Below are 144179 nucleotides of genomic sequence, written 5' to 3' on the forward strand. Positions count from 1 at the left end.
TCATTTACCAGTCATTTAGGACAGGTATTGTTTGGGCACTTGCTGCAAGTCTTGTAGTTTTGATCCTATATTATTACAGAAAAATAAGACACTTTCATGCACATCACATCAAGGTTTAACACAAACCAAATATTTTATCAATTGTTCCATTAATCCTGGTAATTCAGTCAACATAGGACAGGATGTTTTGGAGGGATTTAATATTAGCTGAAAGACTTTTCCATACCTTGAAGTTCCAGCTGTGCTCACCCTGTTGTTCAGCTCCCGCTCTGTTATCAGACATCATCTTCAGTGACCCTGAGCGTCTGCTCCTCCAGATATGATCTCACAGAGCTGGCACTATTCCTGAGCTCAGAACTGAATACATTAGAAAACACTGAAGCGGACTTCATTATCATTTTACAAAGTCATTTGATCTAGTATTGAATTAATGGAATAATTCAGTCTTACTTTGCATGTGCTGACAGGGTGAGACACTTGTGTGTCAAATGTGACTCAACTTATTTCAGGAATTGAAATCCAATTCATCATCTTTGCACCAGCTGAATATCAAAGGTATACTCTAAAAAGACTTGAACTTTGTTACATATTTTGTTGTGTACTTACATTTTCCCAGAGAAATCTGCATTTTTATTCAAGATTTTTCACATTACAAGAAGACGTTTCACATTAATGGCGTCATAGCTTTTCAAAACGTTAGCATTGTGGTTATCTGCAAAAAAGCTGCCATAAATATATGTTTTACCCAGTTTAAAGCCACATTTTTACAGTACACTTTTAAAATATTGGTTGTTTTTAACTATATATTTAAACAGGATCAAGAATTTACTCATCGGACTTCTGGATATTAAGTTGTCAGAGAAACAAGCCGCTCAAACGTTAGCGAAGCTTGGCTAGCAGCACGTCCAAGACATCCTGATTCTGCCAAGGAGCATTGGAGAAACTTTATTTTGCTTTTTCATTGGTCCTTTTGTTTTTGAGAGAAGACTTCTGATATTTTTGCTCCTAGTAAAAACTCCTGAACAACAAACATTGAAAGAATCCTAGCTGCGAGACTGCAATAATGGCAGTGTTCGTGAAGACAACTCCCATGATCCAACGCTCCTTAATGACACCGCCAAACTCTTGTGTAATCAAAGTTGTCATTGAGGCCACACTCATTTTAAACGACCTGACAAGGCTGGGTTTGACACTGGACAAGAGAAGAGCATTGTTGGCTGGACTTCCGGCTGCAAAAAAAACATTGGAAACCTCCACATTCACTCTCTTTTCGAGCATGGGTTTTAACATATTTGGATATTGGAGTAGTTGACAGCTAGAGTCCATGGAGCAGAAGAGTTGGTAATAGAGTCTTGGCATTCACTCTTAACTATCCTCCGTGGGTTTCAGGTGTAATGTGACTGAGATCAGGAGATCTGGATCCAGGGGGTGGGTATGTATATTGTATTGTAAGGACCAAGCCAGCTGTTGAGGCCTTTAAACCACGTGTTACTGCCCTTTGTTTCAACCACGAGGGATTATGTTAATTGACGGCCATTTTGATATCATAAAACTTGTGCGGAGCCCCACCCTGGGGGGTCCTCTCCTCAACACCCATTGGCCAACTGACCACTGACCGGTGACGCTCGCAAGAGGTGAGCGCGGTTTACAAAAACTAAACGCAGCCCACTGCTCGGTCGTTCTCAGGTTTTCCACTGACCTAAAGAGACGTGTTCCAGGTACCAGAATTGTTTTCCCTCCTTTTTGAACAAGACAAAGGGACCATAGTTTTTCTAAAGTTTGCTTTTTGGCCAGAGTAAACTCAGATTAATTATCTTTGTGCAACGTTTTGAAAGGACTCCGAAAACCAACCGGTTTATTTATTCACTAAGGGACAGTGAATACAACTTCAAAGGAAAAAGGCGACCAGATTCCCTTTTTCTTTTTCCTTGTCGACGATTTTTCCCTGCATCCTTCATCCGAGGATAATAGACTGTTTATTACTGACGAGTATTAAACACCGCCGTGCCACGAAGCCTGCCGCTCACTGCAAGGGATTCTCCGAGGCCGACGAACAGCTGATCAGCTCCACGTGTTTCCACGCCGCCGCCGCCTGACCGAATCAGCTGAGAAATCACGGATCGATTTCTCTCAAGTAAGGGCTTAATATATCTGGGCAGATCTTAGTTAAGAAAGGTTTTTCTTTTAAATCTGTTTGTGAATTTTACTGTTTGTGTTACTGTAGTTGTTTTACTTTCGTGCGCTGTTTTCTCCATCTCTCTCTCTCTCTCCCACTGCGCCGGCTCCAATCGGCGCATCTCTCTCTCTCTCTCTCTCTCTCTCTCTCTCTCTCTCTCTCTCTCTCTCTCTCTCTCTCTCTCTCTCTCTCTCTCTCTCTCTCTCTCTCTCTCTCTCTCTCTCTCTCTCTCTCTCTCATTCTTATTCTTATTATTCTTAGAGGTGTTATTTGTGTTTGACCGGCACGGTCACTTTAACTGTGAACGACACCCGACCGGCTTATTCGCCGTCTCTCTCTCACTTTCTCTCCCTCTCTCTCTCCCTTTTACGCACGCCGTGCGTAAAGAACCCAAGGCGCCGTTTCCGTGGTTGATTTGGTCGTTGTGTTCAAACTCCAACGCTAAGTCACCCACGTTACGGTACGCTTTGTTTCTCGACGCCACGTGGGCACTCAAACCCCATTGTTGGCGTGTTTATTCTACCTGGGTAGTACGCGGCAGCCATCTTGCGCGTACCACCCCAAAAGGAGGGGGGCGTTCGCAACTTCTCTCTCTCTCTGCCCCTCCTCTCTCTCTCTCTCTCTCTCTCTCTCTCTCTTCCTCCACACACACACACACACACACACACACACACACACACACACACACACTTACCTCAGTACGCATAGACGCCTATACTTACATACATAGTTACACACACACATACATAGCTTCGTACTTAAATCCCATTATTTACTATTACTGTGTGCCTTATTTTGTAATTTACAGTATTTTACTTGGATATTATTACTGTAAATAAATATTTTTCCTATTTTAACAAGAAGTTTCCTGGTATTGTTTGTGAAATATTGTGTGAAAGCCAACCTCTGACACGTCAAGGATTCATTGACTTTTAAGATTTGAGACTGTGATTTTTGCTATCTTTCCCATTCCTACGTGAATGGGTGGTGCCCTCATCGAGTAACTTTAATTCATTTAAAGTATTAAATATTAATTTAGTCAATTTCCGATAGCAAAATTGACCTAAATTAGCTTTTACCCCTACAGTATGCTCTATTTTTGTAACGTGCATATACCTATCTATATTTTTCCTTAAAATGAAATCAAAATCTGGTCACAAAAAAAGAGTCCCCTAGAGGCAGAAAACTACATATTTTCGTTATATCACTGACAGAATAAATCCAGACATGTGACAGCTGTTGTTTACAATTTTATTATCGTTATTGTTTTCTTGTTGTCAGATAAAAGCAGATAGAGAGGAGCATAATAATCAGAAACAGCGTGCAGCTTTGGGGTTCCTGTCCAAAGCCGGACGAGAGAACTGTCTGAGGTGAGTATACATTAACAATACAGGGCAAACCCCACCGTCATAAATGCTACATAACACTGTCCATATCATAAACAGTCACAATAACAGCTGCTGTCACTCTTATGACAGTTAGCCTGTAACACATTCATGACACAGAGATATTCTGAGGTAAGCTAGAGTTGGCTAGTGTTGTACTGAGCAAATAAACATCTATGTACTGTATATCTATAGTGTCGTGACTGTGTCAGATCCTGTTCCTGTGAGAGCAGTAGCTCATCTCTACCTTGGCATAGCTTTGGCATTAGGAGGTAACATGGTAGCGCCCTGTTGGGGCCGTTTGAGAACAAGCGTCTTTGTCCATTTCATGAACGTTACGGGAGTAACTCCCAAGGCCTTGGGCCAGTAAATATTGGGGACTATTTATGCAGTTAGAGTCAGCTATTCAAGTTTGACAAACAACAGTTCCTATATAGTGCTAATGTCGTTTGAAGGAAAGCACCCATAGACGTGTAAATTCTCTGGGTTATGTACATGTCTAGGCCCCGAGAGGCATGCTAGAAAATAAGTCTGATCTAAATTGTTTTCTCTCCTGTGTTTATGACTTGAGAAAAGGGGGGAAAAGTTTTGCTAGGATAATTTTTCAAAGTTACCCTTTATTTGTTACCTGTATCATAAGATTCACTTTCTTATGATGCGTTTACCCATGGCACAACTTTCGCCTTGTTCAAGTTTGACTGTAAGACCACGTGTTTATTTTATGCTACTCGTGCGACACGCGCCAGTGCAAAAAACACCACCATCATCAATCGTGGACGAAATAACTAGTATTGCTGCGGACATGCTGTGGAAGTCCCAAATACATCAGAAAACCAGTCATGTCTAGGTTAATAATATCATCTGGAGTTACGCACAGCTTGATATATTTTACGATCTTCTCCAGGTACTGCAACTTGATGACTGCCGGTACGCCGTTTGGCAGTGGTATGTACCCAACATAAACAGATTTAGCTGTTTAATGGATATAAATGGCTTTAAAAAGTCAGAAATAACAGCAACATGATGCTAATTAAAAATATTAATTCATGTTTTGTCAGGTTTGTTTGCAGGACGACGAGCGAACAACTTTTAAAATGTTTGTTTTCTGAACAATGCTTGGATGATCGGCTTTATGACGCCGCTTCATGCAAATATTGCGTCTTCACGTCACAGGGTTGTCTCATTTGTGTCACCTGCACGAATTTCACCTGCGTACCCGCGTCTTTGCATTGACTTTTTGTTTCATATTGTTTGGGGTCTTTTTTTTTGTGTTGTCTGAACACATGAAAGAAAACATGAATGCTTTTAGTCGTATTCATAGCATGGCGTAATGGTGCACTGCAGCCTCTTGTGGCCGACATAAGTATAACAACAATAAACACTTGTAACAAGCAAAGGCTACAAAAAACAACAGTTTATCTATTTTACGGATTCAATTTTAAAAAATGAAGGAACATAGAAAGATGACCCTGCTAAAGCATATTTTTCCCAACTTTTCTTCTGTCATAAACACAGGAGAGAAAACAGTTTACTTTAAACTTGGATAATTAGATTACCCGATTTTTTTTTTCCAACATTTGCCTCTCAGGGCTTCCGTACCAAACGCAGGTACAGTCTGTAACGCTTCCCTCTTTCAATTATAGTGAGATCCACTTTGAAGTGCAGCTTTGCAGTCATACAAACTTACAGGAGCTTAAGCTTTAGCTTATTCCAATAGGAGAGAAGGTGCTTGTAGCATGTCGGTTGACGCATTATTTTTGATCACATTTGTTTTAGCGTTCTTTCAAACGTTTAAAAAAAAAAAAAAAATCTGAGTAGACTTATGTTGTCTAGCTTCACTGGCTGAGTTGAGGATTGAGACAGACTTTTGAAATGATGATATACTACAAAAAAGACCAAACAGCAGCATTCAGTATAACAAAGATGACAAAGAGATACTATGATATATTGTCCTAGGCTTGTTCTGCTAATATAAAAAGGTATAAATAACACATCCTGTTTTGGTTAAACACAGTTATGATCAAGAAAATTAGGAAAATAAAGCGCATGTTAAGACAAATCTTCACTGTCCGTATCCACCATTTTTTGGGATTACCTGAGATTCCAGTTGTCCCTCAGGGCTTTACAGATTTGATAGCAACAGTACTCGTTGATTGATCGACTGATTGAATCAATCGACTGATTGAGGTTAGAGTCTTACGCACCGGATGGGGTCAAAGACATTCAAGCGAGCAGAGGACATTCGTATCAGCATAAACTAGATCCTTGATACCATACTTTATCCCCACACCCAAAACACACCTGACCTGCAGGCTCAGCACTCATGTCACCACAGTCCATCAAACAACCACTCTCTGAAAAGGCTAAAAGAAGGCATGATGCAAAGAAAACAGAAAAGGCTTAGCTTAAAATGGGCGAGGTATCCTTTACATAATTCTCCCTCTAAGGAATTTAGGCTTTTTAATACCATCTTGGAATGCACTATATATTGATATATATATACTGTATATTGCCGTTAATATAAGCAGGATTACTGTTGATAAATACAGTTGCCTCCTTACCATCAGAGGCACCTCAGCGAGCTTCAGCACCCTTCTCCCTTTGATTTTCTGGGTGCCATAGGCCCCAAAGGCTCTACATGGGTGGTTGAGGAGACACTTATTGTTTTTCCTATTTCATCTGATTTATATTCAAATATTAATGATCCAAACTCCACTAGCTTTGGTCACTCTTCATCCACAGTCTCCCTTTTTGAATCCTCCTCTTTCTGATCCAGGACCTGAGGGGTGGGGCTTGGCAGCGCTGCAACCTCTGTGGTAGCCAATGAGGAGGGGTCTTGTTGGTCAACAATCCTGTGGGAAGATGTCTCTTCCTGTGGGAAAGAGAGAAGTATAAGCAAAACATTTGGATTGACACATGACTCAGTGTCCACTTGATTAGATGCACCTGACGTCAGATATATAAAACTCTGCGATAAGACATGGACGTAGCAAATGAGACGTCACCTCCCGGTTGGTTTTAAAGCCTCCATCTTGTTTTTTTTTTAAACCAGAAGGAACGAGAGGGTTAGTCCGCCTGAGAACCCGAGAATAACGCTACGGTAGCAACTTGCCAATCGCAAGGTAACCAAGTCCTAAAGTAAGCTTAAGTTGTTTATAAAATTATAGAAACGTCATATTATATTATAGACCTAAAACTAGCAACTGAGGCCATAAAGTCATTAGGAAAATATTTACTGAGGTAAAAAAAACAAAAACGTTAGAAATAGGGTCATCTCATACAGTACGTTAACATGACACTCAAAAAGAATAAATTATTGACTTAATCTGACAATAACTGGACAACTGATGTGCATGTAAACGTGTTAGTCCGACTACTGTCAGAGGTCTCCAACTCTGATCAGGACACCCAGATAATACGATTGGAATAGGATTTTCACCGACATGTATGACAAGACAACGCATGTGGGCATTCTTATTCCACCCCCCCTGCACTGGCGTATGACCCCGGGACAAAACATCCAAGAAAGCTGGTCACATTAGCCAGTCTAGTAGCCGGTCAGTAGCGACGGCACAAAGTGTCAAACTGAGGTCAACCAGAAAGGGGACCATATTAACCCGCTGAAAAGACATATATCGCCACCCAGTGTTGAGGAGGAGGACACGTTCCCGTCAGTTATTCGATTTTCTCAGTTGCATGTAAACTGGAACAAGGACAGAAGTCCTTTTAGACGATATATAGACCAATATCGATTTTTAAGCATAGCTTGAGTAAACTGTGCTATAAACGCACTGATAGACTTCTTAACAATCAGACTTCTTTTTAAACCAGTGGAGCCGCCCCCTGCTGGCCATTAGAAAGAATGCAGGTTTAAGGCACTTCTGCATTGGCTATGAAGTTGTTTCAATCATTTCAAATACATAACTACACTGTCCAATCCAATCAATACAGCATCCTTTAAAACCTCTTAATCCACTCAGAATTGTTGGAGTATGTCCACTTTGGTTTAAAAAGCCATTTTGATTTTGTTAGAATGTCAGTAATGGATTCAGCAACCTTAATAATCCCCTATAGGTGACTATGCTAATTATACTAATTATGTATATCGCCCAACACATGCAAGCTAGCATATGGCAGTTTCTAAATGCTGGGGACCCAAACTGTACATTTCTAACATAAAACTTTGGGGTATTCAACATTTCTGGTTTCACATTGCAGGCAAGTGGACTACTAAAGCTTGTAAAGCTGCTGGTGAGACTTTCGACACCGTGTTATGTCTTCACTGCCTGCTGTGACCAGTTGAGAGACAGCCTGTGTTCCTGCTGCTGCCTCCCTATTTTTTAATTTGTACTCAAAGCAGCAAACTGGCTCTCATGATCAGCACAACACAGATGTGCAGGAAACACATGATGCCAGTGAAAAACACTGACAGACTCTTTTCAGCTCCAACGAGTCCTTCTAGCTGTCTGATGTTAACTCACCTGCTCTGAGAATCGATGATTCACCTGATCGGCAAACTCATGCATCTCTCCCTCCTCACCGTTTGAGTGGCAGCTTGGACTTGGCACCTCAATTCCATGGCTTTCCAAAATGGCAGCTTCTGGTTGTGTCAGACAGTGAAGCAGAGGTAAGAGATGGAAACACAGGTAATATAAATGTACAGGTACTACAACTTTAAAATAAACTATTTATAAGCCCATGGGGTGTCACAATCTGAAAACATGGCTGTTTTTTGGGGAATACCAGCACATATAATAAAGTTATCATCTCCTCACCGATATTGGCTCTTCTCTTCATCTCCTTACGGCGGTTGGCAAACCAGTTGTACACCTTCAATGCCGTCACACGCTCAAACTCAGACAGCTTACAGCCTGGGGAATGCAATAGAAAACACAATTCACAAATATGGCTAAAACACAGGATATCTTTGTGTGCTGCCCCTTTAAGAGAGTCAGGGGTTTTGTTCACATGTATGCTGCTGCACCGATTTCGAGTTCATTTCACTCAAACTTCATTTTCCTCCCTGCTGTACTTAGAAGGGACATAAGTCTGTAAGTATTGTTGATGTGTAACTTACCTATTATGGTGTCCTGTTTTGGTTTATTATCATTTGTCCGATGCTAATGTGCTAGCCTGTCAAATGGATTTTTCATTTTATGTCAGCATTGAGCTAAACGCTAACTTTGGTGTATATTTATGAATGTATGAGAAACAGACAAAACGAAGTCTGACATACCTTTTTTATTTGTGTATTGCAGTTTCACAACTCTTCTCAAGTAAAGCATCAAAAACCTACCTGAAGACTCAGGTGTTTTACTGAGAAACTGTTTACCTATCTGCCGAGTTAGAAGCCGGCCTCATTCTTGCAAGGGCAGAATACTTTGTCTTTTGGAGGCTGTAGAGGTCTCAATTTTAAGGCTATAGAGAAGATATTGATACCATATTAAACTAGAAGATCCAATGATCCATTGGTACCATATATCATGTCATGATGTCTTACTTAAAACGGGTCTTTGGTAGGGAAGAGGTTAAACAAGAGACTTTTTTAAGCAGATACAGCACCTGGCTTCTGAATGACAGAGTTGCAGGCGTTGGCAATCTCCTCCCGCTTGGCTTCATCTGGGTACTGGTTCTCCATGAAGAAGCTGGAAGAGATAAACATCCAGTATTGGAAACAGTTAAATCATATTACATCACAGGCTGCACATTCATTACAAAGAAGGCACCAGTCTGAGCAGCGCGAAGTACGCCCTCATTTTACGCCTCATCTACTTTTAGTCTTTGTATTGAACGAGAGGAGAGTAAGGACAATATTTATACAGTGGAAGAGCTTCAGGAGAGGACCTCCCTGTGAGGGGATAGATTAATGGATGCATTAAGTGGATTAATTTCTGCAAATCAAGTACTGCATGCTTCTCCTCCTGGACTTAGACATTTAAAGACTCTATGGTTAACACAGGAATGTACATACCCAGGTAACGTACTTTTCTCCTCTCATGTCTGGCTTCTTTACCTCCCTCCGCAGATGAAAAAGAATCTTTATCTCACGTTACAAAACACAGGGATCAATTTCTCCCAGCTCTCTCTTCCTCTCACCCTCTGAGTTGCCCTATCCTGTCCACTCTGTCTCAGACACACACACACACACACACACACACTCCACATCATCTTCACCTCTACTGTATCGTCCTTGGGTCTAAACTAGCTCATAGGGATCAGCACTGCAGTAGGATTGCGTAATCAGGGGGCACTGCTGGTGAGTGTTGTCTGAGGGCCTGTGTGGTCTTATTACTGTGAGTGCCCAGACTGCACCCTATACTTACAGCAACCATGTAATAGAGAAATCAATTGCACACAGTGGGTAGGACAGTAGAGGAATGCCTACTCCTCTTTCTCTGAATCCTTCTGGGTTACTAAGAAGACTGTCTGGGACAAACATGCTACAGATAAGAAGAGGCATTACATACCTAATTAAAAAAACAGCTCTAATCTGAATGTTAATACTCAACCTCACAAGCAGGGAGTCACAACAGTAGGAAACTAAATAACATTTCACCCAGGGAAGGTATTAATATTGACAATTACCTCAAGCGCTGCTGTATGCCTATCCTATCATATGTGGGAACGAAATACATGACTTGATGGTTGAACCAGTGCTGATAAGTTCAAACTCATGGTAACTTTTTTTTCTGACGTTGGTTGCTCTTGATGAGGTATTTTATAGTTCAAGCTGCAACCACTGTGGAGCCAATGTGGAAGTGCCTTATACCTGCATTCTTTGTAATGGTCAGCAGGGGGCAACGCCACTGGTTTAAAAAAGTTTGATTGACAAAAGCATAGACTTTATAAAAAAATAATGGATGTGGGTTCGTGCACTCCAGTTTTGAAGCCTAGAGTTTGGCATTTTGGCCATCACCATCTTGGTTCACGCTCAACTTAAGTAAACGCTAATGCTGGCTAGCTGTCTTAGGTAGCACTCAATATTCAAAATGAACAGAAGACTCCTTAAGAGTGTCTTTTAGTCCAACTGAACAAGACATTTTAAAGAGACCGAAACAAAAATGAAAACACACAGTGCACTGTGGTCAGTCATAAGGTCACCCCCCCTCAAGTATACCCTGCTTAACCATCTCTTTATGGGATTTATACCAAATCAAAGCATGCATTTTTTCTAGGGTGTTCCTCAAGGTCTAGGTGTCTTAATGTGATATTTTGAAGAAATGTTTGACCATATTTACATACAGCCAGTGAATATCTGTGGGGTGGACATGGAGGTGATGCCAAGTTATAATTACCTAGGTGTATACCTGGATAATAAGTTGGACTGGTCCCTAAAGACAGACACTCTCTACAAAAAGGGGCAGAGCCGCCTCTTTTTCTTCAGGAAGCTCAGATCTCTTGACATCTGTAGTAAGTTGCTGCAGATGTTTTATCAGTCTGTGGTGGTAGTGTGTTGTTTTATGCTGCAGTCTGCTGGGGAGGCAGCATCAGACACAGAGATGAAGGTGGTTGGACAGACTGGTCTAAAGAGCTGGTTCTGTGGTTGGAGCCAGGTTGGACACACTGGAGGAGGTGGTGGAGAGATGACCTGTCAAGATGTTCCAGGCCATCTTGAAATACCCGGATCATCTGCTACACAAAACCTTTATGGACCAAAAAAACAGCAGTGGACGGCTCCTCTCTCTCTGTTGCAGGACTGAGAGATACAAAAGATCCTTCTCTCCTACAGCCATCAGGCTGTCTCATTCTAACAGAGATTCTACCATACTAACTGAATTTACCCTTAGGGATAAATAAAGTAATTTTGATTTGATATTTATTAGTTCTCCAGTTTTAGAAAAAGGCTAAATTTAGCACCAAGTCTGAACTGATATGAACCGCAAAATGAAACAATTCACGAGACATAATTGATTTTCACTGTTGATGATTCTAGAATAGAGGAAAGTTTAATCAGGGTTTCTGAGTAGAATTTTCTCCTTTACAGTTGATTGTATAAATATATAACTATCTGTAGCACTAAGGCTTGCTCACCTCTCCATGATTGATTGGCACTCCTTCCTCCAGGTGAACCTGCTTCCTCTGCGCAGCCTCAGAGGCCCGCCCACCATCCCTGCTCTGTCCCCGGCCATGATCCCTGTCCTCCAATCAGGTTCCTCCTTCACCAGAGAGCGCATTGATAAGGTGGCCCCTGACGAAGACAGAAAATGCAACAATGGAACTGTTGAGAGTTCATGTAAACAAAGACAGTGATTGTATTTAGACTCCAGCTGCCCGAGGCACCATCTGAACTGAAACTGGTTCACAAGACAGTTAAGTCAACACAACATTGGAACTAGTGAGTTGGATTCAAAACTCACACTTTGTTCAATTGTATTAACCCATTTAAGCCGGGAAAGCATTATCGCATTTCTACCATTAAAACCGGGGGCGCTGTTGCGTTATTCTACCATTAAAGCCGGGTAAGCGGATACGTCGTTTTGTAGTATTTGTAGTTTTTTCCACCTATTTTCGGTCTTTTGGCCAATGAAATGCATCATAATACATGTTGGAGTGTCGCAATGCAACATGGGACTTTTCCAGAACTGAAATCATGGCGGGAGACGACTATAGCGGAGGGAGCTCAGATATAACAGCTATAAGCTCTCAAATACTTTTTGAATTTCATTTTTATCTGCTACAGAGGCTGAAAAATCAATTATTTAGTAGGCATTGACACTTCTGTTGAATTTCCAGAAAAACTTCAGGATTTAGGGGGTTATTTTAAAATCGCCCAGAGGTTTTACAGGCATTTTTTTCCAGGCGTTTTAGGCCTTAATGGGTTAACTGTACTTATGTTGTGGGTTAACTCTCCAGTGCAGCATTCAGACATTAACTGCTGACAGAAATGAAGGAAAAGGAGAAAGTAATGTGTGCTATCTCATTTGAACCAGTCAACCTATGATACATCTGATGTTTAGCTCTTACCTCAGTAAAAATATAATTTATTAAAAACAATTTATATTGTACTTCGATGTCATTTACTAAGGTGGGGAAATCCATATCAAAAATCAATTTCCATCTGCAGTGAATGCAGCATATTCACACTTCAGAGGTGGAAATCTGAAGTCTGCAGTGTAGCAAACTTGTTTCAGGGTTTCTGCAGGTTAAATTGAATACCTTTTGAATACCTAATTTAATTTAATTTAATACCTGGTGCCGTCAAGTATGATGGAAAACCATTAATGATAATTATTATTTTTCAAAAAATGTCATGACTTCCCAGTAGAGATTAATTAATGTAACCTGAATGGCCCTGTGGCAGAAAAATGGATGGATGAAGTTTAAGTTTCTGCTTAAATCAACACTTACCTATCATGAGGCCTCTAGCAGCTGTAGCTAGCAGAGGCCACAGTGTTTGCTACAAGTGTGACGGTGCTGTCTCAAGAGCCACAAAAAACGATTCATACTACTGATTAATCGCCATAATTATACCATTTATCAATGCCAAAACCAGAAATTATTGGATTTTTGAATTGATGGTGGTCATTGAACAAATCAGGGAAAAAAATAACCAAATCAATGCTTAAAAGGGTGATATTTCATCAAAATCAATTTATGCTACATATCTCTCTAAATTTTGGCTAAAATACACTGTTGGCACTAAACGGATACTGTAAAAACATTAAATTCTGAGCATCTCAGCAAAACTTGGACAGAACTGCAGGCTGTTTACACAGAGCAGGGAGGAGAGGACAAGACATGCTGTAAAAATGTCAATAGTTCAATATGTTTAGCATGTAGAACCAATCATTATTGGCCAATATGGAATTTTCACAGATGGTATCTATCAATTATTTTTTCAGTTTTTCTGACATGAAAATATTATATGAAATATGAAAATATTTTACCGAACATGACACTGGGGGTGATTTATTTCCATCTTCTTTTTGAGTTTTTCTTTTGTCTTTTCATTTTTTTTATTAGTTATCTACCTATTTATCTAATAAATAATATATTACATGGGCACTTGGGAAAATATTTCTTTTGATTCCAATAGTCCCACATTTTTGTCAAATAAATGATCAAATAATTTAACTTTTTCTTTCTTTATGATTTATGGCATTACAACTGTGTTTTACTGCACAAGAGACATTACAGCCATGTCTATGTTGTTTCCATAGAGGTGCAGGACTTGGTTTTGAAGGCCTCGGCAAGTAAAATGTGACAGGAGTAACATGCAGTCCTACTTTTTTGTTTCCATGCATATACTGTCTTCTGAAGGCCCACAGTTGAATCTAAAAACATTCTATACTTGACATTACTGCCTACAACAAGCAAGACAAAATAATTAAGTTCAGTTTTTAACATGTTGTAAGACTTTTATTTAAGGAAACAAATTCAGTGTAGGGCTGGGCGATATGGACCAAAAGTCATATCCCGACATATTTAGGCTGAATATCGATATACGATATATATCCTGATATTTTTATCACAAAGTGAGAGCAAATGTTCAAAGTCAAATAGGACATGTCACAAGTAGTTTTATTGAAACCATTTATTTAAGTGAACATAAATACTGTATAACAGGAGTACCTATTTTAAAAATTAAAGCACCATAAAGTGCACATTTAAATAAAAATAATCTTAAATAAAAGCTGGCCTGGAGAAAGGATCGCAGTGCAAATTTGAACTATATCGATGCGATATGGTCTAATTCTATATCACATTTAAAAATATATTGATATATCTTTATATTGATATATCGCCCAGCCCTAATTCAGTGCTTTTAGGACCTGCAGGTACCCTGTTGTATGTTTTATCCAGATTTAACTCCTGTAATGTATAGTGTATTTCCTACACTACGTTCGAACGAAACCACATGTGAACTCACACACTGCTGGTCCTGCTACGATGCCAAGGTTAAGAGAATTCCAACATTGCGTAGCCACTTCATATTCAACATTCGGGGTTCAATCCTCTACTTTATGCTTTATGCCCTTTGAGACTGTTGAGCAGCCCAAAACGACAAAGGAGCTACGGGGCGAAGGGCATGCAGGTCAGCTGACGTGCAGGCGCTTCCTGTGGCAAGCTGCTGAGGCCGGAAGGGGCAGGGAGGGCGCAGGTTACCTGGCTGGGCCTGGGCGGCCGCGGCGGCAGCAGTGTACCACGGCAGCAAGTGCATCAGCAGCTCTCTCTGCCTGCTCCACACGGGGTTGGGGTTGAGGTTGGTGTTGGGGTTGGGGAGGCTGCCACTTGCCCCTGCTACCGTCCCGTCTCTGTCCCCTCCCCTGGCCCTGGGCATGACGGGACTCACGCTGTGCTGGCTTTCACTCCACCTCAGCCCTTCAGTCGGGACAAAACCAACGGTCAGGCAGGCCACAGCCATGGATCAGATTATGGACACCAGTTTAGGCTAATGTCATCGCAAATTGAGAGTTAATTGGGTTAATTGACACACTCCTGTAGACCTGCCTGGCTGTTTTCAGTCATAATAAATTTAACAACAAATTATTATGTATTCCAGTTGATGCGCCAATTTAGAGCCAATTTAAATTCACAATGGGCAGGTCAATAGGAGCCTTTATCAGAAGCAAAGCATTGTGGCCACTGAGGAAATTAGTAATTGTTAGTAATAACCAGTTTGTTAGCCATGTAGGAATGAAAACCAGCACCAGAGTACCTCCAGCATCAGGGCTGAGAACTACAGAGGAGCTAAGGCAAAGCTTGGGAGGGTTGGGGAAAATATAAAGGATTAAGATGAAGGGAGACAGCAAGGTCAGCAGATGGTCCGTCGGCGGCTTTGTTTGTGTCGTGTAAAAATGTGACTTCCTGACATGATTTACAGTGAATGCATGCTGCCTGACACAAGCCAATAAAAGCTCGGAGCATCTTTAATGGCAACTCATTTGTCATATTGTAGCTGTTTAACACTCTGAACCCCACAGCTTGGTGGGTTTGAAAGACATGTTTTCTTTAAAATAATTGCCAAAAGTACATCATTTACCAAAGCCACAAACTATAAAAACTCAATTTATCATCAGATTTTCACATTTCTGACATCTTGGAATGAGACCTGTGTGATCAATACTGCAATCCTGAAAAGGAACCTGAATCTAAGTTAGCTTAAAACAGTGCTCTTTCATCACTATAATCTACATGGCCCATTTTATAATTTCATTTAAAAAATAAATAAATAAATAAATAAACATCTCCTATAATAACATTAGATTTTGTGCTCTTCAGTGGAACTGTGAAGCCTTGAATGACTAACTGTCATGTGACAAAAATCCCATGAAACTTTGAACTGCAGACTGTTTACACAGAGCAGAGAGGAGAGGACAAGAGAGGTTGTAAAAATGTAAATAATTAAATATATATAGGATGTGGAGCAGGGGTTTCCCCAGAGAAGTTGTTAGACTGTCGCGTGGCAAGTCTCTTTTGATGAGGGCCGGCAGCCAAATATCTTTTCTGACAGGGGCCTGATGCGAGCCAGGGACAGGCTGATGTAATAATGGTTGGGCCATAACAGAATCACAGACGAACTGCACTTTCCTAACATTTTGCCCATGCTCTCAGAACTGTGCAGAAATGTAATCTAAGCCGTCCCAAAATGAACACGGACCATCCCAAAATGAAAATCTTGATTTGCAATATCAATAGTTTGTAGGTTTGTTTCGATTTTGATGTTAACAATGCAGCTAAGTAAAATGAAATATGGAATATGATGCAGATCTGGTGCTAAATTATGAGTGCTTGAAATAAGGGATGTGATGGGGACCCTATGTAAAACATGAACTAAAGCTAGAAACGGCTCTGCTAGCTGGTGCATCAAAGTTGGATACGATTCTGGAAGATGCACCTGTCATGGGGAGAGGTGCAGAGTTCTGTTTACTGTGTTACTGTTTTGTCATTGTAACGTTCACATGATCATCCACTCACTGTAAATGTGAATGTTAGCTACTAAGTCGTTAGCTATCGTTAGGGCTGGGCGATATATCGATATAAAAGATATATCGATATATTTTTAAATGTGATATGGAATTAGACCATAATGCACATATCAATATCGTTCAAATGTTTTTCTTTCTTTATATACAAATGCTGCCCTCACTAGGGTTTGTGATATTTAGTTCTGTTGTAATGTTCGTTATTCTTTTCTCATATAAATGTATTTATTTCGGAATAAGATTGGCCTATTTTATTTCATAGGCTATTTTTATTTATGATATTTTTTTATTTCAATGTGCACTTTATGGAGCTTTAATTAAAAAACAAAGGTACAAAGGTTAATATACAGTATTTATGTTCACTTACCGGTAAATAAAAAGTTTTAATAAAACTACTTGTGACGTGTTCTATCTGGCTTTGACTGAACATTTGCTCTCACTTTGCACTAAAAATATCAGGATATATATCGTATATCGATATATTCAGCCTAAATATATCGGGATATGACTTTTGGTCCATATTGCCAAGCCCTATCGCTATCGTCATATTTGATATATTTCTAGCGGTCTAGCTCTGTGCTGTATGTGTGTGTGTGTGTGTGTGTATGTGTGTTAAGGTTTTCTAGTTGGTTAAATAAAAACTTTGCGAGTGTGCTACACAAAACATTCAGTTAGTTTCATTTTCATCGCTGTTTGGGCACTTGGAAACTATCAAAGAAATTCAACTTCTTGTTTTTTTTTAATAAGTCATGGCATTATGGCAACTGTGTATCGTGCACAAGACATTTTTACAGTGAGTAAAATGTGACAGGAGCAAAAAACAACAACAACAAGAACAACCTGAAACTGCTTGGGATTCAAAGGGTTAAAACCATACCAATGTTTTGAGCATCTATATCTCAGTATCCTAGGACAATGAGAGGTCAACACCTACCCAAGCTGTTACTCTAGCCTGTACAGAGCAACCGCATTCACCCACTAAAGTTTCATTTCCAAACCAGAAGCCTTAATATTATTGATTAGCATCTCCTGTGACAGGACTACCTTTATCATTTGTCTTTCCTCTGAAATTATAGATTTGTCTGGTGTCCTTCCTTGACCTCACAGCCCTCGAGGACCAGGGTGGAGTTAGCGGTGTGTGGGTTTACCATGCGGGAGGATGGGGGGACAGAGGAGGGCAGATGGAGGGGGGAAAGGATAGCAAGCAGTGGTTCACATTCACATAACACAAAAACGCTAATCCCTTTTTTATTCAAGCCTTCCTTCCTTCATTATCTAATCTATTATCATTAACCTGACATTCAACCTTGAGGCCTGAATCTGCATTTTCTCATAATCAGTCTTCCTGTTCCTAACACCCATCATCCTTTTAATGATCTATAATCCTCTGCTGTGATAGGCGTTCTATGACCCCTGCAACCCCTCCACCTGCCCCGCGCCTCACCTGGGTTATTCCTCTCCAGCAGGTACCAGCGGTAGAAGGCTCTGCGTTTGGAGTCGCTCATCTCCAGGCCCTGCTGCAGCAACCACTGGGAGATGTAGCTCTGGCTGATGCCTGCGTGCAGGAAGCAAGGCATGTTATCTTAACACATTAAAGACATTGATTTACCTCACGGAGCACCATTAGCATCTGTACCGTTGAGATCGGCTGTGAGCCAGCTCAGAAATACTCCTGTTAAGCTAATGAAGCCGTCCCAATATCAATACCTTCATTAAGGACGTTTGGTGCAATACTTTGTGGACTTCCTGCTGCTTGTGAGGTTCAGCATTTATAGCTCAGTGGAGCCACAAGCAATGAGCTACCTAGTAATAGGACCAACCTACCTATTAGCTACTGCATTGTTCTTCATCTATCATTATATCCAATAACCCATTCCTAAAAGTTAATTAATAGACTTTGCTTGAAAAACATGTAGCACTGTAGTATTTGGTTTGTCCTCTACACGGCGTCAACACCCACCAGGAGCGTTTAAAAAGTGAAATGTCTTGCGTGCACTAGTGTTTACCCTTCGTATAACGGTGCTGTGGCTCAGTTGGTAGAGCGGGTTGCCCCCTGATTGGAGGGTTGGTGGTTCAATCCCTGTCCATGGCAGCCTACATGCCGAAGTATCCTTGAACAAGATACTGAATCCCAAATTGCTCCCGATGCTGCGTTCATCGGTGTGTGAATTAATATCCAATGGTGGCAGGTGGCACCGTTTAGGGTAGCCTCTGCCACCAGTATGAATGTGTGTGTGAACAGGTGAATGATTGCAGTCTGTAGTGTAAATCGCTTTGAGTGGTCGCAAAGCGACTAGGAAAGCGATTTATAAGTGCAGGTCCATTTAACATTTACCTTTCGTACGACAGTGTTTACTTGCTGATTTGACCGCTTTCGTCAATATTTGCTCTTCTACAATGGGTAAGTAGGCTTCGTAGTTAAATGTCTTTTGTGTTTTTTAACTTGCATTGGTGTGGTCTGATCTAGCGACGTGAAATACGACCCGGAGTCTCCTCATGGTGTTTTATCTTGAAAAATGACCAGATTCGCTCTGCAATTTCTGTTTGACTTCCTGTCAGAACGATCGGCTCTCTGTCCAGCTTGCTGTGCTACTCGCGTCGAGAGTCAAAAATACAAGAGACGCTTAATTCATGCGTGGCCGAGCGTCGAGACGGCCCGGTGGATTTTGGGAGTAAGTCTCGTCATGATACCAAAGTTATGACTTTGATAGGATTCCTTGCCTTAATATTTTGATACTGAATAATACCAGGGGAAACACCTGGTATTGCTCAGGAGAACAATGGAGTAATAGACGACAGAGCATGGAACTTAATGTTTTTTAATTTATCTTTACAACCAGATATCACTTATTAAACAGTGTTGAATAAGACCTTTTAGGGGGGTAAAGCAGCGGCCCTGCCAGAACATTAGTAACACTTCAGACGGAGTGGAACACAGGAAAAAATCCCACAAAATTATAATAAATTGAGACGGAGTTATGCAAGAAGTTGCTGAGGGAAAAGCTGCTGAAAACATTAATACACCACAGTAGTTGTAGAAAGAGCTGTGTTTTCGTTCAAGAACACTCAGACATTTCAATCATGGGCGATGTAACTTTTGGAATGAACCCTTTTGTTCCTAGAAATAGCCTGGACCTCACAATAGCTAACTGGTGGCAAATGACGCATCTACTCCAACACTGAAAGGGGACACTACTATGTATATCGTGAACAGACTGGAGGCCACCAGCTGGAGACTAACATTAGAGAGGTGGAACACTAAATTCCAGCACAAGCAAACAAGCCGGTCATGCAGCACCACCTTACAGTGCAGCAGAGTGGATTCTTTATTGTTTAATGCACAGCTGACTGTTTCTCCCCTTCAGTAGCAGGTGTTTGTGGTCGGTAAAGTACTCAGCAAGCATTGGTGGTCGGTTAATTACATTTCATTCTTTAGTGTAGAAGAGTGTAACCTTTTACTGTTGTTAACATTTTCAAACATTTTTCTTTGCTTTGCTTTTTCCAGGGTTGCATTGAATGTCATTTTCTTTACATTCAAAGCTTCTATTGAGGTTTTTGAATGGAGCTCAGTCTGTTCTGACATTTTTTTCCATTTGCACACAGAGCACTTGTGTAAAAGACTGAAAATAGTAGTAAAGTCTGTCCTGATCATGACCTTAATAATCACATTCATAACAATCATGAGACTGTCAAAGACCCCCACCGCTTTTAGCACTATTAATAACAACCCACTTGTGGCATTTAACATGTGCGCTTGTAGCGTTTTAACCTCGTCAACTCTTTGAGGATGCTGGTTTCCTCAGCCAATTTCCTTTCTTGCAGAGGCTGTAACACGCTCATTTAAAGCCACAGTGAAGACATTGTGAAACTAGAAGACCCAAGGAGTCCAGTGGTACCAACCATATCATGCTAGCTTGAAGGGAAGTGGGCGCTTCAAAGTAAGGCTAAATACTAGTGAAGGAAAAACTGGCAAGCCCATTTTCAAAGGGGTCTCTTGACCTTTGACCTCAAGATATCTGAATGAAAATGGGTTCTGTGGGTACCCATAGGGCTGGGCAATATATCGATATAAAAGATATATCGAAAAATGTTAAATGTAATATAGCATTAGACCATACCGCATATATCGATATAGTTCAAATTTGCACTGTGATCCTTGTTCCAGGCAAGCTGCAGCTTTTGTTTAAGATATTTTCTTGTTTAAATGTGCACTTTATGGAGCTTTGATTTTAAAAAAAAGGTTCTCCTGTTGTTATACAGTATTTATGTTCACTTAAATAAACACTTTCAATAAATCTACTTGTGAAATGTCATATTTGGCTTTGACTTTGACTGAAAATTTGGTCTCTTTGCAATAAAAATATCAGGATATATATTGTATATTGATATTCAGCCTAAATATATCGGGATATGACTTTTGGTCCATATCGCCCAGCCGTAGGTACCCACAATTCTCCCCTTAACATGCATGTCCACTTTCACTTATGCAGTTTGGGACAAGAACCATGTCTTTTTTTTAAGCCTATTGTATTTGAATATTTCTGCATAATGGGGTCCTTAAGCAGATTTGGAACTGCATAAATTAAATTGCATCCATGTGTGATGATGCTTGTATCGATTGTAGCCATTTCATTGTCATAAGACAATTTTTTGAAACTTGAAAATCTCCAAAATCTCTTAAGTTTTTAAAACCAAATCACGGCATAGATCTTTCTATGGTGTTCTTCAAGGTCTTGGTGTCTTGATGTGGTATTCTGGAAGGATTTTTAAACCATTTTTATCATTCTCTAATGCTCAAAGATTTTCCACCAAATGTGTGTAACACAAATGGTATCAATTTAAAATTGCTGCACAAACTAATGACATAATTTAGTATGGTATTAGGCTTCACAAACTCATGTGCCATAATGTTCTAAACCCTTAATTCATAATAATAATTAATTATGTTTTTTACAGATGTAGGACTGGTGCAAATTTACACACATCATCTCAAATTAATCTTCAGATTATCGTGCTTTTAGATGGTGTACACCGCTTCTATGTTGCATCTACAGTTGACCTGCTATCCCCCCTTAAAAATCCACTGCCCACAACTAAAAAAGACAGAAAAAAGGAGAGGAGGAGTGGAAGAGGTTAACAGGCTGTAGTACCTGTAACTTGTCCTACGATGGCCTGAGAGATCCTGCGATTGTTGAGGAAAGTTTTGATCTCTTCTTTCACCAGGTTGCTGTCTCTCCTGTAAAGGCAACAGAAAGGCGTCATGGAATGAGAACTATTAGACGGTGGTTAAAACACCAGCCTTTGCTCTGACTAACCTTATTCACTGATGCTTCTCTTTTTTCAGCCATCCCTAAACACCTGACCTGAATTAACTCCACTAAAATTCTGGAGAATAAGCCTGCACCTCAGGGGACAGTAGCTGTCATTATCTGATGTTATAATAGTCTCTCTTTGTTTCAACCATTCTTTTTTGTTCTCGCTTCCCAACTTGTCCTCACCCGGCTCTCTGATAAAGCTAAGCTCCACCGCCCTGCTCCTCCCCCTGCTCACCTCATGTACTCCTCCACCTTCTCCTCCAGGTCCCACTCCTCCTCTCCCATCAAGTCGTAGCTGAATGACCGCTGGACCGCCACACTGGGAGGGTAGAGGGGTGGAGGCGAGGCCTCGTAGCTATTGCTGGGGGACAGAGCGGCGCCGTCCAGGCCGGAGGTCTGCGTGGTGGCAGAGGCGAGGGAGAGCGAGGAGGAGGAGGATGAAGATGAGGACGGGGCTGGGGCGGCGGTGGTGGGGGTGTTGTTGGACGGGGCGGGTTGAGAGCCACAGTGTGACGGGCGGTGGTCCGGGTCGAGCCTCTCCAGGGACTCCAGAGCGTGGATGATCTGAGGTTTGGTCATGCCGGAGAGGCGAAGACGCTGCAGGAGGTCGATCTGTTCGATGGTGTAGCGTGGCTCCACCTCACAGCACTCCATTCTGGCATCTGCACACACAATGTGGGGGTGAACAGTGTGTTTAATCACAGTGAATTTGAGACTGGCATTTTGAAGGAAATACAAGACCAATTTTGTAAGTGAATATGAACCAACTGGCCTATTAATACACCAAAGGTCTGCAGACTTCGGTTTAATTCTCACCAGATAAACAGCACACATCACAAAGTGTTACCAAGACATATACTGCTATATTTATCCCTACCTTTGATACATCTTAAATTTAGATAATATGTCGCAAACTTTCACAGAACCTGCAGACAAACTGATAAATGATGAAAGGCTTATTAATAGATGAAAACCCAAATAAAAACAGACATTCAAAGCCGAAATCAAACACTAAGCTGCCTTTGTTGGGGGGTTCATTTATCTTGAATAACACTTTAAATGCAAATCTGACTAGATTATTTTAGTTATGATAATACCAAAGAACTTTGAAAAATAAATACAAGACTGGTTTTAAAAAAAACAGACTGCATTCTCCTCTGAAGAACCCTTGGGTCATTGAAAAGTTTGGCACCCTTTCAAACACTTGGCACGGACACTTGGGGCTAACCTTGCTCCATTTGTCCAGGGTGGAATTAAAGTAAGATCACCCCGGCATACATAACCTAACATCAGGTCTGCTCGGCCTCGTCATGTCCGTCTCTGCATGTCTTTTACCTGACTGTCATGTGCAGGGTCACAGGAGGCCTTAACATACTCTAGAACTGCAGAGACTAGTGTGAAGATTACACTAAACTCATTCAGAAATCCAGCAATTTGACATGACCTTGCATATTTGAAAGGGCAGAGATCTGGGACAACATAACTTTATACATTGCAACTATCTGATGAACCCACTCTTCAACTCGGTGGTCTTCAACCACAAAAACACTCAGTGTTAAGCTCCAAAAAGCAAAGCCAACTACCTTCAAAAAGTTTACTGTTAAATAAGCCGAATTTACCATTAAGACTGGAAGATTTATGAGACGTGTCAAGTCCAATACTGTCACATAAATAGGTTTGTTGATAAACAGGACAAAGTTGACTTGCCAGAAACAAAGAATTCGGTTTGGCACCAATCAGAGCTACAGTTAAGTCTGCCAATTTGACCACATTGCTATTATTGGTTCTTACTGAGCAAAACTAAAAAAAGATTCTGAGCAAAGCAGTACTTAAAAAGTAAGTTAACCCGTCGCTGAGGTGATCTTACCTGATGGAGGGGGTGACACAGACAGGCGCCCCGGGAGTGGTTCAGTGCGAGGGGTCGCAGCGGGGACACACCACTGTCGCATGGCTCCGCGGAGTTCAGCTCGGCTGGACCTCTACAGAGTCACACAGGAGACTTGCTGCAGTGTGTTGCGGTTAAGCTGCCCCTATTAGCATGTTGGCAACCCTACAACAGCGGATGACTCGCTAGCAGGCTGTATTGGCTAAGCTATCACCGTCAACTGTGGCTGGTTCCCCCGTGCACCAGCCTCCATCGATAGCTGCTGGCTGCGTTAAGTTAGACAGCGCGAGTCCAAGACAAAGCGGAAGTACAAAAATGTCACCATCAGATTAAAAGCATGTGTGACAGCCCTACTACAAACAGCTGTTTTTGAAAGTTATATGGTTTCTCTAAGGGTAATAAAACTAGGGCTACAACTTATTCTCATTATCGATTAATCTGTCGATTATTTAAACGATTAATCGATTAGTTGTTTGGTCAATAAAATGTTGAAAAATATCAATCAGTGTTTCCCAAAGCACAATATGACGTCCTCAAATCTCTTGTTTTGTCCACAAACCAAAGAGATATTCAGTTTATTGTCATAAAGGAACAAAGAAACCAGAAATATTCACCTTGAAGAAGCTGAAATCAGAGAATTTGGACTTATTGTCGTTAAAAAAAAACTGCTCAAACCAATAATTTGATTATCAAAATAGTTGACAATTTATTAATACATTATTGTTCAATTAATCGAATAATTGGTGCAGTTCTAATTGCAAACATATTTTTGATTAATTGTGCAGCCCTAACATAAATAACACTTAATCAATTCGTAATTTCAGCTCTAATGCAAGGTTTGGCAGAAGTTGGATGTAACACATTTTGCGATACACATTTTACTACAATTTTAATCTAATGCTATCACAGGATATTGATTACATTAGTTCTAATCAGTAGTAACTTGTTTGTGGACAGCTGGTGATTGCGCTCTTATTTTGAAGGACATAAAAAACACACACATACTATTGACATTGCCAACTTGACACTTCAGTCTGTCTTGTCTGGGCTAACAACTTACCCAAAACTTGCACTTTGGAAGTTAACGCTATATCGACAATACTTAATATGTGTGGCTGTGTACGGATTCTTTACGGTTAAACATGGCTGCAGACAGACATTCGGTGTGTTCGGTGCAGCGGACGGGACACAGCCAGCTGCTAACGAGTTAGCTCGCTAGCTAGCTGAGTTAGCTGATAGCTAGCGACAGACTGTCCCACCGCGGAGGGAGCACCTCTCTTACCTCCCGTTGCTGTGGAGAGACAGCGGCAGCCGGCTGGACGGACAGGGACGATGGAGCAAACTGTAGAGAAAGTGGCGGTCCAGACAGCCAACACCACTACAGAAAGTAACTCCTCGGTCCGGAGCTGGCGGAGTATTAACGAGCAGAGGTTGAGCGGTGCAGGGTCATATTGTCTTCCAGCTATGCAGAGGGGAAATACTGTATGCAAATGTGGGAGTCTGTCTCAATTTATGACCCCTCACCCGACACCACTGTCAAGCTAGCAACAACTATATTTATGATTTCCGGTTATACTGTACCTATTAAAATTGCCAAATCAAATCAAACTGTATTTATATTTCGCTTTGCATACATATACATGCAACACAAAGTGCTTTACAAAAAAAATAAGAATAAAAACAGACAATAAAAATCACAAAACCCACCCCTCCACATACACAACTGTATGTACACATACACACAAAGCTGAATTTATACCTCGTGTTGTGCCAATATTAAAGTAGGGGTTACAAAAACAATTATTTGAGAGATACATTAACATTTTTTTTTTATTTTACCAGGAATTCCCTTGAGATTGCAATCTCTTTTTCGAGGGAGACCTGGCCTGATTGGTTGCCAGTTACAGATTAAAATGACAGTGACAAAACATGGGAACATATCGTCATCCTGTTAAAATAATTGCACAAAAAGCTTCACTAAAAAACTTCACCAAAAGTATAACATGGGCAGCACATTACTGCTGAGAAAGCCAGTTAAAGTGCAATCAGCAGCTTTCACAGTGTGCCATTTATGTTTCTAGACCATTTTTAAAATGTGAATTTTCTTTCTACAATGAAAACTATTACTGTTTTTAATTTACATGCAAATAGACTGTTTTGTAGTTTTATTATTTATTATTTTTTCTGCTGTTTTTATGTGTATAAATGGTAAAGAGAGAAAAAAAAGGTACATTTCCATAGACACCTTTGTCTTTTATTTGTATTTTCAGTTCCTGGCAGCTTTATACTTTGTTAATTAAAAATAAATGAAAAATGTGACTGATAGCCAAGTTTGTGGAGAGAAAAAGGAGCCATGCATGTGATGTAAGGACAGACTGAAATATGCTAAACAGAGACAGAAATGAATGCATAGGAAGTTGACAAATTTGAACCAAAATCTCCTGGACTTCAGAGGTTTAAGTGGTGTATACAGGCAGGATGAAAAGGATTAAAAAATGGACAAAATAGCCCCAAACTCCATGGAGTTAAGTGCTCTGAGCAGCATTGGCCTCTATTAGTATCCAGCAATCTCCCTGCTTCGCTCTCTATCTTTCCTGCCTGTTAATCAAGATGTTTGCTATCACCAGTTCCACTAGTGACTGCAGCAGAAAAATGAGTCTGTGTTTGCTTTGCTCCATATCCCTCCCTCCCCTTCAGCTGGTGCCAAGAAGGCAGTAGTAATAAGTGCTATATTAAAGAGCCCTTGTGCCTGACGTGCTCACTTCAGTCTGTGTCAGAGCCAACAGTATCTGAGCACTCTGCAGAGTGTCTGCCACATCTTTGTGCTGCTTCTTTTCCTTCAAGGTGCTCCAACCTAACATCTAAAACAGCACCATGAACTGGGCCTTCCTTGAGGGCCTCCTCAGCGGGGTGAACAAATACTCCACGGCGTTCGGTCGTATCTGGCTTGCCATCGTTTTCATCTTCAGGCTCTTGGTCTTCCTGGTGGCCTGTGAGAAAGTCTGGGGTGACGAGCAAAAGGACTTTGACTGCAACACCCGGCAGCCCGGTTGTCACAACGTCTGCTATGACCACTTCTACCCCATCTCCTACACCCGGCTCTGGGCTCTCCAGCTGATCTTTGTCACCTGCCCGTCTTTCCTGGTGACGCTCCACGTGTCCTACCGAGAAGAACGTGAGCGCAAACACCGTCTGAAGTACGGAGAAGACTGCACCCCTCTGTATGATCACACAGGGAAGAAGCGAGGGGGTCTATGGTGGACCTATTTCCTTAGCCTGCTGTTTAAGATAACAGTGGACGCTGTGTTTGTATTCCTGTTGTTTTACATCTATGAGGCAACTTTCTTCCCACCATTGGTGAAATGCAACGAAGACCCATGTCCCAATATGGTAGACTGCTACATCGCAAGGTAAGGGTACCTGAAGTTATAAATGCTTACAGATCCTGCCGTTAGGAAAAATGAGTTGCTCATGTGTTGCTCAATCTTGTGTCTAGAGATCAGTTTGAGCTTCTCATAGCTTTTCACAGAGCAAGAGATATGTTAAAAAGAGACAAGACATCACTAAGACATAGGAGGTTAAGTTGAGGAAACCATTTGAGCAATACTTGAGAAGTGGGACGAAGTCAGGAGATCTCATAGCTGTATGCCCCTGATCTCAATTATGTCTCGGTTATTTTGAAGGAGAACTGAATTGAGACATAAAATGACCAAAAAAGACACAAAATGACCAAAATAGACACAAAATTACTTACAAAGACACAAAATTACTAAAAAAAAGAATACACAAAATGACCAAAATTGTTACGCTAAACACACAAGACACAAATAAAATAGAGTCACACTAGAATAAAAAACAGAGTTGGATGACAGGATTGCACAATCACTATAGCTAAAAGGGTTTTCTCAACTCAACCTCCTTTTGTCTTAGTGATTTCTTGTCTCTTTTTAGCTTATCTCTTGCTCCTAAGGGACCCTTAGGAGAAGAACTTCAGAAACAAATGATCGCAGAATTATACAAATATGAGAAGCTCAAACTGATCTCAAGAGACGAGATTGAGCAACACATGAGCAACTCATTTTTCCAACAGGTGGGATCTTGAAGGCTAAACTTGGCCTCTCACTTGAAAAGCTAAGTTCTCTAAAGTGATCAATAAATATTAATTTTACACTTTTTGTTCCTCAGGCCCACAGAGAAGAAAATATTCACCGTCTTCATGGTCGTGACCAGCTTTGTGTGCATCTTGCTCACTCTGTGTGAGGTCTTCTACCTCTGTGGGAAGCGCTTCTGGGAGTGCTGTGGAGGAGGAAGTCAGGCAGTGAGAGAAAACTCCTTCATGATGGTCAGAACTCCTCTGACCGGGAAGGAAAACTCGGCGTTCAAAGAGCCGGTTTCGGAAAAGGAAGCCAGCAAAGAGAGTTCAGCCCCGGCGTACAGCATAGCAGTGGCCTGAGAGACATGTAGCATGTTGGACTGAGCACAGACGGTGACCCAACGGGCCTACCGGACACAGGCCTAGTGGTCCTAGTGGTCCTAGTGTCACGGCCCACCCTGGCCTTCGACTGCAAAATGTCCCTCAAAGAAACACGCACACACCAGGAAAAGACTCACAATGACTTTGAAAAGACACAGGATGACAGCAAAAGGACAAAAAACAAGTGCAAATAGATTCAATTTAACCCTTTGATGCACAACATGGGTCAAAAATGACCCACATTCATTCCCCATGTTATTTAATGCTGACTGTGTGTTTATTTGCTCTGTCTTTTTAAATCAATTTATTTTATGATTGAATAATCCAAGTATTCTTTGATTTTTTTTTTTATTACAACTGATCATTATATCCATTTTTCCTTTCATATTTTATGAAGACAAAATGTTTTTGTATTATTACATCAATTTTACACACATGGGTCAAAAATGACTCATTCATCCAAATTTGATTTCAAATTAAATTACCTAATAACTAATATATAGTATATAATATATAATAATAACTATTATAATAGTTATTTGTTTCAAATAGTTACTTTAGCAGTAAGAGGGGCCAAACACTCATTTATTTAATATATTTAACATGTTTATGTATCATTTTGTCACAGTGTATCTGGACGCTTCACTTTTTCCACATTTTGTTATGTTACAGCCTTATTTCAAAATGTATTAAAATCATTTTTCCTTAATATTATACACACAATAGCCCATAATGACATTTTTGACCCATGTTGTGCATTAGAAGTGTAGTGATACAAAAAGGCTTTTTATTCAAAAATTCAGAAATAAAAACAAAAAGTTAGGATGTATGATGATCAAAACCAAGTTGATTGAGGAAAACCTGGAATACTGAATGATGAAAGTAATTTATTGCAAAGTTATAGAACATAAAAACTCAGTTGGGTCACTTTAGACCATGTTGTGCATCACAGGGTAAACTACAAAAAAAACAGAAGGGCCATATAGAAATAAAGAGACTCAAATTAACTACGAAGAGACAAAAAAATGACAACAAATCGATACAAAAGAACAACAAAGAGAGGCTAAAAAAGTTTTAAAAAGTGTGTTGTGGAGGTGACTCCGTCATTCACATGTCCATGTCCAGGGATCAATTGTCTCAGAATCTGCCCCTGGCTGAAAGAAACTGAATTATGTTAGGTAATTTTGTACAGATGGCCACATTTATCTGCAAAATGTTAAATGAAATACTGTTTACAAAATGATATAATGTTTTTTAGACCCAATTTTGTTCGCTTTTTAAAGGCTTGTGATCTAAAATAACGGATATACACTCAAGGTTATTTACTGTACTTTGACTATTTATATGGTTGTTTGTTACAAGACATTATTTTGTTGAATGTATGGCCAAGAAATAAAATTGCTTCACTTATTTAAAGCTGTGGTGTGTGTACTTTCACAGAAACTGCCAAATACTTCTGTATGGAAACACAATGTCATGAACTTGATAAAGAAATGAAGATAACATTTTCTAAAATAAACATTTTCACTTTTAAACTATCGTGAATGGAATTTGAAGATCTTACTCATTATACTGATTATCTGTTAATCATTTAGGTTGGTTTTTTAAGACATTTGTAAAGAATCAATAACAGTATTTAAAAAAAAGGGTGCGGCAGTATCCAGTATTTTCCAACAATAGAGATCTAAATAGTGGATTACATCAAATTCAAAAGTAATCAGAAAAAAACTGTGACGTCCAAAATGTCTCGGGTACAAAATGATCCACGTTTTTTCCTGAGGGAGTAACATTATTGACAAAAGCTGATAAAATGACCACTCCTACGAACCCCAATTTAATGACAATTAACCACATCCTGCATTCCTTTACTACAGCAGACCGAGAGTCGATTTCTAAAGGACAGTATCATAAAGCTATGTGTACTAATAAGGCAGTGACTGTGGCACATTCTTACAAGTAAAAGCTTGTTATATCTGATTTTACGATATTGGCGCTCCGTATCTCAGTGCCAATGGTTTCGGAGTGCTTGCACAAACAAATGTGAGGTGTTGGCCTTGTTTAATCCTGATTAATCAAAGGCTACAAAGGGGGCATATCTCTACATTAAGGGTTGCCTGATACCAAGTCACCTGTTGTGAAACGTGGAGATCAGAGTAGACGAACACTCCTGACTAGGTTCTATGAAGGCCTGCTTGTTCATCATACTGTATCACTACAGTATCACTTTTATTCATTTGTCACACTCTGCAACCAAATTTGTTGTGGGGTCAAACTAGGGCTGGGCGATTTATCCATATTATTTTTAATGTGAAATGGAATTTGACCATATCACATATATTGATACAGTTCATTTTTCTTTCCATATATTTAAATGCTGCCCTTACTATGGTTTGTCATATTTAGTTCTTTTGTTATATTCATTATGCTTTTCTCATATAAGTATATTTATTTCAGAAAAAGATTGGCCTATTTTTATTTAAGATATTTTTTTATTTAAATGTGCACTTTATGGAGCTTTGATTTTTTTTTTTTTTAAAAGGTACTCCTGTTATACAGTATTTATGTTCACTTAAATAAACAGTTTCAATAAAACTACTAGTGACGTGTCATATTTGACTTTGACAGAACATATGCTCTCACTTTGGGATAAATCGATATTCAGCCTAAATATATCGGGATATCAAATCAAACTTTACGGCACACCCACTCACTCACACACACACACACACACACACACACACACACACACACACACACACACACACTTCACAAACTATCACTGAATTAACATGGCAGGGCACTGAGGAATTATGAGAGGAAAACCACCTATATGACTTTTGGTCCATATCGCCCAGCCCTAGGTCAAACCAATGAACTTTCTTTGGTTGTTTCCTTGGACTATTTTTCTTTAATCACCAATTTGAATAGTTGTAGTGGTAGTAGTTGGGGGTTTAAAGGTAAATTCTGGGTGGAGGCTAGAAGTGGCCACACCTCCAGATTATGGCCAATAGTTGATTCTTGCGGGCCAGTCAGTATCAGAGACAAGGAAAGGAGAGCGACCGCCTGCTGAACCATTCCCATAGTCAGTGTGTACCATGGACTGAGTGGAAGACCTTGTTTTACTGTGGTAAGCCAAGACATTTGATTCGTGATTCTATATATTTGGTCAGTCATACTCAGTTTGAAGACTCAAACTTTAATGTCTCAAGAGTTTGAGCCATTAAATTATAATACATTTTAAGGGCAGAACTGCACTACTATATTCTGAGGCAGGATTACAGACCACTGAACAAACTTTACCTTAGAGTTTCAGCTTTAACTTTCCTAAAAGTGAACAGCCGCTGTGGAAGGTTTCATGTCTTAAACAAGTGTTTCATCAATTATTTAAGGCATCTTTCTCTGTGCCAAACTTTGTAAGTAAGTGAAAATGCTTTTAACTGTGAGTTTTAGGAGAGGGGATTGAGGTTTCATAGCTGTCAAAGACACGGTGTGATCGGAAAAGAGAAAGACTATCTAAAATATGCAGTGAAATATTTGGAACACATTACAGAATAGTTAGTTAAATCAAGGTTGATTTTATATATGTTTTGTTTTTTGGAAACTTTCTGTGGATAACTACCTAACTCTGTGTCTTTATTGTGTTCTAGCTCTGCAGTTTTTAAAATCTACCAACTGCACAACTTAAGACAGACTTCTGAAGAGCCAATCAATCAATCAAAGTCATGGATTGGAAGTTTCTCCAGGGTCTTCTTAGTGGAGTCAACAAGTACTCCACTGCCTTCGGCCGTATCTGGTTATCAGTCGTGTTCGTCTTCCGGGTGTTGGTCTTCGTGGTGGCTGCTGAGCGGGTCTGGAGCGACGACCAGGGACACTTCGACTGCAACACCCGCCAGCCGGGTTGCACCAACATCTGCTACAACTACTTCTTCCCTATCTCCCACATCCGCCTCTATGCTCTCCAGCTCATCTTCGTCACCTGCCCGTCCTTCATGGTGGTGCTGCACGTGGCCTACCGAGAAGAGCGGGAACGCAAGTACAAAGCCAAGCACGGCGAGAACACTCGACTTTACGACAACCCGGGCCAAAAGCACGGCGGTCTGTGGTGGACTTACCTCATAAGCCTCTTCATCAAGACCGCCTTTGAGGTCACGTTTCTCTACTTGCTCCACTACATCTACGACAGCTTCAAACTGCCCAGGAAGGTCCAGTGTGATGTCAGTCCCTGTCCGAATATGGTAGACTGCTACGTATCCCGGCCCACCGAGAAGACCATTTTCACCTACTTCATGGTGGGGGCGTCCGTCGCGTGTGTGATACTCAACCTCTGTGAGATTTTCTATCTGATTGCTTTCCGGATGGTGGCCCTCAGACACAGAGGCAGCGCTCGTACCTCATCTAGAAAGGTCCGCCATAACATGGACTTTGATGGCTGCAAGTCATCTCTTCCATCATAGCTAAAATATCTGTTGTTATTCCTGTAATTTGCCCCAATGAAGGTTTTTTCATTTAAGAAATAATTTCATGTATAATTTTATTTGTAATATTAATATATTCTATTTTGACAGAAACAATTATATGCTTTGTAAAGGCATTAGATTAATTTTTCCACAAGTCAATCCAAAAGAAAGCTGAATTATTTTGGCTGCTGTACACAATGAAGGGATTGATCATTATTAAAGGGACAGTTCACCATAAAATTAAAAATACTTTTTTTCTCTCTTTTTAGCTGTAGTGCTATTTATCAATAGGTTATTTTGCTGTGAGCTGCAAAATCTCTTGAGTCAATATATCAGACACTTGGCAACTCACAAAAAAAAATCTAGACTGACAAAAGGAACAAAATTTAAGAGGACAATTATGGATTTTTTATTTTGGAGTGAGCTGTCCCTTTAAATGAAGAACTTCAGGATTGTTCATATTAGTGACCACTGTCTTCATGGAAAATGAACAAAAAACTGTCATTATTTGTTTATTGTATTCCCTAAAAAAAAAGAATGTCAAAGCACTCAAAATAAAGTTGTTGATGTTTTATTTTCAACTAAATAATAAAATCTCAGGAAATGCACTTGCTTTCTCCTATTTTAATGGCGCAATTTCTCCACCTGGTGGCACTACAGGTACACTACACTGTGAAGGATATGAAGCCTTCAGAAAACAGTTTATTATTATTCCTCCCAGAGTTAAAAAGTATTACTTGTAAAACTTGAGCAATTCTGCATTCCTATAATATTCATTAACCATACTGCCCTACAAAGTCTAACTGCAGAAAAAGGTAAAACTGAGAAAAAATATATCTTTTTAACTGTAGATTAGTGATATGACACTTATTTCTATATGAATTGATGATGGAATTTTTACGCTCAAAAATTATGATGATTTATTTGACCTTTGACCCCAAAAATGTAGTTATTGCACTCTGGTTTTGCTGTAAAAGGTTCAAATAGTGATGTACAGATGCAGTAACTACAGTATGTTGTCTTCTTTCAGCTTTTATATTTTGTTTTCAAATTGATTTTGTTATAAGTGTGTTTAAAAGTGTTTAACAATTGTATTCAAAGATTTGGGTATTTTAGACTTAATACTATAAAGTAATGATATATTTTAGTCTAAATCAAAATAATTTTATCTCACTTTTTTACTTGATCACTATCTAGATAATTTCCCTTTCAAATAAACTTATAATTTCCATTATTCTTGTCCACATTATTCAACACAATGAAGAAATACAAGGCTACACTGTATCACGGTCAAAGTTTAGCTTTAGTTTTGAGTTGGATTTTGTAGTTACTGCAATTTTTACATTATTATTTCTCTGAAATAAAGCTAAACTGAACTGATCTAAAACGTTGTCACAAGATAAAACAGACATCAAGGAGTTCATTTTTAGTTATAATTCAATTTTGACCAAAAATGTAGTTACTGCAGTTAGACTTTGTAGGGCAGTATAGCTCTGTGTTACATTTTTGTAAATGTATTGGGTTATCATTTCTTTGATCCAGGTGTGAATTAGTGTAGCCTACACTAATGTGTAAGGCATGTTCATCCCTCTTTCATGCCACAAAACAACAGGGAGGAGCTGCCAGGTGCAGGTCTGTGTGGTTTTTCAGAAAGTTAACAGACGACGGGTAACTAGCATAGCTGGTTTCAAAATAAAAGCATGACACTTATTCTCAAAGGTGAAATAACTGTTGTAGTGCATGTAAGGAGCATTTAGGAAAGGAAAAGATATCTAAGTATTAATTCAAAAAACACATCATTGCTTAAACATTATTGCAACTTTTGTAATTTCCTTTATCTGCTTCAAAAATTACTCTATTCGTTCAGCTCTTACAATTTTCCTAACTTTCATCAAATGCATGTGATTTTTTGAGGAAATGTAGCTACTGCTGCGCTTGTGAAACTCTTCTAACAGCCACTCTGACAGACTGACAAGTGCATTACAGTGTTTATCAATGAATACACTTTTAGTGAGACATGCTTGGATAAAAATCACATTTTATTTTGAAGGAGGATGAGCATACGTCTGTTTCGCTGGTTTCAAAATAAAAGCATAAAACTTATTCTCAAAGGTGAAATAACTGTTGTAGTGCACGTAAGGAGCATTTAGGAAACGAAAATATATCTAAGTATTCATTTAACAAACACATAATTACTTAAACATCATTGCAACTTTTGTAATTTCCTTTATCTGCTTCAAAAACTACTCTATTCGTTCAACTCTTACACTTTTCCTAACTTTCATTAAATGCATGTGATTTTTTTTTTTTTTTGAGGAAATGTAGCTACTGCTGGGCTTGTGAAACTCTTCTAACAGCCACTCCGACAGACTGACAAGTGCATTACAGTGTTTATCAATGAATACACTTTTAATGAGGCATTCTTGGATAAAAATCACATTTTATTTTGAAGGAGGATGAGCATACGTCTGTTTCGCTGGTTTCAAAATAAAAGCATAAAACTTATTCTCAAAGGTGAAATAACTGTTGTAGTACACTTAAGGAGCATTTAGGAAACGAAAAGATATCTAAGTATTAATTTAACAAACACATAATTACTTAAACATTATTGCAACTTTTGTAATTTCCTTTATCTGCTTCAAAAACTACTCTATTCGTTCAACTCTTACACTTTTCCTAACTTTCATTAAATGCATGTGATTTTTTAATTTTTTTTTTAGGAAATGTAGCTACTGCTGGGCTTGTGAAACTCTTCTAACAGCCACTCTGACAGACTGACAAGTGCATTACATTGTTTATCAATGAATACACTTTTAATGAGGCATTCTTGGATGAAAATCACATTTTATTTTGAAAGAGGATGAGCATACGTGTGTCTCTGGCCGTCCTGCTGTCTGACGGAGTGAATGATTTAGTTTAGAGAAGAGAGGACACGCTGATAAAGTCCACGCGTGACACTCACCGTCACTTTAACCGAATGGTGACCTGACAGAGATGGCCGCTTCAGGTAATACATATCTCTGGGAAGTTATTTAAATATATGTAAACATCAGACATTTGTTTGTTTCAAACTTTACGAATGTTTGTTTGGGCGTGGGAGTGGTGGAGTGATAGCCTGCACCTGTCTGGAGAAGCTTTAAAATCGCCATATTAATCCAATAGTTTTATGTATTTTAGCTGAATCCCTTCAAAAGTTTAAAACAACCCCAGCCTCAAAGTCCTGGTCCTGATACTTTAAATGCATTTACTTTAGAAATAATACTGCAATTTGAAGCAAGTACTTCCAATCTATTCTGAACATCCTTTGGTCCAAATGGTAAATTTGATTTACCAGTTGGACCAAAGAATTCACCATTTGAATGCAAATTGTCCCCTCTGCTCTGCATGAGTTTCATCTCAGTAAATGCAGGAACGTGTAAGTGAAAAATTACAAAAATCAGTTGTGAAACTGCCTTGTAATGTAAGGATGGTAGGTTAAACTTAGGGCTGGGCGATATGGACCAAAAGTCATATCCCGATATATTTAGGCTGAATATCGATATATGATATACATCCCGATATTTTTATCGCAAAGTGAGAGCAAATGTTCAGTCAAAGTCAAAGCATAAATATGACATGTTACAAGTAGTTTTATTGAAACTGTTTAAGTGAACATAAATACTGTATAACAACAGGAGTACCTATTTTTTTTTTTTAAATCAAAGCTCCACAAAGTGCACATTTAAATAAAAAAATATCTTTTTTATATTCCATATCACATTTAAAAATATATAGATATATCTTTTATATCGATATATCGCCCAGCCCTAGTTAAACTGTCATGTTACATTCATGAAGAGACTTAACTCAATTCATTTATCTCTGTGTTCATATCAGCACCATCTCATCTTGATGGGGGTGGGTTATAATAAAGCCAAGACACGTTTTTTCCTTAGTTTTTGCGAAGATGTGCAACCCCAGGCTGCACCAACGTGGTGTAAACAAAGTGGTTGATTGACACAAAGAAAACTGAGTCGCCAGCTGGCTCACATAAAGCTCCTATTGTCATCCATAATGAAGAAAATCAAGCGCCTATTCTCATACAAATACTTGGGTGTAATGATAAATCCTAGAAAGACCACATCGATTCTGTCTGCAACAGGACAAAACAAAGAATGTATTCTCTCTGTCTGTAGGCTAGTAGACAAATCCTTCTTTTATGTTTTACTTCTTTGATCATGAGTCTTCTTCAGTATTGGACATGGTACAAGTGTGTGGTATATTTTCTGTTAAGTTCTCTGCTTTACTAAAAGGCCGCAGTATGACTTCTTGATCATGCAACAGCCGGTTTAAACCAGAAATAACGTACTATAGGATCTGGGATTTGTCAGATATCAGAGGTGTTTGGGGGCAGAATATAAACAGTATAAGTTGTATCCTTTAAGGTTAAAAGTAGATCTAGCAGCGTGTGTGTTCACAAAAAACGTGCTCCATATGTTAGAGGTGTGGGATGTTACAATTGTGGTTTACAGAATTGTTTAAACGCCCTGACACAGACAGAAAGGAGAGAGAACTCAGGGCTTTTATTGGAGAGGGACACCATCAGCAGCCTTTAAGATTGGACAAAGTTCTCCTCCACTGTACCTTGGCAGCGTATTCTGAGGTCTGATAATAAAGAAAACTAAAAGGAACTTCAATGTGATCTTTGATTCATTTTCTCACTCGAGAGGTAGTAATTCCACTACAAGTGTTTGTTCACGACCTTAAAGTCAAAACCTCTCCATCAATTCAAAATCTGTGCAAAGATTGAAGGTCCATCCTTTGAGAAACTCTGAATCAGCTTACCACAATAACACTCTAAAAACTGCTGCACACCAGTACGTTGCAGGAATATCACTGGTAACCTTTAATTATTTATTTTTCGCGGTTTTAACACATGCCTTTTTAACATACAAATGAAACTTCTATTTATTTAACAATATAAGAATACTGTGGCTCTCTAAGTGAGCATTGTCCTGTTTAAGCTGCATTTTAATGATATATTTTATTGTTTCACTATCAGTGTGTAATATTTAAGGTTTGGGAAGCAAATTGTACATGAAGTTGGTTATCCAAATACAAACTTCCTTAAGCTTTATTAAGGAAACTGATTTAAACAGTATATTTTCAAATTCACATTATTTTTCTCTTTCTTGTGATGTCGGAAGTTCTTTTCTTTTCACATTTAAAAATACTACTATTTTTCAATTATTAAATGTGGAAAGAAAAGCACTTCTGACATCACAAGAAATACGGTAAATTCACATGAGTTTTCAGTATGATAACTATGCACACTGGGTCTGGCGTGAATTATCTGCATTGCAGAAACAGGTTGTGTTGCCCTCCGCCCCAGGCCTCGAAACCTCCTCATAACAGTGTTTTTGACAGAAAGGAAAGCTGTATGACATCAGCTGGATCAAAGGATTTCATTGGCCGAACATGTATTTCCCTTTCTGCAGGTAGACATCCACTGAACCCAAATCTGTTAAAAAGTTTTTTTATAAATTTCTGTGCAGAGTTTTGGTAGGAACATCTGTGCTTGGTGTGAAACGGCTTTAGGCTAACAACAGCCATGTTGTGAACAGTATATGAACTGTTACCATCAAATGTAAACTAAAGCACTCTTTAGTGCACCAGTCAATAATAAGACTAAATATTGAGTTTAATCCAAATCAAATGTAGGTTGAAGGGCCTAAAATATTAAATGTACAGTACAGGCCAAAAGTTTGGACACGCCTTCTCATTCAATGTGTTTCCTTTATTTTCATGACTATTGACATTGTGATTCATCAAAACTATTAATGAACACATGTGGAATTATGTACTTAACAAAAATGTGTGAAATCACTGAAAACATGTCTTATATTCTAGTAAGCAAAGGGTGGCTACTTTGAGGAATCTAAAATACAAGACATGTTTTCAGTTATTTCACATTTTTTTTGTTAAGTACATAATTCCATATGTGTTCATTCATAGTTTTGATGCATTCAGTGAGAATCTACAATGTAAATAGTCATGAAAATAAAGAAAAACGCATTGAATGAGAAGGTGTGTGTCCAAACTTTTGGCCTGTACTGTATGTCTTCAATTTTTGTCTTTGTCCATGTTGCAAATGGAGTTGCTGTGATGAGTCATCTTCTTTAATTAGTCGTCTTTAGTCAGGTTAATGTTCACCGTCATGGGAAAGCACACTGAGTTGCTTTTCACAGTTCTGCATAATCTGTTTGATCCATAACCTGCAGCACTTGTTGATTTAGCATAATGTGTCTCTTTAACTCAGCTTTGACTTTGTTGCATTAATGTCAAATGCAGTTTTCAGTCATCCTTTTGTTCAGAATACTTCCAGTCTGAACAGCCTGTACTGTAGTTATGTGCTCTGCAGCTAATCATTAATACAAGTGACATCTCTGCTGTGTGTTTGACCTGGCTCTGCATGGTCTCTGATCAATACAGCATGGATGATGTAACACCATCTGAAACCCCTGAAATTCTCTGTTTTGTATCATGGCTCCTGAGTTTCACTGCCTGCAACTTTACCTGCTGCTCTTCCTCCCTCCTCCTCTTCAGGAGTATGTTGTGCCAGCTTGGAGGATCCCAAGACCCTGATGAAGATGGGTCTGAGCATGGTCCTCATTGGTCATGTTAACTTCCTGTTGGGAGCGCTGGTGCACGGCGTCGTGCTCCGACACATCAACCTCCACAAGCAGGCCCGGGCCATGGAGTACGCCATCTCCAATGTGTTCGCCTTTACATCCGGACTCGTAGTGAGTGCATGAGATCATACTGCTCCTATACTGATGACATCTCTGGGAATATTATGGAGGATAAGGCAGTTTTATAACTTGTTCTGGATGAAAATAATGGGTATATTAACAAACCACAACGGAAATTTCATATATCAAGTTGTGGTGTTTTCCATCAGTGCTGTGGTTGCACCCTGCACACCACAAGCTGCAAATGAATGTGTTCTGCAGAAACTTTCTACATATACAAATCAATATAACAACAAAGTGGTCTTTGGGCTTGTGCCTTACTGGATCCTTCTTTCATTAGGGCTACTTGTAAAACCAATTTTCTCAACAAAGACCTATTAAAAGGTAATAGTTCTATAATTTCCCCATAAACCCTCTGAACCCCAAGCAGTTGAATCCTTTGATGCACAACATATTTTAACAATAATGACCTGCATTCATTTCCCATGTTATTTAATGCTTGTTGTGTGTTTCTGTATCTTTTGATATCAACTTATTTTATGATTAAATATTCCAAGTATTCTGTAAATATCTTGTTTTTGATATCAACAGATCATTATTTCCATTATTTTTTAGCCAAGTAGTTAGCTCAGTGGTTAGCTTATCAAGCTACTTGGCTAAAAAATGGATATGGGTCATTTTTCACCCCTGATGTGCATTAGAAGAGTAGTGACACAAAAAGTGAAATAAAGGAAAACATAAAATTAGTATGATGATCAAAAACAAACTAATTGAGGAAAACCTGGAATACTGAATGATGAAAATAATTTATTGCAAAGATATAGAACCAAAAAATACATATTGGGTCACTTAAGACCCATGTTGTGCATCAAAGGGTTAAGGGCAGTTCTTTTGTTTTGTTTTCCACTAAAATGTATAAGTTGTCCACCTCCTATGGAAATGGCACAATCATGGCTAGAAGTTGAGACAACTAAGAAATGTCTATTAGCCGTATAACAAAAAAGGAAAAGAAAAAATGCATTTTATCATTTCATTTTACATAAACTTCATAAAATAGAATCTAAATATGCAGTATTTTCCAAGTACCTATTGTTGTTGCCAATATTGGAAGAAAAAAATAAAATGATGATTCTTCTAAGGGCCATCAGAAGATTGAGTTTGTTTTTTCAATATATTTTTCAAACCCACCAGTGGGTTTTTGTGGTTCAGAGGGTTGAAAATGTAGATTCAATACTTAATTGCCATATCATTAAAATTATTTAAATTTGTCTTAATAGGCTTATATAGACAAAGACAAAAACATTACCACTCATAACCACATAATAAATTAAAGTATAGAACCACTGAGTGTTGTAAATGGCCATAAAATAATCGAAAAAGCACAAAACCAATGGGTAAGAATGGCATAGATAAAACAATAGATGTGTCTGAGGCTCATTACCCTGTAGAGTAATGAGCAGCAACAGTGAATTAACAGCATCATAAAAAGAAAAAAACCAATTGATCTCAAATTGATCATTACAATCGCTTGAATATAGATATGACTTAGAAAGAAAGTTAAAGGGCCACACTTGGATGAGTTTTTTCTTTCGACTTTGCAAAAACAACTTTCAAAGCACACAAAGATCCTTAAAGACATATTTGAGATGCTTGTAATGACAGATAGAACAGGTGTGTGTTGAGAGATATCGTCTTGTGACTTTGTTCTCACACTGGGAGAGTAATATATGTGAAATTTATTTAGTTGTAATACTGCAGTGCATCTATCATGCCTTTCCCCTCTGTAGTCACAGACATATTGGTTGCAAATGGAGCAGCATGAATATTGTTTAAATCTCATCCGTCTTGTCTCTGCAGGGTATTGTTGTCGGCATCCTGGCTATTGTTCTGTCTAAAAACAAGAAGAGCAGAGGCCTGGTTAGTATCGATTTCTCATCAACAGTGCTGCTGTCAGTTGTTTCCCTGCTGTTTTCACATTGTCTCGTATACGGTTTCCATTGAGCCCTTCTACGTTGCCAGATCAGTATTTTCAAGGCCCTCTCTGCTAATTTTGATCCCTCTACCTGCACTGCACGTACGCTTTCTCTTTGATACTTTCACACTTTGTTCTCAGTTTTCATCTCTGTCTTTCTCGTCAGGAGGACATTAAAAACTCCCTTTGAGTTCTCGCATATTGCCTCAGGTGTCTGAATCGGAGCTGCAGAGTTGGAATACTTTCTGTGTTTCTCTCTCTCTCTCTCTCTCTCTCTCTCTCTCTCTCTCTCTCTCTCTCTCTCTCTCTCTCTCTCTCTCTCTCTCTCTCTCTCTCTCTCTCTCTCTCTCTCTCTCTCTCTCTCTCTCTCTGTTTACTCAGTCAGCTGTCGGGCTGCTCAGACGGGACTGACGAGGCAGTGAGCTGAACAGAATGAGTAAGCCAGGGCAAACCTGCCGCGATAAACCACTCCCAGCTTCCTTTGTTAGCGACAGCAACCGTGAACAAGTCATCCGTCTTTGTGCTCTTATTCAGTAATCCAGGCATCACATTGCATGAATAACAAGTAATCTTTCCACTCCCTTTTTCATGTTAACACAGTCCTTTATCACACATGCTGGCTACTGCAGCTGCTAATCTCTCTCTTTGCATTATTTCTACTTGTTCTTATCAAGTTTCGACTCGGTGGCTCCGTCATCTTCACAAAGTGATTTTTAAATTTCCAGAGACTTTCTGTACGACTCACCTTCTGTAAATTTATTAAAGGACAGGTTCAGTGTTTCCTACCCACTATTTTATTTATCATTGCTCACAGCTGATAGCTTTAGTTTCTAACCTAACAGCTTCTCACAAGCCACATTAACAAAGAGTTCTGACAGCCACCCAGAAGGACCGGCTGACTTTTCTCTGTTAGAGGCTGAGGTGGGCTCTTTTAGTGGAGATACTGGTATCGTATGAATCAGGATGGCATAAAAAATGATTTTGTTCCAACCGTGGCATAGCTTGTTGGGATGGAGGCAAGGATGCTTCAAAGTTGGGTTCATTTTTTAGCAAGGGATAAACTGGCAAGTCTATTTTCTAAGTGGTCCTTTGACCTTTGACCTCTACTTTAGAGACACGCCCACTTTATGCTAATTCAATGCAGTATAGGGCAAAACCCATGCAGTTATTTTAACCCAAACTAAATAATATTCACTTAACTATTATAGTAATTATGACAGAGAGATGAAAGAGAAGCAATGTGGAAAGGTTGAACCTGAGAATGTTTGTATTTTTGTTTCTCTGCTTGAAAAATGACTAAGTCGATTATTAAAATAGTTATTCTGTCAATGAACTTATCATTTCAGCTCTAAGACCAAAACCTTGATGGACTTGTAGAACATGGATGGGCAACTTAAATGCTAGAGGGGGCCACAATTTTTCATGGACACAACCACAGGGCCACATATAGGACCGTGCACTTAACCAGATATGATGAAACTGACATTTTAAATGTGTTAACAGTGCAGTAACTTAACATATTTCATGCTCAAATGCATGCATAACAGTATAAATAGGACTACAAAAGGTTTGAAGCAAATAAAAAATAACAACTTACTGTGATTTCTTTTTTTTTAGTGCAAGAACAGCAGACCAACATTATTTGCAAGAAGTAATTTTGTGCATTTTTACACTGCACTTTTAAGATTTCATGCTCAAATGCATGTAGTTGTACTGAGGGCCACTTCAAGTGAGGGTGCGGGCCGTATGCGGCCCTTGGGCCTCCAGTTGCCCATCCCTGTTGTAGAAAATAAAAGTATAAAACCTTAAAACCCAGTCTAATGTAGCGACCATTCAGGCCATCAAAAATCCTTTAGGAAATAAGAAATTCCCTTTTGTTTTGCTCCCATATTTCATATTGTCAATGCTGCTTGCCTGCCTGCTTCAAGTCTGCTCTATTTGCTCTGTTTATATTAATACTGTTTATTTTTTGCTGTGCTTTTATCTATTTACTGTTGCAGATGCCCCAGTTTCCTGACTGTATCAAAGCTTGATAAAGTCAGCCATCAGGTTTTTGATACTTTCCTTGTCTTCCTCTGTCCCTCCTGCAGACGTGGTCACTTTTCACCGTGGCTCTGGCTGCAGCTCTCATGGCAGCAGCGTCAGCCATCGGGCTCTTTGTGTCCATGGTGAGGGCCATCATTCACGGCGGGCGGAGCCTCCTGACTCACTGTCGCTTCCCTGACGCCATTGGCTACTCCAGCATCACCAACGAGTGTCCTTTTGACCCCACACGCATCTACGTGAGTGTATTAGTGGGCATGACAGCTGTGAGATCAAAGCATGAACCGTGACCTTTTCTGCAGCAGCTGGCTCTTTGAACAGCTGACCATTGTCACCGCCGCATAAACGCAACAGAGCCGTGTGGCTGCACGTCATGGTGGCTGTGTGTGCGTGTGTGTTCGTACGGTGTGGGAGAAGCAGCGCTGGGTGTCTGTCTTTTCTGTCACTCACTCAGGCACATTGTGCAGGCGGTGGGCTGGTGGCAGAAACGCTGACCCGACCCTGTCGGCCCACTTCAGGCTGTGTCCTGTCCCAGACTGTCAGACCTGCTCAGCCTCACGGCTACAGCAGCACATCAGCACCGCTTTGGCATTTTAGCACGACTTGTGGTCTACAATTTGTCGGTTAACCCATAAGAACCCATGGTGACACCCGTGTAACAAACACGTTAAATCTTCTATTTTTTTGTTACTAGGCTAAGTTTAAACCCATTCAACAATTCTAATCCGTTAATAGGGTGTCCTGTATTGCATTTAACTTGTTTTGACCATATTTCCTGAACAAATTAAAGTCACAATTTTGATAAGCAAAAAGACACATGGTTATTTGTATCTACTTATTATCGATTTATTATTATTATGCTACTTTAAAACAAATCTAAAAATTAATTTGTTGTTAAACAGAACTAATAATGTCACAATTTTGATAGATGTTGTGGGGATGCAGAGAAAAAGGCAAATTTGTGTCTAGTTTTAAAAAAATGTTTAAATACGAAATATTATAAACATAAATACTATAAACATAAATACTATAAGTGCCCAATGTAATGTTTATGTCACATCACAGATCTTTGACATTTAGGGATAGTGTTTTTGAAAACACATCAGAAATGGTGGTATATCCCCCATAACTTTCCTTTAAGGATAACTGGGTCTGGGTTCTTATGGGTTAAGTGACCTTTGTCTTAAGCTGGATGTATGCTTGATGTTAGAGGTTAATGGCAGTCCTGCTGTAAATACATACAGCTTAGATTTTGAGTGAAAGTATAGTGTGGGCTTTCAGCCAATAATAGCACAAACACAGCATTAAACAGATGTACAACCCCAACAAGAGTTGTGTTGACATTAACAGCTTTAAGCAGGGACAGCTGAGGGACAACTTCCGCTTTCCAGAATCATTCTAGTGACGTAGTAGTGGCCATAACAATCAGTCATTCTCTGTATCTTTTTTTTTTTTCCAATGCCGTAGATGTCTCTTCAACTGTCTCTGATAAAAGTCCCTATTCAGTCACGGTTACAAGTAATGACTTGTTTCAGTATTAAATAGGACATGTCATCGCTTTGGGTAAAGTACGTTCTATCATCACAAGACACTTGTCATAACCACAGATGCATACAGTTATAGCAAAAAATAATGAGGTAGAGTAACCTGTTTTCTGCTGAACATAACCTAAAAATCACTTGGATCTGAGGTAGGCAGGTTTATCCAATGGCAAAAAAACCCTAACAGAATTTGAAAATCCAGTGTGCCTCCTGCTGCTCTACCCTCTCTGTGAAAGCCTCTCGTCATACAGTAACCTGTCCAAGTACCAGTCATTCATTTCGGTAACACTTTACAATAACCATCATCTATAAATGGTAAACAGATAGTTTATTAATGTTTAATCATTATTTATAAACCGTATATAGGCCATTTAGAATGGTAAATACATAATTTATTAATGTTTAACTAACTACATCATTTAAAAATGGCAAATATATGGTATATTAATGTAAGTTTATAGCTGCTTTACCATTAACCAACAATTCAATTATAATTAATAGTTTATTAACAGTTTTAGTTGCACTCATTATAACATTTTAACACCATATTAAGTATGTTAATGATTTTGAAATCACTCATATACCTTTAAGAAATAGTTTAAAATATGTATAGCCCTTTGTAAATGGTTGATAATTGGTCTATAAACCATCTATAAACATTACTTAGTTGGTTATTGTAAAGTGTTACCTTCATTTCATTCATTATCCTGATACTGTTATATAGCAGCAACTCTATGGAAATAATCATTTTGGTTTCTTTTCAAACTTGTGGACCCTAAAACCCTGTGAGATGACACACTATTTGAGGCTCGAGCCAGCTACATAAACATAAACTTATTATTAGCCACAGTTCTGAGACTTTGGCTACAGTTCCCAGAACTGGACTATTAGCAATATTTTCTCTCCATCTCTGAAGCACTCTGCCAATATTGACACATTTTATTGGATTTCTTGTCAGACTCTCTTAGAGAAGTCTGTCTTTCTTTTTTTGGGTTGCTTTGCAGTGTAGATAATCGTTGCCAATGTTGGAATAAAAACTTTTTCTCTGGGAATCGGAATCAAGATCGCTGCAACAATGCAAACAAAAATGGTGAAAATGGGAAATACAGGAAGTGAGACGATCGGACCCTTGGTTAGCCAAAAATTATTTGAAAGGTAAAATGAAGTTGAACAATAAGAGACTTCTTCTTTTAGTCAGTTTTTAACTCAACGTCGGTAAAGAAGTAACTAACTTTGTCCTGGTCTGCTGAGACTGCAGACCATGCTGTTCACCAAGAGACTTTCCAATATGGCTGCCAGAGGGCCTATTACATTCCCTGAAAGTGTGTTTTGGGCTTCTAATTTTGATATTCATAGCTGCTTAGAGGCACTAATTATTGTTATGCGAGGTGTATTATTTTTGTGCTTCCTGCATATTTCATCACGAATTCCAAAGAAAGCTCCAAAGCTATAAATGTTCCTCTCTTTGTAGTCTGCGAGTCAGCATGCGTAGCAAACCACAGCTCTTTTTCTCTGAATTCCCCTCTGTATACTTTCACTTTGATACACTCTGCTATGCATATTTTATTCACAATACTGGCTCTCCTGTGCAAACTGAACCTCCCAGACTGGCTGCTGTGTTTTTAGTCCACAGCCTTATGAGAAAAATAAGGTTCTGTATCACATCATTACCCACGCTGCACCCCTGCTGCTCCTGCCTCAGATTGTGTTCTTTACGGTCCAGCTGGTGGCTGCTGCTAACTCCGCTCCTCCATCCTTCCCCAGAGTACCACTCTGATCCTTTGGGTTCCTCTGATCGTGACTTGTGTCATCCAGATGGTGTTTTCAGCCCGCTGCTCTGCTGTCTGCGCTTCATTCCTGGGTCTACCTTGCTGCCCGACCAGGAAGAGAGCCAGGGACTTTGGCAGATCGGTGAGATTTCCATTCAAACATACAGTCACGGAAAATAATATTAGACCCTTGTTTTCTTCAATTTCTTGTTCATTTTAATACCTGGTAATAGTAAAGCTACATTTGTTTGGACAAATCTAATGATAACAAAAGTAGCTCATAAGAGTTTAATTTAAGAGCTGATATCTAGCTGACATTTTCCATGGTTTTATTTACAATAACCAAAATCATTATCAAGAAAACCATGGAAAATGGCTAAATATCAGCTCTTAAATCAAACTCTTATAATGATAACAAAAATAGCTCATATTTGTCCAAACAAATGTACCTTTTAGTTCTATCAGGAATTGAAATGAACAAGAAATTGAAGAAAACAATGGTGGTCAAATAATTGTATCCTTGACTGTATACTTTAAAAATAAAATCCAGCTGTATTTTTGATTGGATTAAAAAACTAAATTCTCTGTTTGTGTAGATCAATGCGGTGAGGCCGTTGGAGGAAGCTACTACCTCTCGCTACACTGAACCTCCTACACGCTCCACTGAAGTCCCCAGAAGCCATCGCGAACCTCCAAGACGCGGTACTGAACCTCCAAGACGCACTACTGAACCTCCAAGACGCAATCCTGAACCTCCAAGACGCAATCCTGAACTTCCAAGACGCAATACTGAACCTCCAAGACAGCAGCGCAGACCTCCTCCCCCTCCACAGAGTCGTCCACATCAGCAACGGAGTCTCTCTCCCTCTGAGAGACGGCCTCTTCGCCAGCCATACAGAGAAAGGTCAAACAGAGAAAGGCAAGACACAAGTGTTGGCAGCCTGCAAAGGGCACCAGAGGAACACCAACTGCTGGAAAGGGGCACGCTGGAAAGGTCCAGCTTCTGGATTTAGACATAATTGACATGCCGGAGCTTCTTGACAAGTGCTGTGAGACGTATACTGTAGTACTGCTCTGCTAGCTACAATATAATACCAACATTATTGTTGTCCTGTCAGTCCTTCAAATCTATGAACTCAGAGCTGGAGATGTTTTATTTAGCTGTCCCACTGTGTGAATTTCCTGAGACACAGGCTGTTTATACAGTGTGAAAGATCCCAGAGATATCGTCTTCTTGCCAAGAGTTTGGTGATAAGATCTGTCCGGTAAATATCAGGCGAAAGCTGGTTAGCTTAGTTTAGCATAAGGAAATGGTTTAGCACATAACCCAACCTCTGCTACCCCCCTAAAAGGGAAGAATTGTTGTTTTTACACTTTGATTTTTGTACAGAATAAACAAACGAGGTATTCTGCGTTAATCTGTTAAGTGACTTTAGATAACTTAAATTGTGTAGGCTAGCTTTGGATGGGCACGCCTATCTGTCCGACGCAAAGATATATATGGGTCTGATGGCCCAGTAGTCCGTTAAAATTCACATTTTCCATTGACTGCCAGTGTGCTTCTTAAAAGATAATTATGTTACAACAGTGGGATAAAGGAATGGCTAGGTTTAGGAACAAAAAGCATTTGGTTGGTAACTGTTTTACCCCCCATTTCCAGCCCTTGTGTGGGAAGCTAAGCTTAATGGAGCTGTCTGTTGGCTCTATCTTAACTGTATTTAGCTGTAGTTAGGACATTTAGCTTAGCACTAAGACTGGAAGTGAGGGAAAAAGAGCTAACTAGCTCTCTCCAAGTAAAAACAAACACAACAACATAAAGCTCACTTACCAATATACACAACCAAGTTTTTGTACTTTCCCGAGTCGGGAGTTAGCTAAGCCTAGCATGAAAGTGAAATCAAGGAGAAACGGCTAGCTCTATCCAAAGTTTAAACATCGTCTACCCACACTTTCAAAGCTCTCTAATTAACAATATATATAAAAATAATTAATATGTCCAATTTGATTAATTGATACACAAGCAGAAATGTAAAAAAAAGACAAAGATGAAGAAGTTGAAATGCTTTGTCATGGTGTCAGCAAGACTTTTTTTCTTAAAATGATTACAGCATGTAGCTTCCCAAAAATTTGTCAGTTTAACATTTCAGTTTTTGTATGTTTTCTTTACCGGCAGCTTTCAGTCTTTATGCTAAGCTAAGCTAAAAATGTCCTGGCTCTAGCTTCACAGTTACTGCACAGACATGAGAGTGGTATTTCCCAAAAGCATGAACTATTATTTTAATGTTTGAGTTCACACATAAGATGACCAGCACCTGAATGATAGTGTGGGTGGAGCTGAGGCAGGCCGAGTGAAGTTGGTGAACCAGTCCACCTGTGACGACACCCACCTTTCTCTTGAAGTGGTCATTGCCTTAACTATGCAGAACTTTAAGCTTTTATATTCATTATTGCCATTAATGGAGAAATTAGTCATATAGACCAAAACTGTGTGTGTACCAGGCTGTTACCATGTTTATTTCTGCTGTCAAGTTGTACATTTTAACATGGAGTTTGATGGGGATTGATTAGCTTATGGAGCCAGCTTCAAGTGGCCATTTGAGGAACTGCAGTTTTTGACACTTGTGCGTTGGCTTCATTTTTAAGCCCTGGTGGTTGCTGCTTGAGTGGAATTAGGCAAAAAGTGAAGAAATGCAGTTTGTGGGTGTGCCTTCAAGCTTTATCTGATTTTGTTGCCTGTGTGAGTAATTTAGAATCAAGTGTGTGTGTGTTTGTGCATTTTATCTGCTGTTATGTCTCGAGAAAGTTTTTGTATTTATTTCGACAAGTTCGGTCGACAAGTAAATAAAGTTTTTATTCAAAATGATGCATCTATCTTGTGTGTTTTGTAGCTGAACTCAGCTGGGCTGAACATTTGCGTTTCAAATGAGGTAATGGCAGCAGCTAGTGACCTGACAGGAATGACTGGTTACACTCAGACACACATGTAGACACCCTGACAGGCTGCTGCAAACACATTCACCCACGTCCTGTCAGGGGCATGTTAATAACGACCTACAGTGTATCTTGACAGGCTGCAACACTCTGACAGTAATGTTGGGCTGTCAGTCCGCTCTACTCTATCTTAACGCATTCCTTACATAGCTTAAATAAAAAAAAAAACAGAAATGAGGAAACAGTCCACACGTGCAGCTTTGAAACACATAGGTATATTTCCATTTCAGGTCCAACGGAACAAACATGACATCCTCACGTGAGGTTTTCATGCAACAGAAAAATAGGAGGGAAGGAAAAGGAGGTTAGGAAGGAAGAAAGAAAGAAGGTGTATTTATCCAACACAAGGTACCAGTTCATCAGAGGCAGTGAGAATAGAAAAGGGTTAAACTGTAGTAGATCAGGGAGTAGCAACTGTTGTTCCTTATCCTACCAGCAGAAGGCAGTGACACTATAGGATCCCCAAAAGCAGAGGTGTGGCTGGTTAGGAAGCTCCTGTGCAAATGTTTGGTACAAGTTAACCTTAGTCCTAATGTCATGTGGATGCAGCTGCACCAGCACAGCTCTCACTGGTTGGTCACTTTGCCACACAATAATTCAGTTTGTGAGGTAGTGAAATGTTGGGCAACACACATTCTGGGCTGATATTGGCTGTTTTTTAAAAATTGGATATTTGGAAATCTGGTGTGACAGATGCTCATTTTGTGTTAGCTGAAGAAATGTATCTCTCTGTTATTTTTATCTCACAAACCAGACAGAGAAATAATTTTGTGCCAGGTTTTTATTCCACACCTTCTAAAATGTGTAAAGTGAAGCGTGTCTAAAGCCTCTTTATGGAGCTGCTAACCCACCTGAAATGATTAGTCTGGATTTCAATGAAGCTTTTCACTGTGCTATTTCAAAAGGATTTTCTACATAAGAATAAAAGTATGTAATAAACACTTAACGTTACAGTTGGAGCTAAATTACATGATTATATATAATTCTGGGCACTTTAATCTATAACAATACAATACATTTAATAAACTACTGATTATAAAATCTTAATCTGGGAATTAACTACAGTTGTCAGGTAAATGTAGTTTAGTAAACGGTACAATAGACAACAACTCCCATGATCCCACACTACTTTACAATGTCACAAAACTTCATCTTTTGTTATTGTATTGAATGAGAGACCCCGAGCAGCAGAAAATTACATATTGTAAATTTAAGTCCAGTAATTGAGTAAACTGTACTTAATTACATTCTAACACTTCTAACTATATCAGCCTATTAAAACCCCGGAAGAATGATTCATGAGTATCAAAAGTATGCCAGTCTACCCAACGCTTAGCTTCTTCACAAACAGAATCTGTGTCATGTTTAACCTCCAAGTAGAAGTAGGCAATAGTGATCTGACAATTGGAGACCTTAGTTGTTAATACATGGGAGGGGTGCTGATTTTGATGCACCCAGTGGCTATCTTTACATGTTCACATGGAGGCTTTTATTCTGAAGCCTGCTTTATTCAGTCAAGGCTGTGGTTTCAAACTCTGTTCCCATGCCGTTTAAACTGTTGTATTTCATTTAAACTGGATAGGATGTCATGTTTTAACAAGTTCCACTTTCTTGGTGCTTGAAATACTAAAGGAATACTTCACCCTTAAAATGATCAAATATTCACCGCGTGCTACCCCAAATTCTTGAAGAAAAAAAATATTTTCTCGCATTCCTCTGCAGTGAATGGAGAATCTGAAAATGGCTTAAAAGGGAGTACATCCTTAGTCAGTTTAAGCTTATGGAGACCAGGTTTGACAACATTAAAACTATATCGAAACATCGGTTTCAAACTCCTATGCTCAGTACTTCCCCAAAATCGTACTATTTAAAACACACTGCTTAGGTGTGCTACTCCGGACTGGCACAGACTTGTGGACTGGCTCACTAAATTTGAAAATGAGTGAAAATCAAGCAGCAACTTCCAGGCCTGAAAAGTAAGCCCAATGTGGAAGTGCCTTAAACATGCATTATTTCTAATGGCCAGCAGGGTGCGACTTCACTGGCTACAAAAAAGAGTCAATTTGGAGTAAAACAGACGATGATTTATGTGTTTTTGTCTGAAACTTATACCCATTCTTTAAGTCATTAGGGATATACTATGTTTTCAGCCCTTTTCAGATCACATGCGGTGAGTATATGGTCATTTTAAGGGTGAAGTATTCTTTTAATGAAATAAAAATTAAATCAAGGATTTCTATCAGTGCCAATGTAAACACGGTCACTGATATCTGTCAGATTACGACACACGACATGTCTGGAAACCCTGAAAAGTCGAATCGGAACAAATATCTCCTATCTCCTGAAACATGTCCCTTCATCTAACTGCTCTGTAAGCAGACTAATCCAGGAGGTAATAAAAGCATTCAGCTAGAGAGTGATGAACGAGCCCTTAGTGAATTCTCTGTCTGTCAGAGGGAAAGAGAAAGAGAGGGGGGAGGTCGGGGAAGGTTTGTCCCAAAGCAAGACAAATACTCAATAATTTCTGCCCGGTACAGTGCTGAGGAGGCTGCAGAGCTACAAAAAGATACCGCTGTGCGTTAACTGTTTTTTGTCAGTTCATAGGATCATGCAGTATAGTGACAGGTTACGACTATCTTAAGTTTACTGCTCGTTTGTTAAAGAACTTTAAAATACTTACAAATTAAGAAACAACACAACATGATAATACTGTAAAAGTTAGCCTCGAGCACACAGTGCATATTCACATGCACACACGCATTCAGACCAAATGCACAGCCATACTTTATAAACACATGGCGGCTCAAACGATATGTGCTACTGGTGCCATTGATCAAATGCATTATGGGATCCCCTTATGTCACTTTTCATAATCTTCCACTTTAACAAATCCACAAAGAGATCACTCACATTTTCTCTCTCTCTCTGTTACTGTAAACTGGAATCATCTTTAACATATCAAAGTAAAAGCACAATAATAAGAATAAAAATGAATAAATAAAACAACATGAAGGAGGAAAAAACAATATGTACAAATGAAAAAAAAAACATTTAAAATTTCAAAAATCAACAAAATGCCAGTAGATATTAATAAAAAGCTAATGGGATCTTAGGCCTTCTTTTTCTCAGCGAAAGATCATATAGCAGTAAAATCCCAATAACCCCCCAGACCCCACCACCCTTTCAGATCAGACCAGGAAGCTACGCTACATAATACTGCCTTTCAATGCCAGAAAGTGTGCACCATACATGAAGACAAACTTCATCTTATGATATACATAGACGTACAGTATATACATGATGTACATGTGTGTTGAGGACAAACTGAGAAATCCCCACCCTGCAAAAATCCGCACTTTGTCACCAGCTCTCTGGAAATCCGCCGTTCCAGAGAGAGAGAGAGATTCGGGAACATTAGCGGAAGCCACTGATCATTAAATGTATGCATGTCCCTTCGGTTTTCCCAAATATAAAAATGAAAGTAAAACGACACTGATGGCTTTTCTTATCCTCCTTAAAATCCCTCCTCCATCCTCGCACACAACAACGAAAAAAAAAAGATATATGAGAGACGAGAACCATCATGCATTGATTTGAGTGACTGTTTCGATAGCAACAGAGAGGGTGAGGAAGAAAAGGGTTGTAGCAGGGCGGCGGCGGGGGAGGTTCAGAACTGGGAGGCCGAGCTGGGGTCGCACTGGAGTAGCCGGACGATGGAGGGGTCGCTTTTGGCACCTTTGATAAACTCCTCCAGGGACAATTTGCCTACAGGGTAGACAGAGGGGGAAAAAACAAAGGAAAAAGCCTTTATTTTGAAGGAATATGACCTTTGCAACATGAAACAGTAAGAGGAAAGAAACACTGAAATAAATTATTTTATGAATTCTTCTAGTATCCAAAGCACTTTTATTTTACGCCTTTTAATTGGGATCACATGAGCTGAACTACTGAACAAATTCATACAAATATCTAGGCCTCTGTTCTACAAATAAGCCCACATACACACATATGTGACAACATGCAAATGAGGCATTGTGATGGTGTTGCAATAAATCCATGTGATGTGAGTTGCAAAAGTCTATCAGCACTCTAACTATGGGTTGGGTGAGGGATTTTAGATCATTAGTGTCAGCTAAGAGTAAAGAGCAGAAGGTTAAAACGCATGGACTCAACAGGAGCGCTATGTTCCCAGGATCCCTTGTTCCCCAGTTCAGTATTCTGTTAACATACATCAAGCCTCCTATTGTGTTCCAGTCAAATGTGACTTGTTTCAAGTTAAGTTATTTCATAAATATTATCAAGGAAATCTTTTTCAGGCTCACATTATGTGTTATATAGAAATGGGAAAAATAGGACCCTGAGAACATGGGACTCTAAGAACATAGGACCATGGGAACATGGGACTCTGGGAACATATGTCCTTGAGAACATGGGACCTTGGGAACATGGGACCCTAGGGACATGGTACTGAGAACATGGGACTCTGGGAACACAGGACCATGGGAACATGATACTGAGAACATGGGACTCTGGGAACATAGGTCCTTGAGAACATGGGACCTTGGGAACATGGGACCCTAGGGACATGGTACTGAGAACATGGGACTCTGGGAACATAGGTCCTTGGGAACATAGGACCCTGGGAACATGGGACCCTAAGAACATAGAACCCTGGGGACATAGAACCCTTGGAGCATAGGACCCATAGGACATAGGACCCTGGGTACATAGGACTCTAAGAGCATAGGATCATGGGAACATGGGACTCTAAGAACATAGGATCATGGGAACATGGGATTCTAAGAACATGGGACCCTGGGAATATGGTACTGAGAACATAGGACTCTAAGAACATAGGACCCTGGGAACATGGGATTCTAAGAACATAGGATCATGGGAACATGGGACTCTAAGAACATAGGACCCTGGCAACATGGGACTCTGGGAACATAGGACAATGGGAACATAGGACCATGGGAACATAGGACCCTGGGAACATGGGACTGGGAACATAGGACCCTGGGAACATGTATGCCCAGTTGAGATTTGATATTTTGCCATTTAACATTGAAACTGGACTGTTTGTTAGTCTAGAAGAAGAACAGTGAACTTGTTAAATTTCCCAACAATATGGAAAACACATTATTTAAATGTTTTCCACTGTCCTTCTTACTGGAAAGTCTCACAGAGTGAGGCAGCTATTCACATGGGAAATATTTCAATTGGCTTCTTACTTGGAAAAACTCTGGGAGATGGAAAAAAGACCCTTTATCAGCTTGAACTTTAGGCTAGTAACACTTCTTTCCTTTCTGCTAGTATTCAGTGTATTATTAACTTTCCACGTAAATCTGTTCCTTGTAAGTGGAAGAATATCTAATGTTGGGGACTTTTTATTGCATATGAGTATTGTGTGTTATATTGTATTATGGATATATGAAAAAACTAACAATATGCAGTCCCAAGTTCTCATAAAAATCATGTTTCCAGTAGAATGAGCACATTTCAAAGATTATCATCATAATCTATCACATTCCTCCCCCTCTCTGCAGCATATTCACCAATCCATGTTGCCATTTCCTCCTCTCACCATCATTATTGAGGTCCATTTGTCTGAAGATCTTATCCGTCCTCTTCTCCGGCGTGGATTCATCCTCTGGCATCTTCATCACGGATGACACCATCTTGTAGATGGCCTGATAGACGGAGCGAGGGAGTGAGCGAGAGAAGGAGAGAGACAGAGTTGGTTGGGTGGGGGTGGTACAACAGAAAGATAAGTGAATTCCAGCCAGCAGGGAGCCATTAAAGAGACTCAGCAGGAGAGAACTAAAAACACAAGTCAACTGAAAAATAAAGTCACTGTAGGTTTCAAGATGCTGATAAACACTCTCTGAAGTCTGCGTGATTCACTGACATTTGTTACTCTGATGCTGAAGCTGCCAGCTTGTCCACAAATTCCCACGCAGGCTCTATAAAACCACGCCATCATACCAGAGTGACACAGATCTCATGTGCCAGCACGGTGGGGGGAATAAGGGGGGGCTTACAAGCAGAGCTTATTGTATTGATCTGATACATTTTTATCTGTTGACCGATATGAGTGCCTCCCGTCCCCTGACAGCATTAAATTAACCTCTGGAAGTGAGAAGCTCTGAGTATCAGCTGGCCTCAAACGTTGATCCACAATCAGCATACGTGCTCATTAAATCTTCTCCACTGGGAGCACAGGGTGTAAAACTGACTCTAGATCACGGCTGCACCCTCAGAAGAGATGGTAACTTGCACGAATAAGCCCTCTGGGCTCTTTGGTACAGGCTGTAAAACTTTATCTGCTGCACTATAAAATGAGACTTCATATCTTCTTCTGAAAAAGATGTCTAGCTGAGTGTTTATTGGAAAATAAAGAAACTGTATAGCAAAAGACAACAAGGCAGGCAGCCTCTCACATTCTCTTGCTTTCTATTTTTTTGCTCATGTGGCTGGATGTGACACGAAGAAATTGATTTCAAAATGCATCAGTCAATCAAACGAGAATAATGGTTATAAAGCATTGTATTAATTGATATCTAACAGGACAATAAAAACAAGTCATATCTATCCCTTTAGGTATGTGAGAATAAGAATATCTCCTAACAAGTTGTACTTTTGGTAACGCTTTATAATAAGGTCCTTAATAACCATTAATTAACAAGTAATAAGGCATTGTTCTCGCTTTAGATCCGGTAGTTGCAAAAAGCATAGTTAACTTATAGTTAACTTATAATAGATGAGTAATAAAGTATATTTTAATATCAATAAGCAAACAAAATAAGATTAATAAAGGCATGGCAAAGACATAATGGGTGGGTTATGGGTGTTTGTAATGCCATTATTAACAGTTATATACGAAGACGAAAAGGAAGGACATTTTCACTATCATTTTTTTTTTTTTTTAAACTCTTGTTTTTATTTTTATTTCAGCTAACGAAAATGTTTTTTGAACTGTAGTTTTCATTATTTCGTTAGTTTTCGTTAACTATTATAACCTTGCCATGAAGTTGGAATATTTTTGTTTTCAGACACAATCTGCTGTGGTTTCAGTTTCATAGTGATATGTTTGGAATAGATGAATAATAAAGTTTTGAGAAGATACACACTTTATCTGTCAAGAATAAATCACATTGTCACTATCATTTTATCGAAAGAGGTAAAAAATACTTTATTCCAACTCCTTATTTATTGCCCATTTTCACAGGGTGACTTTATAAATTATTCATATATAATTTTACAACATTTTCCTTTCTCTATATTTTTGATACATTTTAGGAACAGGCCATTATATCAGATTAAGTCTAAACCTTTTATCCTTCTGAACCTCAAGCATTTTCAGGGTGGTTTTGCTCCTTTCCTATCTTACTCACTCTGGTTATTTCAATGAATTTTTGTCGTGACTGCTTGTCTCACTGCACTGTTGCACTGGGGAGCTCAGAATTTAATGCTTTTACAGGATCTGGTTAGTTCACACATTTCAGTTTTTTAGAAAAAGCGAGATAAAAAAGTTAACTTTATACTGACATATCGATATTTAAGCTTATACTTGGCTATCTTTTTTTGATGGAAACGTTCCTCAGACATCATTTGCACCTGCATCTTAAATTTGAAAGCCTGATAACATCTATTTTTACAGTTTCTGACTATGATAAATGGTGTAATTTTGCCGTTTTTTAAAAATAAAACATGCCTTAAAAGCCCCTGACACGTCTATAATTAGAGTATTTAGAGTGAGGATATGGTCAAGCCATCATATAGGACAAGCTCTCTCTCTCTCTCTCTCTCTCTCTCTATCTATCTATCTCTGTATGATGACACAATGGGCCCCTCCTCTCCGATCCAACGGTGCGTAACCTCAATGAGCTTGAGGATAATCCCAGTATTCTGCACACTCAGGGATAAACTCTGTTAAATTTAACTCGCTAATCTGTGAGAACCCAGCACATACACTGCAAACACACACACACACACACACACACACACACACACACACACACACACACACACACACACAGCAGCAGCATCCTCAGTCCAATATCTTGACATATGATACTATCTTCTCTTTAAGAGTGACAGAATTACATACAGCACTAATGTAGTACTTTACTTAACAGCTTTCATGCAACTGTTGCCTGTTCCAATACCGCAGTCAACACATTAGTATAAGTATGTCTTTTAGAGTCTTCGCATAGATGAATGTTGTAATACATAACAATAACAGTGATAATTAAAGTGAGTGTTTACCATAAGTGCTCTCTGTCTATTCCAGTCCATTCAGACGTCTATTTAAGTTTGGAAAAAGCACAGATAAGTCTGGTAACAATGGGATTTATGATATAACTTTTGGATCTTCTGTCATTACATATGTGCTATATTAAAAATGTGACAAATAGTGGGGATCCTCTTGTTAGTGGTTTGTGCCCATAAATTGTATAAAAGAAGTAGACATAGTCACCATGATGTCACAAATTGGGTGTTGACCACCGTTTGTAGCCATTTCAGTCATTGCCACCTTTTTTGGAGCCAGAAGTGACCAAATTTGGACAAGAGGGTGGATTTGACTGAAAACCAGAGGACACAATGCATGGCCTATACGTGGACTTGGCTGCTTCTAGGCCCTTGGAAGTGGCTGCTAACAAAGTCAATTTTCATATATTTTACTCAAAATCGGATCAAAATTTTGAGTCGAATCTCGCAACACCATATGTATGAAACAAAGGTAGGGAATACTTGACCACCTCTGTTATTTAGGGGAAAATAGTCTCTTTCTACACGGTAGCCCATAAAGTTAGAATGTTTTTGTTTTCAGACACAATCTGCTGTGGTTTCAATTTCATTGTGATATGTTTGGAAGAGATTGGGAGAGATAATACCGTTTTGAGAAGATATACACTTTATCTGTCAAGAATAAATCCCATTGTCAATAATTTCATCAAAAGAGGTAAAAAGTACTTTATTCCAACTCTGTATATATTGCACAATTTGCAACATTTTCCTTTCCCTATACTTTTTGATATTTTTAGGAACAGGCCATTATATCAGCATATTTTACTCAAAATCGGATCAAAAGTTAGAGTTGAATCTAGCAAGACCATTATTTCATTTTGAAAACATTTACTGATGTAATAAATCAAGTGAGAAGTAAGGTAATTTCCTCATAGACTTCTACACAATCGTACTTCTTCTTTGAAACCAGTCGCCCCCTGCTGTCTATTAGAAACAACGCTTGTTTATGTCACTTCCACATTGGCTTCACTTTCCACGCTACATTTACACTTAGGCAGCTTTATATATTGATCTTTTTTTTCTAAAGAAACATGTATTTATTTAGTTTTGGTATTAACAAATATACATTGTAACAATACATGAAGTACTCTTGATTGATTTGAAAATAAATCTGATCTGTTTTTACAAATCAAGTTAAGATTATGACTCAACAGGGGCAAAATCCTTCTGTGGCTCTGGAGGAGTCCCCTAAAGTCTGAGGAAGTAACCCTGATGATGTAATTGAGGTTATCTTAGCTAAGTCACCATATTTCCTATCTGTTTAGAAGTAAAAAAATGTAATAAGTTAAATCAGGACTAAAAACACTATTGTTTACTGCAGCGTACTCTTAACTTTAACACTTATCTGCTCTACTCTACTGCCCTTACTTTTTAACTGTGCAATGTTTGACTTGTGCTTTTTATTATTTTATCTCTTTTTTTAATCCTGCTGTATCTTATTTTATCCTATTTATATTTTTTTTCTATTTCCCTGTTTTAATTGACTGTTTTTACTGTTTTCAATTATGTCTTGCTGTTTTTAATGTGTATGTAAAGCACTTTGAATTACCTTGTGTTGAATTGTGCTATACAAATAAACTTGCCTTGCCTTGTACCAGGCCAGAGATGAAACATCTACCACAAACAAAAAATGAAAAATACTTCATATCTTTTCCCCCCAACCAAACGTTATTAACCCAGAGTCCCTTGCTCACCTGTACAATCTCCAGCATCTCATCACGGCTGATGTACCCGTTTCCATCCAGGTCATACATGCTGAAGGCCCATTTCAGCTTCTGCTCCAGCTTGCCCCGTGACGTGACGCTCAGGGCGATGATGAACTCCCGGAAGTCTATCGTCCCGTCGCCGTTCGTGTCAAACGTTCGGAAGACGTGCTCAGCGAACTTGGACGCGTCACCGTAGGGGAAGAAATTGGCGTAGATTTTCTTGAACTCCTCCACATTCAGGGTTCCACTGGGGCAATCCTTCAAAAAACCCTGAAGAAAAGACGACACGAAGCGAGGCACGGGTGACAAAAAGTCACTTCAGGCCAATGTTTACATCTCTATGATACAAGTTTCACACCAGCAGACCGAATCAATCCCTTTCAAAGCCAGTTGGAGCAATCAGGAATCACATTTCTGTGACAAAACTTTGGCCAGTAAATGTTTCATTCATGTAACTCTTCACTTCAAGAAACCCTTTTTGAAAAGACGCTTATATTGGAGCAGTTCTATCTTCTTTTCAAGGAGTCACATTTGATAAAGCTGTATTGTGCCGAAAAGAAAGGGGAAGTAAAAGTCATGTCAGTCCCATCCATTGTTCGGCAAGAATACATCTCTTTTTTTTTTTTTTAAAGGCCTTTAAGATAGAAGCCGAGAGGTGACAGAGTCATTGTCCCACTTTGAAGGCTGGAATTACTTTTTCATCATCATATCAAATATCTTCTAAGAGTGAAGGTGCAAAGTCAACACGGTTCTGTTCCTAATCAAACTTTTTCTTCATTTACCAGTGTCTGTGACATTTTAAAAGAGAGCATCGCAACCTTTCTTAAATCTATTTGCAAATAAACTCTTCAGAAAGGACAAGCTGGATAACTTCTCAGAGACCTTTGGCACATCGACATCCTGCGGAATATACTATATAAAGTTGATATGATACCTCCAGCATCCTTTAATCTGCTGAGAGTGAAAACCATCATGACCACTGTCAGTGTGAAGAGACCCGGGGTCAGTGAGGCTTAATAAGTCACAGGTCAAGGAGGTGATGGTTTAACATGTACAGCTCTTATTCGGGACAGCTCACACAGCTGTTCCATAGGTTTAATCCATGCATTAAGCCATACAGCCATTACAAACACACTATCCACCCACATAAGATGAGATAACCCTTGCAGGTCAGGTCACTGTGGCACCTCATCATGCCAGAGCTTAACAGATTGAGAGCAGGTGGTGCTGTGCCTTATACCGAGACAAACATTGTCCCATTCAAGGCTGCCGTAACTGTTACAGATTACAGCTGCAACATAACAGTATGGACCAAGAAAGTCCACAATAACTTAGGATACGTTCAGACTGCTGGCAAATCCGATTTGTTTTTCAAATCAGATCTTTAGACAGCCTGTCTGCACTGTTATTTGCAAGTGATCAGATCGGATTTGTGTGTGCGGTGATGACCAACATGTCTGCATGGGGCATCAGTAGCTATGTAGCTACACTAGTAGCTAGCAAGCTAAAATGCACGCAAATACATTTAAAACAACATCACAGAACTATTTTACCTATAAATTGCAGCATCAAGTTTATGCACTGCAAAACAGGGGTGTCTCAAAACAAGATTTTAAGCGTACAACATGCTTATTTCTAGATTTAATAATCTTAATTTAAGAAATCTTTTCAAGTGAAATTATCTGTCCATGCAGCAAGATCATTTCCCTCATATTTAGTGTTTTTATCTTGTTTTTAGACACCCCTTTTTTTGCAGTGTGTTGATGCTACACTGACTAGTAGTGAGGAGAATTGTGCTTGTTTGTAGGAGAAAAAAATAAAGATAGGAGGAATTTTTTTTTGATTATGCAGTTTCGAGAATAAAGTTGAAATGTCAAGTAAAGTTGAAATACGATTTTGAGAAAAAAGTCGAAAATGACAAGAATAGAGTAAACTTTTTGTGTTGGGTAAAGTTGAAAAGATATTCACAGATTGGTTGTTCCCGTGTCGATGAGTCATCAGAGGAATATTGTTTTAGAGAAACAACAGTTAGGTAGACTGCAAGCTACAACCTGATTTTCATCAATTTCATAAAATGAGCAATAACCACAATATTTAAGGTTGTAGTAGAACTAAAATCCCCCTACACATAAATCAGCTATTCTTAATAGTAGTTACCACAATTATTGTTTTGGGAAAATCTGCTTTTATGTAATTCGTGTTAGATTTTAGACTTATATTAGACATATTGAGGAAAATCAGGTTGTAGCGTGCAGTCTACTTTACCAAACTCAAAAATTTTCTCAACATTTTGACTTTTTATTCCTCCTACCTGGCCCTAATCCTCATCCATACCCAATGGACAGAAAGCTTCTAGAGTAAAGCTAACTGCTATTTGATGCTAAATGTAGCTGTTGTTAGCTAGCTTAGTTAGCCGTGCTCCCAGGACTGCTCATCAGGGGAGTGTTGGTGTTTACACTGTCAGCAAAGAAGCTTTGGACTGCTGGAAGGAGGAGGTTTTTTAAGCAGAAGGGCGAAGGAAACGCTGGCCCAGTGTCACTGGTGTTGTACTAGAACCGAAGCACAGATCCGGTTCAGCAGCCACTGCAGACATCATGGCAGGTGTGGTGATATCTGACTAGTATTTATGGTGTGCAACATTTGATTGTGGCTTGAAAAAAACAAAGATAAAACTAGAGTTGACTTAAATTTGGTTTGAAATACAACTCCAACTGAATGCTAATGTTGCTTCACCACATTATTAAGTTAACACAGTATGTTAATGTTAACAGCTTATTCAACTGGGGTCATCCCTATGTTCTCCTGGACCTATGTACCGTCGCATGGCCCACCTTAGCTCAAGCAGCCCAAAACTTAAATTTGCACAGCAGCTACTTTCTGGTTACTTTGCAGTTCATTTTTTGGCTTTTTAAGTAGGGTTAGGGTTAGGGTTAGGCCTATTTGCCATGGAACCCTTTTTGGGAAAAGCGGGGGAAAAGGGTCCTATGTTCCCCAGTCTCATACAAAGAGGAGAACATAGGACCCGGGGAACATAGACACACTTCCGTCCAACTGGCCTGAGAATCAATGAATGTTGGTTTACCTAACAACTGAAATACCACAATGTTGAAATACATGCTAAATACAGATAAAGTTGATAAACTTTCAACTAATTAGCTCATTTTAATTACTGAATTTGTAGCAGTTGAGTTAGTAGACTTGGTACAACCCAATAATATCCAGCTCCTGTGTACAAAATATCCACGTACCTTGTACCACTCCTGCAGCTCGTGGTCGGAGAACTCAGTATTCTCTCGGAGGTCCTGCAGCATCTCTGGCCGCAGCTTGCTGTTCTGTTTCCCCATGACAACGGGACAGGTTACCTTGACAACAACAGTGACTATAGCACTAGCCAGGCCGCTATTCCCACCTGTCAATCAGAGACAAAGAAACAGGAGGTCAGCAACAATTAACCAGATAAAAGGATGACCTCTTGTGACAAATGGGAAGTGAAATACAGTTGGTCAGCACTCAGCAACAGATAAAAAATATCTCTCTCTGGCCAGCTGCAATACACAAATTAAATCAGCACCAAACATCAGAAAAATAACACAAGGCTGTTTCCTACAAGATGTTGACAAACTGACAACATGACTTTCTCTGATCACACAATTCAGATTTTTTTTAATTAAATCAAAGCGAGCCTTGACAGTATTGTGTCACAATCCCCTTGACACGAAATGTTATGCAACGCCACCAGTCTTCTAACTGCTGCATCACATTCGCAAAACGTTAAATAATCCTGAACACACCCGTGACGTCAAGCGCTAGCCCACTGATCACATTTATAGGTTTATCTGGCCAGCTGTGTGTTTGTGTGTCAAATCAGCTGTGTGTTGTGTGTGTGTGCCCAGATCTCCTAATCTTCATCTGAGCTCATCCTGCCTGACAAAACACGATTTCAGGGTGCAGCTACGTAATGACACCGTCACTATGACTCTACAATTACCTTCAAATGCCATTTAAGGTTGTTTTGATGGAGATCAATGGGGCAATTCATTGAAAAAATAAATCAATTTTTAATGGATTATATACATGTTATACATTGTGGTAAAGGGATAACAACCCCTCAAAACTGAAGATTGTGAAAACAATAATTTAAACTTTAAAATTAAGGTGAAAATTCAGGCATGGTTTTCAGTGTTGATCACATCTTAATGACCATTAAGTTCTTTTAAAAATACCATTTGGAACTGAATTGAAGATTTTTCTAAGGTACAAGTTAGGGGTTGATGTAATGTTGACATTAAGAGGATTTTAAACACTGCATATTATCGATAAAAATAACTAAATAAATGACTATTTTTCCATCAATATTTTTTTGTTTGGGGAGAACACTTGAACTTGCAACTGAATGAATAATGTAAAATTATTTTGAGGTACAAATTAATCGGCACATGCAATGTTATTTGTTATATTTTAAAGGTCACATATTGTAAAGAGTGAAATTTTAATGTATGTTTGATCATAAAGCAGGTCTACATGCTGTGTCAATACTGTGAAAGTATCAAAACGCTTAATTCACAGAAAAATACACAAAGCCTGTATTCAGAGACTGTGCCTTTAAACAAGCTGTCAGGACTTCTGTGAGGTTGTGATGTCACAACTGTACGATATATAAGTAGAAAGTGTTGCTATAATGCCGTTACAGTCATTCCCCGGCTGCAATGAAGGCGCAGAGATGCTGAGAGGGCAGATGTGGAAGACTTGGAAACACTGACCAATCAGAGCAGACTGGCCTTTTTTCAGGAGAGAGGTCTTAAAGAGACAGAGGGTGAATACAGATATATTAAGACAGACAGTATGAGAGACATAATGTGTTTTTTGAATATTAAGGCATGTAAACATATTCTAGCAGAAACCCGTAATACAAAAATGAACCTGAAAATTAACATAATATGTCTCCTTTAAAGGATATTTACCCCTAAGAACTTCCTCCTCCCAGCGGTCTAAAGCTCCTGTACTAGTGGTGTAAACACCACCACTACCATGTTGCTCTGAGCTTCGAGTTCTGGCAGCACGCTTAAATGAGCGAACTAGCTGACAGCAGCTACAGTTAGCAGCAGTAAGTGGTTGGCATTACTTTAGCAGCAAATAAAGCTTCCTGTCCATCAGGAAACCAAGTACATGACTTATGAAAGTTGGTCAGTGGCTAATTACACCGACAAATTTGACATCCGTGAATATATTTACCTGAATCTTCCATATCTATGAGGTCCATAGACCAAGCGCACTATCCTCTAGCCCCGACTCCCAGCTGCTCATTATCAGAGTCATTCACATGAATAGAGGAAGGAAAATACCTCTGGAGTCGCAATTAATGAAGTTTACTGTTTTAATGTTTTAAATTGGGGCTATTAACCTGATGATTCATCACATGTACAATATAACACCATGGGAAAGTATTTTTGTGCTTGACAGACTCAGATGACTGACCCAACAGTGATTTCATGGTTTGGCCACTGTGTCAAATGTGCTTCAAAGCCTGGCATTGTGTCTGGGGACTAGGATGGCTCTCACATTATGACCACCATTGATTCCACTTTTTACTTTGGAAGAGAGAAAATATTGCTTGTTTTTCATGAGTAACATAAGCTCACTTTAAGCCATTTATATAATCCTGATTTGAGGAGTTAATACCTTAATACTGTTTGGAAAATGTACTTCGTTTTCACCAGAAAACAACAACAGTATGTTTTCAGGGTTGAATTAAGGATTAATATGTGGTATTTTAGGGGATCATAGTGCATGTAGAGAAAAAGAGCAACAAACTTGAGCTTGTTAACTTTGCTCCCCTGCACTAGACGGCTAATTATCCAGCGTTCCGCCATCAAAGTAGTTGCCTCTATGTGTGTGTATGTGTGCGAATTGTTATTTAAATTACAGTATCACAGGAACCGAGGAGACTTGGCCAACCTCGCTGACCTCCAGTCTCTGCTCAGTCATGCTTGTTAATTATACCAACAACTTATAGTTTATGTGAAAGAGAAAACAAACACGGGTTACTTTTGTGTTTATATGAACTTAAGAAAGTCAAACAGTACGAGTGACGCATAAGAGGTGGACGGTGTGGGTGTCCCAGGTCTTTATTGCTGCCCGGTGAGAGCTTCACATATGCAGAAACAAAACCCACTCACCCAATTGTCTCTTTACTCAGTTAATAAAATGAGCCTGATATTAAGTCCCTCATCCTGAAGCCGTTAGACTAAATGATTGTACAATGACAGTAATGCTTGTAGCCAATTCCCAGGCTACTGAAGGGGGAACTCTAGCTATCAATTATGATTCCCTCTCCTCCATTTGGGGGACCGCTGCACACTATAAGGATTAGGAAACCATATAATGGCATTGTGCCATGTGGCATAAAAATGCAGCTTTTATCCAAACTAGTTGTGATCATGAAAAAAAGTATATTTTTTTCCTCCAAAAATGCAAGAAAATGCCAGGTCCTATCATTATTTGTGTCCCCTTAAAATGACAGTACACTTTAATTTTCTTGGCTTGAATTATTTTACAATTATGTCTTTACTTTTACTTGCTCTTACTTTTTTCTCTCGTGTCTTCATGTGAAATTTCCACCTAATGTGGCAGAATTGGTATACCACCCAGCACAGCTTGGTCCGACTTTAGCCCCATACATAATTTCAGGACATGGCAAGCACAAATTAATGTCTCCTCGAGGAATAATTGACTGGGGTCTGCAGTGCTGAGAGCTATATGTGAAATCAGTATGTCTCGCTATAAAACAGTAATTTGTGTGTTTTAGTCGAGCAGGCAGAGAACAGACAGAGTGCACCGCTGTGTCTCAGATAAGTGTTTAGAAAACACACACCCGTCATACGCGCATTGACGCAAATACTTTTTAGTACCTGTAGAGATTAATAATAGCCGCCCACGTTGTCCAATTGTCATTTGGAGAACACAGCCACGAAACAGTCTGTACCTCTCTGCATGTGTGTGTGTGTGTGTGTGTGTGTGTTTGTCTACGTGTGGGTTAGAGGTGAAGAAGAAGAATAGCTTGGAGGAAAGGATGAGATTTAATTGGAGAGATAAAGGTTCGCTAATTAAAGCAGCTAATGCTTCCTGATGACACACAGACATACAGAGCAAACCATCACCCTAATTGGCTTGGAGCAATAGTGAATAGAATAGGTGAATACAAAGGAAAAGAAAGAAGGTAGAAAGTAAGAAAAAGCATGAAAGGGCTTTTCTCACAAACATTGCACGCTGTATTTACAAATGTAAATATATGGGTGAAATCATAGCTTGCACGTCAAGCGACTCATTTGCCACCCACTGATAAAGACTATGTGATATGGTTGAAAACTATCATTAGTAACATTGGTTCTTGAGTTGTCAAAGGACTATTACTATAATTGACTCCCTGTGTCTTGCCCCCACCAGGGTGGTGAGAAACTTAGTGGTGATGATTGATGACCAACTCATCTTTTCCAGTCATGTCACCAGTTGCCCGGTCATGCCGATTTGCACTTTACAACATCAGAAAAATCAGGCCTTACTTAACTCAACATGCTTCTCAACTGACACAAGCTGTTGTCATCTCTAAACTTAACTTCTGTAACGCCCTCCTGACCGGCCTGCCAGCCTGCACAGTGAAACACCTTCAGATGATCCAGAACGCGGCGGCAGGCCTGGTCTACAACTGGCCAAAAAGGTCACATGTCACACCGCTGCTCATCGAGATCCACTGGCTTCCTGTTGCAGCTCCCTCTACTTTTAAAAAGAGTACCTTCTCTCCTAATACCACACCACAACCCTACTCCTGAAAGAATTGTCACTAGCACTTATTGCTGCACTAATGGCTCTTATTGCACTATACCTTGATTGTTTCCCTTTTTCTGTAAGTCACTTTGGATAAAAGCTTGAAATGTAAATGTATTTCCAATGTAATGAATGCACTTCTTTTCAAATCCAGTTTGTGACAACACAAGGTCTTAGACATCTTTAGGAAGTATTTATGCACAATTCAAACAAGTTGATCAACTGGCAGAGCAACCATTGCTGATGTGAACTAACCAGCACTATCCAGTGCTACCCTCAGACTGTTAAAAAGAAGTGGACGAAGCTGCCAGGTCTGACAAGTGAATCCAATTGCAAAAGTGTCTGAAAGCTGCATTCTTTCTAATGACCAGCAGGGGGCGACTCCACTACTTGAAAAAACAACTCTGATTGTATAAAGTCTAGCAGGATGACCGTATTTCTTACTCAGTTTATTACCTCAGTAAAAATCCTCCGTTGCTATGACCACTGAGTTAGCTTCAGCCAAAGTTAGAGGTGTATGTGTCAACGCCACCATTGGTGAAGATACTTATATAGTGTCGTGGGCGGAGTTATAATAAGGAAGATCCAGTGCGTCATTGAGCCATGATTTTAGACACGCCCAAAACATCCTGAACACAGAAATGAAGACAAACCAGCACAGAAAATCCACTTGTTTTATATAGTTTATGTTACTACGGCTAATTAGCAACATAAACACAATGGTTTGCTAGCTTACCGGTTAAGATAATTAAGTTACTAAACTGACCGGAACATACAAGGAAAAAGTTGTTGATTCATTGCAGAGATGAATGATGCTTGTTCAGTGTCTAGTTTGAGTAGAAAACAAATTTGCTTCCATAAGACCTCCAACATGTCTCAAGAGGAGGTATTTAATCACCTGACAGCCCTCTACATGTTTTAACAAAGCCCCCAGAGACCACATCACTGAAAGTGACAGTGTATCCTGACAGGCAAGCAGCCAGTAGGCCTACTCCCCACTAGCTACAACCACACAACAATCCTATTTTAACACGCTGACCTTTTCATTGCACTTACCACTCACTCTCTCCCCTCCCCTAAGCTTTTTTTCTTCAACTCAGATACTATCTGTAAAAGCTCCCCACATGCATCCCTCTAGGTCTGAGAGTCACAGAATAGTAAAAGTGATTCACTGTGTTTTAATCCCTCTGAGGCCCCCAAAACCCAAACCCGGCTTCCAATCCCTTCGTACCATCCATCTATCGTTCATCCCTCCATCCTGAGGCACAAATCACTAATCCATCTCTTCAGTCTAAGTGCCCAGTGCTTGTTAGTTGTTGTTGTCCAAACCCCGTCATAAGTCGATGCACGCACACATGCTGAACACTCACCATACACAGACTGTGCCCCTTGAACATCTGTTCCAGAGCTACTAAGCGGGTCACCAACCTCTGGGCTGATGATCCCAGCACGGAGGAGAAAGGAGGGAAAGACAGAGGACGGAGAGAGACAAAGACATGCAAGAAAATGATGTAACACCAAAGGTAGAATCATAGAGGGAAAAGGAGTGAAGGTGAGAGAAAATCAGATCCAAGGATGAGAGGTGCTTCCGTTGACAAATAGTGCTATTAGGGTGGTAGAAAATATTTCCCTTAAAGTCTTACATGTGAGATATCTGTGTCTGACAAGAGAGTATTTCCTGTAGCATTATCACATTTGAGTCACAGACCATTTTTTATTACAGATAAATCTCTGAAAATCTTTTTAAAACCCAGAAAGTAATTTCACAGCCCTCACCACAAGGAATTTTGATGCTAAACAAGATTTAAAACCAATTTTCCAAGTTCTATCTCCCTGATTGAAAAAAAGAAAAAAAGTGCTTCTCTGTATCGTATTAGTTAGTAATACTGCTATTCTACAGGGAGTTTGATGGAGGGTTTTTGTCATTGTGTGTAGTGATAAGATGTGTTAGCTTGATGCAGGGGCTAGTGACATGGAGAGCCAGCTAGCCTCCACCTAAAGGCACGAAATGAGACTCTAAAGTTAAGTTGGTTTACCTGTTCTTAACTGGCTTTCCCATCCCTACGTTCCCTGGGTCCAATGTTCCCCGTTTTTCCCAAAAAGGGTCCTATGTTCCCCTGTAGAAATACATACCGGGAAGCATAGGACCCTTTTCCAGAAAAATGGTCCTATGTTCCCCACAATCTATCAATCTTTACGGTAGACTCTCAGCATGGCCAGCAGGCCTACAGTCTCATGGCCCACCTTAGCTCAAGCAGCACAAAACTTAAATTTGCACAGCAGCTACTTTCTGGTTACTTTGCAGTTTATTTTTTTGGCTTTTTAAATCTAGGATTAATCATGTTTGTATATTCCTACCCCTAATCATTTTGTCTTGCATCAAGGCTTAGCTTTTTCCTTTTAGGGTTAGGTTATTTGCATTTGCGCGTCAAACAGCAAACAGCAAACAGCAAACAGCAAACAGCAAACAGCTATTTGCCATGGAATTTGGCAGTAATGGTGGAAAAAGTAACAGACCCTTTTTGGGAAAAGTGTCCTATGTTCCCCAGTTTCATACAAAGAGGGGAACATAGGACCCAGGGAACATAGACACGCTCCCCTCATGTTAATCCCTTGTACGCCTGCATTCAGGAATTTCCTTGTTTAGCTAATGAGCGTGGTTAACGTTATGCTAGCTGGTAATGGTCAGTAAATCCAAACAGTAAAAACGTTCACTAGCTTCTTTTGGGTACATTTAATGAACCTAAAAACACAATGTCCTTGATGTGAGCATGCAGACGTGCGAGCAAGCAGGTGTCAGTTCTACGCAGAGCACCGGAACAAAAACACTAACAGTATTATAATACCATCTGAAACACTCAGTGGTTTCTGTGGCATGAAAAATACCCTATTTTAAACACAGAAACAGCCAAATGGGGGCATATGGAGCCTTGTTCACCATCAAATGTTGACTGAGCGATCGGATCTTTATGTGTCTTATACCTATATTTAAAAGTGTCGACTTGTGATTGGATCACCAATGACAACTAGACATCTTAATGCCAGGTCTGAACAAGGCTTCTTTTAGACTAGTAGAAACTAGAGTCACACAATGGTAAATGTGATAACTATGCAGAAAATAAAATTTTTGTGGATTTTTCCCCCACTCTGATGGAGTTTCTGATGTCTTTATAAATATCTCGAAAACTTCAGTAAAACTCCTGTGTTCTTCAACTTTTTGAAAAATACATTTTTTCTTCTCAGAAAACAGATGATTAAGTAGGTCTGTGACTTGTAATGACAACATGTGATGGTATCCGAAATTACATGGTGAAAGCTTCAAATTGAAATATTTGAGGATTGGTTCTGAATTTATTTTTCATTTAAGTTGCCAATATCTGATATTTTGTGCCAACATTATAATTGGATTTTTTATAAGGCCATTTTATTGCACTGAAACTCTTCAGAAGCACCTTACAGCACATCAGTGGACACTAAAAGTAATTTAATTCTCTGAGTTAGGTTAGCTGCTCCTTAAGGACGACTGAAGCAGGTTTCACGGCAGATTTTACAGACTGTTGTGTGAAATCCTCCCACACCAGGCTGGAATGATTTCTCTGGGCAGCCATGTGAAATAAAAAATATTAAAAGCATATTGACTAGCTGTGGTCAGGGAGCTACCGTCATCAAAGAGGCAGATGACTCTGGTGGCTCTGGCTGGCTGATATCAGGTTTTTAATAAAAGGCCTGTTACAGTACGTCAGCCCAACTTTAGCTGCAGTAAATTGAAGGGGATAGAAAGTGGTGGAAAACAGACTGAGATGGAGAGACGGAAGCTGGAAAAAAGGAGGTAGGAGGAATGTGGAAAAGAGAAAGTCAGAGAGAGTTAGAGAAGCGATAAGTCCAAAGTCCAATTTAACATTTTAGAGAGCCAGTCTTTCTCCACTGTTTAATGTGCTTATGAGACAAGAAAATGCCGCCTTCATATCGCCTGCCAACAGCTCAGTCATTAGGGAGGAAGAGGGATGAAGGGACGAGGAGAAAAGAAAGCGAGATGACTGGAGAGAAGGGAAGATAGACAACGTAGGGAGGGGTTGAAGTGGTATGCGGCACTAGAATAAAGCAGACAGAGCCGATGCCAAGTGAAAAGAGCGACAGATCAAAAAAAATGACAAGCACCATTGATTCTATTTCTTCACTGAAGTGTTTTCAGCCTCCCGTTGCGTCTTTTCAAAGCCCAGCAATCTAAAAGGCCACCTGAGACGCCGGGCAGGTTATACCTTTCATCCATATTTCTTTTCTTTCTTTCCCCCTCCAGCTCCTCATGTTTTTATCTCTCACCGCAATTTCCCATAATTTCTGCACAACAATATGCTTTTCTTCTGCTGGAACTTCTATCCTGTTGACCTGTGGCGTTTCTCTATCACACGGCATTGTCTGCCTTCTCCCTCTCAGATTGTTCGCACTGAAGATTTGCAGTCTTATTTTCCCTCTTTCTTGTCACTGATGATGGTGACTCATGTTGACGATGCAGTGAGAGATATACTGTGTAGGTGAAAGGAATGCGGTGTTGAAGTTCCAAGTGTCTTTAGAGAAGTAAGAGCTCTCTGAAGAGCAGCAACTTCCTTTCTGCTTTATAGTTTGTCCCTCTCCTGTTGACCCTCTACGTAACTCATTGTCATGGTCACCTGAACAGTTCTTGTAAAGCATTGGAATTCGTAGCTACAATGTAAAAAAAGTGGCAGCTGTGGTTGCCAGAACTTTACCGTTATAAATATGGTGCAACTTTTTCTAATATTACAGTAAAATTATATTTGCATTGTTGATTTAATGTGTAAGATTGCCATTTTATTCACTTTACCGTATTACAGTAAAGTTCTGGCAACCACAGCTGCCAGTTTTTTTACAGTAAAAACAACAGGGTTTTTTTTTTTACAGTGTATAGTGCTCCACATGAACTGCTTTGCTGATGATGTTCAGCTCTACATCTCCACAAAACCACGACCCTGACCAGCTGCATCACCGAATTTCAATCAGAGATGCAAGCCAATTACAGCAGCAATTAACAATATTTGCATTATCAATTTATCTGTGGATAAGTTTCTCAACATCCAACCCAAGTCTTTGGGAGCCTCAACATTAGACATTTATGTTTAAAAGCTTCAGCTCAAAAGTCTCAAATTGACCTATAATGGCACACAACTTCTCACTGACCATCAGCAGCTCACCCCTCTCTGACCCTACATCCTGGATGGATTTTGACAGCAACCTCTAATTTAAAGTTACTCTCATTCCCAAAAGTCCCCTTTTTTTCCACATATCTGCCTATCCTACACTTTTCTGCTGCTAAAACTCTTACCCATGCTGCCTTCATTACCTCCAGACTTGACTACTGCAATAGCATTCTTATGATACTTTCTCCAAAGGGCCAATTAGCTCATGAATGCAAATGTTTTTGGCAGCATCCTTGAAGGGACCAACAAGGGAAAGACTTTAAACCTGCAAGGTATTAATAATGCCCTAAGCTAAACCATGGGCTTTAGTTGATTTTTTGGCCACTTGGGCCACTGGAAATCTGCTGTAAAAACACTGATGTACACTATTAACATTAGCTTGAATTTTGTCAAAGAAGAGTTTCCGGTTTTGTTAAAAAACACATACTTGATGTGGTGAAGCAAATCTCTTAACGAAGAAGACATAAACATAGGGGGAAGAGTGGCCGGCGGGAAAGTCTCAGGCCACACCCTCTCATCGTCGTGAATGATTAAACACGGGAGACGCAACTGTGGCCCCCGTCGCTAATTGTGCACACCTTCAGCAGCTGATCATAAACAAAGCAGCATGGCTAATTATGCACAGCGTCTCCGCTAATCATAAACATAAACATAGTGCTTGTGAATTAACCGGCATCGCTAACTGTGCACAGAGTGTCCAGTGCTTGATGTTAACAAACAGAGATCGCTAAGTGAACACCTCCTGCAGCAGCAGCACATACACACTGTACTGCTTCAGAGCTAACTGTTAGCCGGCTCTGTGACTGCAGCTGGGAGAGACTGCTGCAGGAGGAATGTGCCGCTTTGACTCGTTCTTACTCTTTTTAATGAGCAGCCGGCCCCGCAGCTCGTTAAGAAGAGCCGAAAAGTTGCTAATTATAGCAACAAAGTCGCTAAGTTGCCAACACTGCTTCGTCGGCTTTTACACATGGTACGTTTTGTTCTTGTGGCATCGAGTACTACGTCACATCCACATCCACATCCAATCAGTAATCAGGCTTTTTTCAGGGGAGAAAAAAAACCCTGCTCTTCAACAGGGATGAAAAAAGTTCAGACAAAAGCCCTCTCCAGACTGCTCGTATTCAAATTAGGGGCGTTTCGGCGAGTGAGACCCGCCTCATTTCGCGCATTGCCCGGTAGTGGACACAGCCCTATAGCTGTTCTCTGAAAGGACATTCAGAGGTCTTTGTCTTATATATCATCAGGTAAACAACATTGATTCAGGGTTCTGGTAACTAATGTCTAATGTCGTCTAATGTCTGCTATGCTTGATTTTAGGGCTGATTTGGTTTCCACAAACTCCTGAGGGAAATATCTCGCTTTTAGTTGCTAAGTGCTCTATGCTATAGTCACCGCTTCTCTCTCTCTCTGATGTTTGGTGCTGGGCAGGTGTAGTTTTTCAGAGCTTTTCCTGCCTTCTTTTGGAGAAAACAATACTGATGAGATCATTGAGACTGAGCCAAATCAGTAAAGTTGTGGGCCATAAAACCAAAAAAAATATAGCTACAAAGATGCTAAAATGCTCCTTAGAGCTGAGGGGAACTGCACAATTGTTGATAATTATCCCAGGATACATCACTATGAGCTAGTCTTTTCGCAAGAATATAGCCATGTAATCCATTGTTATTACAAAAGTATTGATTATAGCAACTCTAATTGACTTAAAACTCACTAAAAGTGTTCTTTAAAGTATGAATTATTGATTAGAATATGCTTCTTAAAGACTTTCTCTCCCATCAACTGTGTTCTTCCATTCCCTACTCGCTTGATAGTTTGTCCTTGGGTTAGGGTTAGCATTACAAATCAATCCATCAAGTCGCAAAAATTCATGTTTCCATCTTAAGACAGAGTCATAAAAAGAGACAGAAAGGGAGAGGAGGGATAAGAAAGGAAGGATTGATGAAGCTACAGAGAGTTATTGAAGGAAAAGACATTAATGGAGTGGTTAAAAATAAGAATGAGGACTGGTCCTCAGTGTGGCGCTCCCTCTCCTGCTGCACTCAGAGTTTTCAGAGCATGTCTAAATGCTGCTAATAACTCTCTGTCAAAGAGGGAGCACACACATGTACGCACACACCTTATAGAACCCCGCAATCTTCTTTCATTTAAAATGACTCATGTATGAAACATACAGCCGCTGCTGATTTGTCAAGGACTGATTGCGAGGAAAGGAAATGACAATGTGATGAAGTAACGTAAGGTCACATAAGTGCAAAAAGCAAAGGCTTAAAAGGCTTATGTGGTACTGACTAGAGGGACAGGATGAGAGAAAGACAGACGGATAGAGATGCCAGTTGGGGTGAATCAGGGATGTCTTTCATTTATGGAACCCATAGTAAAATAACTACTAATGGAAAAAATCATGCTTAAAAGATAATCAATTCGGAGAACTGTCGACAGATTTATTCCTTTGTATTCGCTGAAATATGCATTCTCTTATGAACATGTTTAATATCGCTTACTCTGAGTGCACACTGGATAAAAATCTTCAAAAAATTATGCTCAACAAGGGGGCACGGTGGCGTAGTTGGTCACAGCTAGAAGGTCCTGGGTTCGATTCCCGCCAGGACAAAGGGCGTTGGAGGCGTGTCCCCACCTCCATGTCTCCGGTGTCCTTAGCGCTAGTCTGTGTCGGCAAAAGGGCCTTCCTGTGTGGAGTTTGCATGTTCTCCCGAGGATCCCCTTAAACATGCATTGATCCTGATTGCGAGAGTGCCTCCCTCTGGTCAATCGGGGCGGTACCGGTGGGAATAACGTGATCCTCCCACGCGCTACGTCCTACCCTGAGAGTTCTAACAGTGAGGAATCATAATATCATCAAGCTCAAAGTGGTGCCATCAATTTTATTGTCCAAAACCCATAAATATTTAGTGAATTTATCACGCAAGGCCAAAAAAGAAGCAAATTATCACATCTGAGAACCTGGAACAACCAAATATTTGACATGTTTGCTTTAAAAATGATTTTCTTTTCATGAACTAATCACACAGTTGATCAGTATTATAGTTGGCAGTAGCTCAGTACATGGGAACTGGCTTGGGTACCACCGGTTCAAGTACCCATCTGAGTAGTGTGGAGGGGTAGCTGGTGAGGTGCCAGTTCACTTCCTGGGCAGTGATAAGTTACCGTATTTCCTCAAATAGTAGCCGGGGCTTCTGTTAATAAAAAATCAGTTTTGGACCCAGCTAATAATAGGGGCAGGCTATTATGTGAAGGAGGCTTTTATTAAAAAAAGAAAATCAGAGCAGCTCTGACCGGCACTTTTTAAAGTGTTTTACACAGCGCATTGTAGCCAGTTACCCGGATGTCGGCCATATTGGAAGTACTCGGATGTAAACAAACAATGAACAGCACGCTGAATGTTCATTTTAAGCAGGATTTAAAATGTCTAAACTACTAAAAAGCCCAGAAGAAAGTGCGTAAACGGCTCAACTTTACAGAGAATGACTAGGACAGTGGGAGAAACAACCATATTTACCTACAGTACTAACTTGTGTGGCCAAACTTCAAAATACAGGTGAAATCTGTTACCATCTGAATGGTGTTCTCCGTAGCATCACCTCCGCGGTTGGAGTTAGGATTTCAGTTTAAGGTTAGGCCTTGTAGAGAGAACTGTTTGTGGTTAAGGTAAACTTGGGCTCATGTTAACAACTTAAAGGACGACTGACTGGGGTCAGGGGTCAGGTTGGTGCAGGTTAAGGTAAGGGGGACACATATAGATGGGGGAACAGACTTTGACATAACACCGGTAAGACACCCGGTAAAAGAGGCCGGCTTTTATTTACTAAAAATTGTTTTTACACCCGGTTACTAAATGACGCTGGTCATTAATAGGGGCCTGGTTTTAAATTGAGGAAATATGGTAATTTAAGAATATAAATTGGCTCAAGTCAATTTGCATTCTTTGTATTTGCATTACGAAAAGAAACTGTTACATGCAATACTGGACATAATTAATTAATATCTTTATTTCAGTGATTACAAACACACAAATATATAGATGTTTTGCATTACTTAATGACAAAATGAGGTCACAACAAAGAGGAGAATCCTAGTCCTACTGCCTAACATCACACAGATATGAAAAATGGAAGAAATCTGATCTGCTGTTTGGTTTACGGCAGGAAATCTTGTGGAGTAAAAATAAGGACCCAAATACAACCTGTCTCCCAAGCAGAAGTGTCTCAAGAAAATTGGACTCAATTGTCCTTGGCTGAAAGTCTTCACCACTTCCACCCACCAGACATTTAGCTAACAAACCTCACCTTATATGACAGGTGACACTGGAAAAGGGTCAACTTGTGCCATCTGCTGGATGCATTCAGACTGGCAAATGGACTGAATATATATAACTCTTTTTTGTCCGAGGGACCCATCAAGCTGCTTTCCAACACATGCCAACATTCACCCATTCACACACACATTTATATAGTGAGAACAGGCTGCCATGCAAGGTGTCAACCTGCTCATCATCAGCATTCAGTGTCTTCGTCAAGGACACTTAGACACTCACTTCAGGAGCCAGTGAGTGAATTAGGGACCCCATTACTCCGTCTGTCTCTTACACCTAACAGTACCGCCATCCTTGTTAATGCCCTGGTTACCTCCCGTATAGATTTCTGCAATTCCCTCCTTTCTGGTCTACCTCTCAAGCTTCTCCATAAACTCCAACTGGTCCAGAACTCAGCTGCCCGGATCATCACCAGAACCCCCTCCATAAATCACATCACCCCTGTCCTACAACAACTGCACTGGCTACCTGTTAAGTACCGCATTTTTTTCTCTTTTTTTTTTTCATTTTATGAATTCTTCTTTTCGAACTGAGAAAATAAACAACAACATAAACTACAACAGCGTAGGCTAGATGCAAATGCGTATACATACTTGGGTTGTCAAAAGTATCGATACTAAAACGTTATGGAAACGATACTAATTTTAAAAAATATCAATTGTTAATATTGTTCTAATTGTTATTTTTTATTGTATGTATTTATTTTTTTCACTACCTCAGACCTGAAGCTTGTTATCATAGTTGCAGTTTGTTTTTGTCAATAAATCAATAAGCTTATATTGATTCACGTGCCAATGTTCTGTGATTAACTTTAAATCTTAACGCTGTCATAATTCAAATTACGTCACAGTAATTATTAGTTTTAATTGGACATTGCATAATCAACAGATATAACATAAAAGACATACCCATAAAAACTAATTACAGAATTTTATATTTAAAAATGATATAACTACACTTAAGTTAAATAAGTCACAAATAACACACTGGAATAAATAACGTGTACTTAAAATTTTCCATATTTTAGCAGCACTCAAAACAAAAGAGTTATTACATCAGTTATTCATTTCTAAGTTCAGTTAATTCAAGTAAATGAGTAACCCCAGTGATTTTTTTTAGATTTAAGTTTTACAGTGTAGTTTGTTTTTATGTAGCTGATTGTGTTGTTTTTTGCTGTGTTTTTAAGGTGACCTTGAGTGACATGAAAGGCGCCCATAAATAAAATGTATTATTATTTATTATTAGAGAATATTCTAGTATATATAACCAATGGAATGACATTTTGCAGCGCTGTGTGTATGCCACTCAATGGTACAACTGACACGCCACATTGTCTGATAGGGTTTTAACACACACCTGCAGGACAACGGCAGTAGACCTCTTTTCAGGGACTCAGACCCCCATCTGGGAAGAGGCTGACCTCATTTATAACACATCCATTGGAGGGCAATGCTATTTCCATCTGGGTCACAGAGACAAGAAATAATGTCCTCCATCTAGAAGTAACAATCAGGTCTAGTGACTGAAAACTTCAAGCAACCTGAGAGCCTCCACGTATCCATTACTGGAGCTCCAGGAATGCATATACGAAAATCTGGGACTATTTATAGGCACCTAAAGGAATACTTCACCTTTAATGATCATTTGTATATCGATTACTCTTGGATTCTTGAAGAAAATGTTCCCATGCTTCCACAGTGAACAAAGAATACGAAAATTGAGTAAATCCTTGATTAATCAAAGCAAATGTGGGCACATTCGCAACAAAACTACATTCAAGCATCCATTTAAATCTCAGTATAATTCAAGTCTCATTTATAAATTCATATGCACAGCACTTCCTCAACACGCCAAATTCTTGCCTTTTAGAACACTTCCAAAACTACCATTTCACACTGTGATCCAGTTCAGGTCTGTGGGGACCAACGAAACAACGAAAACTAGAATTGAAAAAACATTTCCGTTAACTGAAATAAAAATAAAAACGAGAGTTTAAAAAAAAAACGAAAACTAACTGAAACTGTATTGTGTGGTTACAAAACTAACTAAAATTCTAGTGAAAATGTCCTTCGTTTTCGTCTTTGTCAACCTCCTCATACGTAAACCCTTTTGGTTGATATGAAATCTATTTCATCTATCTAGTTTTATGACTTAATAGACTTATTGGGACTTAGATGGATAATAAAAGGAAATAAAGGCAACATTTATTGTGACCTTATTGAATCTTGCACCCAACAAATACCCCATTGAAAAAAACTAACACTAAAACTAATAAAAACTAAACTAAAACTAAGCATTTTCCAAAAAATAAAAACTAATCAAATCTAGCAAATACACTCTAAAAACAAATTAAAACTAACTGAATTTGAAAACAAAAATTGACAACTAATGAAAAAAAAAACTATTATAACCTTGGTTGGGACTGCCAGTTGTTATCCCATTGTTCTAATGGTCAAAAGTGCCCAAAATTTCCCATTTTACCGAAATCCCGTTAGTCCGACAGCCCATTACCTGGAAAACCACAACCCATTGCTCTGAAGGCCAAAAATACACAAGAGTAGTTGGAGTGTAGCTACTGCTGGCCTTACTACTATAAAAAAATATATTTTTATGGTGTGGCAATGCTATAGTAAAGGTTAGGTTTAGGTTTTAGGTTTAAGCACAAAGGTTAGGAAAACATAATGGTTCGGGTTAATATTGAATACTTGTTGATCCAAACACAATAGTATGCAACAGGGCTTCGGGTCTAGTGGACAAATGGAATTGTGGTCCAACAGGAAATTTGTCAGACTATTAGGCAGTCAGAACAATGGGATATTGGAACAATGGTGTGCATACGAGGAGCATATTTATTATCTTGCATTTACTACATTTTTGGATTCTTGGTTCATTGTGGACGTATCTGAGGTAACTTTTTTTTAGTTAGTGATTGATTTACAAATGGTCATTTTAAGGGTGAAGTATTCCTTTAAGTCATGCAGGTAAATTTTGATCCACAACTCTTGAGAGATTAAGGTGATTTGTGATAATGGCTTTCTTGGCACTGGACAGTTAACTCATTTTCCAAAACACTGACACTCTCATTCCCGTTAAATAAGAAGCCATGTTTCCTTTTTTGCTCAACCGGCAGCTTGTAATATGGACAAACACTGTATCACTGCTTTCCAATAATTCAAAGCAAACAACTTATTTCCCAGTGTCTTCCTCTAATGATGTCCTCCACCACGAAAACCTCTCGAGTTGTTTAATTTTTAATCAGAAAGAAGAAAAAATCACATATGCACAAACAGTCAGCATATGGGAATGCATGCATATATATATACTTTTTGCTCTTTTCTTGCAGGGAGATACAGGCCAGCTGATGCAAGAGATGATATTCATTTATGTAATATTTATATTATATTTGTGGAAAGCCTCCTCGCTGCCATTCCTTATGAAATATTTACACTGAGAAGCTCCTTCACAGTTGGTAACACAGAATTCACGTGTAGCCAACACACATTTATTACCCAGTTCTGCCGAGTAGCTGCTTCTCTGTTTTCCTCTCTACATGTATGACACATTATTGCATATAGGTGCTAATCATTATCATCCCAGTATAATTTAGCACTGTGAATTTGGATGTGAATGGAATTTCTCCTTGTGAGTAAAAGACAAGAGCAATATGCAGTAAAGATTGTGCTGTAGCCTGTAACTATACAATTCGAATTTCTGCCCACTTGGGAGACACAAAACACAGTCAGAGCAATCTTTTAAATGCACTTTCCTCTGTTTACACAAGCAATTGTTACCCATGCAGATGAATAAAGTGCACAGTAATAAAGCGAGGTGACAATCCCAGAGACAACAGCGTGGGCAGCTATCATCTCTTTGTTTTTTTGTTTATTTCCGTTAATAGCTAAGACACGACAGCTTTATAAGTTGCGACGCTTTTGATGGAGGCAGTAAATCAAGCATTTAGTCCGGAGCTGTGAGCACTCAAAGCTGTTGCTCAAAGCTTGTTTTCAGCAGCATACGGCTGGGGTCAGCGCTGCATCTGTCCCTGCCTTCACAGCAGGGGAGGGAGCTCGAGCTAGCTTCCCGACTGTAGCGCACGCCATGTGTTTGTGTGGGAAGGGCCAGGTTAGAGGACACGACGAGCCGAGTGCCTGTACAGTTGGCGCATCAAAGGGAGTCGAACTATAACATTTGTTGATTACACAATGTGTGAGTCGAAGAGACGGTATGGGTGGAAAATGCTTGTCAGGTTAGACTGCATTTTGTAATGGACTTAAAGAAGGAAAAGAGAGAGCAGATAAAAAAAAGATTTAAAAAAAAGAGGAACACTGATGGATAATTAATGGCACTTTTTCCTCTCCTTCTGTCTGTTTTCGTCTCAGTATCTGCTCCATGCAGCACTATGACCTTTAGTGAGTGTGTAATTCTAGCACAGGCCTGAGCATAATAATATGTCCAGTAAAAATCCATGGTGAGTGCAGCACAGTGACGGGAGAAACTGAAGACAGGAGGCTCGGCTGCTGACAGGCCGAATCGTGGTCCTCCACCCAGACAGCCTATTATATCAGTAGCTGCCTGGCTCCCATGGGAGAGATGCAGCCACAAGTTAACTCGTCTTCCTCTTGGAGACAACTTGACCTCAGCAGCTGAGCTAGTCACAGTTCAGAAGCCGGGTTTCAGTTCTTCAAGAGCACAAGGATATTTTTAGATGCACTTTAAGACACCAGTACTGTTCTTTTCTTGAAAATAATCCAATCCATTGTCAGGAGACTGTGACGCATATTCATGCTTTGATACATCCGTTCATCTGTTAATGCTTATTCTATGTCAGCTGGAGCTGAACTCCTGCTCAATGTCAGAGCTGACACATAGAGATAGACAACCCTTCACGCTCACATTACAAGAAATTAAGAAACTGGAGAAAAGCCATGCTAACACAGGGAGAACATGCTAACTCAAGCAGGAGGACCCAAGTCCAAGAAACCCAAAGACCCAAGAAATTTGAACTCCGAAACAACTAACTACTATACTGCCCTACAAAGTCTAACTGCAGTATCTACATTTTTGGTTGAAATTGAGTTATAACTAAAAAATGAACTCCTTCATGTCTGTTTTATCTTGTCCCAAAGTTTTAGACTTCAATTTTGCTTTATTTCAGAGAAATTATGATATAAAAATGACAATAACTTCAAAATCCAACTCAAAACCAAAGCAGACCGCAGGAACTTAACTTTGAATGTAATAAAAAAGTGAGATAACATTACACTAAGACTAAAATATAGCATTACTTTATAATATTAAGTCTAAAATACACAAATCTTTTTAAAAAAGTTGTTAAAAACTTTTAAATACATTGATAACAAAATCAATTTGAAAATGTTGTTGAAAACAAAATATAAAAGCTGTAAGAAGACAACAACATTGTCGTTACTGCACTCTGTTTGTGCAATACTATAATAACCTTTTACAGCCAAACCAGAGTGCAGTAACTACATTTCTGGGGTCAAAGGTAAAATAAATCGATGATTTTTGAGCCTAAATATTACACCATCAATACATGTAGAAATAAGTGTCATATCACTAACCTACCTATAACCCATTTGGCTGGCCAGTTAAAAAAACATTAAGAACTTTTAAGCAGTTTTTCTCAGTTTTACCCTTTGAGTAGTTACTGCAGTTAGGCTTTGTATGGCAGTATAATACAACAAATGTAAAAAATAAAATTTCCATGCATTTATAATGTTACAATGCTTCTTAGTACATCTGAGAGTTCAATTTTAAAGAAACATGAGAATTTTTATTAAGAACACATACCACTGTCACAGCTGTCTGTACTGATTCTCAGAGCCTTTTAAAGTAATTTGCTTTAACAAAATGACTTTAATACAATAAAGTAATTACTTTGTCTGATCAGAACCTTTAGTCCCATGCTAACATACAGAAGTATAGCAGCTATACAGTTATTGGGATTATATGTATGGATTATTGGATCAGTCCTCACCAATAGTATGACATTCACAAGCACATACTGTACATAGAGATAAAAATTAGAGATCACTTTGCTGATTGGAACGGGTTCATTTAGTTCAAAGAGTCACTATCACTGTCTATATAGTTCATGGTTTTAATACTGTCTTTTGTGTCACCATTGACGAAAGCTGATGTCTGTTCTGTTCACAACTGTCTGTAACTTCAGGTTACAAAACAAGGCCTATATGAGCACTTTTGTGAGGCTACTTACATTTTGAAACCATGTTTTCAGGGGCTTTAAGAAGAGATCAGACGCCCACAGGTTTCCACATCAGCCCTACAATGGTTTCTGTTTTCACAAGGAAGTCATTAGGGATGTTTGTTGGTTTGAGAAATATCCATTGGGTCTATTCTTAGACCAAAATAATATTCCAAGATTCCCATCGATGGCTTAAGTGACATTATGTCTGCCTTGCTGACCCCTAAACAAATCTATAGTGTCCACAGATTCCCCTCAGGGGTCACAAGTTCTATTCCTGCTGCTGAGGTGAAGGAGAATCCTGATATACTTCTATCCTTAGCTGCAATCGATCTGCTGACATCCAACACCCGTCTTCCCTGTCCTCTCCTTTTTATTTTCCTCCCTGTTCCATCCATCTCCCTTCCCCTCCAAAAAACGTCTCCAATGTCAGTTTGTCGTTTTTTAACAGCCCTTGGTCTTTGCTAAATGCCTTGGGCCTAGCTTGCTGCTGCCTGGGCTCCCCTGGTATTGCTGCTCTAGATCTTTCTGTCCTGCTGCTGCCAACACAAACTGGCAACAAGACCGCTAGAACCTGGCCCTCTGGCCTTTATCCTTGTTACTAAACTACCCGAAAGTGGCTTCAGATGCGTCATGTTGTGTTGAGTGCTGTTGTGGTGTCCTGGTTTAGTTGTTTGGACGAAACAGGAGGAGTAATGGAGGCTAAGAGCAGGCAGTCGAACCCTTGTCCTAGTAGTACTTATATATATACACCCATGAACTAATGCAATCAATCAGAAGTTGATATAAGTACAAACCTGCATGCATCAGGAGAGAAATTGTACTGTTCCATAGTCCGTTCAGCAGCTTGGACAGTTTGAAAAGCGGTCTGGTTTAGTTGTAGCTCCAGCGTAAATGATATTGTAAGGGCATGTTAAATAGGACACTGAATCAAACCTCTCTTCTTTCAAGCTGCCAACAGTATTGTGTTACCTGTGAGGTGAATTGTCCCACATGCGCTGAGTGTTTAAATGGTTACTGTGCTGTTCTTTAAGCTCTCCAAGGGATCTAAAAAAGGGGACATCCCTTACTGAGAGAGGCCTCCAGGGTGAAGGGCTTTCGAGGCACCGACGTGTATTTTAGCTCATGTCCCAGAGCAGCACGTTGCACCGACAGGCAGCTAAAGCCCCAAAGACACACTCACGACCATGTACACACTGCAAAAAAGAGGTGTAAAAAAACCAAGATAAAAACACTAAATATGAGGGAAATGATCTTGCTGCATGGACAGATAATTTCACTTGACAAGATTTCTTAAATTAAGATTGTTAAATCTTATAAGCATGTTGTATGCTTAAAGTAAGAAATTAACTCTTAAAACAAGATAAATTAAATATATTTAATATATATAGATATAAATCAGCGATGAACTGGCCCAAGCAGAGTGTACTGCAAATGATTTGTTTCTTATCAAGATTAAAATAAAAACTTTAGATTTAGAAGTGTTAGATAATTTATCTTGTTTTAGGAGTTAATTTCTTATTTTATCTTGTTTTAGGAGTTAATTTCTTATTTTAAGCGTACAACATGCTTATTTGTAATTTAATTTAAGAAATCTTGTCAAGTGAAATTATCTGTCCATGCAACAAGATAATTTCCCTCATATTTAGTGTTTTTATCTTGTTTTTAGACACACCTTTTTTGCAGTGCACCCTTCTACAGTCACAAAAACACACACTGCTGTAATACACACTTCCCAGGATGAAGATGGTAATTACTCTCCCAGCATCAACTTCCTTTCTTTGTTGCCGGAGGCAATTATTCGCTTATTCAGGTCAAGGATGGTTCTGTGATGGGAAATGAGTGGGTAGAAAATAAAGATGGACAGCTACATGGACATCACTAGGGTTTGGCAAGGTGTGGTATTTCTCATGGTTTTGCTAGGAAATCTTTATACGTATGTAAGATGTTTGTGTTTTATAATGTTTTTTTGTGATCAAGAGGACATGTTGACTGTCAGTAACTTAAAACACAAGTTTTGACTTAATTAAAGGGATCACACCACACAAAGTAGTATATGTATTACTCAATATTTGCTAAGTGTGACTAAGTCAGCTAACTGAACAAACCAGCTAATGTTGAGATTGAGATTAAGCTAAATGTTAAATGGAGAAATCTAAAATCCGAAACACACATATTTGTTTTAGAACTATAGATTTTAATGTCTTTACTAGCTTCCTTACATTTTAATAGTGCAGCCAAATTTAGTAAATTGTCAGTTTGAAACTAGCTAACGTAAGTGGTTAGCTAACATTGGCTAATGGATAGTTAGCGCCACTGTTCCAAGACCCGTGTCCCCTCTTAACTGACACTACATTGATATTTCATCACAAACACCAATTCATATGTCATCACTCACCATTCATTCCTTCACATTCTTATTAAAAGTGGACTTTTTTTATTTATTATAAAAGATGGCAACCTCTCATCACATATGTGAGTACCCTCACCTCTCTGGACCCCAACTAAGTTGATTTGATGCATCCAATTTCCATTTATTTCATTAAGGTTTTTTTTTAATGAGAACACTCGGCACCCTGTGTTTATTTATGTATTGCTATTGTTAATATAATTGTTAATGTTTCTGTGTCTCTGCTCTCTTGCCTCCCTTTATATTATTATAATACTATGTATTTTATTGTATTGTATTTATTTCTCTTTTTGTTTTGTGGGTTGTCTTTTTTGTGGTTCTTCGTTCTAATGTACTGTTTAAAAAGCAAAAATGTGGAAAACAGCTGTAGAATAACTTATGCCTTGTATTGATGCTTATGAATGCTGATTTCCAATAAAAAATATTATAAAAAATAAATAAATACATTTTAAAAAAGTGGATTTTGGTTGTTTCATAGCAAATTTATATTACATGCTGGGACACAATCAAAGCTTACGGTTTAATAAGGTGAGACAGGAAAACCAGGGGTTTTTAACCCATGAGAACCCAGACCCATTTATCCTTGAAGGAAAATTATGGGGGATATACCAAAGACCAAGTAAACCACATAGAACACATTTCTGATGTTTTTTTTAAAATACTACCCTTAAATGTCATAGATTTGTGATGTAACATATATGTCACATTGGGTGTTTATGGTATTTATCTTTATGATATTTCTTATTTTAATATAAATAAACTCGACACCTTTTCTGCTTACAGAAACACAAATTTGTCTCTTTTTTTTGCATCTCCACAACATATATTAAAATTGTGACATTAATAGTGCCGTTTAACAACAAATTATTTTTCAGATTTGTTTTTAAGTAACAAAATAACAATAAATCAATAATAAATAAAAATAAATAACAAACTCTAATAGCGTTAAATGCAATAAAGGACACCCTTTTAACGGATTAGAATTGTTAAATGGGTTTAAACTTAGCCTAGTAACAAAAAATAAGCTTTTTGAAATTAGCTACTTTTTCAGATTTCTGTTTCCAGTCACACACATATTTTGAGGAAGTCACTAAAGTGTTTGTTACACCCATGTCACTGTGGGTTCTTATGGGTTAAGGCAGGGGTGTCAAACTCAAAACACAATGGGCCAAAATTTAAAACTTGAATAAAATCGCGGGCCAACATTGAACAAATAAACCTTTTAATATATACCAAACATGTTTTGCTTTAACATTAAATATGGAACCAGCAACGCTTATAAACATACAATATATAACTAAATAGTGCAGACATGCAAAATCAAATTTCAAATAAAAAACACATCAATGTCATTAATTTATTAAATAAAAATTAAATAAAAATCGTATGCCTCTTTTCTATTTGCATCCTTCTGATTTAAATATCAAAATAAACTTTTTCAACAGGTTAATAAATTCTGCCTTTCTTTTCGCCATTTTTGGGAAGGGGTAGCTCGGAGACAGCTCTAGCTTGAGGTTGCTATGACGACTGTCACAGAGGAGCGCGTTTCTGGGTCCTGTCCTTATTGACGCGGCAAAACAACAGCAGGGCATTGTGGGATTTTTAGTATTAGCGGTAAATTCGCCGTATAATACCGGCGGGTCAGCTTTTATAGTACAATAATAATATAATAATTTGGGATTGCCTCGCGGGCCAAATAAAATTACACTGCGGGCCAAATTTGGCTTGACACCCCTGGGTTAAGGCAAATCAGGACTCAAGAAAGGGCAACAAATAAAAAATCCAAAATAGTGATACAGAGAGAAATAAAGTAATGTTATTTTGAGAAAAACAAAAGGGCAGATTATGTGGAGCTCAGGAGAGTCAGGGGTGTGAAAGGCAGATGGAAGAGGCAGGAGCAGTCTCTCCCAGCTGCTTGCTGGCACACACACTCACGACAAGGTTACAACCCTTCTGGCTTTCACTTCTTCTCTTCACTTCTATTTTTTTCCACTTCATGTTCTGACACCCCTCTTTCTCCGTATCTCACTCGCATATTTTTCCACTTCATCACATCCCTCCTACAGACATCTTCTTTTTTACTGTAGGCCTACTGTATGTCATTTTCTAATCACCCAGTGAGAAACACCAGCACAGGCAGCTGATGGTCCCATCCCCCCATTTACTCCTTGGCTGGCGTTCCACCTCGCATCCAACACATGGTGATCACACATCACACGTCGAAATGTGTGACTCATGTAACAACCGTATTGAATTAATCTTTAAAAATAACTACACTTTTGGCACCATTTGTGTTTATAGATTGTGTAACTGTGGGTGTGAGTTTGCCATATTGCTTCATCCTCGCACTCGATTGTCGAAGAAAGATATTTAATGTGTCTTGCGATGCCTTTTTGCCATGTGTATAATAAATCCTGTTATCTTTACATAACGCAAATCTGTCCTGGGAAGATCAACAAATCCCTTTGGTGTTACACATGGCGATTATGTTGATTCGAACTGTGACGTGGATCCCTATAGCTCTTGCCTAAAAGTTATCACATAATATATGGCGTAGGACATTCCTCTATAATATACTTACATAAAGAGGATTTGGTGTCCACTTTGAATTCTGACATAATCTAACTTAAACTTCTCTCTATCCCAGGACGATTTGATCAAACAAAACACAATATCTAGAACACACACTGCAAAAAAGTGTAAAAACAAGATAAAAACACTAAATCTGAGGGAAATTATCTTGCTGCATGGACGGATAATTTCTTAAATTAAGATAGTTAAATCTAGAAATAAGCATGTTGAACGCTTAAAATAAGAAATTAACTAAACACTTCTAAATCTTAAGGCTTTTTTTTTATCTTGGTGAGAAACAAATAATTTGCAGTGCACTCTGCTCGGGCCAGTTCATCGCTGCTTGCAGCTTTAATTTATATTGTTTTAAGAGTTCATTTCTTTTTTTATAGACATGTATTTATTGAGTTTTAACAGTTTACAAAAATGACATTTTAATACATTTGACAAAGCATTAAAGTCAAACTATAAAGGAATCCACTCCCCCCACCCCAAAGGAAAAATAAATAGTTAAAGGAAAGAAACAGAACTAATAATAAAAAATAAAAATAAAAAGTGGGTAACGACATTACATAAGACTTCATTTCTTATTTAAGGGTACAACATTCTAGATTTAATCATCTTAATTTAAGAAATCTTGTCAAGTGTCAATTATCTGTCCATGCAGCAAGATAATTTCCCTCAGATTTAGTGTTTTTATCTTGTTTTTAGACACACCTTTTTTGCAGTGCAGTGTGACCCAAAACATTCCCAAATAAGGCCGAGGCATGCAGCATATAATATGCAGGGAGGTGGAGGAAGCTTGGGAAACAACCTAAATCTCACGCTTCACTGAGGGAGGGATGACTGGACACCATACTGCCGGGCCACATTATAGCTGTCTCACTTTCATATTTCCTGTGCTGCTGATAAAAAAAAGGAAGTGTCTAAAAATACCAGCAAGCCCCGCCTTTTCCCCATCAGGGAGGGAAATGGCCAACTCAGCGAGAATTTCCCCTTCACAAGCGATCATGTCGCACCGGTAGAGATGCCCACAAGCTGCGTGATGGAGCTATCCCACAATGCAGTGCAGTGACTTGTACAGTAGGCGTGCGGGGCTCGCTCTGGGCTCCGATGGAAAGATCACACATTCAGACAACTCCTCGTCTTTGCTTGCGGACTGTCTTATGTTCCCGCTCTGCATCCTCCATCCTCCCTCCTTGCTCCTGCAAACTCTGTAAAGTTCACACATCAGTCTGCCGATGCTGAGAAAATAATCACATCCACGCTGGTGAGCAGCTTCCCCCGGCTTATCTTTCTGCTACTGAACTGTGGATTACAACTGCTGGAAGTGTGACTTACTACACCTGGGTGATAAGAAATTCTGTCGCTGCCATTTTTAGCACTGCATAATTAACCACATTTAGATTCTAGAGGAGATCCTTTACAGTATAAAATGATGCACTTGTGTCATGATGGAATGCTGATTCTATAAAAACAAGCTATGATTTAGTTTTATATTTCACTTGGGTAAAGCTTTTCTCTATCATACTTTTTGTATATCATAATGTGTTGTTAATTATTCATGTAAATGGATATCCATTAGCTATCACCAGGGCTGCAGCTTCTCTTCCACAGGTCCGCAGGAAAAGAAATCACTACAGCGATTTAATTGAATACAAATACAAACAGTTGCTTATTTACACATCCAGCATTATCATTCATTTGGAGTTGTGTTTCTGGCCTCCTGGGGAAAGTAAGTCCACCTCCTGAGGGAAATGTCTGGCTCTTAAGCTGCTAACCGCTCCGCATTGTTCACCAGCCAGTCACTAATAGTGTCTGACTGTTTCCTGCTGTACAGGTAGATTACAGTTGTTTTTTTACTGAAACTGTTCGTGCTGTAGCTGAAATCAGATTCAGAACAGTAAAACAGCTGAAAGTCACTTCAAAGCTCCATAAAACACAATGCTGCAGATTCAAGAAAAGGATTATCACTATGAATAACCACAAAATATTAATTACACTCGTTTAAAAAAAAAAAACGCAACAGTAAATTTCAGGAGGCTTTGTAAAATAAGTGGACGCTGCCACAGTGTGATTCATTTAAAATATATAACATGTTAAAAATAAATAACACAACGCAAAACAAGGTGTTTTTTTTTAAGATACAGTGACAATAATGGTATCATATGAAACTAAAAGAGCTGAGGAATTTATTAGTACCATGTTATGATATCTTGTCAGGAAAGGAGCTAAATAATGCTCAGAAGTTAGGCTACATTTTTGCAAGGAAGTGGACATTTTTTCAAAGGGGGTCCCTCTCACCTCCAGATATCTGAATAAAATGGGTTCAATGAGGAACCACAAGTCTTCCTTTTACAGACAAGAATCCATTATTACGACCCAACGGTCTGAAGATGAAAAAAAGCAACTAATTATGATTTATTACAGTTATGCAATTACTTTTTTAATCATTTTTAATCGTTTTAGTCAGAACGCTGAACATTTTTAAGCAAATAATATATGACAATCTACTTTGATGGACTGACAAAAGGTAAAAGATTAGGGCTGGGGGATATATAGATATAAAAAATATATCGATATATTTTTTAACATGATATGGAACTAGGCCAATTTGTATATATCGATATAGTTTTAAAAAAAAGTATATATATATATATATATATGTATATGCTGCCCTTACTAGGGTTTGTCGTATTTAGTTCTTTTGTAATGTTCGTTATTCTTTTCTCATATATATCAGAAAAAGATTGGCCTATTTCATTTCATAGGCTATTTTATTTAAGATGTTTTTTTTATTTAAATGTGCACTTTATGGAGGTTTGATTTAAAAAAAAAAGGTTCTCCTGTTGTTATACAGTATTTATGTTCGCTTAAATAAATTATTTCAAAAAAACGACTTGTGACAGGTCATATTTGGCTTTAACTTTGACTGAATATTTGCTCTCACTTTGCGATAAAAATATCGGGATTTATATCGTATATATCGATATTCAGCCTAAATATATAGCGTATAGCGAAGTATTGACACACAGTGTGGAGAATGTTTACTGAGGAAATAAACCTACTGAGAAGCAGCAGCATTTTCTCAGTGGACTCATTTTTGCAACCAGTGTAGTCGCCCCCTGTCTGCCAGTCAAAATAATGCAGGTTTAAGGCACTTCTGCACAAGACGATTGGTTTTGCTTTTCAGGCCCGGAGGTTGCTGTTTGGTAGCAACACATGCCCTAAGAACCATTCTGTACAAATGTTACTATATTTTCCATAAATGAGGCATCTAATCAGGGAAGTAATGAGTGAGAATTATTGTCTCTTGAACTGCACACAGCCTGCACACATCTGTGCTTTCAGCTGTAGCTCTCCCTCACCTTCTACCTCCTCCACTTTCTTCTTTTATCTCCACCTCTCTCTTATTCTCCATCTGTTTTTGTCTTACCTCTCTAGTTAATGTGAAGTGAAAAAGCAGATGCAACTCATACCTCCGTATGGAGAGTAACCTCTTGCACCGCAGCACTCTGATCAGTGAAGCCTCCAAAGCTTCAATGCAGTCACTGCTTCCATTAAGACCAGTGTTACATATCCACCATATGTAAAGAACAGAGGCTGTTCCATTTATAGCTGTCAAACATCAAACTTCTTGAGCTGTATTATAGCACTGGTTTATTGCACTGCATTTATTCAATTATGGTTACACAGATACCAGGACCATTGCTAAAACACTTTTAAAGTTTCATATTAGTAAGTTAATACAATAGATTTCCACTTAAATACTATTGATTGATGGGGGCTGTACTAGAATATAGTACATCAAATAAAGTAAGGTTTACTGTGGCACACCACATGTTATAACAGTAAAACTTGGACTAAAATCAATGCACTTCTCAATAGAGCAAGATTTGCAGTATTTCACTCTATAGAGTCTTGGGCTATATTTTCCATTTTTGAATCCTTTTCATGTCTTTTTTGTGTCTTTTTGTTGTAATTTTGTGTATTTTTTGGTCATTTTGGTTCTTTTTTTAGTCTTTTTGTGTCTTTTTTGGTCTTTTTCTGGTCATTTTGTGTCTTTTTTAGTCCAACATAAAATGTGATTTTGAATCTTTTTTTTTAACTTTCAAAACACTATCACGATCAATAAAGAATGTTTAATGTTGCAAATGTGAACATAGGTTGCAAAAATAACATATGAGTTTTACATCCACTTCTATCATTTTATACAAAATATATTTGAGCTTTTCTCCAGTTGTACTTGGTATATCATCATCAAACTGAAACTGGCCTCATGGAGTTTACAGCCAGAACTACAGCCAGAAGAGGTAAAGTTACAGTCACACTGCTTTGTTTTCTAGTCTGGATGTGATGAAGAAGTAACGCTTTGGCGCTTTTGGAGACTCCAGAGGGTTAATGCTGTGAAACAGAACTACTTCTATATCTATATCTATATCTTCTCAGTAGTGGAACAAGTAGTTAAATCTTCTGTTTCATTATTACCATCCATCACCACACATGCTAACTACTTGTTTCCAGTCATTTATTCTCATTAGGAAATCACATCAGCATGTCTGGCCCCATGAGACTTCTACGTCAGTACTGATCACCAACAGGCTAAACACTGGGGTGTAAACATCTATAATATGTGACATGTTGCAGGACATCTGCCCAGCCCCGATGAACAAACAATAATCCAACACTAGAAAGGCTTATTTGGAGATCCGGTGCATCAAAATAAAAGTAAAAAGCATCTCGACCAGTTGGTGTCAATTGAGAGGAAAGAAAAAAGGCATAAGCACTAGAGCAGCCCGCATTATCAGAGTATCATGTGGTGCCCTGAGAGGCAGACAGCACATTTAATTGAACACACTCTACAGAATAATACTGCTCTTTTGCTCACAGCTCCACAGAAAAAGGTTGCAATGTGATTGCACCAGGAGCTGGAGAAATGAGTCTGCAGTCATTACGGCTGCTTGTAAATGCATCCAAGCCAGCCGGCGCCACATCGATTTTTCTATTTCTGATTGGCCCTCTGTTATTGCCCAGAGAGCTCTGCGAGAGGCTGGCGGGGGGAAACGCTGAGCTTAATTGATGCTGTCATGGTATGAAACAGGTTGTAATTTTTCACCCCAACATTTTCTTTCACTGTGGCAATACTGCTCTACTCTCGTATATAAAAATACAGGAACAACAGCCACTACTACTGTTTGTATTTATGTGGCTGAGGGAGACACAGCTGGTGGTTATTCATCTATAAAATTCCTCACATTCTGCTCAGAGGTAGAGTTAAGCTTTAACGCCCCGCTGGGGCAATCTGGTTTACGGACGTCAGTCAATAATAATAAATACAAAAAGAATACACCAGTGTATAAAAACAGCAATCAATACAATACATACATGCATACAGAACATACATACTGTTCTTTTTAGAAAAGTCATTAGAGAAAGCTTTTAGCATCAGTGACGTAGGTTACAGCAACGATGCTAAGTAATGTACGTAAAAAGGTTGTTATAGTTAACAAAAACTAACAAAATAACGAAAACTGGAATTGAAAAATCATTTTCATTAACTGAAATAAAAATAAAAACGAGAGTTTTTTAAAAAACCATAACTAACTGAAACTGTATTGTTTGGTTACAAAACTAACTAAAATGAACTAAAATTATAATGAAAATGTCCTTCATTTTCTGTGTGTCTCCATTACAAAAAGGCCCCCAGAGGGATTTAGAGACTCCGGAGGTGACGTATGGTTTTAGATCGTTGCGACGGATTAAACGCGGGAGACACAACTGTGGCCGCCGTTGCTAACTGTGCACAATGTCAGCAGCTGATCATAAACAAAGCAGCATGGCTAATTATGCACAGCTTCTCCGCTGATCATAAACATAGTGATCGTGAATTAACTGGCATCGCTAACTGTGCACAGTGTCCGGTGCTTGTTGAAAACAAACAGAGATCGCTAAGTGAACACCTCCTGCAGCAGCAGCACAAACACACTGTACTGCTACAGAGCTAACTGTTAGCCGGCTCTGTGACTGCAGCTGGGCCCTCCCAGCTCGTTAAGAAGAGCCGAAAAGTTGCTAATTATAGCAACAAAGTTGCTAAGTTGGCAACACTGCTTTGCTGGCTTTTACAAATGGCGCGTGTTGTTGTGGCGTCGAGTACTACGTCACAACCTGCTTAGCGATCTATCCAATCAGTAACCAGGCTTTTTTCAGGGGAGATAAAAGACTCTGCTCTTCTGCAGGGACGAAAAAAGTCCCGACAAAAGCCAACTCCGGACTGCTCGTATTCAAATTAGGGGCTTTCGACGAGTGAGACCCGCCTCATTGCAGGTATTGCCTGGTAGTGGAAACAGTCCTAGTGTGTGACCTAACTAACATGACATAGACAGCTGTACATTGCTTAGCTTTGATTCCAATACTTCTCCAACCTGGAAGCGTGCCGATCAATGAGTCCCACCTCTTTGGTCTCAACATCTGCAGTTGGCTCACTATGAGTCATCAGCTAACCTCAGAGCATACCTGTCTCTTTCTGTCTGACAGGCGACTGTGTGTAGGGAAATGACGCAGGCCTGAGGAGGAAGATGAGAGATTGTACTAGACAGAGAACTATTCACTCGAACTCTCTGCTCTCTGTTTGCCAAAAAATCAATCAACCAACAAACAAAATTAAAATCCATGTTATAATTTGACAGCAGTCTCTGTGAAAGGACTCACTATTCAACAAAGAGGAGCAATCTTGTTTCTTGTTCTTTTCCAGATGTCTCAAAATAAGATTTATCAGGGTTGGATTTAAGGAGGATTTAACGCAGTAACTTTCTTCCAAAGTCTAGGAGCCTTTCTGCTGTTCCGAGACTGAAAGATATATGAAATAACACTTAGTTGTTTCACACAGCTTGTCAGGAGTTTGCCCCGTAGGATTTTTCCTCTCCTTGATAAGACTGAAAGATTTACACCCTGCGGCTTTATCAATCAGCCCTCTACCCTGTTTCATTTCTCAGAGAGTTCGTGATTATAATTGTGAGAATCAAACCTTTGATAAAACTTATATAACGCCTCTGCCATATCAGTGTCAGACAGAACACGTCACAGTCTTTCTATATTTATTGAGTGCTGTCCCTTCTTCTTATTCTGCTTATTATTGGAAAAGATTAGTTTACTTGTATACGTGTTGCGAGGAATCTATTTTCACAGTCTGTAATATAAAATGTTAATATGACAGTGTGTTTGTCTAAATCAGCAAAATATTCTTTTAAAACATCCCAGTTTGACACAGCACGACGTCCTTTTTCTCTCTTCAGAGTTGGGTGGCAGACCGGAACTAAATGAACAGCATTATGATCAGAAGTGCCAAGAGGAGTTTTGCAGTAAGATTAGTAGGCTCCTGTGATAGTCCCATAACGAATTTACATCACCACAATATGTCTCACAGGACAGGTAGCGTAGTGAAGAAAATGACGGGTCTCATCCATAGAGCAGCGATTAAAATAATGCTATAATTATCTAATTATATAATAATAATAAGGCTATAATAAGGTTTGGTGCATCAGAGGATATCATCTGCAAACACTGCATCATTCTAATGGTGACTGATGTTGCAATATCTATGTTTGATTTGGGGTGGATTTAATCAACAGTGATTCATAATTGTCAAAAAAGACACAGACACTGCCCGGAGTTCAGCTGCCCTTTTTATACATGATCGAATGAATGAAGTCCAACCTATTAGATTATGCTGTTTGGTTTCGACAAAGGAGTAAAGCGTGCACTGCAGAAAAGGTGTGTCTAAAAACAAGATAATAACACTTAATCTGAAGGAAATTATCTTGCTGCATGGACAGATAATTTAACTTGACAAGATTCCTTAAATTAAGATAGTTAAATCTAGAAATAAGCATGTTGAATGCTTAAAATAAGAAATTAGTTTTCTGTCATTGTGCATTTAATAAAAAAACCCTCTGGAGTCCATCTATTTATTGAAAATACACATGTTTTATTTACAGTAATAACTTTATTTATATATGATATGTAGACAAGCTGAGAAAGCCAGTTGAAAGTGCAATCATAGGAGCTTTCACAGTGTGCCATTTATGTTTCTAGATATATTTATATTGTGAATTTGCTTTCTACAATGAAAACTATTACTATTTTTAATTTACATGCAAATAGACTGTTTTGCAGTTTTATTATTTATTATTTTTTTCTGCTGTTTTTGTGTGTATGAATTGATAAAAAAAAGTGTACATTTCCAAAGACACCTGTGTCTTTTGTTTGTATTTTCAGTTCCTGGCAGCTTTATACTTTGTTAATTAAAATTTAAAAAATCTGATTGATAGCCAAGTTTGTGTCGAGAGAAAGGATCCATGCATGTGATGTAAGGACAGACTGAAAGATGCTAAACAGAGACAGAAATGAATGCATAGGAAGTTGACAAATTTGAACCAAAATCACCTGGACTTGAGAGGTTTAAATGGGTTAATGACATCAGCGATATTGTCCATCAACCTGTACCAACCCTTGTGGGAAAGGGATGCTACACACAAACACACGCCCCTCCTTGTACCTTACGGGTCTGAGAGGGTCTGGACTCATACGGGCTGTGACTTTACACTTGCTGTCAGTTCCTCCATCTTAAAGAGTGCACATTAGGCAGCATAAGGGAGGGCAGGGGTAATGCGGCGCAGCTGTTTGTCTCTGTAATCTCTGGGACACTCCCTCCCCCTCTTGGTCCTGCTTCTGTTGGGGTACATTCCACTGCCTTCCTTCAAAAATCGCCTGCGGTACAACAACGCCTGGCTCCATTATATGATACCAGATTCGAATAACAAATCCTCAGCTGTACTTGAGTCTGTGAGACTGGTCGTAATCCTGCAGGCCAGAAAAAAAAGACCAATTTCACAGGAAAAAAGCTCGGGATGATAGCACGATGACAATGGATCAGACAATGCGGCGGACTAATCCCTCTTGTCCATGCAGAGAGTATCAAACAAGGAGTAACAAAGCGAAATAGCAAAGGGAACTGCTGCTGAGGGTCGCCCTGACTACAACTATGTCTTGTTTGAAAGGCAACAGGGAGGCATCTAAACCAAAAGAGAAACCATTGAAAAGTCAAGGGAGAGCCGTGAAACAGAAAAATATTCTTGTTATGCCTACTGTACAGCTCCCCAGTCTAAAGAGACTAATTAAACTATTAGTCCCGTTAGACTTCAGCCTTTGGAAATGGACAAACCGAGACCAGATGAATTAAAATACGTAGTGAAAGATGAAAGGCATAGACAGGAAGAGGCTGCTTTGAGATATGATCTTAACAGAGGTATCGGTGGAGTGTGCAGTGAGTATGTGTTTTCTACCACGCCTTATCAGTTGAGAGCTGTTGGCCCTTTTATACGAAAGGACACACATACACACCGTCTCACACACTTTTCTCCCCCCTGACTTCATTAGTTAAACCACACGCTGAGCTCTGGGAGTAATTGGCTGCCCTTTTCAGCCTCCTAATGGCTAGAGGAGAGTAGAGAACAGGATGTGAACTAGTAGAATTACTGTCATTTATTCACACTCAAAACTTATTTTCTTACTTGTTTTTATGTGGTTTCTTTTATTCAGTTTTGTTTGCTATGTGATTGTTTTAACCCACTGTTTTACTCCTAATTTGTTTTTTAAAGGGTGTTTTCAAAGTTCCATATCTTTAAAGAATTATAAATTATCGGGTTTTCGTCATACAAGCACTTCTTAATCTTTACTGGACTATTAATGGGTGCTGGTAAAGAGGTGCGCTGACAGGTAGGGATGTCCCGATCCGATCACGTGATCGGAAATCGGGGCCGATCACGTGGTTTCAGACTCAATCGGAATCAGACATTATGTCCCGATCAGGGATGGGATATATGTATATTCAGCATGATATAATTTTACTGCAGGCTGCATGTCAATAAGCGAAGCAGAAGTTCACACACTCCAACCTAGGTGGCGCTAAACAAAACACTTGGAAGAAGAAGAAGAAGAAGAAAATCAACAACACGTCAGCAGTTTAAACTGACGCGTGAGTATGTCTGCAGTCTGGAATTATTTTAAAGTGAACGAAAATAACACTGCGATTGCAAACTGAGAGGTATGTAAACTGGGAAGGTGAACATTTTTATTTGTAATTATTACTTGATTGTTCAAGCTACCTCAAAGAAGTGCTCAAAGAATGTGTGTTAAATGTTAAAATAGATAAAAGGCACTTTCTGGATCTGTTTCTTCGCTCTTCTTCATTTTTTTAATGTATTATAAAAGTATCGGACCGGGACTTGATATCGGCAGATACTCAAAATCAAATGACTCGGACTCGGGGGCAAAAAAACCTGATCGGGACATTCCCTACTGACAGGAGAGGTGTTCAATTTGTAACCATGCAGGCATCTCCTCCAGGTTATTGCCTGGTGAACACCCCAACCAAAACGAGAAAATATTTAAATGTGCAGCCAAATAATAGGATTTAAATTGAGGCAGGCCAAATCCTCCCTCGGACCGACTTTTAATAAGATGTTTCTTCGAGATCACACCAGTGTCTTTTGATTGGATGCACTGAGACCACCCTACAACAACAATCATGTTGCTTAATCACCATATTTTATTTGTTTATACTCATTTTAAAGCAACCAATCCATTCACAAAAGGGGGAGCAACAACAACAACAATCCAGGTTGAGTCATATGAAACTCTAACAAGCAGTGCCGGACTCGGGGGGGGGGGGGGGGGTAGAGTGGTGAAAATGAGAGGAAGTGCCTTATTGGCTGCCCTTTACACGTGCAAAAAATGATTTGGTGCCCTCTATGGTGCCCCTTCATATAATAAATTATGATGATGTGCCCTCTAGTGCAAGAAAATTCGATAACGTGCCTTAATGAGTGCCCTTCTAGTGCCCTTTTTCCTGTTTGGTGCCTTCGTGGTTGAAAAAGCGTGCGAAAGTGCCCTCTAGAGTGGTGAAAATGAGAGAGAGTGCCTTATTGGCTGCCCTTTACACATGAAAAAACTTATTGATTGCCCTCTAGGGTGCCCCTTTATACAATAAATTATGATGATGTGCCCGAGGTTAGTTAGCATGACTTAAAAACATGAGCTTTTTCAGCATAAAAAATACTATTTGTTACATGTCCGTTGTTTTATTAAGTTGATAACTTATTTCGAGAAGTTGATCAAAATTAAAAATGAAGAAAGATGTCTTGACTCAGAAATATATTTATTTTGGATAAGCATTTCTGCCTTCACTTAACAAGGAAAAGTATTAAGGTAATGAAACTTAATATTGTATTACAATATGTCTGACTTAAGTGAAATAAGTTACTTATACTCAATAAAATAGAGGTAACAATTTGCATGGACTTTGCTGAGTAAAAAGAAAGTAAAATAAATGAGTTATAGCAACTTAAATAGAGTATTTTGATCACTTATTAACAATAAAACGTTGATATAAAAATTTTGTTGGTTCAACATAATTGAGCCAATGTCAGAGATTCTATAATACGGTAACACCCAAGTGTGAATAATGTTATGTCATATGTTTGCTCTCATTTAGCTCTCAAAGTGCACAAAATAGATGCATTTTACTTAAAAATGTAAATGCCCCCGGACCCCCCTAGATGGTTTGGTTCGATACCTTTAATTGTCAGTACCATATCATTAATTACTTTGATCTGGATCTCCTTTTAACTTAACTACATGATGCATCATAGCTTTTTGCTTGCTGGTGGGGCCCCATGTTGTGCAGAATGTGCTCTTTTTTTTTTTTTCTACACTGTAATAAATCATTATGTAGTCACTTCATTTTACTTAATATATTTGATAAAAATGTATTAAATACAAATGCGTCCTTGATTTTGAGGCAGTTGTTTAAGTAACTTTAATATAAAAATGATGGTGATACAATCTACTTATTTTGATCACATTAAATATAATCTTCATGTGTATGTAATTCTAAATCAAGAGAATTTTGAATGAATCCAACACAATAGAATTAGTCCGTTTTTAAATGACAGGCACTTCCTGTTAAGTTATTAACTGAACTTGTAACGTAGTTAGATTTAATTAACAATGTTGCACAGTGGCGGTTCTAGACCAATTTTACTATGGGGGCCAAGGAGGGGCCAGTGTTTAATCAGAGGGGCACATTAGCACATGAAAAAATGGCAAAGATGATATTTAAGCATTCAAAATCTTTGAATGTCTTGAAAAAGACACAAAATTACCAAAAAAAGACACAAAACTGAGAAGACAGAATAACAAAAAAAAACGTCAGAAGACATAAAAATGACAAAAAAAGACACAAAATGACCAAAAAAAGACACAAAATAACTAAAAAAGACACAACAACAGACACAAAATTACCAAAAAAAGACACGTAAAGACATGAAAGGGATTAAAAAATGGACAAAATAGCCCTATAAGACTCCATAGAGTTAAACTATTATACAATGTACACATTCTGGGTTCCTTTTGTGTAAAATGAGATATTGTTTGAACAAAACAAAAAAAGGTTAGAATTGTTCCATTGTTCATTATTATAAATTGATCATTTTATTATTAATTTGACACAGGGGCCACAGCAGGGGCCAAAGGCTTCTTCACAGGGGCAGTGGCCCCTGGAGGCCCCTGTGTAGAACCGCCACTGATGTTGCATGCAATCTGCTGCCTCAATTTTATTGAGTAGCTATTATTTATCTTTTTTTTACAGTGTAACAGTCTGAATCCGCCACTGCTAACAAGGACCAAACTCATCACTAGCTGTCACAGTGGGATTGATTGGTAACATCTTTAGTTCAGGCACCGTCCACCTCCAGCACTGCAGCGTCTCTCACTGTCTTATCGCTTGCTTTATCAGACTGGATGTCTGACGGGCAGGAGACGCCCCTCCCAGTAGGATCAGGGCAGATTATAGGGCCGGCAGCGCGCATGGGAAACACAGACCTCGTGTCAACCCATGCAGGCCACATCCCACTCATCCCACTCCCCTACATATGAAAACACAGCCACAGAGAGAGAGAGGGCTTACAAATCATGAACACATGGTTTTTCCTTTCAGGGTGATTCTTTCAGTCTCCTCTCATTCTCACTAGTGTCATTATAAAGATGTAACTATGTCTAATAGGACATGAATCATGGCTGCTGTCCTTAATTTAAAGGGGTAGTCCACCCATTTTACAAGTGTAATTCATTCATGAGGAGCGCTACTCCGCCTGTGAAAACAGTTGCATAATGTCTTTTGTGGCTCTAGAGGACTTTGTCAAGTCTGAGAAATAACTCTGATGATGTCACAGTTATGTCATCAGAGTTATTTTGGTTCAGGCTTCAGAAATTGCGTGACAATCTGAGGTGAAAGAACTGGACATTTAGGAGACAGGGATTTGATGAAAGATGCTACTGAGGTGGATTATGGGAATTGTAGGATTCAGTGTTAGGGAATCTTGACCCATAAGACAAAGAATAAGACACATTTGTAATGCTTAGACACACTTGTGAAATGCAGATCTATAAATGTGAAGAGAAATATGAAAATGCTTACATTAAGATATAAATACGCAAGTAAATCTGAAGAAAAATCTGTAAATGCGTACATAGATCTGAAATCTGAAAATGTGCACATAAGCACATAAGTAAATGCATACATAAATGCATAGACAAATCTGTAAAATGTGTATTAAAAACTGTACAGTACTGTGCAAACATTTAATGCAGGTGTGAAAAAATGTGGTAAAATAATAATGCTCTCCAAAATAAAAATGTTAACAATTTATTATTATCAATCAACAAAATGTGAAGTGAGTGAACAGAAGAAACATCTCTATCAAATCAATATTTGTTGGGACCACCCTTTGCCTTCAAACCAGCATCAATTCTTCTAGGCATTTTTTCACACCTGCCTAAGATTTTTGCACAATACTACATATGTAACTGTACAGACACATGTGTTAATGTGTAGAAAAATCTGTAAATGCGTACATAAATTTGTGAATGTAGACATAAATGTGTAAATGTTGAAAAAAAAATCTGTGAATTTGTACTTAAAGCTGTAAATGTGTAGATAAATCTGTGTACATAAATCTGTAAATGTGTACATAAATCTATTTACATAAATCTGTAAATGTGTACATATATCTGTACATAAATCTGTAAATGTGTACATAAATCTGTGTACATAAATCTGTAAATGTGTACATAAATCTATGTACATAAATCTATGTACATAAATCTGTAAATGTGTACATAAATCTGTAAATATGTGCATAAATCTGTGTACATAAATCTGTAAATGTGTACATAAATCTGTGAACATAAATCTGTAAATATGTTCATAAATCTGTAAATATGTACATAAATCTGTGTACATAAATCTGTAAATATGTACATAAATCTGTGAACATAAATCTGTAAATGTGTCCATAAATCTATTTACATAAATCTGTAAATGTGTACATATATCTGTACATAAATCTGTAAATGTGTACATATATCTGTACATAAATCTGTAAATGTGTACATAAATCTGTGTACATAAATCTGTAAATGTGTACATAAATATATGTACTTAAATCTGAAAATGTGTACATAAATCTATGTACATAAATCTGAAAATGTGTACAGAAATCTGAAAATGTGTACATAAATTTGTAAATGTGTACATAAATCTGTGAACATAAATCTGTAAATATGTACATAAATCTGTAAATGTGTACATAAATCTGTGAACATAAATCTGTACATGTGTACATAAATCTGTGTACATAAATCTGTGTACATAGATCTTTAAAACTGTAATGTGTACATGAATCTGTACCACTTCCACCATTGTCATATTTGACACAACAAAAAGAGATCGCACATCAGAAAAATGTCTACATTCATTGTTCTATACATTTGTAATGCTATCTGTTTTGGTGAGGCAGTGTGTTCCAGCATATCATCATGTTGATAATAGTTCGAGGGAAAGTGGTATTTGCAAATTGCTAAAAGCAAAAGATAACAAAGAACAAATGTAACATAACTCTCATAAAAGATAATCAACCATTTCCTCCCCATTACTTTGTAACCAGCAGACCACAGAGCCATTTTAAACCAAGCCTTTATGTCCATCTCTTTGTTATTCTCTTAATGATTATGCTCTCTTTCTTTTTCCATAAACCCCTCAAGAGTTGTCTTCCCAGAAATTCCAGCGGCCTTCGACATCCATCGTGCTGCCAGAAGTTGTATAAACAGCAGGCGGTTAACCCCACCCAAGGCCTGACAGGAGGCTGTACCAGATCTCTGATCATCAGGAGCATTCAAAGGTTTTACTTGTCTCTCTGGAAGAAAGAAAGAGCTTTCAAGAAGCTATATGTTCCATCCCATGATTCACCGCTGACCTGCGCTCACATGGCAAACACAGACCCCTTAATTCAAAGTGACTTTCAGGCTGTGTGCTTATAAATTCCATGCATACATGCGGTCAGGGGCATCTTGTCAGGAAGTTCTAGCAGCGTTGTATAAAAGCAAGGTCATGTATAAGAGCAACACTTGACAGTTCCTGTGAAAGCCTGCAGTCTGGACTATAGAAAGACGTACAATGAACACAGTAGACATGCACGAAAGAGCCATTAAAGAGTGTAAAAGGTGAAATTAAAACCATTTCCTTCTCTCTCTTCAATGCAACCTGCCTCACTGAAACACACCTTGACTATGGCATCTATTATTTCCTCCATGCTTTAACCTCAGGGTTACACCAATGTGTATATATACAAGTTATGAGTGCGCAGGCGAAAGAGTGAAGTGCTCCAGCACACATTTATCTTCTTATGTAACAACTACACTAGCATTAGCACATGCAGGCTAACCCAAAACCAAAACATCAGCAGCAGGACTCGGCCCGTCTCGCATCTCGAGCAAATTGAGTTGAGCAGGTTTCCTTCGAACATGAGCCCCAAATATAAATCAATTTGTTCGAGTCGCTCCTCCAGCGCGCACCACATTCTCATTAACCCGAGGTCACACCCAATGACGGCCACATTATCAGACCTCTCATCATTCTTTTCATTATTAGCCGGCCTAAATGACAACTACTGGTGCCTTTCGACCCTACAAATGCCACTCATTCGACTCCTCTGAATATTCCTGAGGGGATGGGTCAGGTGACCCTGTGCACGAGATTTCACTTCTTTGTGCTTTGTGCAGTTAAGGAAGCAGTTAAATCTGGAGGGATTATAGGGAAGGCTTGCAGCAGCTGGGTGGCATTTAGAAAAGAAAACGTAGAGACAAATGTGTCCTGTAGCCTAGCAGGGCCTGGTTTAAACTGATTTGTTATCTCAGATGTTTAGGATTGTTCTCTCCAACTGACAAATTATTACTAGATGGAACATGTTGGTCGTATTTTAATGATTTAGTGGACAACACTGTCATTCAGCATGAGATTACCACTATGGATCACATGTATTTCACACAATATGTGGTATTGCAGCTATAGGAGGACATGGGCGAATGGAGCAGACCACAAACTGCGTGATATCTACGGCTGGGCGACATGGCAAAATACAATCCTTTATCCTCATCATTTCTCGATATCATTGTATGGGTCAGTGACAAATATATATAATATATATATTAATATATATATATATATATATTATATTATATTATATTATACAAATATATATATAGCACAGTATAGCATGTTTTCTCATCTGAAATAACCACATGGTAAAACTGACTGTCTGAATTGATACTTAACAGTTGAAATTTGCTAATTTTATCAAGAACTTTAGTGCCAAAAAATAAACATTTCCAGCTATACATTGACTGTATTTACATACATGCACATAAATACAGATGAGACAACATTGATAGTTGATTTAACTACACCGGGGTAATCCCATAAGCAGAAAGTTTTAAAAAATACAACTCACAACTCCTTTTAACCAAAATTGTGGTCCCAAGGGGATTTTGACACATTATTCTCCACTATTATTATGCAGAGAGAAGCCTGCCCTGAGCTGTATGTGCTATAGCATTCTGGGAAATGGAGTTTAAAGGTGGAGAAGCTTGTAACTGGAAGGTCGCCAGTTGAAGTCCAGTATGTTTATTGCATTGCAGTAGTAATGTACAACCCAGATTCCAAAAAAGTTAGGACACTGCGTAAAATGTAAACAAAAACAGAAATCCAGAATGAATACATATTTCACAAAAATCAAAAGTTTCAAATCTTATATTTTTGCTGAATTCAATTAAAAGTAGGTAACGAATCATTGCAATCTGTTTTTATTATTTAACAGTGTCCAACATTTTTTGGAATAACGATTTAAAGTGTGAAACTGCGAAACTAGCCCATATAAAAATATTCACATCGTACAAATTAAAGTTTTTCAGTTCATATACGCTGGTTATTATCAATTTAGACACCGTTATGATGCATCGCAATATCTCCATATCTCAATACAATTCCACTGAATCATCAATCATCATATTGAATTATTGCCCAGCCCTAATTATTACCACACTGATTTGTTAGTAAGGCCGTTATAAACCTATTACATATTAGTGAGATAGTGTTATTTAAGGTCTCCAGCATGAGACTCACTGGAACAGATAATAACCATTTGTCTCAGATCACTCAATTGACATTATAGTAATCCTACTGTTCTATACGTAGCCCACAGAAACAGTAAATATATCACATGAAGCCACTATGAAATACATTAAAACATTTGATTAAAATGTCTATTAACTTACAACCCCACATTTTAAAAGCTTGTTTGTACCTATTGCTCTATCATGAAGTAAATACTGTAACACAGTGGTTCTCAAATGGGGGTACGCGTACCCCTGGGGGTACGTGAAGGCACTCCAGGGGGTACGTGAGATTTTAAAATACAAATTTAAAAAGTATCATTCATGCAAAAATCCTTTAAAAATAATAATTTGATAAATATTTTAGGAAAATATAAGTATAAGTTCAATAAAATTAATTTTATATTCAGTAGGCTATTCAATTTCATGATCCTAAAAACCCAGAGTCTCCCCCATACCAGAATGGTTCGACCCAACCTGTCATATGCCACCTGGCATCACCTGTCAATCACTTGAAAACTCAAAGATGGAGTCGTTACAGTTTTAAATGGTTATATGCTCACTGTTTTTACTGCATTAGTTTGAATCACTACATTTTAATGATGAGAAATATTTGCAATAAATTTAGTCATGGATTATTAACATTTAAAATGTTTGAAATTGTGTTTTTTATCAAACGTTTGAATTTTGTATGTGTTTATCAGTTCCAAAGTTTAATAAATCAGACACTGATGGCACAGCATTCTGTTTTTAAGTCTTTTTTTTTTTTTCAACTAAAAATGCTTTGCCCTGGTTAAGAGGTACTTGGCTGAAAAATTATTTCACAGGGGGTACATCACTGAAAAAAAGGTTCAGAACCACTGCTCTATCATGAAGTAAATACTGTAACATATGTAATTGGCATACTCTGCAATCTTAACTGGAAAACTACAGCTGGGGCATTTATCAGTATGGTAGAAACAAGGCATCGAGATAGAGGATGCAATCCAATTTCTTTTCTATTTCCCCTTGTCTTCCTGTCTGCCTTTCAGGGAGATGAATACACCTCATGGTGGAGGACAGAGAGGGAGAGCTGGAAGATCCAGAGCACCACCATGCGCATCCATCCCTGCTTCTTGTCCCGCGTTAAGATCATTCATAAAAAAAAATGGCAGGCCGGTACCGCTGTCATCCGTATGGCTGTACAAAAGAGCTCTTATGTGCTTTAATTTGAGTGAATGACTGGATTAAAGCACTCGGAAGATGATTAAGCTGATATAAATGTGCAGGAAAAAACCCAAACATCTGTCTTAATGAAATGAAACAAACTGCAGGGGGTATACGGGAATGTTTTCAGGTCACACAGTGTTGGCTATGCTATATTACGCGGCGGGTTATTGTCACCACACAGCCGAAATATGCACCGTTTCTGCGCGTAAACAAAAACGTCTGCGTCGCTTTTCCACAAGCCGGATTCGTGATCGGTAGCGTAACAGACAATAATATTTTAATCAGGGCTAAACATCTGCAATGTACACAAATGTCGAGCCTCTTTCCTTACCCGATAGAGCCGAGGTAGTGTCAGTGGTGGAGGAGGGTGTCCCTGCTCCGGTTCAGCGGGGCCGGGGTGCAGGACAGCCGGGTAGAGATGCAGGGATGCTCGGCTCGCTCCGGACGCCTTCCTCCGGTGCTCCTGGTGTACAGTGCTGCTGCTGGAGCTCCGTGTGCTTACTACTGCTTCTTACTGCACACTCACACACATCACACACACTCACACACACACGCCGAGCGACTGACTGGTTGAGTGACTGACTAAGTGGCCCTTGGCTACAGCAGCCGAGCCCTGCAAACCATGTTACCGTGAGGCTGCAGTGATGGAGCCGCGGTGCGGGGCTGGTGCTGCTGCAGCTGGCGGTTGCTCTCCTCCAGGGGCCGGGCCGGGACGGGATAGCAGCGGAGGACAGTGTGTTTAAGCGGTGAGCGCCGGTGGAGTGGATTTAAACGGGGGGATGGTTTCGTTTGGATTACGTGGTAGGGGTTTAATTAGACAGCGCTGCGCCTATTGGCACTGACGATGCGCACAGACCTCCTCCTACTTTCCTCCCCTCTGTCTCTCCCTCTCCTCTCTCTCTCTCTCTCTCTCCCAGTAAAACAGATAGATGTGTGTGTCACTACATAGAATGATGGCGCGCCATGCTTTGTGTATATAAATATCATTTACTGCGCCATATTTTTGTTCTTAGTGATGGAGAAGGGGTTGCATATAGGAGTCACACAATAAAGCACTATATAATGTTTCACTGTATTTCCGACATTGACCCAGTGAAGAACATAATTTCCCTATTATAGGCTACAGTAGGCTATGCCCTTTTTTAAATTTTTTTTATTTTTAATCATTTTAGTTATAGCCCTAGTAGGGCTGGGCGATATGGACCAAAAGTCACATCCCGATATATTTAGGCTGAATATCGATAAACGATATATTTTGATATTTTTATCACAAAGTGAGAGCAAATGTACATTCAAAGTCAAATATGACATGTCACAAGTAGTTTTATTGAAACTGTTGACAAACAACAAGTGAACAAAATTACTGTATAACAACAGGAGAACCTTTTTTTTTTTTCAAATCAAAGCTACATGAAGTGCACATTTAAATAAAAAATATCTTAAATAAAATTAGCCTGTGAAAAAATAGGCCAATCTTTTTCTGAAATAAATATATTTATATGAGAAAGAAATAACGAACATTACAAAATAACTAAATATGACAAACCCTAGCAAGGGCAGCATTTATATATAAAGAAAGAAATTTTTTTAACTACATCGATATATGCATAAATGCAGTATGGTCTCATTCCATATCACATTTAAAAATATATCCATATATCTTTTATATTGATATATCGCCCAGCCCTAAGCCCTAGTGTGATAAAAACTTCTCATCTATTATATGACTAGTGGTCTTTATGAAACAAAGGGTAATCTTCATCATCCCAGCCTTTACAAAATGGCACATAAGTGCAATAATATTTAGTTTGGCAAGATAAATAAGTCACATTTTCTTCAAACGAATAGAAAAAAAGTTGTCTTTATCCAAGTTTCAATCCAACTTTCGATTAAACCTGGTTTCAAAATGGATTTCAAGCGGACAGATGAGACATATGCTGTTTACACCTGTGTGTATCCTGTGTCTCCAAGGGTGTCCAGTCACCACTTGTTTTCAGATTTCTTTATTACCTATGCCACTTCAGCCAAAAGGTGAAATTGCCCTGCACACATTTATTATGTCGGATAACAACAAGTCGCTTGTTGCTATCTTGCTAGCAATATCCTCGTAAACAACCCCGTATAGATATGAGTTGTCAAGTTTTCTTTGGACAGAATCTTCTGCTCGTATCGAGATCAGACACCTGGTTTCACTTGCACCTCAACCACGTACAACAGTGCTCCTCTCCATTTTTTTGACCGTTGTCGCTCTGTCATCAAAATGACCACCACACAGTCTGAACTGATGACGTATTTTCCCGTTTTGTCCCTGTCGGGGAAAAATATATGTGGTCAAATGCGTTCCTGACCACCTTTGCAAGTGTTTTGACTGATCTGATCACAATTAGTCTTGGACCCTGTTTACACTTGTATTCAACACATTTGTGATCCTATCAATCTATGCAAATATTAGAAGATGGCCGTTTCAAGACAAACTGCTTTTTCTCCAGGTTGGTTGGTCCAGATTAAATGACTGCAAAAGAAGTGGGCTCATCAAGATGATGTAATCAAAAGGGCGCTAGTCAAACCACTGTAGTATATTTTATGTTACAAGTGGTATATTATCTGTTACTTTTAATCATAAGTCCTCTGCTTTACTAAAAGGCCTCAGTATGACCTACTGATCTTGTAACAGCCGGTTTAAACCAGAAATAACATACTATAGGATCTAGGATTTGTGAGATATTAGAGGTGTTTGGGAGCAGAATATAAACAGTATAAGTTGTATCGTTTAAGGTTAAAAGTAGACCTAGCAGCGTGCGCATGCATGGAAAACGGGCCCCATACGTTGGAGGTATGGGATTTTACAATTCTGGTTTACAGAATTGTTTAAAAACGCCCCAACACAGACAGAAAGAGCAGAGAGAACTCAGGCAGCCCTTAGGATTGACAAAGTATTCTCCTGCGCTGTAACTAGGCAGTGTAATTTGATGCCTGATAATAAAGAAAACTAAAAGGAACATCAATTTGATCTTTGATTCATTTTCTCACTCAAGAGAGGTAGTAATTCCACTACATCACAACAGTTCCAGGCTCCTTCATGGGATGGCATTGGGCCCAAAAATACTTTATCCCATGAAGTTGATGTGATGTTAATGAGACATCTGTAAATGAGCAGATGATTTTTTAGCTAAATCAACTTTTGACAATACAAAGTAATGTTGAAAGCCACATAAATTGCCTACCAGGGGTCTTTCCATGTGACCAAAAGAACGCCCTCGTCTTTCAACCAGGAGACCAGTGATCATGTGCCTTTGTGGGAAGTTATGCCGGAAGTATTGTTTTTTAAGCCTCACTCTGTTTTTTATCCTAACCTTAAGGAAGTGGTTTTGGTACTTAACCTTTCTACTACTTTCTAACATTAACAATATGTTGAAAACAATGATCATGTGACTGTAATATGATGAAAACAGTACTCGTCATGGCACATTTTGTAGGATATCATACAAATCTCTTGCAAAAGTTTTCATAAGAAAACCCACAAACACCTTCATGAGATTATGTTGTGTCTCAATCTGCAATAAAATGTCAACGTTGAATTATTTGATTGAGTTATAATTATTTTTTAGCTTAACCGTTGGTTTTGATACGTTGTTACTTAATATGACATCAAATAATGTAACATCTACTCCTCACCCTAACCAAGTTTTGTTTCCTAAATATAACCAAGTATTTCCTTTTTTCACAAAGTTAACCATGCACTAAAAACAAGATAAAAACACTAAATCTGAGGGAAATTATCTTGTTGCATGGACAGATAATTTCACTTGACAAGATTTCTTAAATTAAGATTATTAAATCTAGAAATAAGCATGTTGTACGCTTAAAATAAGAAATTAAGTCTTAAAACAAGATAAATTAAAGCTGCAATCACGATGAATTGGCCCGAGCAGAGTGCACTGTAAATTATTTGTTTCTTACCAAGATAAAAAAAACTTTAGATTTAGAAGTGTTACATAATTTATCTTGTTTTAAGAGTGAATTTCTTATTTTAAGTGCTCAACATGCTTATTTCTAAATTTAAAAATCTTAATTTAAGCAATCTTGTCAAGTGAAATTATCTGTCCATGCCGCAAGATAATGTCCCTCAGATTTAGTGTTTTTATCTTGTTTTTAGACACACCTTTTTTGCAGTGTGATCATGATCATGTGAGGGTGACAGCCACATGATGGTCACGAGTTCAAAACCTGTTTCACATTTAAAAGCGATAGGCTGGGCCGTTGAATCACATTCAAAAAGCTGGAGATGACCCATAATATGTCCTTCCTATATGTTTCCTACCCATGCGATCATATTGGAATGATTAGGACACATCTTTAAATGCAAAAAACATAATGGAAAAATGGCATTTTTGTAAGTTTCCTGTATGAGTTTGAGGAAGTCACAGTCTCCTAATTGGTCCTCGTCGCACGCTTTTATCTGGCTATTCTTTGCCTCTTCAAAGGACGTTCTAGTCTCATGCTTCATGTACGATATGATTTATTCACTAAGTCTAACTTTTCCACCTTAACCAAGCACAAAAACTTTTTTTGCAAAGACTTTTTTGCCTCTCTCAAATCTCCAGCATTTGGATTTTTCTCGCGCAATTTGAATCATTACTTTTGGAGTGCAACCTTTTTATTTTTCATACGGAAGCACTCACACAAACAAACACACACACACACACACACACACACACACACACACACACACACACACACACACACACACACACACACATCAGAAAAAGAGGCTTCAGACCTGAGTCATACACTGGACTCGGTGGATATTAGCATTGATGAGAGCCCTGCAGCCCACACACACACACACACACACACACACATACACACACATTCTTGTAAGTTTGTTGTGAATTTTTGTTTTCAAATTCAGTTAGTTTTAATGAGTTTTTAGGGTGAGTTTGCTAGTTTTGGTTTAGTATTTTTTTTTAAAATGCTGTAGTTTTAGTTTAGTTTTCATTCGTTTTAGTGTTAATTTTAGTTATTTTGTAATGGGGTATTTGTTGGATGGGAGATTAAAAGAGGTCACAGTAAATTTAGCCTTTATTTCCTTTGTCTTATCCACCTTCATTATGTATGAAAAATTTGACCAAGATGAAAACGAAGGACATTGTCACTATAATTTTAGTAAGTTTTGTAACAACACAATACAGTTTCAGTTAATTATCATTATCGTGTAACCTTTAACCCTTAAAACAAAGTCTGAAATCTCAAAAAAGCCTTTAAAAAAGTGAGGATCAGCCGAAATGTCCTCACTCTGCAAAAATGTCCTCACTCTGTTGGTTAAAAAGGTGATGTGGTCCTCACTATGTAGGAAGAACAAGAACACACACACACACACACACACACACGCAGGTTCGCCATCTGAGCCAGACATCAGCCATACTTTGTCACACCTCACAGAACCTGAGAGAGCTGTGGGAAGGTTTTTTATTAAGTCCAAAGGTTGGCGATGACTCACAGTCGGTGGTCTCGCCGGACTAAGTTTGGTGGCTCATTGAAGGGACAGCTGGCCTGCGTAACCAGTGCTACCTAACAGCAAAATCAAAAACGACACATTCCTAAAGGGAGCATGTAAGCGCTCGGAGCAGAAACAATTTCCTGAGACAAAGTGCGCCGTGATGGATTGTAGACGAGGAATGTGAGGCAGAGAGGTTTCAAGGATGGTCAGCTTCTTAATCAGCCACTGTGGCGTGGGATGATCATGTCTCATTAGCCTTTAGTTATTAAAGCAACACGTATTCAGCGGACGTGGCCAGCGTGTGCTTTCGACTCATCACACTCACTTCTTATCGTCATCACAATAAAACTCCAGACTCATGTCTGTACCTACTATTACACAACGTGATGAGAACATCACAGTCAATTTGCAGAAATCGTTAGATGGTGAATAGGCAGATTGTGAACACACGACTGAAAGTTATGTCTGATTAAAAGGAATAATTCATAGATTAATGTTATTGCCAAGCTATCATACACTGGCATATAAATGAAGGGAAGGAGAAGGAAGCACAGTGGGGGATGAGAAATTAAATGCAGAGCAAGATGCAACTGAAAGATAACAAGAGTGGAATTATAATTTCCATGCACAGCATGGTTTTCATATCATGCACATAGGGAGGCGTAGTCTGCTGTGTTCAAAGTTTTTGGCCAGATGTCTGGGTAGAGTTGTTCTACTTATGGTTCCAAGGATGGCCAGTGCAAGGTCGCTGCTGCAAGTGCGAATGAAAGACGTTTGAAAAGTAAATATTTAAAACCTAGAAACTTTAACATTGAGGAACTAAGTGAAAGCTGAGCTTCCAGGTAACGCTCCGGAAGACAGGAAACATTAGTCAAAATATCATTGACACTTGTACTAATACACATAGCATAGTTAGGAATCCAAACCTATAACTTAACTAAGAGTTTAACTCTATGGAGGCTTGGGATATTTTGTCCATTTTTAAATCCTTTTCATGTATTTTTGTGTCTTTGTAAGTCATTTTGTGTCTTTTTTGGTAATTTGTGTCTTTTTTAGTGATTTTGTGTCTTTTTTTGTTAATTTTGTGTCTTCTGTGGTGTTTTTTTGGTTATTCTGTCTTTTCATTTTGTGTCTTTTTTGGTCATTTGTGTCTTCTTTGTGTCTTTTTTTGGTAATTTTGTGTCTGCTGTGTCTTTTTTAGTTATCTTGTGTTTTTTTTCTAATTTTTTGGTCATTGTGTCTTTTTTGGTCATTTTGTGTCAGTTTTTGGTCATTTTGTGTCTTCTGCGGGGTTTTTTGGTTATTCTGTCTTCTCATTTTGTGTCTTTTTTGGTCATTTTGTGTCTTCTTTTAAGTCATTTTGTGTCTTTTTGTATCTTTTATTGGTCTGCTTTGTTTTTACGTCTGGATGTGATGAAGAAGCCATGCTTTGGCTCTTTTGGAGACTCCAGAGGGTTAATTTGGTTAGCACTCTTGCCTCAGAGCACGTGTCAGCGTGGGTTCTCTCCAGGTACTCCGGCTTCCTCCCACAGTCCAAAAACATGCACTTAGGTTTAATTGGTGACACTAAATTGCCTGTAGGAGTGAATGAGAGCGTGGTTGTCTGTCTCTATGTGTCAGACCTGTGATAGTCTGGAGACCTGTCCAGGGTGAACCCGCCTCTCACCCAATATCAGCTGGGATCAGCTCCAGCCCCCCTGAGACCTGAATGCAGATAAGCGGTTCAGGATAATGAATGAAAAGTTTTGTGTTCATGTAGGATGCCATCACTCATAAAGAGGTGCAATAGCAAGTCTTGTAGTACCTACTCATTTATCTTAGAATACATAAAATGAACTCAAGGGACACATTTAACTTTATGAGAAAGACAGATGAAAGAAACCCTCAGTGAGAGATTACGGTGAGTTACAGCTTGTCAGGACTTCAGCTCTCCGTGGAGTCAAGTATAAATACTTTCACAACTTTGGAGTGTTTTTTTTAAAGGGTTGAGCTGGATAAAACAATTGGGCACAAAAAAATCACAAAATAATTTATGGAATGTATCAGATTGTTCAGTTTCAAGTACACCTCTTTACATTGCATGATTTAAAACAGCCACCTTAGATCCCCTATCTTATTTTTAGCATATCTTGGCGTTGAAATTTGCATTCTGATTCCCATTAGGGCTGGGCGATATGGACCAAAAGTCATATCCCAATATATTCAGGCTGAATATCGATATACGATATATATCCCAATATTTTTATCACAAAGTGAGAGCAAATGTTGAGTCAAAGTTAAAGCAAATATGACATGTCACAAAATGTATTGAAACCGTTGATTTAAGTGAACATAAATACTGTATAACAACAGGAGTACCTTTTTAAAAAAAAAAACAAAGCTCCATAAAGTGCACATTTAAATAAATAAAAATATCTTCAATAAAAATAGACTATGAAATAAAATAGGCGAAATAAATATATTTATATGAGAAAAGAATAACAAGCATTACAAAAGAACGTGACAAACGCTAGTAAGGGCAGCATTTATATATAAAGAAAGAACAAATACAATATCACATTTAAAAAAATAGCTATATATCTTTTATATCGATATATCGCCCAGCCGTAATTCCCATACTACTATATTAGGCCAAACTATATTAAGTATCCCAGAAAAGGCTTCACTATGTCCCAATTGGGTCATCCCTATGTTCCCTCAGGCCTACATTCCCACAGCACAGAGATGGCCCTTCCCTAATGCACATAATGTGTTGTTAGGGTTAGCCATTAGAGCCACTATGAAAGAACATATGGCTGGGGGAACATAGACACGCTTCCTTCTCAATATATAGTAAGTCAAATGTCAAAATATACCAATACCAGGATGTCCTACTAAATACAGCTGTGAAGCCAATAAGCCAACAAGCCTGGTCTCTGGAGTGTGTCAGAGTGTGTTATCTGGTAGATGTAACTTGTTTTTCCAGGAGTTGACGGTCTTGGCGGATCAAAGTCAAATTTATTTCTATAGCGCATTTACAAATGGCTGAGCTGCACCAAAGTGCTTCACATAAAATATAGAATAAATACAGAATTGACAAAGGTGAAAGAAACAAAATCAAAAAACAAAACAAAAAGGGTTAAAAGACATTGTCTGCAAGGGTTAAAATAAATCACACATCACACCTGTCTGCGTCTATCTGAGAAGATTTTTAAGTTGACGTTTTTTGTGGTTGTGAACTGGATCAGACTTTTATTATTGTGTGTCTGGACTTGTGCACTGCAAAAAAGGGGTGTCTAAAAGCAAGATAAAAACACGAAATCTGAGGGAAATTATCTTAAAATAAGAAATTAACGCAAGCAGCGATGAACTGGCCCGAGCAGAGTGCACTGCAAATTTTTTGTTTCTTACCAAGATAAAAAAGAATAATAAAAAGTAATTTCTTATTTTAAGCATTCAACATGCTTATTTCTAGATTTAACAATCTTAATTTAAGAAATCTTGTCAAGTGAAATTATCTGTCCATGCAGCAAGATCATTTCCCTCAGATTTAGTGTTTTTATCTTGTTTTTAGACACACCTTTTTTGCAGTGTGAGTATGTTATAAGAAATCAAATTAGTTTTTATAGCTGCTCCTAAAAAGTGAAGACACACCTTCAAACAGCTGTGTTGTAATGGAAATGCTAATCCCTGCATCCCTGGGTTAATGCGCCAAGTCAAGCCAAGACAGCACATGTGTATGGAAAATAGGTTGAGGACTGCAACAGCTGTGTTCCAGTACCTGTTACCTTGAAACTCTTTACTTTGCTCCCACTGGGGAGCGGAACTCCCGTGTAGTGGGAAGATGGCACCAGACCTACATTTGATACATTTTCCGATTGTGTCCACATGCTGTCCACAACTCCCTGTAAATCCAAAATCAATGCTGCAAGGCCACCTCGGTATGTGGTCTGGCTGATTGGATCTCAATGCGAGGGTGTAGAGACTTGACAGTTGATGTTTCATGCTATAATTGGATGATGCAGTGGCACTGAAAAGAAGTGTAACAACAGCCGAAATGGTTTCATCATTAACCTTGAAATTATATTATTTCCTATAGCTATGATCTTCCTTAGCCTTAGCATACCATAGTAACTACACTGTAAAAAACCCCACCTGTTTTTATGGTAAAAGAAACGCAGCTGTGGTTGCCAGAACTTTACCATAATAAATACGGTGCAACTTTTTGTAATATTACGGTAAAATTATATGAGCACTTTTGATTTCATGTTTAAGATTGCCATTTTATTCCATATTTTACCGTAAAAAATAAAAAGTTTTTCCATTAAAAGAAACACTGTTTTGCCATACAACTGACAAGAAAATATTAAGATAAGATTTTACTATTAAATATTACAGTATATTTCTGTTGGAGATATGGTGTTTAGTACATTTAACAGTGAGAAAAAGTATTTTTTACAAAAAATAAATGTAAAAATGATGGCTTGCTACAAACAGGTGCCAGTGTATTTTACAGTGAAGTAATGTATTTATTTTTTTAAATGTAAAAAATACTGTTTTGGCAGATATATACATTTACGTTGTTTTTTCTTTGTTACTGAATCTGAATTAACCCATTTATCATTTTATGGTCATTTACTGTCATGGTTTAGCAGTTTTTCACTGTAAAAATCTACAGACATATTTTACAGTGTATGTGAAATTGTGAATTGTACAATTGTTGTCCAATACTGGCATACTTTTCTAGAGATAAGGTGGATCTTAACCCTTTATCGGGCGAAGAACTATATTTGGTAACTTCAGTGAATATCAAAATGGGGTCTCTCTCTGTGAGCTCGTAGAACCACATGGATTTCTTCCAGCTAATCAGCAAAGATCAGGCTACATCACAGACGGTGACACCATGACATCTGACCAATCAGTATGATAATAATATAATAATATTAACTTTATTGACCTTGACCTCAAATCTAAAAATGAAAAATTTAGAAAGAAAATCTGCCAGAAACAGTCGTTTAAAGTGGCAAATCTGCATGAAAAAAGTTGCAGGTTTATGAGAAAAAAGTTTTTAAAAAAGCAACTTTTTTCTCGTAGATTTGCCACTTTAAATCTCATAAATCTGCGCATTTTTTCTCGTAGTTTGCCACTTTAATCTCCTAAACTTATTTCTTAAAATATTACCCCCCTGGTCCGTATGGTTTTTTTTTACACATTCCACATTCTGGCTGTATGTCATATCCTCCAATATTCTCTAGGGTTGAAATTTGGAATTTGCAAGTATTTCCCTATTAAGGGTTAAGGGCCAGTGGTTTGCCTGTTTGCCTGTTTGAAGACTGTGAGTGTTGCTGTATCTGCAGGACGACAACAAACTCAGACTGGAGATCACACCACAAACCTTGGGGGAAATGATCATGGAAGTGTGGATGATCGGGAGCACAGCCTGGAAGTTGAGGCTTTGAGAGTTGTGTATTCAAGGCCCTAGTGTGTACGTTTGTGTGATCATGCATGCTCTCCTCAGCTCAGAGGGATGAGGGCGGATTGGAAGTTGCATTGCGGAGTGTTTCTCTTGTTTATAGCGAAGAGAAAACCTCTGTGTTGGCCTGTCCAGCTCTGCTCCTGGTGTTCTCTCTGCCCACACCTTCATCCCTCCCCTGTCTCACCTTTCTGTTGTCTCACCAAGAGTGGGACGGGGACAAATATCTGACTCAGCTTTTGCTTATTTCATTAGTTGGTCATAACTCCGTCTCTCTGTCCTGTGAATGAGGACGCTGATGTGATTGAATTACCCCCTCCTCCTCTCGTTCCCTCTCTTTTCTCTCTCTCTCTCATGTGTTTTGTGTACTGTTGGCACTTTCCCTCCTCCGAGTCAGGGTTCAATGCTGTTGTTGCACTTTCTCTGGTCTTGCGTAACTGTGCAGCGGTCGTGTTGCGTTGCATCCTCTATCTCCTCTTCCCCAGGCGGGATGGCCACTGTGGGAAACAGCGGCCCAGAAAAGCGACCTTCATTTCAGTATTCTAGAAAGACTTCCCGCGCTGTCTGTGGAGCTCCACTCCCCAAAGGACAGCGTCATTAGACCTGTTTGACCTTTGTTGAAGTAGGATAAAGCATTGGGATTCGCTTTAGATAAAGGCTCACACTCTTAAATGACAAGAGCCGCAATCAGTTTATTTCATTATTTATTGATGGAGGTGTTTCGGCTTTCTGCTGTTCTCAATGTCACTCGCCACTGAGGTACACACAGGTGTTTAAATACAGGATTTCACAGGATGGCAGTGAAAACAGCCCTGTCTGAGAAACACCTTTGTTTCTTCTTGCTTCTGTCTAAGACAGGGGTGGGCAATAAATTTTCCCAAGGGGCCACATGACCAATACCACCAACGTTGCGGGGGCCGGACCAAAACTCTGAACTAAATTCTGCTCAATATTAATTTTATCGCTTTATGAAATACAGTAAATTATCTGGTTTTGAGCTGCTACTGGTAAGAATACATGTTATGATAAGACTGTTAATGTGGAGTAAATCAAATATAGCAGTAAAAAGTAGTAAATACTCCAATTATTACATCACTTTTCCATTTATTTTAAACACAACTGCAAATGACATTTAGCAAGGTTCCTTTTGGTGTTTTTGTGTTATATAGCTTGTTTTTCATGTTTGTTCATTTTCTAGGTGTTTTACAATGTTGTGATGCTTAAATTTTTGAAAAGATGCCATCCAGTGTGAAACGGGTGCTTTAATTTTGAAAGGTAGTGACAGGAAATAACAGGTGGAACGGTTAAATGAAAAACGAACGGTAAATAATAACGAGTGTGTCATAATTCATATAAAGTTGATGAAAAATATCAAAAAGGCTTCTATAGTGGCTGACAGGGGCACAAGGTTTGTTAAAGTTTATTTTCTTATTTCATATTAGTGGCTATATTTGTTGTCTTAACTATAGCAAAAATGCTTGTTTGCTCAAGTGCTAATGCTAATGTTTGTTATTGTTTTCCACCTCGTAGCTCTTACGGTGGATTCACAAAGTGACCAAGGGATTTATTAACTTGTTAATTGTTCATTTATTAACTTTATGCAAAAAGCAATACGTGTTTTTGACAAGGTACCTAGGTCACTCAGGTAACTCAGTTATACGTTAATCTAAATGATCTGGTTCTGAGCTGCTACTGGTAAGAATACATGTTATGATAAGACTGTTAATGTGGAGTAAATCAAATATAGCAGTACAAAGTAGTAAATACTCCAATCATTACATCACTTTTCCATTTATTTTAAACACAACTACAAATGACATTTAGCATGGTTCCTTTTGGTGTTTTTGTGTTATATAGCTTGTTTTTCATGTTTGTACATTTTCTAGGTGTTTTACAATGTTGTGATGCTTTAATTTTTGAAAAGATGCCATCCAGTGTGAAACGGGTGCTTAAATTTTGAAAGGTAGTAACAGGAAATAACAGGTGGAAAACGAACGGTAAATGATAACGAGTGCGTCATAATTCATATAAAGTTGATATAAAATATCAAAAAGGCTTCTATAGTGGCTGACAGGGGCACAAGGTTTTTAAAGTTTATTTTCTTCTTTCATATATATAAGTGGCTATATTTGTTGTCTTAACTATAGTAAAAGTGCTTGTTTGCTCAAGTGCTAATGCTAATGTTTGTTATTGTTTTCCACCTCGTAGCTCTTACGGTGGATTCACAAAGTGACCAAGGAATTTGTTAACTTGATAATTGTTCATTTATTAACTTTATGCAAAAAGCAATACTTGTTTTTGACAAGGTACCTCGGTAACTCGGGTAACTCAGTTATACGTAAATCTAAATGATCTGGTTTTGAGCTGCTACTGGTAAGAATACATGTTATGATAAGACTGTTAATGTGGAGTAAATCAAATATAGCAGTAAAAAGTAGTAAATACTCCAATCATCACTTTTCCATTTATTTTAAACACAACTGCAAATGACATTTAGCAAGGTTCCTTTTGGTGTTTTTGTGTTATATAGCTTGTTTTTCATGTCTGTACATTTTCTAGGTGTTTTACAATGTTGTGATGCTTTCATTTTTGAAAAGATGCCGTCCAGTGTAAAACTGGTGTTTTAATTTTGAAAGGTAGTGACAGGAAATAACAGGTGGAACGGTTAAATGAAAAACAAACGGTAAATAATGAGTGCGTTGTAATTCATATAAAGTTGATATAAAGTATGAAAAAGGCTTCTATAGTGGCTGACAGGGGCACAAGGTTTGTTAAAGTTTATTTTCTTCTGTCATATATATTAGTGGCTATATTTGTTGTCTTAACTATAGTAAAAGTGCTTGTTTGCTCAAGTGCTAATGCTAATGTTTGTTATTGTTTTCCACCTCGTAGCTCTTATGGTGGATTCACAAGGTGACCAAGGAATTTATTAACTTGTTAATTGTTCATTTATTAACTTTATGCAAAAAGCAATAGGTGTTTTTGACAAGGTACCTCTGTAACTCAGGTAACTCAGTTATACGTAAATCACCTTCAAAATAAAAGCACTGCGGTTGTATTGATTTCTAATTTCTGGGTAACCTCACGCGGGCCGAACAAGGACAGCATACGGGCCGGATGTGGTCCACGGGCCCCCAAATGCCCAGGTCTGGTCTAAGACAAAACTTTCATATACTTGGTTATCTGCACAATTGTTATAAAAGAAGTGGAAAAATCAACTAGAATCACACAAGATTGAACTTCCAGGGGTGTCAAACTGATCCATGAAAGGGCCGGTGAGGCTGCAGGTGTTTGTTCCAATAAAGCAAAAGCACACCTGACTCAGCTGAATCAATCACCTGAACTGTCTTCACACAGTTGATTTGTTGTATCAGGTGAGCTCCTGAAGCCACATGGCTGCAATGTGGAACACCAAACTAAAAGGGAGCAGCACTTCCCCTCCTTTCACCCAGATTGTGTAAAGTTAGACACCCATACAAAACTTCTCCTGAATAATGTATCCAATCTTTCAATCTTCACTGAAAAAAATTGGAGTGAGATTTACTTTTAAAAAAGCTAGGCAAGTTTTTCCACACAGAAAGTGTTTGTAATCTTTACTCAGACTGTTTCTAAGTAATGTTTATTTAATAGAACCACTTATTATTTTTATAAAAATACACAAGTAAATTGCAGATTCACTGCAATTAAATTTTACTTGGAAATATCAACTAATTAAGCCAATGAACTGGTTTAGTGAATATTACTTGGAACAAATTATTTAATTTACATACAAAACTGAGGACACATAATAACAAACAATCACTAACTAATGCACTACATGAAAAACTGCTATTTTAAAGTAAAAGCACTGAATTTGTATTTATTTGTAGAATTTATATACATGATTGAAATAATAATTACAGGGCCAAAAACATTTTTTTTTCAGTGTTGCCGTATCTCAAAACAGCAATAAAGTTCAACTAGAATGAATGCAAATCTGCACCTTCCTCCATTTACATGCATCATTCTAAAGTTATTCTGATATGCTTCTGAAAATAGCTTTTAAAATGATCAAGCAGGTTATGTGTGGAAATAATTGGAGGGAGAAAGCTCTGAAAGAGCAATCAAGTGTTAGTTAAAAGCAAATTATCCACTTCATGACCTGAATAATTAGGTCAGCAACAAATGAGAATCAGAAAAGGATTGCCCGGCTTTTGCAGCCCATTAACCTGCACACTTAAGACCATGTATTCTTAAATGCTTAACAGTGCTGCCAAGTAAATAGTGTCTTGGTGCTCCTGTGCTATATGCACATATTCAAGTATTAGTTAGTATAGTATATAATATAATACATGTATACATTTGGTGCAACATCCCCAAATGTAATTTCTACGCAAATGAGCTTTAATACAGTCCAGTTCACAAAGATCAGCTGACCCAGTTGAAGTGAAATAACTAGCATTTTCAGAGAGTTGGTGCTAACTAAGGTGGGGCCACTCATTTTTACCGAGATCCCATTGGTTCGACGCATAGATATATAGGTCAGACACCCCAATAGTATGAAAAAACACACTGTGACTGCTGAGGTGCCTCTTGGCTTGGTTTAAGCAAAAAAAAAACAATTTTGGTTAATGTTAGAGAAGATCACTTAGGACCCCTTTACACATAAGAATAATCGCATATATTTTCATACGGGTTGGCCACTTACACTAGAACAGAGTTTTATCACTAAAAACGTGGTAATACTTTAGATTAGGGAATGAGTATTCAACATTAATTAGTTGCTTATTAGCATGGAAATAAGTAACACATTGGCTCTTAATTAGTCATTATTAAGTAGTTTTTAATACCTTATTCTGCATGGCCTTATTATACAACCAGTAAGCCATTAACTAAGAGTTTTCCCCCAATAACCTCAGAATCATTGCTTATTAGTAGTAAGTAACATAGTTGTTGTATATGAGTGGCTCCTTTTGGATGATTGGATGAGGATTGGTAGATTGTAATGTCAATCATTACTCTACGGAGCGGGTCACTGGTAGACTAACATTGGCACAAAGTGACCCACTTTGTAGAGTAATGATTGACATTACAATCTACCAATCCTCATCCAATCATCCAAAAGGAGCCACCAGTCACGTCAAAGGTCTGGAGAAGGTGGCTATTTGCCGTTTCCATGGTTTCGTTCACCGCTATGTAGAGACTTATAAAGTCCATACAAAGTCTCATATACAACAATTTCCTTATTTACTACTAATTAGCAATAATTCTGAGGTTATTGAGGGAAACTCTTAGTTAATGGCTTACTGGTTGTATAATAAGGCAATGCAGAATAAGGCATTAATAACTACTTAATAATGACTAATTAAGAGCCAATATGTTTCTTAGTTGCTAATAAGCAACTAGTTAATGTTGAATATGTGTTCCCTAATCTAAAGTGTTACCAAAAACGTTTTTTGTTTTTTTTCCATTTCTAACAAAAACTCTGGCCAAAGTGGAGATTCGTGAAAATGTTGTTTTCTTGTTTGTGTGTGTACTGGGTGTAACAGCGTTTTAGGTTCCCGAATGTCACAGTATGCGACAGAAAATACATTAGCATCATGTGCGCCAAGTTTACCCTCAAAAGGAACAGATGTTGTTTATTCTGAGGATTCTGATTGGCCTGCATGGCTTTATCCTTGTTGTTAAACTGTTGGTTTGGCATGGTTATGATAGTGCTCGACGGCTTATTTATGTGGGTTCATGTAAACAAAACCTTTTTTGAAAACGATCTGGTGTAAATGTGGCCTTATTTGGACTATGTAACTACTTTTTACCTACTTTTTTTTTAATCTAAAGGTGCATTTTGCACACCAAACACATTCAAATCCCTTGCATATAGTTGTGAGGAATGCCTCTTCACCTGGAAAGGACCTGTAGCTTGCAGACTGAAAAAATATTTTTGCCATTGCCTACTGTGTTCTTGGCACAAAGGTAACTTTATAACATCTATAACTCACCTGGATAACTGCAATAAGACACAAAAAGGGCAGCTCATTGTACTGCTCTGCAATATTTTATGGGAGTGTTTGTGCTGTAATATCAGCCGCAATTCATTCTTTGTGAACTCGCCCAAAAAAGTGAGAATGCATTAAAGGTGCCACAGTCAGTTTCCTTTTGCTGTTTGTGGTGTGAAATTAGATTCTTTTGTGGTGCAGCTTGGTGTCTACAACTAAGAATCTTATTTCACCAATAAAAAGAAAACTCAATATGACCAATTTCCACCAAGAATTCATGTCCTCAGTTAGGCAAAATGTGTCGGGAACAATCTGAACAATACTTAAAATAAACTCTGATACATTTTAAATTCTTACATAGAATTTATTTAACTTCCAGACAACACTTTCTGAAACTTAATTATCAAACTCTGTGATTTCTGTTTATATTTAAATATATATATATATATATATATATATATATATATATATATATATATATATATATATATATATATATATATAACAAACTTGATGTCACACCGCGGTGAGTGTTTTGTCAAGTTGCGTTTTTGTCCTGTCTCTGTCTTGTCAATTCCTGTTTTATTTTGAAAAGTAACTCTCCTCTCGTTTCAGGTCACTTGCCCTTCCTCATGTGTCTCCAGTCTGATTGTCTTCCCTGATTCCCTGATTGTGTCCACCTGTTCCCCATTACCCTCATGTGCTTATAGTCTGTGTCTCCCCTTTGTCCTGTGCCAGTGTGTCATGTCTTTTGTCCGCACCACTAGCTCTGAACCACAGTATTGCCACAGTCATAGTCTTGTTAAATTGTTATTTTTCCTTAGCCCTCGTTAAGAGTGATTTTTTGTTGGCCTTTTGCCCCTTTTTTGCCTAGAGATATCCTCAGTTTATTTTTGGTATTTTTCTTAGTATCTCCCTCGTTTTTAGAGGCGCCTTTTGTTACCTGTAGCTCCGTTTTTCTTGGACACAATAAAGACCTTGTTTTTTCTCAACTACTCTGCATCCGAGTCCTATTCCTGGGTTTCCCCTTCGTGTCACTTGATTATCAGACTCTGTGATTTCTGTTTATATTTAAATATATATATGTATAATATATATATATATATATATATATATATATATATATATATATATATATATATATATAAACTTGATTATCAGACTCTGTGATTTCTGTTTATATTTAAATATATATATATGTATAATATATAAATATATATATATATAAATATAAACTTGATTATCAAACTCTGTGATTTCTGTTTATATTTAAATATAAATATAGAGTTTCAGAAAGTGTTGTCTGGAAGTTAAATACATTTTTTTTTTAATTTTTACATTTAAATTTACAGTAGAAAACTCACTGTATTTTTAATGGTAAAGTTCTGGCAACGGTATTTTACCTTAAATTTAACAGATTTCTTTTTACATTGTATAGACACTGCACCATAGAAGCCATACAATTAATAGAGTGCAGTTCTGTTTTGGTTGCAATTGAAAAGTTTCAGCAAGTGTTGCATTGAAGATGATGTCATGGCGGTTTCACACAGCTATACGACTATCAGCTGAGAGTCACTCGTACACTGCAGGGATGCTATCCACAGTGGAAAACACAACAGAGAACAGGAGCTGATTCCTGTGTCTTTATTGTTCTCTTGTGGGGAATTTTTGCCATTCTTGCACCTTCAAACAAAAAATGAGAAGCAAAGAACATAGTGCTCACTGTGCCAAACAAAATCTTCGAAACTAGCCAAAGGATATTTTTTCCTCCAGAGGACAGAATTGGAGTAACATATTAAATTCTGCTTTCTGCAACTCCCTCACTCTCTCCAAACATCACAACACCTACAGCTGTAGATTTGTGTCCAGAGGAGTTCTGCATATTATCAAAAAAATATCTCTCTCATGTGAATTACCGTCAGGTTTTTCAGTATTTACATGACCCGCAGGCATCACTATGAGAAAAAGTATCACAGATTACTTTTATTACCGAGCTGAATTGCTCGGGGTCTGTTTTTCCACCTCCCAATGCGCTCCTGCAGCCAACAGTAGGCCAAAGTTAAATGCAAAAACAAACACAGCGATGGTGCTTTCAAGGACCTGTATCCAGTTTATAGATCGCGTCACTGAAATTGTGTTGCTTGGATACAGCTTCATGCTTATTGCAGCAATCTATTGATACTGAAAAGAACGATAGCAGGAAATTAACTTACACCATATTAGCTTGTTTATGGTACAAACAATTAAACTAAATTACCTGGCACTAACTAACTATTCCCTGATGCCAGGTGGTGATAGTAAGAAAAAAAAAAATCAAATAATGATACTTATCAGTGCGTTTTCCACTGCTTAATTTGACCCAAGCTCCATGACATGTGGAAAATCCATGAATGAGCTGGACATGTAACTGGATATTTTTCTTTTCAGGAAATACAATGGCAGCAGCGCTGGCCTGAAGCTCACCTGCATCTCCAGCAAAGATACTAGCTCTGCAGGGGAGCTCTGCTACCGAGACTTGAGTGTGCAATAAAGAGCAGGTATCATTTCAACAGAGAGAGATGGTTGTTCACTAATAGCTGTACTACTACGCCCTTGAATGTTTGATCACCTTACTACCTGACCTGAACTTAACCCTAACAAAATACCACCTACTCAGGTTCAATTGCAAATGGGTGGTTGACGTGAAAAGTGAAAAAACGAATAATTCAAAAAATATATGTCAAATGACATACAATTATATTCCCTTATATGTGAATAATTCAAAACTGAATGTGTCCATTTCTAATTCTTCATATATTTAGCATATTATTAACTTTTTGGTGTGGTAGTCCTAAAATGTGTCCACCGGTGCAACAAAATAAAGAATGTCATTATTTAATTCAGAGAATGTTGGACAGATAAGATAGATAAGCCCAAGGCATATTAGTTATGAATATTTTTATCAATTTACATTATTTTCAATGATCAATCAATGTAAATTGCTAAAAATATTCAGATCAATACTTAAACTGCGTTGTACCAAAGGACTACCTTAAGACGACCAGTTCCAACACTGCACGGAAATAGTAATATTATGAAAATATTTGAGACAGAATTGATCTTGTGTGCAGTCCACCTGCTCAAGAGATGTCTTCTGTCCTTCCTGATTCTGGAAGGACCCCTCTCAGTAATGGGGTGGTCACATTAATGCCTGTTTTATATCTACATAATGGCGTTGCTCCAGGAGGACACCAGTTTTGCGGACAAAATGTAAAGTGTCTCTAACTCTAACTCTACATAGGGACCTTAACACTTAGATCCTCTAGATTCATTAAGTAAACACTCATATGACACGCATACAAGTATTTTAATGTATTTAGATTAATTTTTCATTAAATTACAGTTGTTTTAAGATAAGTAATGCTACCTAGGACAGTTGCACCGGTGGACAAATGCCATGTTCAAAACAGAATATTTGCATAGTTGAAGAACGATACTCATTGTTTGCAGATGGATTAGATGTAGAAGAATGAACTGCATATTAAAACATTAATTTTAATGAAATATTATCAAATTTTAGTAATATTTGTCACTGGGAACACAAAAATTGAGCGTCACGTCAACCACCCAAATATATGTTTGCATGTTTTTCACTTTAAGATCACAAATGATGATAATATGAAATTAAACTAATGTGTTATGCAATTGGCTGCATTGTAGGGATAGGCATTTTGAGTAACTTCCATATTCTGTACTCACATGTAAGTATTAAAGAGTACTTGAGTAAATATCTAAAATATTCGTCCTGTTTCTCTTATTTTAGCCCAATTTGGGGTTTATTAATAATTATTTTCAGGGCTGATGGTAGCTTTAAAATATGGGCTGTTAAAGGAGTTAAACAAATAAAAGATATCTTTGGTGGAAATGGGAATATTTTAACATTTGAGGAGTTGATGAGTAAATTTGATATCCCTAAGAAGCAAAATCTTTGAACAAATACTGATATTCAAACCAGGTACTTCAGTGCTCATGCCTATCCCTACATTGTTTAGAATATTAGTCTATCTTAAAACTCTTGATACCTATTTCTGACCCTGTTAGGATCTTTTTCCACAGAATTTTTTGATGTGAGCAGTTCCAATGTGATCTGGTAAGAAATCACTCACTGCTGTCTCTGCTTATAGATAGCTAGATAGCTAGATAGATAGATAGCTAGATAGATAGATAGATAGATAGATAGATAGGAAATTACAGTGTAGCAGCAGCATTACACACAGAGACAATAACAACACAATTAAATAAAAAGAACAACCTAGGCATACTTCAAGCAATAAAATATAAAAATACAATAAAATACGATAAATACAATAAAATGTAATGTAAAAATAAAAATAAAGTGTCTAAAGAAGGAGTATGTATTAAGGAGTAGAATAGAATTCCAGTACAGAATAAATATGAATATACAGTATAAAAATGTTGGTGCTATGAAACAAATAAGGTGCAATGAACAGTGTGCATAAAAAACAAAGTGCATAGCGACAGTATGCCATGGTTTATGTGAAAGGACAAGTTATGATAGCTGCACTGCTAAATTAGATCTACAAAACCTTCTGCTGAAGCTCACCTTTGTCCAGTTGGCCTGGTACTGGCTTGCTGTATGACATGCTGATGCACCTGCACACATAAATCTCCATGGTTCAGTATTTGTGGGTGGAAATGTGCAGAGCGGAGCGTGTCCAGACTGACACCATAGCTACTGAGTATTCACCTGAAGGTTCCTGGCGAAATAAATTTAATTGTGCCCAAAATATACATCAGCACTCTTGTTGATGTGAAGGGCAGCTGAAGGTTTTGGGGTAGTAAACAGTGGCTTATTAACAGGTTAACCATTGAAATTCTTAGTGATATTTGATACCATGTTAACTTAAAGCAACAACACAATACTTTTATGAATTTTGTGTAGATCCCATGAGCACAACCGCCTCTTGTCAGAAGGATCTTGGTCTGGTTCAGTATGCTGAGGCCTTCTTGCCCCAGTACCAGCTTTAATCACAAAATATAACATGAAAAATAAACTTATCTCAAGAACTTTGCCAAAATTTTCAAGGGGAGATGTAAACACAGGCACTTGTGATATCACAGGGAGTTCGACCCAGGGATGGAAATTATGATAGGGCGGGATCATTCTTTCGGAAAGGAGTCAGGACAGGATTTTTTTATTTTACTCTGTCATGGGATTGGGACAGGACAAGATTGCAAATCTACTCCTGAGTCGCCCACTACACTGCAAAACAGGGGTGTCTAAAAACAAGTTAAAACACTAAATCTGAGGGAAATGATCTTGCTGCATGGACAGATAATCTAGAAATAAGCATGTTATATGCTTAAAATAAGAAATTAACTCTTAAAACAAGATAAATTAAAGCTGCAAGCAGCGATGAACTGGCCCGAGCAGAGTGCACTGCAAAATATTTGTTTCTTACCAAGACAAAAAAACTTTAGATTTATAAGTGTTAAATAATTTATCATGTTTTAGGAGTTAATTTCTTATTTTAAGTGTTCAACATGCTTATTTCTAGATTTGACAATCGTAATTTAAGAAATCTCATCAAGTGAAATTATCTGTCTATGCAGCAAGATAATTGCCCTCAGATTTAGTGTTTTTATCTTGTTTTTAGACACACCTTTTTGCAGTGTACTACATAGCCAAATGTACATTACATAGTGCTGAGGTCATGGAAGCAGGTAGCAAGCTAGTTAGCCATACATGCTAACGTTTGCAGCTCATGTTAGAGCAGACAATTACATTACTGGGTTAAACAAACAGTCAGTTCTATAAAAACAAGCAAACCTAACCTGCTATTGAAGATCAAGTTGTAGCGATGCTGTCATCCGTCCGGGAACGCCCGGACTCGAACAAGCCCTCTGTTCAGCAAATCAAAAAAATGGCGGTATGGGGAATTCAAGATGGCGGCCCGCAGCTACTGATGAGGAAGAGGCCAAGTCCATCCAGGGTCGGCTTAGTTAGCCTGCCAATCCCTGGCAGCGGGTTTTCAGTCCGTGTTATATGTTGTAGCGTTGGCTTCTCACCACTGGATTAATCCTCTTGCTCCAAAACTCCTGGCTTCAACCCGAGGGTCCGTCTCCGATGTCTGCCGCCAACCGGGAGGTAAAGCCGCGGTCAAAGCTGCTCTATTAGACGCCGGAGGCGGCACTTTGTTTAGGTTTTGGTTGACCAACTTTTATTTTACAAAAACTGACTATTTTGTTTATTTATTGGGTACCTGAAGAGGACTATTTTTGGTGTTTTGGTTGTGTGAATTATGGATTGAATTTGGGACACTGAATTATATAATACACTGTGTTGAATTGCAAATTCTTGTGTTTAATGGGACGCCTTTGGAAAAGGTCATACTTCATTTCTGGTTGTTAGTAGGGTCCATGCATGGGTAGACATGGGTCCTTTGTAAGTTTGACGAATCAAAATATAAAAGAAAATTGTCAGATTAGCTCTGACTGGCACCCCGGCACTGTCAAACCGCTACAAAGTGAAATGATTGAAAACTCCAAATAAAACGGACATCGACGTGGGATTTTTTAGTCAGTAATTTAGCATATATTTTGCACATGAGAAAATACTTTGATTTTCCTCCAAGAAAATAGAATTACCTGAATCATAAAAACTGAAATGAATGACTCACTATTCACTATTCTCCATTCACTGTGGAGCCTAGAAAAAGTTGTATTAAAACATTTAAGGTAACAAAGGGTGAGTAATTGATATGTTATTTAAAGTATCCCCTCTGAGTATTGTTGAATTCTCTCTAGTAATGTGTTTCTTATCTCAGTTTTCACTAAAGGAGGATCTAGTAATGAGAATGTGTATTTGAAAATTCACTGACCACATGATCTGTCAGGAGGAAACCAGATTTCCCTTAACACCTGCCTACTGTGTGTGACAGTTAATCCTGCAGCAGCTGATATCACCTGTGTCCAGATAGAGGGATTATACCAGAGCTATTTCTGAGGGAGGAAGAGGGACTTTCTTTTTGTAATTCCAATGGAAATCACCCCTGGAGGCTGTTTCACAACTTGTTTTAAATATGCAAGCACGTCCTGAAGCGAGTCGTGACTGCGTGAGACACAATCCTGCTGTAAAACACGTATCCCAGTCGACGTTACAACCAATCAGCAGTGAATATATAATGACGAGTGAAATGAGTCATCTATAATGGCTATAGCAGTTCCTGTTTCATTGATGCATAATTCTTCTGGGCTTCATATCCCAGAGTTAAACACTGCAGCCAGACTCAGACGGCTAGTTTTAATGCACCGAACAACTCCCACTAATGCTTTGACTGCACACTGTAATGCTTCCACTTAATCTGCTTTGGCTGTGAGGAGAGGATGTTCTCACCTGTAAGATCAACACAGGAGGACTTAATGAATGAGTAAGAGAGGGCAGGGAGCTGTGACTGAACTGATGATGATGAATGGCTCTCCTTAATAAGCTCCTCAGCTACATAGATATGAAATTTGTACTCATCCACATTTTAAAAGATGAGATAACTCCACTTCTAATAAACCATCTTTAGATTTTGACCTCGAGGAATTAGAATTTTCAGATAAAAAAATAAAAATCGTGGATCCTCAAGTGACATTTTACGTCTTTAAGCACTGTGCAAAATAAAGCCGTGCATATTCTGCATTCTCAAAGCTTTATTCCTCCTCAAGTAGTTCATAGGAAGAAGCCACTCTACTCAAGGGTGCTTCCCATCCCCACAACAGTCTGTGCATCATAACCTAATCATGAAATTGGCAGATGGTCCAAGGTCTTTTAGACCAAGGTGAAAAAATTCTGTAGTCCTTTCCACTAATGAAGCCGAGAAGCGAGTCTTTGGTGTTGAGATGAAGAGTGTCATCTTTTAGATGAAGGCGAGTGACTGTGCATAAAGCTGCAAATAGGATTGCGAGAGTGTTCATTTGCGAGCGCATCTCCCATCGCCTCCAACCGTGATGAAAGTTTCCAGTTATAACGAGGCCTTTCACTGTGAATGTCTTTGGCATTCTGGCTTTGAAAGCACTCTCCTCATTCTGTAGATGACAACACTTGGCTCAGCTCTTTTTTTTTAGTTGCTCCAGTTATTAATTTTAAATGTGGGGGACTAAATACAAATGAGGAAATACAAAAGCAGAGCTATTTCATCAGATGAGTACATGGTTTAACCCTTAATAGGGCACTATTAAATACTTGCAAATTCCAAATTTCAACCCTAGAGAATATTGGAGATATTACATACAGCCAGAATGTGTAAAAAAAACCCAACAACATACGGACCCAAGGGAGTGGGGTAATATTTTGAGAAAAACGTTTATGAGATTAAAGTGAATCTGCGAGGAAAAAGTTGGGTTTTTTCCCACTTTTTTTCTTGTAAATCTGTGACTTTTTTCACTCAGATTTGCCACTTTAAATCTCTTAAATCTGCAACTTTTTTTCTTGTAGATTTGCCACTTTGATCTAGTAAATTTGCAACTTTTTTCTTGAAATATTACCATAGCCCGATAAAGGGTTAACCTGGAATTGGAACTTATTGTCTTGAGAAATACATTGAGAATGCCCATTGATACAACTGGATATTGAGTTGAACCCATAGACTGTATTTAAAGATGAACGAAGTGTCTCACCTTTTTTCCACTGTTACAAAAACGAAGCCAAATATGGACGCTACCATCTTGCACTGGTGGTGTCATTTGGAGCCAGACCTACCTCCCTTTTAGTATGAAGTAACTTATAACAAAAAAGCTTTTATTTATAAAAATAAAGACTTGGGTACGAAGCCGTATTAGGGCCAAGTATGAAAAAAAAAATGGATCCGAGGGAGGGGGGTATTATTTCGAGAAAAAATTTGCAAATTTACTAGATTGAAGTGGCAAATCTACAAGAAAAAAAGGCGCAGATTTAAGAGAAAAAAGTGGGGAAAAAAACAACTTTTTTCTTGCAGATTCACCACTTTAAATCTCATAAATTTGCACACTTTTTCTCGTAGATTTGCCACTTTGATGTTGTAAACTTTTTTTCTCAAAATATTACCCCCCTCCTCTGGGTCCGTATGTTTTTTTTTAATACACATTCCACAGTCCACATTCTGGCAGTATGTAATATCCTCCAATATTCTCGAGGGTTGAAATTTGGTATTTGCAAGTATTTCAATGAGTGCCCTATTAAGGGTTAAGTACATTTTAATTGAGACTCTTCTAGTGGAATTTACACTTTTACTTCATTATAGGCCCTGAGTTATTTTTCCACCAGTAGCGTCTTCTTTTGTAGCAATGGTAAGGGTATCTGGAGCTATGACAAACAGCAGTGCAAAAATAGAGAGCAGCCCTGTCTACAGTAAAACTGGAGGAATGCCTGGCTTTTCATGATAACCGAAGTAATAAAGTTATGATGCAACCAATGATGAACGAATGGAGCAGAACAGTGAGTCCTGAATATGGAACTCCCCCAACTCCTATAGATTATACATACTATATACTTTGTTGTTTTTATACATTTATTATTTATTAATGAAAAACTGTGATGTGATGAGACGCACTTGACACAGCTGTTGCTCACTAGCACCACTACTTGTATGAGAGGATTAGACTTGGATAAATGCCCAGGGCTAGTTAATAGCATAGGAGAAAACACCAAGGCTGCACAGTGGTTACATAACACACACACACACACACACACACACACACCCACACACGCTTATTACTATTACAAGCACACAAACTCATGATGTCGAAGGTATTGCGTGTGCTAGCTTTTCTATGAAAAAAAAAAATCCCATATCCCATGTAATGAATACAAACAAGCCAAAGTGATCAATCTGAACGTCTTACCAGTGGATTGTGGTTTTCATGTTTTTGAGGAGCAGCCTTGAGAAAACCAAGCCCAGTGCTTGACCTCTCAGCAACTGAAGGATGCATAATACAGGATCGATGTCCAATAACACCGCAACTGTACGTACCAGCTGAGACCAATGAGGTGAAGCTGAGATTGACCTTTGCGGTTGTTAGAGTGATAAAGAACACAGGGGACGCTCATTAACAATGCAATGCAAGGCCAGCAAGCACACAAACACAACTGTTTAAAATCTCCAGCAACTCAGTTATGTAATAAAAACAAATCAAAGTACACATTTTCCGTGATCACGTAGCTGCCCTCCAACAAGCAGAATGATTGGTACACTAAATCATTGGCTCAGCAGCGAGGTATACACCTTGCAGGGACTCAGCTCATCGCTATGCTCCTTCCAACCTCCTTGACTCATCTCTGCAGGCAGAGGTGAGGCAGGCAGAGAAAACAGGAAAATAAAAGTTAAATTAGTAATGTGGCCCGGGCCCGCTGGCACGGGGAGGGAGGCTTTTGTAATATTGATGAGCTGAGTGCAGCTGGAATGACTCATCCAGAGATGAAGGAGAGCATAAAACCTAGTAGTACAAGTACAAGTCATGACTTTATCTTTTTAACCCAAAATCTCCAAATAATAGCACACAAAAAAATCGGGTCGCTTTCCAAATGTTTATGGGTTGCAATCTCATAACAATCTCATCCCTCAGGTTCTACAGTCCATTTCTAATGACGACGGCAGCGTATCACAGCTGGATCAGCTGTCAGTCACTTTAACAGCTGAAGACATGCACTCATAATAATAATAATAATAATAATAATAATAATAATCAGCTGTCAGTTGGCTTTAACAGCTATAGTAAGTACGTAAGTAAGTAAGTCATTTTTATTTTAAAGCGCTTTTCACAGGAAAAGAAAACCACAAAGTGCTTTACAAGGGTATAAAACAACATACAGGCAAACACAGAAAAACACAATACATCAAGAAAACATAGTTAAAGCCTGGACGTCTAGTTGACCAGGTACATGCAGTCAACTAAGCGCCTGTCGAAACAAATATGTCTTAAGTTGACATTTAAAAGAATCCACAGATACCACGGACCGTAAGGGTGCAGGCAGAGCGTTCCAGAGTTTTGGAGCATGCACTATTACTAATAATAAGTGTTTTCTCTGTTTAACAAACAGCTGCACATGAATAATAAGCTGCATTCTGTATACTGTGAACTGTGTCCTGCTCAGGGGCAGGGGAATGTGTTTATATTATAGTATTTATTATTATTTGCGTCTGTATATAGACGATCCTGGTGATAAATTCATTATTTAATATCCCAGAACATGATTCAGTTGTCCGCTGAACACCGGCCAATGTTTTATTTGTTTAGATGATTAAAGGAAAATGTAAATGATGTCACTCAGATCAAACCTGCACTCAGGAATGATCAGCCTCATGTGGGACTGAATGGAAATGACAAACAATGGTTAAGTGTTTCTTGCTGAGAAAGAAACACTTAACTTGCACTTGCATGAGAAGAAAAAAAGCTTCTAGAACCATTTTATTTACATTATTATAAATGTAGAAAGATGTTTGTGGGTTTTTTTGGTGTCCATGCCAACAATAAAACAGATTTTTAACTGCATGGCGAATCAGAAGATAAATAAGATATAAAACGTGTGAGTGGCACTATAAAATATCTACAACAATTAAAATCATTCTTATCGGTCGGTAATAACAGTATATCGTTTTTGAATCGTATCGTAACCTGTGTATCTAGATGCAAATCAAATCGTTTATCACAGAGAGATGTGGAACCCTACAAACAACCTATACTTCAGCCAGCCACCAGGGGGCGATCAAGATATCGATATAGATGCCTTTCCTTCATGGACTTTCATGTCAAAAAAACTAAACAAAACCATTAACAAGGATAAAACAAGTTTAACTTAAACATAACTGAAAGTGCAGTTCCACAGTATCATATTTTTTTAGGAGATAGGGCTGGAGCCTTGATAGGCTACTATGTTTTTTCCCCCATTTTCAATAAATACTCATTGTGTTAGCCATGTACAGCTTTTAACCAGGCAGCAATCTCCGTGTCTGAGCATGGAGGCAAACCAGGAAGTGCCTTAAGCTGCATTCTACCGAAAATTCCAGCAGGGGGCGCTAAGTTTGGCAGCAAAAAAAATCTGCCCATTCATTTCAGTGCAAAATTTGAAAACTTCTCACTTGATTTATTACCTCAGAATTTTTTTTCAGGACAACAATATGGTCTCAATCACTAGTAAAAAAATGTTCCTCAAGACAATTTGATGTCAATAGTTCTAATAATGGCCTCATTTAGAAGAAAATTGAAGATAAAGAATCATATCATTTGGGGCGTGTCTACCTTTGATTGACAGGTCACTAACAAGGTGAGTCGTCATCAGGAGAGAAGCAGAACAATGCGTATCTACGGCAACGTGTCAATAAAGTTATATATAACGTTATATAGATAGAAAAGAGGACGTTTAGCGGTTTGGTCTCATAACTTTGACCCTTTCACTGTATTTTCACTTGATGACAGTTTACTTGAACGTTTTGTTCAGTAAAAATGTCTTGTTCAGCGTTTGGTTGAACAGACACTGCTCAGTTTTCTGAGGTCAGTAACATACATTTTGTTTTTGTTTTTTGCTAGCCAAAACTAACATCCCAGCTAATGCTCCAGTTAATGCTAACATTAATTAGCAGCAGCTTCTCTCAGTCAGGTTGAGGTGTCCTCCACAGTCCAGATATGGTCTGCTCCCCGTATCAGAAACAAGATGGCGACGAGTGTAACTCTGAACTCGATGCTTCCAACGGGCCACAAACCAATGGGTGACGTCACGGTGACTACGTCCATTATTTATATACAGTCTATGCTTTTACCACAATTTAAAACATCTGTACTTTAATAACACTATACATCTGGGTGGATAGTTAAGCTGTTAAAGTCACAGTGAAAACGCAAATAAGCTGAAACCTTCCGACAATGGGTTACCATCTGCAGTGATCAGGACACTTAATAAAAGAACTGGTGACTTTAAAATCATTATATTGAATTTCCTTGTCCAGCAGCTGCGGGCCCAGTTAAACCGCCTTCAGGAAATGATCAATATGTAAATCTTCATTGATGATGACCAAGCACGCTTGGAGCACATTTTCAGACATTGTTTCGTTTGCCGATCTTAGTGTGGAAATTGTGCTATTCCCACAACTTTTCCCCTCACAAAGCCAAAATATGGAATAATGAAGATATTACTGTCAGGAAAAAAAATCCATATTCAAACAGAAGTGGATTGATAAGAACATTATTTTCATATGTGACCTTTTTGATTTTCATGGTATAATGCTTAGTTATGAACGTTTCCCTCATCTTAAATCCTTCCCTGTCACAAGTAAATAATTTAATTACGTAACTAAAGCAATCCCTACTGGCTTTCTCTCCTGATTAGAAGCCATTATCAGTATCAAGAAATACTAAGAATAAAACCCCTTCTAATGATAAAATGGACTTGATGTACTGGATTAAATATAATAATTAAATTATAAATAATGAAAATGCAATAACAAACGTATACGTCATACTTTTTATAAAAAGAGGAAAATAACTTCACGAGGGAAAGCATATTGGGATAACATCTTTATAGACACTGACTGGAAGAAAGCCTGGACATTGCCTTATAAATATTGTATTTCCAATAAAATAAAAGAGGTTCACATTAAAATTTTACACACTATTTACCCAACAAATTTATATTTCTCTAAATTTTTAAATATTGAAAACAAATGCTGTTTTTGCAATATCGTCACACTGTTAAAATAATCTAAGTCATTTTTTGTCAAAATTTGTTTTTTTTGCCTAAATCATCTCCTCATGACGCCGACCACCTATGGTAAAATCGCCTACATCCTCAGTTGATCAGATCATGTGATTTTACCCCTTTAAGATAATTGCCTATGTCAAGTGTGTGACTTAAGCAGATTTATTATGCCTAAGTCAAAATAAAATGTGACTTAGGCAATTTTTGGAACAACAAGTGACAAAGTTTTAGATTTCAATTTGACTTTATTTCAGAGAAATCCTACTGTGAGACAGTGTAGCCTTGTATTTCTTCATTGTGTTGGATAGTGAAGACAAGAATAATAGAAATTAGTTTTTCATTATAAAGTTTATTTGATAGGGAAAGTATTATCTAGATAGTAATTCAATAAAAAAGTAAGATAAAAGTATATTTAGACTAAAATATAACATTACTTGATAATATTAAGTCTAAAATGCAGAAATATTTGATTAGAATTGTTAAACACTTTTAAAACAACATTGTAGTTACTGCACTGTGTTAGTGCATTACTATTAGAACCTTTTACAGCAAAACCAGAGTGCAGTGACTACATTTTTGGGGTCAAAGGTTAAATAAATCATCATGATTTTTGAGCAGAAAAATGACATCAATACACGTAGAAATAAGTGTCGTATCACTTACCGACCTATAACCCATTTGGCTGGCCAGTTAAAAAACTTTAAAGCAGTTTTTCTCAGTTTTACCCTTTGCGTAGTTACTGCAGTTAGGATTTGTAGTGCAGTAGTGTAGTCTAAACATTCAGTCATTCCATGCACATACCTTTTGATATTCTCAATCCAAATTAGCAAACTGCAAGCCCCAGAGGTCTCCGTTATGGATCCTGAACTATTGGATTCTCACCTCATTTGCTTTCTACATCACAGCAGCTATTGGTAGCCTGCCCCAGGACAGCAGTGCACTATAGAAACCAACTGGAAGTGGCAGAAGACAAATGTATGTCGACAAACTTGATGTTGATGGTAATCATTCCATCAACTCTGATTTTATGGTTTGGGCTTTTATTTTTCCTTGAGCTGTTTCATTACTTTGCAGCAGAGCATTAACTTCATTCTTAAAGCACACACACACACACACACACACACACACACACACACATATATATACACAATGTTACTGTAAGTACTTTGAGCATTATATCATCTTAAACATTTTTTATTTTATTCTTACCATGTGTTCTTTCGTATATATGAAATAATAATTGTCAATTTGTCTTAAGCTGTGCACCATGATTCAATCCTCATTGACAAAAATGCGAATTAATGCAAATTTTGATCCACTACTGTTTTGAGAATTTAGCGATTAGTGCTAATCCTTCAATTAGGTGCTAATAAACCATGGCAGAAGAAGAAGATGCAAGAAAAGAGAACCAGCAAAACCTAAAACGATGAAAACAGTGTCAAAATTATGGCATTTGTGTTTGTTCCATGTATTAATATAAGAAAGGGTACAATCTCTTCATGTTCTCATGCACATCATGATTCATTCACTAAGCCTGTTGCCTTTGCCTTGATCACATTTAGTTTAGAACAATACCCCAATGCTGTCACTTCACAAACTTTGATACTACACTTGTTATTTCGAGTGCAAGAAGTGCACAGTATGTGCTTTCACAGTGGAAATCACCAAATGATACAAATTAAAGTTATACTTTTTTTTTCACTAAATAACACTATACTGTAGTAATAGAAGCCATTAATTGATTCATTTTTTTTTTGAATAACGCTGATACAACGTGATGTCCTCAGCTGGCCATCACCAGCTGATCTACAGAGTTTCCGGTAAATACTTGCTTATTAGCATGCAAATAAGTAATATATTGCTTCTTAATTAGTCATTATTAAATACTTATTAATGCATTATTCTGCATGGCCTTATTATACAACCAGTAAGCCATTAACTAAGAGTTTTCCCTCAATAAAGTGGGTCATTTTGCACAAATGTTAGTCTACCAGTGACCCATTTGCCACCTCGTCAAAGGTCTGGAGAAGGTGGCTATTTGCCATTTCAATGGTTTCGTTCACCGCTATTATAAAGTCTATACAAAGTAAAGCATATTAAGATCGTAACTCATATACAACAACTTCCTTAATTACTGCAAATAAGAAATAATTCTGAGGTTATTGAGGGAAAACTCTTAGTTAATTGCTTACTGGTTGTATAATAAGGCCATGCAGAATAAGGCATTAATAACTACTTAACCCTTTATCGGGCGAAGAACCATATTTGGTAACTTCAGCGGATGTCCAAAATAAAAAAAAATTTTTAGAGAAAAAAGTTGCAAATTTACTAGATTAAAGTGGCAAATCTACAAGAAAAAAAGTTGCAGATTTAAGAGATTTAAAGTGGCAAACCTGCGCGAAAAAAGTTGCAAATTTACGAGAAAAAAAGTGGGAAAAAAGCTACTTTTTTCTCGCAGATTCACCACTTTAAATCTCATAAATCTGCACATACTCACAATTTATTTCTCAAAATATTATCCCCCTCCCCCGGGTCCAAATGTTTGGGGTTTTTTTTATACATTCTGACAGTATGTAATATCCTCCAATATTCTCTAGGGTTGGAATTTGCAAGTATTTCAATTAGTGCACTATTAAGGGTTAATAATGACTAATTAAGAGCCAATATGTTACGTATTTGCATGCTAATAAGCAACTAATTAATGTTGAATATGTGTTCCCTAAAATGTTACCAAAACATCTTAACTTAAATTTAAATGTGAAGATGTGACTTGAGTGCAGGTCAACAGTTTTGTCACTTATCTCATACTGAACTTTGGTGTTATGTTGTTGGTCCTCCAGACTAAACAGCCGTCACCTCATCAAAGCATCAACTTTTTGCTCTTTGTACTTTACAGACGATAGTTTATCTTTTTAAAGTAGAACCATACTTCTGCCAAAAATTGATTCTGATTTAGGATAGGGTTCATTACTCTAGTACAGGGCTGCACTTTTTCATCAGTGTGATTGAACCTTGAGTGAGCAATACGGATTTTCGGATGGATTGTTCAAGAAAGAGAATAAAAGCAGAGCAGACTAGTTCTCACCTTTCTGGCCTGCTTGCCTGAGGCAGAGTGAGTTTGGGCGAGGATGAGTTCATACAAACATCTCCACTATATAGCCATTAAGCTTATACACTGAACCTTAACCTTAAAAAAATAAACCTGATATTAACTCTAATCCCAGCCTTAAACCCAAACCAATTTTCTCATCTTTCCACCCTTGAGAGGACATCAGGATTTCAAAGTACAAATATACACAGAGAAACACTCTCCTGCACACAAACATACTCGTCGATAAGCCTCTGTCAGGACACCATATATCTTTTTATTACTGTTCCTCCTGCCTTTCTCTATCTTAATATCATGCTTTTACCGACTCAATAAAACAAAACCCATATCAGCAACAAACACATTAAGCAACGTTGGCTCAGAGCAGGTTAGATAAAAGACCAAGGCTTTAGAGCTATCAGCTGAAGAACAATAACTTCCAACGTTTGATAAATGCTTCCAATAATGCATACTAAAGTAATTCACTGTTTTAAGTGCACACATTAGCATAACCCGCCTGTAGTTGTGTCTCACAATAGTAACTCATTAACACTGTTGTGGACAGTTGATCGCACATCAGACTCTTAAGTGAAGTCAGCATGTATGTGTGTGTGTTTACGAGTGTGTTAGGATGAAAGGATTACTTAGTGCTGTTGTGTCACTGTGTATTTAGTCATGTGTACAAGAAGAGCCCACATCGCTTGATGAGTTTTCCTCATTTAGAAAGTGTGTGTGTGTTGTTGGGTGGATGTGGACGTCTGTTGCCTTGGTAACGTTTGGCCTCACCCATAAGCCCCTGACCAAATATGCATGCGATAACAACGGGAACCGGCCCAGAGACTATGATGACTTTGCTCACACTTTCTGGGATTGTGCTGGATTAAATTTTCCTAGAAAATGTGGGTAAATGTGTGTGCGGTCTTATATCTTTATTTTTAGAGTAATCAAATGTGAGTTCAGTGAAATCAGGGTAAAAAATGCGTTCCCAATTTGTTAATTGTAGTCCAGTTTAAGAAATATTGCTAATTCTATATTTAAAGACACTGGTACATACAGGAACGTAACTGTGTTCCCAGGATCCTAAGGTTCCCAGTAAGGTTCCCAGATCCCTATTCTTAACCCTTCTATGTAGTCAGGCAGTTAAGGACCAGATTTTAGAAGAATGGGGACACTCCGGACAATAGCACCAAATTTTTTCCACATGCTCTCTATCAACATAGGTTTCAATTTTTGGTAGGAGCCACTTCATCAAGATTGCGGATCGGAGATGGCAGCCATATAAAGTCTATGAGGACCAATGTATCTTCCAAGCCACTTAGAAGGTCAATCTTGGTGTCAAAATATACATTTTCCAAGTCAAAGAATCATTTAAAGCTATTGAGAATATCACTAGATGATTATTTGATAAAATAGTGTATGTTCATTTTCACTCAGACTGGTAGGCAACTCGCTTTAAGTGCTGCAGCAGGAATCCTTAGTTGAAATGTTTGGGATCTATCTTCACGGGAGAGCGCGGATTAGCTGCCATGTACACTGCTCAAAAAATCATGTCAGATCTTGATCAACAAATTATTTATGAGAATCTTAACTGATGTACATTGTATAACTTGTTGAGATCAAAATGACATGAAAACCAAAATCATTAACCCATTGTTGAGGGCTGGATTTTAAATCACACCAAAAATCAAAGTAAAAAAATTATGACTGGTGTTCAGGTCAATTTTGACCTGCTTCAAGTTTAAATGTTTTAGAAATATTATCCAGTTAACTCCAACCCAACCCCTAAACCATAACAAATTTTATTTAATTTATATTTTCTTTGCAATATCCCTTTCAGTCTTCCATTTTGTGCTGTCTAGAGCTGGGGAACATAGGGCCCTGGGAGCATAGGAACCCAGAAAAGCACATAATGTAGAACTAGGGAACATAGAATGCTGGGAACACAGGAGCATTTGTCGTGTTAGTTGCCCTTGGCTTCTGCTTATATATAACTGGAGGAATCTTGAACTGGATATTAAAACCATGAGAGAACACTTTGTATCCAAGTGGGTGCAAACTGCCCTTAAATAATCAAATCCTACTTTTTTTATGAAGACAAATCGACAGTTTAAATCAGAAACTCGGTTTGGAAATGTCACAGGCTGGCTCCACGAAACACACAAAAGACATACCGAACAAAGTCAATTTTTTAACCCAATATTTTCGGTTCCAAAACCAGGCTGGGAGTGGACAAACCACATTTCATGCCTTCACTTCTTGTCTCAGTCATTTGTGAAATATTTAACAATATTTCTCACCCCAACATAGTGTGCAACTGAAAGTAAGGACTATAAATTGGGGGTGTGCAATTGTATTAGAACCAGCAGTATATAGCCATTAGCTGTTATGGGGTTGTAAAAACGTCACCTTTACTTTTAAATTACTTGCAATGCAGTTTGGTTAAGAGTTTGGATTATAATTATGCATGAAGAAGTTAGATTTGAAAGTGAGCTTCGGAAATAAAGGTAGTGAATGGGGAAACATAGTAAGGGAAACATTGTGCATGTGTGTGTGTGTGTGTGTGTGTCCTACTGCATGCCTTCAATTCAATCTGGAGCGTGTGGCGTATCCCTTTACACAGTCCTGCCAGCCAGGGCTCTGTGTGGTGAACGTGACACATCAATTATAGATAGGCAGTAATGCACACTTTGCCTGAGTGCGTTCCCGAGTGGCACCATTAAAGATGAAAATATTCTGGGCCGTGCTCACTGCAGCATCAATTAATTACTGTGGCTTTCCTTTAAATTCTGGATCCCTCTCTTCAAAGTTTCAGTGTCTTCCCCGTGAGTTTTTTCGGAGGGGTATGAGGAGGGCTATTAGGAATGCTGCCCAGAATCTGTTAGTGGGAGGGCTGAGCTGGATGTTGGAGAGAGTTATCTAATTATTGATTCCTCTGCCGACTTCACACTGAGTGACGGAGAGATCTGTGAGTGACAGTGAACGCTTGGTTGACCTACGGCTAATCTGCTCACTGATCATTTCCTCCATGTCATCAATTACAATCTCTTTCCTCGCGTCTATTTAACAATTAACAACATCTCTACCTTTTTTTTTAACCCTTTTTAAACCTTTTCTTTAAGCTTTTGTTCCCCTCACTCACACTTTATGTTTATACCTCTGTACTAAATTCATTTTTTAACACTTTTATTTATGCAAGTTGGAATTTCAACTTGTGTTTTTCTGGTTCAAGCCTAGCTCCTGGCAGAAAGTTTTGTGTACCAAACGGCTTGCTTGAAGACCCACAGGATCAGCGTTGCTAAAAGCAAGCCTCTGCAACCTTAAGCAATAAACCCCCTCTTTGGCTGCAGAGATGTCCATGTGTATCTTTGCAAAACTATATTTCCAGCTTTGCTCATTGATGCATAAATAATAATTTAGTCTA

General features: G+C 38.4%; 5 protein-coding genes across 8 annotated transcripts; 3 read left to right on the forward strand and 2 right to left on the reverse strand.

Annotated features, from left to right (window-relative positions):
• Positions 1-3834: 3834 nt before the first annotated feature.
• Positions 3835-25239, reverse strand: zgc:91944 (uncharacterized protein LOC436941 homolog). Of its 4 annotated transcripts, none has more exons than XM_059349979.1 (11): positions 24970-25239; positions 23670-23781; positions 22038-22464; positions 21638-21723; positions 17932-18042; positions 14668-14883; positions 11593-11749; positions 9124-9206; positions 8337-8432; positions 8043-8158; positions 3835-6433 (listed from the first exon to the last, which is right to left on the reverse strand). In XM_059349979.1, exons 2-11 carry the CDS (start codon positions 23749-23751, stop codon positions 6287-6289), a joined length of 1521 nt encoding a protein of 506 aa, XP_059205962.1. In that variant the 5' UTR covers positions 23752-23781; positions 24970-25239; the 3' UTR covers positions 3835-6286. The 4 variants fall into 4 exon arrangements, with proteins under 4 accessions (XP_059205962.1, XP_059205961.1, XP_059205964.1 ...); XM_059349978.1 differs by having other exon boundaries at positions 8043-8161; XM_059349981.1 differs by lacking the exon at positions 14668-14883.
• Positions 25240-25522: 283 nt separating this feature from the next.
• LOC131985025 (gap junction beta-4 protein-like) lies at positions 25523-28634 on the forward strand. The gene is made up of 2 exons (XM_059350041.1): positions 25523-27097; positions 27873-28634. The coding sequence occupies exons 1-2, from the start codon at positions 26562-26564 to the stop codon at positions 28138-28140; spliced, it is 804 nt and encodes a 267-aa protein (XP_059206024.1). The 5' UTR covers positions 25523-26561; the 3' UTR covers positions 28141-28634.
• A 3249-nt stretch (positions 28635-31883) lies between these two features.
• LOC131985191 (gap junction beta-3 protein-like) lies at positions 31884-32642 on the forward strand. The gene has a single exon (XM_059350256.1). The coding sequence runs from the start codon at positions 31884-31886 to the stop codon at positions 32613-32615; it is 732 nt and encodes a 243-aa protein (XP_059206239.1). The 3' UTR covers positions 32616-32642.
• A 2867-nt stretch (positions 32643-35509) lies between these two features.
• Positions 35510-49706, forward strand: LOC131984602 (transmembrane protein 54-like). The gene is made up of 6 exons (XM_059349482.1): positions 35510-35625; positions 39204-39400; positions 41207-41266; positions 43412-43603; positions 46670-46816; positions 47271-49706. The coding sequence occupies exons 1-6, from the start codon at positions 35613-35615 to the stop codon at positions 47685-47687; spliced, it is 1026 nt and encodes a 341-aa protein (XP_059205465.1). The 5' UTR covers positions 35510-35612; the 3' UTR covers positions 47688-49706.
• A 154-nt stretch (positions 49707-49860) lies between these two features.
• On the reverse strand, positions 49861-107775 carry LOC131984603 (hippocalcin-like protein 1). Its single transcript, XM_059349483.1, has 5 exons — positions 107361-107775; positions 62933-63093; positions 59673-59954; positions 55253-55358; positions 49861-53430 (listed from the first exon to the last, which is right to left on the reverse strand). Exons 2-5 carry the CDS (start codon positions 63026-63028, stop codon positions 53333-53335), a joined length of 582 nt encoding a protein of 193 aa, XP_059205466.1. The 5' UTR covers positions 63029-63093; positions 107361-107775; the 3' UTR covers positions 49861-53332.
• Positions 107776-144179: the final 36404 nt, after the last annotated feature.

The sequence above is a fragment of the Centropristis striata genome, chromosome 14 (assembly GCF_030273125.1).
Source record: "Centropristis striata isolate RG_2023a ecotype Rhode Island chromosome 14, C.striata_1.0, whole genome shotgun sequence".
Taxonomy (NCBI): domain Eukaryota; kingdom Metazoa; phylum Chordata; class Actinopteri; order Perciformes; family Serranidae; genus Centropristis; species Centropristis striata.

Excerpts from the sequence above, each read along its gene's own strand:
- zgc:91944 (XM_059349978.1), bottom strand. The coding sequence starts at position 23,751 with ATGCGACAGTGGTGTGTCCCCGCTGCGACCCCTCGCACTGAACCACTC. Across the intron at positions 21,724-22,037 it reads AAGGTGGAGGAGTACATGAG|GAGAGACAGCAACCTGGTGA; the intron begins GTGAGCAGGGGG and ends TTGCCTTTACAG. Across the intron at positions 8,433-9,123 it reads CTCTGTCATTCAGAAGCCAG|GCTGTAAGCTGTCTGAGTTT; the intron begins GTGCTGTATCTG and ends TGCATTCCCCAG.
- LOC131985025 (XM_059350041.1), top strand. The coding sequence starts at position 26,562 with ATGAACTGGGCCTTCCTTGAGGGCCTCCTCAGCGGGGTGAACAAATAC. Across the intron at positions 27,098-27,872 it reads GTAGACTGCTACATCGCAAG|GCCCACAGAGAAGAAAATAT; the intron begins GTAAGGGTACCT and ends TTTGTTCCTCAG.
- LOC131985191 (XM_059350256.1), top strand. The coding sequence starts at position 31,884 with ATGGATTGGAAGTTTCTCCAGGGTCTTCTTAGTGGAGTCAACAAGTAC.
- LOC131984602 (XM_059349482.1), top strand. Across the intron at positions 41,267-43,411 it reads ACAAGAAGAGCAGAGGCCTG|ACGTGGTCACTTTTCACCGT; the intron begins GTTAGTATCGAT and ends TCCCTCCTGCAG. Across the intron at positions 46,817-47,270 it reads CCAGGGACTTTGGCAGATCG|ATCAATGCGGTGAGGCCGTT; the intron begins GTGAGATTTCCA and ends CTGTTTGTGTAG.
- LOC131984603 (XM_059349483.1), bottom strand. The coding sequence starts at position 63,028 with ATGGGGAAACAGAACAGCAAGCTGCGGCCAGAGATGCTGCAGGACCTC. Across the intron at positions 59,955-62,932 it reads AGCTGCAGGAGTGGTACAAG|GGTTTTTTGAAGGATTGCCC; the intron begins GTACGTGGATAT and ends TCTTTTCTTCAG. Across the intron at positions 53,431-55,252 it reads AATGGACCTCAATAATGATG|GCAAATTGTCCCTGGAGGAG; the intron begins GTGAGAGGAGGA and ends TCTACCCTGTAG.